The 120,000-nt window shown below is 41.1% G+C and overlaps 2 protein-coding genes and 1 long non-coding RNA gene across 3 annotated transcripts in view; all 3 read left to right on the top strand.

Moving 5' to 3' along the window:
- The first annotated feature begins 10,707 nt into the window (after positions 1-10,707).
- On the top strand, positions 10,708-14,533 carry LOC120565784. The gene is made up of 7 exons (XM_039811801.1): positions 10,708-11,120; positions 11,290-11,360; positions 12,270-12,363; positions 12,502-12,832; positions 12,928-13,108; positions 13,603-13,730; positions 13,819-14,533. Exons 4-7 carry the CDS (start codon positions 12,650-12,652, stop codon positions 14,140-14,142), a joined length of 816 nt encoding a protein of 271 aa, XP_039667735.1. The 5' UTR covers positions 10,708-11,120; positions 11,290-11,360; positions 12,270-12,363; positions 12,502-12,649; the 3' UTR covers positions 14,143-14,533.
- A 23,951-nt stretch (positions 14,534-38,484) lies between these two features.
- On the top strand, positions 38,485-103,780 carry LOC120566042. Its single transcript, XR_005640325.1, has 2 exons — positions 38,485-38,548; positions 103,621-103,780. It is a non-coding gene; the product is annotated as an uncharacterized LOC120566042 (long non-coding RNA).
- A 9,486-nt stretch (positions 103,781-113,266) lies between these two features.
- Positions 113,267-120,000, top strand: part of LOC120565714 (cadherin-2-like) — a 111,794-nt gene continuing 105,060 nt past the window's right edge. Inside the window, exon 1 of the mRNA XM_039811674.1 lies at positions 113,267-113,462. Coding sequence (XP_039667608.1) covers positions 113,421-113,462 — 42 coding nt within the window. The 5' untranslated portion in view covers positions 113,267-113,420. The remainder of the gene's footprint in view (positions 113,463-120,000) is intronic.

Genomic DNA, 120,000 nt, shown 5'->3' with positions numbered 1-120,000 from the left:
ACTGAAAGACATGGAAGACAAACCCAGACCCTGCAGACCATGTTGTGCCTGAAGAGAAACAAGCACAATCAGAGCACAACAGACACGAAATAGCGGAGGCTTACATCCACGGCAGGTTCTCTGCATGCAAACGTAAAAACATGTCTCTCTACATCACTTCCACCACACTTTAATTATTTTCCACTGTGACAATGATGTAGATGTAGTTGGGGGGGAAATAGCTGACCACAGCTGGCAGTGTGGAAATGTATTTATAAGAGGCATTTCTGGGAAATAAAAATCCCCCTTCCTTTACTTGCATAATTCTTTCATAGCTATAAGAAGTGAAAGAAAACGTCATTTTCCACAGTGTGTGGACACGCCTCGTTCTGCTGCTTTCTCCCCGCACCTGGTTCCTATTCTACGGTGGCCGGGAAGTGCAATGCAACATTACAAAGAATGAAACACTTTTACAAAGCTCGAGACAAATTTACATTTTGGAAAACAAATTTACATTTTGGAAAACAAATTTACATTTTGGAAAACAAAATAACATTTTAGAAAACAAATTTACATTTTGGAAAACAAAATAACATTTTAGAAAACAAATTTACATTTTAGGAAACAAAATAAAAAAAAAAAAAATAACATTTTGTGAAAAACAAAATAACAACTTTTTGAAAAACAATTTTTAGTATAAGAAAACAATTTACATTTTGGAAAACAAAATAACATTTTGGAAAACAAAATAACATTTTGGAAAACAAATTTACGTTTTAGAAAAAAAATTTACATTTTGGAAAACAAAATAACATTTTAGAAAACAAATTTAATTTTCGAAAAAAAATTTACAATTTTCAAAAAAAATTTTAGAAAAAAAACATAACAAGATGCAAAACACTTTTACCAGTCCCGAAACAAATTTACAAATGACAGATTCTTCACGGAAAGGGAATGTACCACATACCGGAAGTGATGAGGTGTTGTTGGTGAGCGCAGTCAATTTGTGTTGTTGTGAGTGAGTATATGGCGTGAATGAAGTTTATGGTGACTTTAACTGTGGTCGGTGTTTGGAGTTTTTATACGACGCGGACCTGACGGAAACATTGGAAAAACAGGGAACGTATCGACAGCCGCGGCCGGATCGAAGCTACAGCAGGGGCAGCTGAGTCCGTCTGCAGCTGCAGGACCTGGAGCTCACTGCCCATTCCTGGGAGGCAAAACTGACACCACGCATCTGGAGATCCAGGCCGTATTGCTGGGCCCGTTGGAGGGAAGTGAAGCCCGGGAGAATCAGATCCAGGTCTGAACGGAGCGAACTGTCACAGCCTGCTGAAGTTTAAATCACAGGTTTCCTAAAGGGAGTCTGGCGGGACTCGGACTGTGGATCGCAAACACCGACTTAAAGTCTCGTAAGTAAATAAATACATGCAGAAATAAATGAATCATTAGGTGGGGAGTGAGCCTGGACATTTCAGTCTGTTTAAACTTCACTTTGAAGCAGAACCTCTTAGTTCAGAAGGGTGAAGTTTCCGTTTGTACTCATATCTGTGAACTGATTATAATAAATATTCTTTGTATTAACACATTAATTAGTCTCTTTGCTCTTTTGTTTAAAAAACAAGAACATCGCATGAGATTTTGACGATTTATAGTGATTTTATTTCCGTTAGACCTTTGCCTACATTGACGCTGATGCATTAAGGACGCCCCATAGACAGTATATAAGGCAGTGGCCCCCCTGTTCCAAGATGGCGGCTCTATTGACGCATTCGATCCATAACTGCCGTAGTCAAGGCGACATGTATACAAAACCTCATCACTTCCGGTATGTGGTACATTCCCTTTCCGTGAAGAATCTGTCATTTGTAAATTTGTTTCGGGACTGGTAAAAGTGTTTTGCATCTTGTTAATTTGTTTTCGAAAATGTAAATTTGTTTTCTAAAATGTTATTTTGTTTTCCAAAATGTAAATTTGTTTTCTAAAATGTAAATTTGTTTTCGAAAATGTTATTTTGTTTTCCAAAATGTAAATTTGTTTTCTAAAATGTTATTTTGTTTTCCAAAATGTAAATTTGTTTTCTAAAATGTTATTTTGTTTTCCAAAATGTAAATTTGTTTTCCAAAATGTAAATTTGTTTTCTAAAATGTAAATTTGTTTTCTAAAATGTTATTTTGTTTTCCAAAATGTAAATTTGTTTTCTAAAATGTTATTTTGTTTTCCAAAATGTAAATTTGTTTTCCAAAATGTTATTTTGTTTTCCAAAATGTAAATTTGTTTTCCAAAATGTTATTTTGTTTTCCAAAATGTAAATTTGTTTTCCAAAATGTAAAAGTGTTTCATTCTTTGTAATGTTGCATTGCACTTCCCGGCCACCGTACTATTCACTAATCAACTCACCTGCTACTCTTCAGCTCATCAACCTCCTTTAAAGATCAGTTTGACCTTCTGCTCGATGCTGGATTGTTACGTACCCTGAGCATGAGTTATTTGCTGCTCTTGCTGGTGTTTTCTTGTTTTGAGTTTTTGCTTCAATCTAATTTGTCTGTTTTCCGTGTCCTAGAAGAAAATACTCACCTTCGGCAACCACCAGATCTCGGACCTAGTCAGCTCCGCTCCAGTCTCCAGCTTCTACAAACCTCGACCTCCTCCCCACACTCAGCTACAAGTTCCCAACCGCTACGGACCAGTTCATCTCCAACCATAAGTTTTTGTTGACAATAAATATTTTTTTTATTTTCACAAAGTATATTTGGGCTTTTACTAATTTCCCAGATGCTGCTGTTTAAGTGTTGGAAACTGTCACCAATTTGGCTCACGTGTTGAGTGCAGGGTCACAGGCTAGTTAACATGCAGTGCACCAACAATAATAAGTGTTATGATATGACATAGTATTGTAGCTACTGTATTTAACTGTGGGCTATAGCAGAGATCTTCAACATGATTAGGGTTAGCATCAGAGTCCCTGCAAATTATTTTGATAATTTGCTTGTTTTGTTGTAAAAACATTGATGATAGGATTACTGGCCTGTATGGTAGCCATCCACAAATGCTGAAGGATTCACTGTGCCTTCCATATGTATGTTTAACATTAACTCATGATGAATACATATATGAACATGTCAATTACTATTTTCAAAGCTTAGTACTGTATGCACTGTATTAAAAAGGTGTGTGTATATGCTTTAGGCCTACACCCCAGTTTAACATGCAACTCTATTAGATACAATATATAAACTACCGGTCAAACGTTTGGGGTCACTTAGAAATTTCCATTCCACTCCATTATAGACAGAATACCAGCTGAGATCAGTTGCATTGTTTTTTTAACCAGGGCAGCAGTTTTCAGATTACATTATGTGCTTACATAATTGCAAAAGGGTTCTCCAATGTTTTCTCAGTTAGCCTTTTAAAATGATATCAGATTAGTAAACAGAATGTGCCTTTGGAACATTGGATGAATGGTTGCTGATAATGGACAATGTAGATATTGCATTAAAGATCAGCCACCCACTCAGATCAGCTGGTATTCTGTCTATAATGGAGTGGAATGGAAATTTCTAAGTGACCCCAAACTTTTGACCGGTAGTGTATATATAGCAGGGGGTCCCTGCTCTTTCTTTCTCTCAGGTAAGGGGTCCTTGGCCTGAAACACGCTGAAGACCCCTGGACTATAGCATTTTACTGTTTTAGCTGCTCAAGGTGGAGCCAGTTTAAGCTGCTTTATATACAGTATCACATTTCATTAACAGAACATGTGTTTTGTGTGTACAAGTTCACTAAGCACTAGGGCTGGAAGATTAATTGAAAATTTATCGACAATGAAATTCTGAAGCTCCTATCAATGTATTTTTCCCATGATGATAATTTCGATCATTTTCATACAACTAAAATGGGACTTTTTTCACAAGACATTTTCATTTCAAGCAATGTGTGCTTTCATTTCAATATTATACATTTTCAATAACTAGCCATAATAGTTCCCGCTTTGTGTTTCCTTCAATTATTTTGAAATAACAAAAATTAGCACTTTTGAATTAGAAAAAGTCTCACCTTCAATTTTTGAGCCTATTTACAGTACAAACCTTGCCAATGAACTATGAGGACCAAAAAAATTAATCATAAAACAATTAAATTATTGTTCATTTATCGTTATCAAGGTAAAATGTGCAATTAATCGTTATTTTGATTTTAGGTTATATCGTGCAGCCCTACTAAGTAACTATATAAAGTGTTAATGTTTTAGTGCCTCAAAACTGTACTTAAATACAGTATTAGTGAATGTACTTAGTTACTTTCCACCACTGTTAACAATACATAGTAGTTCCTAGGCCAAAACAAGATAAATTTATTCCTACAAAGTGTTTCTACAAAAAGCATCAGAGGAATAATTCTTCCCTGATGGCCTGAGACTGGAAAGTTTTTAGGTGGAAAATCCATCAGCATCTCATTTGTTGAATTGATTTTTGGAGTTGTGTGGATGAGGGATTATGTGTGCAAGTAGCATGTTAAGACTTATAAAAGAATGAGTTGACTGATCGGTAACACCTGAGATCAATATGGGCTGCTGCTCATCTAACAAGTGGGTTTGTACACTCTTCTACTGAAAATCTTTCTTTTACTTATTAAGTCACCAATTGTCTTTCTTTCTCTTTTCGTACTTAATTCTACTTACAAGCTTGTATCTGAGTTACAGTTTTAAGGGAGGTGTAGGCAGCCCTGTTGTTTGTTATAATACTTGATAATTATGTCTTGTACAGAAATTATGGGGGTACAAGACTTGGAGGTGGTGTCACTATATGTTTCTGCACACTTTATATCTGTACCTGCTAGCTCTGTTGTCAAAATCTTTGAGAAATTAATATTCACTCAGCTCTCTCTTAATGAATCTCATATATTGTCTCTAAGCCAGTTAGGTTTCAGACCCAACTTTTCAACCTCCACTGTTCTTTTAAAATTTACAAATGATGTGTTTACTGTCTCAAAGAATGGTAAACTTTCTGGATATAAGGCCTTTGACATTGTTGACCATAACTTACTTCTTGATAAACTGTATTCCATTGGTCTCTCTCAGAACTCACTCCTTTGTTTTAACTCTTATCTTCATAACAGATGCCGGTGTGTCAGTCTCAATAGAAGCCAATCTGAATACTTTATCATGGAGAAGGGAGTACTGCAAGGCTCATCCCTGCGCCCACTCCTCTTTTCCATCTTTATTAATGACCTTCCCAAAATCTGTCATAATTGTCAAGTACATCTACATGCTGATGACACTGTAATTTATACTTCCAGTGCCAATAGTTTTGAAATTCAGAACTCGCTCATTCAACACACTTCTGTTAAGCAAAAATAAATCATGTAGTACGTTGTTTGGTACCAGAAAAGCACTTGGTGACTGCATTTTTTCAGGTTTTGTACAGGGATACTCTTTGATGGTGTTATATTTCGGCGTTCATTCATTGGGTGTTGAGGAACGTGATTCAACTAGCCAACTGGTGTTGATTCATAACGCACATTGACGTTACAGCTTTGTTGCTGCCGCGCCGAACAGCCTTAACTTGGACTTCGTTGTGAGGCAGGTAACGTAACATGTGCCATTTTATTTCTCAAACTATAACGTTAGGTTAGTCTGTAAAGGACTCTTGTAAATGTACTGTCTTTATATACCGCATTTCTTTAGTTTTAACGACTAACTTGTCAGTGTAACACATTAGTATATTTTTTGCTAGGAAAAACTTGCTAGCTAACTTAGCTAGCTAGCTGCAGAGTTTAATGCCTGGCCCAAACTTGTCGAACGTGCTGAATATAACTTCATGGTTTGTCGCATTTTACTCGTAACTTAGCTAGCTAGCTACTGCATGAAATTAACGCCAACGTTATACTCCTCATTACTTCGGTTTCTGTGTGTTTTGCTAGTTCTATCAATTTACTTAACCTGCATTGTTTCTTTTAGATTACGGTTAAGCGGTAGAGTGTACGGCTAAGGACGATAACGGACCTGTCCTACACTGAAGGAATGACTTTACCTAGCTACTAGGGATGAGCGAGTACAGCATTATCTGTATCTGTATCTGTTTACCATATGAATTATCTGTATCTGTACTCGGACTGGGCGGGGCCTAACCCGGAAGTGGGCGGGATTTAACCCGGAAGTGGGTCGGGTTGTCTTGAAATGGGCGGGGCTTTGACCGGTATGTTATTTTAAGCATGCAATTGATATGGGTTGATCAGAAATTGTTATATTTATTGCTGATTAGAAAACTATTTACATGACAGCATCAGCATTGAGCTTCAGATCAATGCTTTTGATCACGATAACAAACAAACTATATACAGAACAAGTTTTGCAACAATAAATACAAACCATACATTTGCAATTATGAAGTAAAATGTAATGAACAAGAGTTTTCATACTCAACATAACTTTCTTTTTTAACTTTTAATTTTTTTATGATCAGTGTGAATATATTTTTTTTTTTGGTTCTTTTTTTTATTTTTTTATTTCCACACCAGGTAGGCCTATGTGTGTGTGAGAGAGAGTAAGAGAGAGACAGAAAGAGAGAGAGAGAGAAAGAGAGAGGGGTGGGAGGGGGTAGAGAGTGTTTGTGTGTGTAGCTTAATTTGTAAAATTATTTATACCACAACTACCTTTATTTATTAAAATACAGCAAGAAAGTGTCAGACACTCAGTGCGTGAAGTCAAAAAATCTGGTTAGAGCCAGCTGACGGTTTAAAAAAAAAAAAAAAACTCCGATGACGGGCAGAGAGAGGGAGAGAGAGTGTGCACGTGTGTAGCGAATTAATTTGTAATATAATTTTATACCACTACTTCCTTTATTTTTTTATGAAATACAGCAAGAAAGTGTCAGACACTGTGCGTGAAGTAAAAAAAACTCCGCCAGCTGACGGTTTAAAAAAGAACAAAATCCCCGACAGGGAGACACAACGTGAGTCACATTCTACCGAGCAGCACGTCTGAACAAAGCCCACGTTTACCAGAACTCTACTGGTTAATAAGTAAGTACTACAAACCGAAGTAAAAAACAGAGAGAGCGATCTGTTCTCTTCTCAGTGTTCTGTGTGTGTGAGTGAGCAGAGCGGGACAAAGACAAAAAAATAAATCTATGTGTGTTGGGGAGGGGCACTGTGACTACTAGCCTATCACAGAACGCAGACACAGTCAGCTACCCAATGAGGATTTTTATTCAATCCGAGCACGGATATTGACTCGTATTACTCGTATAATACTCCATCCATCCATCTTCGTCCGCTTATCCGGTGTCGGGTCGCGGGGGGAGCAGCTCCAGCAGGGGACCCCAAACTTCCCTTTCCCGAGCAACATTAACCAGCTCCGACTGGGGGATCCCGAGGCGTTCCCAGGCCAGGTTGGAGATATAATCCCTCCACCTAGTCCTGGGTCTTCCCCGAGGCCTCCTCCCAGCTGGACGTGCCTGGAACACCTCCCTAGGGAGGCCCCAGGGGCATCCTTACCAGATGCCCGAACCACCTCAACTGGCTCCTTTCGACGCAAGGAGCAGCGTCTCACTCGAAGCTCCTCACGGATGACTGGGGTTCTCACCCTATCTCTAAGGGAGACGCCAGCCACCCTCCTGAGGAAACCCATTTCGCCGCTTGTACCCTGGATCTCGTTCTTCGGTCATGACCCAGCCTTCATGACCATAGGTGAGGGTAGGAACGAAAACTGACCGGTAGATCGAGAGCTTTGCCTTCTGGCTCAGCTCTCTTTCTGCGCCAACGGTGCGATAGATGGAATGTAATACCGCACCTCGCCGATTCCGACCAATCTCCCGCTCCATTGTCCCCTCACTCGCGAACAAAACCCCAAGGTACTTGAACTCCTTCACTTGGGGTAAGGACTCATTCCCTACCTCGCAGAAGGCATTCCATCGGTTTCCTGCTGAGAACCATGGCCTCCGATTTAGAGGTGCTGATCCTCATCCCAACCGCTTCACACTCGGCTGCGAACCGATCCAGTGAGTGCTGAAGGTCGAGGCCGATGATGCCATCAGGACCACATCATCTGCAAAAGCAGCGATGAGATCCCCAGCCCACCGAACTGCAACCCCTCCCCACCTCCGACTACGACCCGATATCCTGTCCATAAATATTACAAACAGGATTGGTGACAAAGCGCAGCCCTGGCGGAGGCCAACCCTCACCTGAAACGAGTCCGACTTACTGCCGAGAACCCGGACACAGCTCTCACTTTGGTCGTACAGAGATTGGATGGCCCTGAGTAGAGACCCCTCACCCCATACCTCCGCAGCACCTCCCACAGTATCTCCCGGGGGACCCGGTCATACCTTCTCCAAATCCACAAAACACATGTAGACCGGTTGGAGCATACCCCAGCCCCCTCCAGGATCCTGGCGAGTGAAGAGCTGGTCCGTTGTTCCACCGACCAGGACGGAATCCGCATTGTTCCTCCTCAACCTGAGGTTCGACTATCGGCCGAACCCTCCTTTCCAGCACCTTGGAGTAGACTTTACCAGGGAGGCTGAGAAGTGTGATACCCCTGTAATTGGCACACCCCTCTGGTCCCCCTTTTTTAAAAGGGGAACCACCACCCCAGTCTGCCACTCCTTTGGCACTGTTCCAGACTTCCACGCAATGTTGAAGAGACGTGTCAACCAGGACAGCCCTCCACACCCAGAGCCTTGAGCATTTCTGGACGGATCTCATCAATCCCCGGGGCTTCGCCACTGTGGAGTTGTTTGACTACATCAGTGACTTCCCGGCCGGGAACACACGACAATCCCCGTCATCCTCCAGCTCTGCCTCTAACACAGAGGGTGTATTAGTCGGATTCAGGAGTTCCTCAAAATGCTCCTTCCACCGCCCTATTACCTCCTCAGTTGAGGTCAACAGTGTCCCATCCTTACTGTACACAGCTTGGATGGTTCCCCGCTTCCCCTCCTGAGGTGGCGAACAGTTTTCCAGAAGCACTTTGGTGCCGACCGAAAAGTCCTTCTCCATGTCTTCTCCAAACTTCTCCCACACCCGCTGCTTTGCCTCTTTCACGGCAGAGGCGGCGGCGCCTTCCCGGCCCTTCGGTACCCTGCAATCCGCCTCTCGGAGTCCTCTGGGATAATATATCCCGGAAAGACTCCTTCTTCAGTCGGACGGCTTCCCTGACCACCGGTGTCCACCACGGTCAAAAAAAACAAAAAAACCCCCCCCCCCCCCCCCCCCAAACCCCAAAAAAAAACCCCCCCCCCCCCCCCCCCCCCCCCCCCCCCCCCCCCCCCCCCAAAAACCCCACTCACTCGAAAATCTAAAAATACGGCCTCAGATCAGATGAAACGATTATAAAATCGATCATTGACCTTCCGGCCTAGGGTGCTCTGGTACCAGGTACACTTATGAGCATCCCTATATTCGAACATGGTGTTCGTTATAGACAATCCATGACTAGCACAGAAGTCCAACAACAAACAACCACTCTGGTTTAGATCAGGGACGCCTGCTCTCCCAATCACGCCTCTCCAGGTGTCTCCATCATTGCCCACGTGTGCGTTGAAGCCCCCAGCAGAACAATGGAGTCCCCACTGGCGCCCCATGCAGGACTCCACTCAAGGTCTCCAAGAAGGCCGAATACTCCGAACTCCCTGTTTGGTGCATAAATGCACAAACAACAGTCAGAGTTTTTCCCCCACAACCCGCAGGCGTAGGAGGCGAACCTCTCGGTCCACCGGGGTAAACTCCAACGTATGGGCGCTCAGCTGGGGGCTTGTTAGTATCCCCACACTTCGCCCGGGGCGCCGCACACCCTGAGCAACTCCGGAGAAGAAAAGAGTCCAACCCTATCCAGGAGTACGGTTCCAGAACCGAGACTGCTGCGTTGAGGTAAGCCCCACCAGATCTAACCGGTAGCGCTCCACCTCCCGCACCAGTTCCGGCCCCTTCCCCCACAGAGAGGTGACGTTCCACGTCCCCAGAGCCAGCGTCTGCTGCCCGGGTCTGGTCCGTCGAGGCCCCTGACCTTCACTGCCACCCATGTGGCAGCGCACCCGACCCCAGCGGTTCCTCCCACAGGTGGTGGGCCCATGGGCTGGAGAGATGGGAGCCACGTAGCTTGTTCAGGCTGTGCCCGGCCGGGCTCCGTGGCATACCCGGCCATCAGGCGCTCGCCGACGAGCCCGCCGTCTGGGCCTGGCTGCAGACGGGGGCCCCGGGCTTCCTCCGGGCAGGGTCACTCCATTTCTACCTTGTTTTTCCATTGGGGTTTTTGAACCATTCTTTGTCTGGCCCCTCACCTGAGACCACTTTGCCTTGGGAGACCCTACCAGGAGCACAAAGCTCCAGACAACACAGCCCTCAGGTTCACAGAGACACACAAACCTCTCCACCACGATAAGGTGATGGTTCACGGAGAAGCGTATAATACTCGTACTCGGCAAAAGTGCTTTATCCGTACCGGATACTCGTTTCAGCCGAGTATCCGGCTCAACTCTACTAGCTACGCTGAAGGAGTAAAACAGGTAATGCCTCATACATTGTCCTACAATTCTGGTTAAAACAACAGCCTCGCCAGCAACTTGTCTCCTGAGTTAGAATGCCTATTTTTTAAGTAAATGGCGAGGACATGGTCGTCTCAGTTGCTAAACTTTACCAACAGTTAAAAATATATATATATATATATATATATATATATATATATATATATATTTTTGTGCGAATTTACCGCACGAAAAAAACGTCCCTGGTGTGTAAGGCCGAATATCACAAATACTTTATCAAAATAAAGTTTTTTTTTCCTCAAGTGGCCAAGATGTTGATAAAGGTAAAATCCCACTATTAGAATCTTTCACAAACACGACTAACTGTGCCGACCTGACAGAATTTGTGACACTTACACCTTGCAGTAGGCAGGATTTTAGAAAATATTTATAATTAAATACAAAATTACCATCTGTGGTGGTTGATTTTTTTGATTGAATGTGCCCTGTATCCTGTCTTTGTGATACTCAGATGTTCCTGTCCTGCAACAAGAAAGTGAAGGGCCTTCCTCTCCAAGTTTAACAGATACATTGTCAATCTCAAGCAGTCTAAGTAGCGACACAAGTGATGCTGGATTTCAAATGATTCAACCTGTCATGGAATTTACCCGTGCAAGAAATGTAAATTTATAACCTTACTTTTACAGTTCTTTAGTTGTCCTTACCTCAAAACCAAGCTTAGATTTGGGTTAAGGAATTGAAACGCATTGCAAATTATTATCTGTATGGTCAATATATTGCAGTACCTGTTTAGTTTGTTAATTGTTTTGTATTTATCGGTTGTATTTAGACTGTGGAGCAGATTCTCACTTCCAAGCCTGCAGGGATGACTGTGATCAAAGAGTATGAAGATTCCACCAGGTGATTATTGGTGAACATCATTGTAGCTCACATGCATGAAAAGGAAGGGTAAGAGACTTAAGGTCCTATCTTGCACCCTACGCAGCACAAAACTCGACGCAAGTGTCTTTGCAAGGTTTAAGACCGACACAGTTGTCAATTTCCCGTCCAGCGTCCACGTCGTTTAAGTAGCAAATGCACCTGTGCCCATCTTTGCACCCATGGGTGGCTAGTCTTACAGGGAGGAATGTTCGGGTGCATTCTGGGTGTATTGCTATCTTGAGGCAGCGGGAAGTGATCGCGCCAATGGGAGATGCCACTCTGATTGGTTTATTGCATGTTACGCCCAAAACACACCTATGATTAATGAAGACATTAGGTACAACCCTTTTAGAACCATGCGCACGGAACCTATTTTCTGCCATCAAACTAGCAAAAGTGGATTTGGACACGCCCTAAACACACCTGCATGTGCTTCACGCCCCAGAAGCAGAGTTTTAATATTCAGGCTGTGAAACAGGTTGTTTTTTAATCATTGTTTTGCTTGATTTGCTAAATTCTGTGATGGCTAAGGAACTCTTTTGATGACTTTTGTAGGCTTCATGTCAACAAAAATGTCGGAAAATGCTACAAATTTACAAAAAAGTGACAAATGTCTGAGAAAGCCACAAACAAGTCAGAACAAAAATTAGGAAAAAAAACTACCAAAATGTAAAAAAAAAGTGACATGCTGAAACAAAAGCACGTCAATAAACTCTATATGTCTGGCCCTTGGTGGGATTCTCTTTTTCCAGTGTGGCCCTTTGTGAAAATGAGTTTGACACCCCGGGCTTACATCATTAAAATAGGGCCCTTAATGTTAATAGCCTGAAATTCATATTTGTAGAAGAGGCAAGAATGCTATTACATTCAAAACCTTTGCTTTTGCAGGAGAGCTGTAAGTAAAGCAATGAAGGAGTTTCATGCCTTTGGGATTGTGTCGCTCTTCCCATTTTTGAAAGACCCATACTCAAAAAAGGGATATGTGAGTTTGCATTGTAGCCATACTGTAAACTAATGTTGGCAGTTCCATTTTGGTTTGTTGATCTTTTGTGTATACGCTATATCCATCACAAACTTGTTATTGTCTGCCTTCCAACCAGAAATACTCTTTTATCTTCAGGAACATTTCTATGACATGCAGAGCAACAAAGGCTTTCTTGAGTGGAGTATAAAAACTGTGCAGCGTCAATCCAAAACCTCATCTGCATCCCGTAACAGAGTGGAGCTGAAAGGAGGTCCCACATCGTCAAGAACATCTGGATCCATAGATGACCAGCAAACAGGAGATGAATGTATGGAGGCCATGTCTCTTCTTCACCACATCACTGACCGTGACTTTGTCTTCCAGAAGAAGAAAAACATTCCATTATCGGCAAAAGATGCTCCATGACCCACAGCAATCGGCAGACATACTTCAAATGTTTCCTCGTTTCTTGGACACTAAGGGACTGGTAAGTAACTAGTGTGAATTTGAAAAAAACGTGTATGTAATCTACTTGCTTTACTTTTAAGTTATTTAAATAAAGGTCTTCCTATTTTTTATCAGATTTTGCAAGACTTCTTGATGATGTTTGGAGCAGAGACTGCTTCCAGGTTCCTGGAAAAATGGAACACCAGTTTTAAAGACAAAGTCATTCAAGAGGCCAAGACCCTCAGAGAGACGTCTCTCCTGAAAAAACAGCTGAAATCTGCCCCGAATGAAGAATCTGACACTGCTGATGAGCCAGGTACTCCAACAGTCATACTTCATTAGTTTAGTAATGAGTTGTCGAAAAATTGCAACTGCTTACAAAAAAAAGAGCATTACTGATATAAAGACCTTCTTTCTTTCTCTTAATACATTTGAATAACACGTTAACATTACTTTTGACTACAAAAGGGAAAACTAAATTTGATTTCAGCTGGACATACAGTTGGACAATCCTGTCTGACAGTGTCACCTACATCTTGTAGGCTGTGTCATGTTGTTGCAGCTCTTCATTGAAGCTCTGTGATAGTTTGACTCTGAAATATTCAAACATAAGACTCGATTTAATAGCTGCGCTATTCTTTTAAGTGGAAATATTCACCAAAACCAGCACAAGTTTGTGTTGATTGGCCTACTCTGAGCAGTGATGTTTAAGAGGTTAAATGAATAGCAGAAGATGGGTAACCTTGACCTCCACGAGGTAGAAGTGTTAAGAAATGCATTCTTAATTAAATTGTGTTACCCTGTCTGCAGAGTGGGACAGCGACATGGCATCTCTTCTTGTATTGCTCCATCTGCGAACTCCTCAACCAGCTGGAAGGAAGCGGCCCAAAAAGATCAGTGTTGGAGAGGCAACTGATCATTTGGTTAAATTTCACAAGGTTTGTCAAAACAATAGAATTCAATTTCAAATTTTGTCTATTTTGTAAACTAATGGCTTATGTGAAGATGTTTTCCTTTGTGTTTCAGTCTTGCCACAGCCTTGAAGAACATCTCATGATGATCGAAGGAAACCCCCAGCCGTATCTGCTGGCCATGGGGACTTCAAAAGCACAGGTTTTCACCTTCTACATAGTCTTGGATAGAAAGCTTCTTCCATGTCAGTCTTCTACATCTCTGGGCGCATTTGATGAGCTGTTCAAGTCCCATTTTGTTTTCAGTGTGCAATATGATGATGCTCTGTCGAGCTTGTACAGATTCCTGCAGACTACTCTGTACAATATCGATATAGGGACAACAGAAGAAACTCCAAGAGTCAAAGAGTTAAGAGCAAAGCTGTTAAACAAGCACTAATTTGCTAAAGCAGCAAACATGTTCAGATGTATCCTTTGTGCGTCATCCTTTGATACAGTTTTACTTCTGTTCAGGCACCTCAAACTAATTCATGCAATGTATTCTGGGAAAAATTTGAGACTAAAATGTGGTCAAATAGGATGTTGCTTGCAATTTTCAAGTTATTCTGGATTTAGAAGACATCTAATTAAGATACATGATCCTACTGACAACACATGTGTACCTCATGAAACCCCTTCCAACTATGACACTCAACTGAATAAATGAATGAAAGTTTATTCGGTTACAGAACATAGAACATAATATATGTACAGCAAATTCATTAGAAACAAGGGTGGTAACCGAAAAGGTATAGGCTGAAGCCGTGGCTTATTACGCCTAACCTATTTTACAAAACATCTACCCATCAAAATTGAAACATAAACAATATACATGCGTAAACGTGTATTTATACACACATACATATATACATACTATATATATATATATATATATATATATATATACTCATACACATACACATATACATGCATACATAACTGCAGACATATGCACTTAATCACAAACAGTTTGTCTTAGCCCACCATATATTTAACAAAAATTGATGATTTAAACTGTTTTTTGAAATAATGAATGGAATTGCTCCTCTTAAGATCATCGGTGACACCATTCCACAAGTTGACCCCTTTTACCGAAATTGTATTCATTTTTAAATTTGTTCTAACCAATTGTTTTTTAAACATATTCTCTCCTCTTAGGTTATATTTTTGTTCCCGTTTTTCAAACAAACATAATATGTTTTCAGGCAAAATTTTCATATAGACTTTAAACATAAAGACCGCAGTATTCAGACTGACAAGATCTGAAAATTGTATTGCTTTGAATTTGCAAAATATTGAGTTTGTCGGTTCATTATACGGTGAATGATTGGCTATCCTTATGGCTTTTTTTTGTAAAATAAAAATAGGTTTTATATTTGTGGTGTAGGCGTGCCCCCATATTTCAACACAATAAGAAAAGTATGGAACAATAAGAGAACAATACAGAATATACAGAGATGGCTTGTTTAAAAAGTACTTGGTTTTATGTAATATAGCTATTGTTTTGGACATTTTTGATTGAACATGAGCGATGTGGGGTTTCCAGGATAATTTGTGGTCTAATATTATTCCAAGAAATTTATTTTCATTCACCCTTTCTAGTTCCACCTCATCAATCTTTAAGCTCATGGTAGTTTTAATTTGTCGATTACTAAATATAATATATTTGGTTTTACACTGCACAATCATTCTCAGTGCTTAAATGATGAAACAGCCTCTACTTCATCACAATGCCAAAATGTTGAAGCAGGCCCTTCACTGTCAACTTACAGCAAAGATATGTGTGCCTCCATCATAGCCAAACTTTTGGGAAGCGGTGTACCCAATACTGTAGTTCTTTCTACAATTGAAAATTTACAGGAATTTGTGGAAGATTTGCAGTCTAATATTCAGGACCAACTTACTTCCAGCTGACAATCCCTCCAGATCAGCCGTAGAAGAGCTTTTTAAAAGTATGGACAACCCTTTTAGCCAGTTGAATACGGATAGCAAATGGAAGAAGTATTTCAGGGAAAAATGGGATATTGTACAGCCAGTTGAACAGCGCCTAGGAGTAAGGTATGATACCAGACGAAATAGCAAAAGTGGAACCTATGAGCAAGTTCCAATCAATGACAAGTTCATATATATTCCCATACTGAAAACACTCCAGTTCATTTTCAAGAATGAAAGTATTTGTGAGATGATGCAAACATGTAACATGTGATAAATATGAGGACTTCTGTGATGGAAGCTACTTCAAAAGTCATCCTTTGTTTTCGAGTAGTAAGTTTGCCTTTCAAATCCAACTGTACTATGACGACTTTGAGTGTGCAAATCCACTAGGTTCAAAAAAAGGTATACATAAAGTTGGCTGCTTTTACTTTATCCTTAGAAATCTTCCCCCCAGGGTGAATTCTACCTTAATGAACATTCATCTTGTGTCATTGTTTCATGCACAAGATGCTAAGAAATACGGAATTGATGAAATACTGCGACCCTTAGTAAAGGACTTGAAAATATTAGAGACTACTGGGGTTGCAGTACCATTTGCTGATGTTTCTGTATCTCTTGCACAAATTACTGGTGATAACTTGGGTATGCATACCATTCTTGGGTTCTTGGAGTCATTTAGTGCAGATTATTTCTGTAGATTTTGCTTAATTGATAAATCTTCAGCTCAGTCAATTTTCTCAGAAGATGACCCAAGTTTGACTTTAAGATCACCAGTTCTGAATGATCAGCATTATATGAGTTTGGTAGATGATCCGACATTAACTTCTTCATTTGGCATCAAGAGAAAGAGCATACTTAATACATTGAAATATTTCAATATTGCAGAAAATTATGCAGTTGACATAATGCATGATATTTTGGAAGGGGTTGGTCAATATGAGGTGAAGTTGCTATTTTTTTATTTGATTGAACATTTCATCTCTAAAGAAAGCTTGTTAAATAGGATGTATGCCTTTAACTACGGCTATCTGGAAAAGAAAAACAAGCCTACGAATATTAACCTTGACTCTGCAGGACATGGAATAGGGTTAAATGCATCACAAACACTGTGTTTGATCACAAACATACCTTTGATATTTGGTGACCTGGTACCAGAGGATGATTTGCACTGGCACTTGTTGCTGTTGTTGCTGAACATTATAAACATTGTGTTCTCATACTCAATCACTGAAGGAATGACGTACTTAAAGCACCTGATTATTGAACATCACAAACTCTTCAAAGAACTGTATCCATCAAAGAACTTGTTACCAAAACATCATTTCATGGTCCACTATCCAAGGTGCATTCGAAAAATTGGACCACTCATTCATATCTGGACTATGAGATTCGAAGCCAAACACAAATTTTTCAAAGATTGTGTGAAGAACTTTAAGAATTTGACAGTGTCACTTGCAAAAAAACACCAATTTGCAGTAGCTTATCATTGGGAATGCTTAACTTCAAAAGCGGTTGAATCTGGTCCAGTCAAACTGTGTTTACTTGAGACACTAGAATATGCAGAAGATATATCTGCATATCTGCACATTGATACACAAGCCACCGTCAACCTCACACACTGGGTAAATTGTGGAGTTGAATATCGTGTTGGCCTCTTTGTTTGCACAAGCACTGATGAAAACATGCCAGTGTTCAGTAAATTAACCTCTATCATTTTGCACAATGGGAAAGTTGTTTTTGTTTTGGTTGAACATGAAAGTTGTTTCCATGACCATTTCCATTCTTTCCAAATAAGTGAAAGCATCACTAGGAAGGTTTTGGTTGTAGAAAGGGATAGATTAAAGCATTTCAAATTGTTTGATGCCCAAATGTCCTATGGGTGTGATTCACATTTTTGTTGTTTTAGAAAGTTGTATTGTTTAAGTGAATGTTTGCTGAAACATTTTTTCACACTGTGAGTAAAGAAAGCACTTCTATTCAAAATATTTTGTTACACAAGTAAGTATCCATGTAGCATGGACTGTTAAACACTGTATGGATATGTCAATACAAATAAATATTTGTAGTAATAATAGTATATTACCCAAATGTCCTATGGGTGTGATTCATATTGTATGTTGTTATAGAAAGTTGTATTGTTGAAGTGAATGTTTGCTGAAAAAAAATGTTCATGCTGTGAGTAAATAAAGCACTTCTTTTCAAAATATAAATTGTTACACAAGTAAGTATCCAAGCATGGATTGTTAAACACTGTATGGATTTGTCAGTACAAATAAATATTTGTAGTAATAATGGTGTATTGTTTTTTGTTTTATGTAGTCTTTTTCACCTAAAACCTTTTATTTTGTATCAACTCTATGTGTTAAATAAAACATACTTTAAGTGTTGATTGTTAACACTATGAAGGAGTTAACATTAAAATTGACTCAAGGTTAGAGTTCTATTTTACTCTACATGGGATTAGTGTTGAACTCCCACAATAGTTCAGTTTTAACTCCTGAAAAGGGTTAAAGGATCAACTCCTACAAAATAGTTACTTTAACTCTGCCCTAGAGTTTATTTGATGGTCACACATGTACACTCAAATTGAGTTGAGTTGAACTCCCAGAAAGTTTATTCCAAAGGCTAAAATTTGCTGTGCAGAAAACCTGAGATCGTCTAGCACCTTACAGTCTTTAAACTCAGGTCTTAAAATATTTCTGTTATCCTTGGACCTTAAAACCTGTACAATCTTAGTTTGTCTGTTTTTAAATTTTGTGATCCTGTAATTTTACTCGTTTTTACAGTTTGTGTTATATATATATATATATGTATATTAAGTGTAATCTGTGTTTTTAAATTTTTTTTATTCTGTGAAGCACTTTGAATTGCTCTTGTGCATGAATTTTGCTATATGAATAAATTTCATTGCATTGCCTTGCCTTACGAACAATGATCAAAGTCAGCAGTTAACAAATAAGTGTGCAACAATAAGAGGAGTGTTGATATGTCCAGAGCATGATCTTAGATTTGGACACTATTGACACTAGTATCAATACTCAAAATTAGACTTACGTAGTATCGATACTTTGGATCTTAATCCACCCACCCCATTAAATACCCTGGGTGTACATTCAGAATAATTCTGACTTCAGGGCCCCTTAGTGGAGGAAGTCTGAACTCTGGCAGAAAGGTAATTTTAACGCAAGGCTCCCACTTTTATCCTAAATATTTTTGAGAGTAGTTGCTAGGTTTTCATTAATGTATGTAGAGAATGGCCAGCGTGATATTTATTTGTTTGGTCTGTATTGTAACGCCACCTAATTACTCTGTGCTCTATACTAACTGAACCTTGCTTGCAGCACACCTTACAGCAGAGGACGTTCAGCCCAGACATCACAGCAGCACAACACATGTTGACAAATGATCTGACAGTGTCTGCGCAGAAGTACTGGGGGGAAACATCACTTCGCTGCTTTATCTGCCCTCCCAGGTGTGTCACATGCTGTATTTTTTGGTTTAAAATGCTCTACTTCTAAGATCATTGAGTCCTCCCCCCTCACCTTGGCGGGTTCTGCTGTTTCCCTCCTCCCCTGTGCTTCTCCATTCATCTAGCGGTAATAAAGCCCCTGGAGAGTTCTGCACTGAGATCAATACGGGCGAGAAGAGAGTGCCTTTAAGCTGCACCGAGTCTTCCTGTTTATTTACCTCCCCTATCAAAATGCAGGAACTGCCAGGCTCGTTGCATAATACAAACATGGACACAACAGAAATCACTGTACATACACACACACACACACACACACACACACACACTTCACTGTCTCTGCTGCTCTTGTTCTCTAGTATCAGATGTGCTAGGCACAGAGACCTCTTGCCCGTTGATTCAGTGTAATAATAAAGCTCATTGATTTCCACTGAACAAAATGTGGACACATACACTGATGCTGGTATATCTATTTACTGATATTTATACAGTCCATTTATTTAAAAAAAATGGAATTCATCGATCCATTTTCTGCTGCTAAAGGTCGTGTTGGACAGCTCCGTTGTCCTTGTCCTCAGCCACGTCCCTGTGCTCATCAGGTTGGATTCAAACCCGGCCCGCTGCAAAGGACTCAGCCTACGTGGGGCGCAAACTCTACCGGGTGAGCTAGAGGTCACCCCAGCTTATTGGATTTGATTAGAAAAGAGCACAACACTCATACATTAAAAATCCAAATATCAAAAACAAATACAACAGGTCACGCACACCACGGGGAGTGCAAAATGCAAAAATGTTACTCAATTACTCAAATTGCTCAACACTTCTTATTCAATAAACAGCAGAGTTTACACAACACATGATATAAAAAAGCACAGAGCTGCAGCCCACAACACATTATAAAACAACAAGACTCACTGTCAATGTTCAGACAGAACACAAAGCACATTTTAGAGGCGGCACAATTGAATAACCAAGTCAATGGAAGGTTGTGATGTCCAAATGAAGCTTCATGAACCATTAGTTGTATTTGTTGACCCCACTACATGGCCCTTGTTGTGAATAATGTCACATTCATTCTGTGAGAAGTCTGAACAAAGACGTTCTCATCCGTTTTATTTGGATCCTAAATAGCAACACTGTTTTCCTATCTGTGTGAACAAACCTTGGGACAATCCTTCTGACTCTTTTATCTTACTACATGTCATCTAAATGAATGGAGCGATTGTTATACAGTACAAGCCAAAAGTTTGGACACACCTTCTCATTCAATGTGTTTCTTTATTTTCATGACTATTTACATTGTAGATTCTCACTGAAGGCATCAAAACTATGAATGAACACATATGGAATTATGTACTTAACAAAAAAGTGTGAAATAACTGAAAACGTGTCTTATATTTTGGATTCCTCAAAGTAGCCACCCTTTGTTTTTTTGATAGCGCTGCAAACCCTTGGTGTTCTCTCAATGAGCTTCATGAGGTAGTCACCTGAGATGGTTTTACCTTCACAGGTGTGCTTTGTCAGGGTTAATTAGTGGAATTTTTTCCCCTTATTAATAAAAAAAGCAAAGGGTGGCTACTTTGAAGAATCTAAAATATAAGACATGTTTTCAGTTATTTCACACTTTTTTGTTAAGTACATAATTCCATGTGTTCATTCATAGTTTTGATGCCTTCAGTGAGAATCTACAATGTAAATAGTCATGAAAATAAAAAGGAAACGCATTGAATGAGAAACTGTGTCCAAACTTTTGGCCTGTACTGTATATATATATATATATATATCCTTGTGTGTCTCATTAAACCTTTAGAACATTGTGAACTGAACCCTGCTTCGTGTCGCTTGTTTACCAAGATCTCGCCACTGCTTTCAGAATCTACTCACAGACGTCACGCCAGCAGATGATAGGCTTAGAACCACAAAACAATCCTGATCAGATTGTTTCACAACAGTGCTCTTGGGTTAAAGAAAAAAGGCTCAAAGAATGGCAATTCAGTGTGCTTTTAACCCTTTGTTGAACAGAGAGCGCCATTTAGTGGGCTCAGAGAATAAAGAAATGGTTAATGAAGCTTGATTTGGACATCATTACCTGTCACTGTTTTGTTTATATCTTGGGAAAGCTTAAAGTGCCCATATTATGCTCATTTTCAGGTTCATAATTGTATTTTGAGGTTGTACCAGAATAGGTTTACATGGTTTAATTTAAAAAAAACACCATATTTTTGTTGTATTGCACATTGCATTGCTGCAGATCCTCTTTTCACCCTGTGTGTTCAAGTCTCTATTTTAGCTACAGAGTGAGACATCCTACTTCTGTACCATCTTTGTTGGGATTCGCACATGCGCAGTAGCTAGGTAAGGCTCACCACAGCTAGCTAGCTGTTTCTCTAACTTCAGTCAGTACAAGGCAGTATTAGCCGGGAGACTTCTTCGAAACAAGGGCGCACTTCCAACTTTGCGTGGAATACCTGCAGAACAGGGACATGTAAGTAGTTCTTTTGTAGATTATGGTGAACTCATGTGTGTTGTAGCAGTGTTTTGCCATTGAGAACGAGAGGGCTAACCGCTAGCATGGTTTAGCCCCCTCGTTTCGGCTAGTCACGTAGAAAACCCTGCAGATTTTGACCAGCTCACCCGGAGACTGAAGGCAGGTTACATTCAGAAACCCTGTATCTCACTCAAAACAGCATGGATGTTTTTTTGTCTCCAAGTTTGTATGCGTGTGGAAGCACTAGAGACACAAAATAACAGAACAAGTGTGTTTCTTTTCATAATATGGGCACTTTAAGGTGCTTCCATCAAAAAAAAAAATCATCATAGGCCATTAACAAACAAAAAAAAAAATCACACGTACACACCAAATACGTGCTATTGTTACAAATGCAAAGAGCTTTCGTCTCGGCAGAATAATTTAATTTCCCCCATTTGTTATTGCCAGTTGAATTCCATCACTGAGGTAATAGGTGTTAACAGCTGACACAAAGTATATGGCTGATATTCTCTTTCCCAGAGCCTGCTGAGCACAAACCTAATCATAACGGTGAGAGGAGAAGCAGCCAGCGTCTGGCATAATGGAAATACACTAATGAGATAATTATTTCCTCCTCATCCCGCTCCCTCCCTTTTACCAACACTCACCATAACCAGCGCTGGCTAATTACCTTCTGTCTTCAGGAGATTACTGATTCCCATTTCTATTACCTTCTTGTCTGACAATAAGGTTTGGCTTTCCAAACGTGTAGTAGTAGTTGACCCTGTCACAAGGGGAATATCATTGACTGTATTACAAATTGCAAATCAGCTGGTCAGAACCCTGACTGTTTATTTTGGTTCTGATGAAGAGTACAGCTGAAAGTGTTCTCAAAGGCACTATCGCTACACTGAGTTATAACTCACCAGGTAGCACGGGCCGTCCACTGATCACTGGGTTGGTGGTTTGATCCAACTCCTACTGGTTCTGTCTACACTGTCTACTTGTGTCAACCAGGCACGGCGCCAGGATTCCAGTTTTGGATGGGCCAGACCAATTTTGGGTGGGCCTTAAATTAAAAACGTTATCAAATCCCTGTTTAACCTAATACAAATGACTGGCTAATATACTGTTATATTATATATATTATATGTGCTTACATAATAAAGATTGTAATAGCTTGGTGCTCTTTAAATATGTTGTTGCATTGTAAAAAGTTTTGGTGCAAAGGACAGACCTATCCGCGATCGCTCTCCTTGGTTCTGCCCAAAAGAAGAGCAATTCTCCATTACGCACCATACCTGGCTGTACTAGAGCGCATCTCTCCTAACCTAAGGCCTATAGACTGTAAAAGTGGTCAGGAATCTAATATTTCCCCAAAATATAGCTTAGTTCTGCTCGTATAACATGAGGCCGAATATTTCACAATTCTTTTCAATTGTTTTAAGTTTTCAACAATACAGATCAACAACACTGCCCGACAGTTTCAATCAATACTCGGCCACAGAACGTGTTCATTGACAACATCTGTCATGTGAAACAAGACTCAAGTTATTTCCTTACTTTAGTGTGATGATTCATGTTATAAACATGTTTAACAAAAATAAATAAATCGCATTAACAAGCACTAAAGCATTATTGGCCATAACATAACAAGAGAAAACCATGAGGGAACAACAACTTGACAACAGTAACAAGCTGTTATAGAAATAGAACTGTGCCTGCAGCTCTGTAGCGGGTTATGAATTGATTATTTTAATCCATATATCTCATATAACGACATAATACAATACAGGCAGAGTAGCCACATACCTTACTGTTATCCTCTGGCGGTCCTACACAATTAAACTCCCTAAAGAAGAAGTGACCGGATACTTTAGCACTGGTTGAGTTGCGGGCTCATCCACGGAAGACCGATCCACAGGGCTATATCCATAGGGGCTATATCATCCACTCGCGAGGCAGAGGCAAAGGCTATAGCACCGGCGCTGGTCGCGCTGGTCGCGCTGGTCGCGCTAGCCGCACTGGCCATGCTAACCGCGCTGGCCGTGCTAACCGCGCTAGCATCGCTAGCATCCTGCGGTGTCCGAGACAAAGATGTGCTAGGCGTTGTGGATCTCAGCTCTCCTTCATCTCCTGGTTGCAGCGATGACTCTGAGACCGTTCGTGCACGTTTAAGGTACCTAAACAACGACTGTTGCAACCTTGTCCTTTACTGGAAATGATATTCACACTCTCAGATCACTGGGAGCTAGCCTAGCATACCAACAAGCTACATCCGATCCGAACCTCACTGTCTGCTGAACTTGCGCAGAAACATAAAAATAGACATGACCAGCTTTTTTAAAATTGTTTTTGAAAACTAAACATTTAGACAATTTTAGCACAAATTATGAGATTATTTGCTGATTTTTTATTATTCTTCAACAAATTATAATATATTAATTAATTAATGTTTTTTGAGGAAATGTTTTGGGTGGGCCTGTTGAAAAGTGGGTGGGCCTAGGCCCGTCAGGCCCACCCATAACGCCGTGCCTGGTGTCAACACCCTCTTCGGGGAGTTAAACGTGGGGTATACTCGCCGCAGCCGAGCTGTTGAGCGCCATTGCGACGTCATGGGAGCGCCGTAACTGTTTATACTTGCGCGTGGTGGTCACGACACTAGTTGCAGTCTTCTCCTGAACAGAGGTGGCGCTAATGAGGAAAGGCTACCGACTTTGCTCTTTCTACGGACTAGAAGAAGAAGAAGAAAAAGGTAAACAACGGCAGAACTGGAAAAAAATGGAGTGGTGCACACCCTCTGGTCGCGCACTCAAAATCCTGGGGCGCCAGCAAGATCTACGTCATTTTTATGTCACATTGGCGCGGGCGAGCTCGGCTACGGCGACTGTAAAACAGCCTTTAGCAGTTAGCATGGTCCATTGCAGAGGGAACATGGCCATTCTAAATCAGGAGATAAAAATCACATATCTAATGAAAGAAATGTTCTGAAGATTCAAATAATAGGGGTAACCTATAACCCCTAACCCTAACCCAACAACTGAGTTGTAAAAAAGGATACCTTAAATGGATGTTCACCCCAAAATAAAAAAATCCTATTCCTTTTCTTACCTGTAGTGCTATTTATCAGTCTAGATAGTTTTGGTGTGAGTTGCCCAGTGTTGGAGCTATCCACCATAGAAATGTCTGCCTTCTCTCCAATACAATGAACTAGATGGCCCTCAGCTTGTGGGTTAGGGATAAATCTAACCTGTGCTCAAAGCGCCAAAAAAGAAATCATGATACATTTTTTAAGATAATGCACAGACATGGCTGTTAGCAGGTTCATGTAGGAACATCTGTTGAACTACACCCGCCAACAGTATCACCGCGCAGAAGGAAGCCTACTCATGGACGAGAGGCTTGTGACTCCGGCGGCCCTGAAGGACAAAACAGGGCCACAGCATTTCACAAACAGCAACAGAAAAAAAACACAACGCCATTTGCTGAGACGTATTGGACAATGATTCCTCGTCGCTGATTGGATGCACTGTCTATCAGTCAGCGGCAAATGGAAGTACCTCTTCTTCTTTTGGTTTTTGGATTCCAGCAGACTGGATGCCTTGCGGCAAAGTGGGCGGTCTTTTTTTTCCTCCAAGCTCAGGTCCCCTACCAGAAGCCTGGGGGCCTGAGGGTTCAGTGTTCTGTGCTAGTGAAGAAAATAAATTAGTATAGTATGTAAATTAGTATGGCCATCGTGGTAATGTGTGTGTGTGTGTGTGTGTGTGTGTGTGTGTGTGTGTGTGTGTGTGTGTGTGTGTGTGTGTGTGTGGGGGTGCGTGCGCGCGTGTGTACCTAGCAGGCGATACAGGTGCAGAAACACAGAAATAAACAGTCACCATTTTGACAGTTTAATTATGTATCCTTGATCAACAAATGGCTGATCCCAGTTATTACATTTTTAATGGAATATTTTACTGCCTTGGACCACAGAGTGATACAATGTGTGGGTATGATGGGGTTGCCGATCAATACCAATTTCCTTTCATTTCATTTTTAGGATCCTCATTAGCTTGGGTTTGAAAAGCAGCTATTCTATCTGTGGTCCAGAGAACAAATTAATAAATGACAGGTCATAGTGTAAGTTAATAAATATCAGTGGGTCAATGATCACTTAATGAAATCTAAATTAGATGTCTGCCTTTCAAAGCTCAACAATCTCCCTCATTGTTATGTAGTCAGCTGGACTCCATGGAATAAAGGAAACAGCTTCCAGTAGTAAGAGTGAGGCTGCATGTTATCTGTAGCTGTCAGGTGTATTTATGCAAAATGTACACTGTTTCTTTCTCGGTGTCCTCTTGGACGAACAGAAACACTACACATCATGAATAAAACTGCACAAAGTAAGGAGCAATCAGCTCGCATAGTATGTGTGAAGCAAGTACTGTAAGTTGCTTTTATTGTAATACTTCTCGTTGCAGGCTTGTAAAGAAAAGATCTGAATACAATGCCTCCGGGGCCGTATAGCCTGGCTACTAAAGACTAAATCGCTGGATAAAGTCTGGAACCTCTCAGTTCATTTTCCATTCCCAAGGGGCATTACTAATGTTGCGGACCAAAATGTCTCTGGATGCAATTGAATAGACCTACAACCAATCAGAGCAATGAACATGTGGAAGTTAGGCTGATGCATGGTCCGTTTTGAACCAGAAAAAAAAAATGTCTGACCAGTTGTAGCGGCCTAACCCTAACCCTTCCTCCATCATATGGCTCATACTGTTTATCCTGCTTTTGTTCATTCTGAACATTAATACCTACATGTACATGAGATGTTGAATGCATGCACAACCACCTGTTATCATGGAAATGTACAGAACACAGGACCGTCTTCCTATATTTACTTTCTTGCTCTGGACCCAGACCCATCTGTTCTTGCGTGATTTGTAGTGATGCATTTTGGTATGCTTGGATTTTTCTCCGTGTGAAACGAAACCAAAATGCTCCAATCTTACAAACTCATCAACTGATTCAGACCAGTGCAAACAAACTATAGGTGTAGTATAGTTGAGTATTTTTTCCATCAATTCTTAACAACACTATTTTACATGTTTTACAGTAAGTTTACCACAGCCATGTTGAGAACCTGCAACCTTCAGGCAAAACAAATCCCATTTAACTCGTTTAACCAATCTAAGAAGAAACTCTGAGTCTAATATCATTAATAATAATAAAAAAAAATCTCTCCTACACCTTCATTAACTCCTTTACCGTATTTCATTTATAAAAGAGCCTGTTTAATGGGTCCCATTTCCTCCTGCATTAGAAATAATAATTAAATTTGGAATTCATTAAAGATTATTATATTTTAATCCCATGAAAGCAGTTCGAGATGTGTCCTATAAGGACATACAGCAGGACTGCATGACATTTGTTTTTTATATTTTACTCATCATTAGTCTTAATGAACAATGAAATACTCTTTGTTATTGTGGTTGCTTTATTCAGCCAGGACGTAAAGAAGGGTGTTTGATAGAAATAAAATACAGAGGCTGCACTTGATGAATACACTTTACAGCTGGCTGGTTCTGTGTGTGAGATGAGCTGGGAAAGATTATTAGCATGATGTGTATGACTTAACAAGAGTTTACAGCCATGCTAGTGGCTCTATGAGGCTGTAATGATCGTTGCAAAGAAAACCAAATTGTTAGATACACAAAAGGTGAGCACTAGTTTGTTATTCATCCAGTTTTGATGAAGTAAAAGTTAAAATTGGCCAGAGGGTGTGGTTTTTGGTAACCTGACCATGTGACTCCCAACATTCTGGTTGGGATTTATGTGATGAAGCATCATGAAGCATGATGAAGCATCATGAAGCTTCGTGAACCATTTCTTTTAATTGTCTGAGCCCACTAGATGGCGCTCTTGGTTTAAATAAAAAGGCTCAAGGAATGGCAAATCAGTGGGTTTTCAACCCTTTGTTGAACAGAGAGCGCCATCTAGTGGGCTCAGAAAATAAAGAAAATGCTTTGTGAAGCTTCATGAGGCTTTATTTGGCCATCACTAGATTTATGTGTGTGTGGTTGGTATTTTTTTATGTGTGATTGCCTCTTTTCTGTTGTTTTTGGTTTGGAAACAGGAAACAGTTTGTCACCATCAGAGACTCCAGTTCCACCCCGTCCCCGGTCAACTATGTTCTACAGCTTTATCACAAGGACCACTTAACTGAGTTCAACGATATGGTTAAGGAGACGAGGGCTCGCTAACCTCTTCTTGTCCAGTAAACGCAACCCTAAAGTCCTGTTTCACACCATCAACAACATTGTCACTCCTGCATCTCCTGATGTGCCTGTCTTTTCAAATAATTTCTCTTCTTCTTTTTGTGAGTAAGATTAGAGATGTCAGGGCTACCATCATCCCCTCTGCTACTCCCTATTCTGTTTATCCAACTCGCCCATACATTTGAAACTGCGTCTCTCCTATTTCCCTGCAAGACCTCACTTGATCTTTTGGGCAGTAGGGCAGCTTCCTCAAGATATATTTTACCAATTTCATTGCTTAAAAATACACTGGGGTCTTTTGGTCGATGCCTGGTCTCTATCATAAATAGCTCTCTGAAATCTGGTTGTGTCTCAGTTTATTTTAAAAATGTCGTTCAGCCACTTGTGGAATGGCCCTCCTGTAGTCATACACTCTGTGTCTCTGTTGGCGCTTTTAAAAAGCAGCTAAAGACTCACCTGTTTGAACTGGCCTTTGTCTTATGTTCTTTTGTTTTGAAATGTATTGTTTTATTCTTTTAACTGCTTGTTTTTACTATTTTTTGGTCTTTTTAACAATTTTTCTGATTTTGTTCTAGAAAAGGTGTATTATTGGGGGACTATATATAGTAGTGATGGCCAAATAAAGCCTCATGAAGCTTCACAAAGCATTTTCTTTATTTTCTGAGCCCACTAGATCGCGCTCTCCCAAGAAGTCTGTGACCTGGCTCTCATTCTGTTTCATGAAACCAAGTTGGGGCTAAATTCAGCCAGGATAACTGGAAAATCCACTATCTAGTTTTTGATGTTTTGTTCTATAATGCCATCACCTGGATACATTTTACATTTTTAGCCACTCTATCAAAAAGACTTATAACAATGTTTTAAATTGTTTTAAATTTAAATGTCATAAATAATACAATGGCTGGTTATAAACATGCACCCTGATGGTTGAAAGACACTGTAACTGCTGGTGTTAAGTTCTCGAAAAAAATGGCAAGACATGATTTATAGGTGTCTGTCCCTGCTTTGGGCTATTTGATTCAGGTAATAGCAAGATGGCTAAAAGTAATTTCATGGAATTAATGGCAAATGCCTTGAAGGGAATGCATGAGATAAAACCTGCTCCCCAAATTATCTCTAAAAGCCTGGCATCCTCGAGGGCAGGCACTGCCACATCTCATTTGAAACCTTTTGATACCCCAAAAGACCAAAGAATAGGGGTTACACACCTGCACAGTCCAAGTGAGACCGTGAATGGACTTCCCTGGATTGTGTCTGTCTTATCTTTCACAGCAAACTGTGAATCACAACCTTAATTAGAATGGCCAGTGGCCTTCATTATATGGGAAGACTGAAGACGAGTATCATTGTAGCTCAAGTGCTTCCATGTATAATCATCAATTTCCTCTCCAAATGACTGTAACATTAGGCATGGACTGTCTATTAGGCAGAGTGCATTACATACGGCTGACGCTAGGTCCCTGGGCAAAGCAGTGCTGCTGGCGGCGATTAGAAGTCGCCTTTGTCTCTGGATCTGGGTACAGATGAGGATTTTCCGTGTGTGCATGGGAGAGCAACTGTATTTATGATAGCCTATATGGTAATGACTAAGAATTGCACCATGATTCCTGCTCAGCTGCCTTTACCATTCTGGAGATTTGACATAATTATACAGCCCTTTCAGATATGCTAATCTGTCCTTTTTTTCTCCCCTGAGCTATCATTCATTCTATTTCATGGCTGAGTCAATTTCTTTGCAAAACTGAGCTCAAATTATTTTGTGAAAACTGAGCTGCTGCGGAGGTGCAGGAGGCCAGTGTAAAGTAAAAGCAGAACTCTTGCAGTGAGATTGAGCTTCTCAGTCTCAGGTAGTGTTGCCCCTTAACCTTCCCCTGTCTGACAATCACACACTGCACATCAAACATGGAGTCAAGTAATGACATTACTGATGAGCTTTAAGGATCCTGCTTCATTGAACTTAATTTCCAAACACAGTGCTGTTTGCACTCCCTTCTCCATCCAGCCTTGTGTGAGAGTGAGAGGTTTTGTTCTGATTCATAATGCGTGAACAAGCACATCTCATGTATTTCTTATCTTGCGTTGCAGTCTTTGGATCAATGCAAGCCTTGCTCAAGATATGTCTGACATTCTGACATTGCTCAAGATATGAATGAAGCAACTGCGGTGTCACACCGCGGCTAGGTTCTCATTGTGATGCCCACACACGGGGACAATTAAGAGATGAAGGGCCTTCAGCTGCACTGTGGTGGATTATGTTGTGATAGATGCTGACTGGCCTCATGAGCCCAAAGCATGGGCTTTGAGTTAGGAGGACCCCTGTCCCTGTTACCATCCAGTGAGAGAAAGGCGAGAGGGTGGACTCTTAAGTCCACTTCAGACCAAAGATTTGCAATGAGACAAAACCGTTTTAGAATGTTGCAGGGAAAAGTTGCAGCGGTCTGAACCGGCCTGTCTCAGCTCGACTCAAGCCGGGTGATGGTGGCGCCTGCGGCTCAGCTGGTCAAGTCGGCAGAAGTTTTAGAGCGTAAGGGACGTCACCTGTTTAAACAGCCAATATACAGCTATAGTAGCAGGTAAACTATAGTAATAAAATTATACATTATCCATTTTATTTCTATTTTACAAACTGTCAACTGGTTGAAATGGGCCCGCGAACACGGCAAGTGCTCGAGCGATGAGGGAGCGGCTTTAGAACAAAGCAGTGAATCACATAAATAAAACTTTTTCGCCGATTCATCACTAGAAATGCAACTGTAGAAAATATCTCACTATCTAACTAACATTATCCACATTCATTTTCAGATGCAACAAATGATATCCAGCTACAAAAAAGCCTGAAAGTCGGAAGTTAAAACGAAATACAGAGAGTTGTTGCTCTGGAGATGATACACCGTCTTGTCTTGTCACATTGGTGTAAACTGGCAGATTTTAGAACATTGCAGACCGGCACGTTGCAAGTTTCAACTAGTCTGGACTAGGCTTACAGGTACCCTGGGGTTCAAATCAATAAAAAAAACTGGACTGGTCACACAACACAGACGCATCCTGGGGAGACTCAGATTTGTGTGCAACAGGCTTCTGACAACCTTTTATCAGTGTGTAGTAGCCAGTGCTTTGTTCTGTGCTGTGGTGTGCTGAGGTGGTGGCATCATGGCTGGTGAGGCCAGCAGACTTACCAAGCTGGTGCCAGCTCTGTGGTCGGGCTGGAACTGAACAGCCTGGACTCAGTGGCGGAGAGGACCTTGAAGTCTTTGACAACTTTTACAACAAAACACTGAACCAGCAGTTAAAATCGAAATAAGTTCCCATCTTGCAGGACAAATGGCAGATTTGCAACCAGCAAGAGGCATCACATTTGGCTTTGAACAGTGTTTGCACAGAGTATTGAGCAAAACACTGTTGTTTGCTACCAGTCAATAGAAACTGTTATCATCAGTGGCCACACAGCCTAACTCAGTGTCAACAAGCTTAAATAATTAGTAAATATATAAATATATATTTTGTACCATTTAAGCATTTTAATATGACTTCAAGTTATACAGTCTGAAATTAACCAAGAACTCTTTTGTATTGTCTTTCTTAATCGCCCTGCCCCAGCCGAAATACACACTAATTCCACACCTGATGCTGCCCTTATCTAATACAAGTCAAAGGGTGTAAAAAGAACCTGTAAAACAATGGGATTTATTAGTGATTGGCAGCAGCCAATCAGGAGTTAATTTTAATGCAGCTGTTACCCCCCTCCTGCCATCAAAATTCAAGGCTTGAATAGAGACAGGGATGAAGGATTTCTTGTACTTGTTTTTCATGGATATAGGGGCACCTAAGTTTAGGCCAGATGGTAACAACTTGTACTCTGAACTAACGGGACGGGTACTTTCTGAGCACATGCCACTTTGCTTGATTAAGCACCTGCTTGTTAGGGCCGACAGTGGCGAAGGCCCTATTGGAACTGAAGGAATTCTTCCTCCGGCAAATGAATTGCCTTTTTGAGGGGCTTAACATACTCAAAAACTCACAAAAATTGGCGGTCGCATCAATTCTGTTGATAATTTACGTATTTTAAGGGTTATAGGTGCACAAAAATGGCTGGCTAGCACACCCTACAAAGTAAAAAAAATTCTGCCCCTGCAGTACGTTTAACGTAGACTAACGAAACTTGGTACACATATGAAGAATGTTAAGACGTACATAAAACGTCATTGAAGCCATACCCTAAACCCAACAAGAAGTCCGCCATTTTGAATTGAAAGTTCGACATTTTTGCGATTTTGGCCATTTCCACATCGTACTTTAATGAACTCCTCCTAGACTCTAGGAGGAGTTTGGAGTTGATCGGATGAAATCTCTAGGACCTAGAGATTTCATCCGATCAACTTCAAAGTTGGTCAGTACCATCTTAAGACGTTAAAGATGAAAAGTTATTAAAAGAAAAACTTTTCATCATAGGGCGTGGCAGGGCGGCCATTTTGTGCGTTTCGCCATTGAAACAAGAAGTCGGTGTAACTTGAGTGTACATTGTCCAACTGGCTCGAAACTTTTCAGGATTCATAAGAGTCCAACCCTGAGGACAAATAAAGACCGACATTTACTCAAAGTCATAGCGCCCCCTAGTGGCAACAGGAAGTAGGCCTAAAAGTCAAGGTGCTATACTCTAACAAACTCCTCCTAGAGATTTCATGAGATCAACTTCAAATTCTGTCTGTGTCATCTAAAGACCTTAACGATGAAAAGTTATTAAAAGAAAAACTTTTCATCCAACGTTGTGTTGGCGTGGCGTGGCGGCCATTTTGAGCATTTATTGATGAACGAAGAAATTGTTGTAACTTTAGTGTACATTTGGCCGAAATTTCCAGGGTCCAGGCCTGAGGACACCTATAGGCCAACATTGACTTTTGGTCATAGCGCTCCCCACTGGCAACAGCAAATCAGCCTTATATGACAAACATCATCCGATTTACATGAAACTTATAATGTGTGGTCTACATGTGATAGTGAACCGCCCCCTATACTTTAACCATGCCCACATACTCAGGCCACGCCCCCTTTCATAACATTTGAACCGTTTAAGGTAGAGTCTTGTGTGAGGTATCATTGAACTCAGCAGAGAGTTCCTTCTTCATTGGTGATGGTTTGGCCCACCCCCTATGCTTAAGCCACGCCCCCTTTCATAACTGGTGACCCATTTAAGGTAGAGTCTTGTGTGAGGTGTCATTGAACTCAGCAGAGAATTTTTTTTTGATTGGTGAATGGTTTGACCCACCTCCTATGCTGTAGCCACGCCCCTTTTTATAACTTATGACCAGTTTGATGTAGACCTTTGTGTGAGGTATCATTGAACTCAGCTGAGAGGTCCTTATTCATTGGTGATGGTTTGGCCCGCCCCCTATGTTTAAGCCACGCCCACTTTCATAACTGGTGACCTGTTTAAGGTAGAGGCTTATGTGAGGTATCAATGAACTCAGCAGAGACTTCCTTTTTTAATTGGTAAAGGTTTGCCCCGACCCCTATGCTTTGGCCACGCCCCCTTTCACAGCTAATGAACTGTATAATGTAGTGTCTTGTGTGAGGTATCATTGAACTCAGCAGGGAGTTCCCTTTTCATTTGTGATTATTTGCAGTGTCTGAGTGCCGCACAAATGCACGATCGCAAGGAGCGGCATCCGCCAGTAACCCCGACGCGTGCAGAGGCGCAAGGGCCCGTCCAACGCTGCTTGCAGCTTTAATTGACTTTGTGATTTAAACTGAACTGTACTCCCATTATCTTACTAGCCACCTTCACAATCATAGCTAGGACATTGTTCTCTTTAGTACCAAATTTGTCATACAAGTACATAATATATAATGAGATGACAGACTCAATCAAAGCTCTACAGAACAGTGTCATTAAACACTTATCAATCTAGAATTTAGCAAGTTTACTTATGGGGAAAAAGGCGTTGCTGGCCTTTTAGACCCAACAATTTAGTATTTGAATCAAATTTTGGGATGTTATCAATCATGGTGCCCTGGTATTTATAATTGGTTTCCATGTCCACTGCCTGACCCTTGACAACACTGCTCTGGGGAGCTGGGGTAAGTCGTCTAAAGTCCATACACATATCTTTTGTTTTAGAGACATTTAGTTGTAGAAAAGCATTTTCACACCAAGAAACAAAATCATCAACAATGGGCCATGACCAATTTTATCAGCACAATGCATGACATGCAAAGGGCCGCAGGTCAGAGTTGACCCTTCGGATGCTGTGACTGAGGACTGAGCCTTTGTACTGAGCCTTTGTACATAGGGGGGCACGCTCTACTAGGTGAGCTATCCAGGCGCCCCCTTAATTTTCTGTTCGTACAGTAGCATTTTAAGCAACGTTGATAATTGGATGATCTCTCCTCCTTGTCCTTTTTTTTTGCTGCAGTAGTTACCATTTGGCCAATTTTAAGAAGCAGTGGCTGGAATAATGGTCTATATTCTCATTTTACTTACAGATTAGGGCTATTGTCAGTCAATATCATTCTACCATTCTTTGAACTCTAGGCTAACAGGCTTGATATGACACTGCCATGGTTTACAGAGTATGGAGGCAGCAGTGTTGGTGATATGCATTGTCGTGGTCTCTGCCGATGAAATATGTTCTGCTTGTGTGTGCTACGTGTGTTTCCATTAGTGTCTTTGTTTTCTTTGTGCAGGAGTGTGTGTGTGTGTGTGTGTGTGTTTTCCTTACATATGCATGTGTGTATATCTCCCCACACTTTGATCAGTTGCGGCAGCAGCGAGCTGACAGGTTGACAGAGGCTTATGCGCACTGCTGCTGTCATCGTTGTCAAGACAGCAGCAGGAGTCACAGTTACACACTAATAAAACAAATGTGTGTGTGTGTGTGTGTGTGTTGACATCTAAATGGCAGTAATAGTGTTGGAAAGCAGGAACTGTGGTGTGACTCACACAAAAAGGCAATACGTTAACACTAATAATAGGACAAAAAACAGGAACCTGTTGCCATCAGTCGCCCATGCCCAGTACTTATACAACATTAACAAATAATGCATTGTAGAGTATGATAGAATGGACACAGGGCTAGGACATGTGGAGCTGGATTTATTTCTCAGGAGTTGGTGGAAACTAGAGATAAAAGGTCACTGAATATTGGACTTACATTAATCCGGTGCACACATCACAAGTCACAACATACATTGGCTCACTGTAGCTCAGTACCCCACGGAGCTAAATCCATATTGGATGATTCTGCATCTCATGATTTACGTCCAGTGCCAAAGACTTGAATTTCGCTGTACTGCTGCCTCAGTAACCGGGGGTGGCTTCTCTCCGGTGGATCCAGCAGCAGGACAGCTCTCCTCTTTATCCATATTGATGCTGAGTGTGGTCATCTGTGACACTCTGTGGTTTAGTTGGAGTGGAGAGTGCTTGTTCCTGTCATCTCACCCCTTTGGTGTGTATTGATATTTCTCTCTCTCTCTTCCATCCTCTTGTGTGGTTCAGCCACTACTGGAACCTGATATGTGACTGTCATTGTGTTTGTGTGTCAAACCAGGGTATTTTCAGAACCAAGGGCATCATTTCCACAGATCTATCCCTTCCTTTTTCAACATACATACATCACATAATCAGTGACGGCTGGTGGTGATATCGGGTAGGTGTGTTAAGACATTGTAGGATTTAAACCATGTTACAGCTACAACACTACATACCTTGTTATAGTAACACCATAGAGATCATTACATCGCATAGATCATTCCTGCCACATTCCATACAACTATACAATAATTCACAGCTGTATGTTAGATAACTTTCTCATTACCTCACACATTACAATATTGCGCTATCATGCTACTTGCACACTGGTTATTTTATGTTTAATATTATACATATTTTATTTTGTTATATATCCTATGTACAGGATGTAGGTTGTACATTTTACTCTACACTAGTATATACATGTACATTCTTTTTCATCGCTCTAAGTATATTTATTTCAGTAGTGTTCTGGCATTTTTTTTTTATCTTATTTATTATTTCTAGTATATTTCTTGTTTTTTCTTGTTTTTTTATGTGTGAATTTCTATTTTTCTCTGTCACATTTATTCCCTGGGGTCCAGCTGCATGCAGTTCCACAAAAGCCTCCAGTGCAACCACAAAATCCTACCGATGGGCGCCCATTGAACAGAGTAAATACCATTTTACAGTCAGCGTAGCTGAAGTTGGTGTGCACCAATGTGACGTCAAAATGACGTAGATCTCGCTCGAGAGTAACCGGATGCCAGGACTCTCAGAGTGACTGCAAGTCTCTCTTGTAAACTTACTGGGCTAAGATGAGTTCTTTTATGGCGAATGAAAGGCTTGATCCGACGAAGTAGGTCATCGAATCAAATCGAAGCATTGACGTCAATGCTGCGGCCAGTTCTGGGGTTGTTTACCTTTTTCTTCTTCTTCTAGTCTGTAGAAAGAGCAGCGTCGGTAGCCTTTCCTCATTAGTGCCACCTCTGTTTAGGAGAAGACTGCAACAGTTACGGCGCTCCCATGACATTACACTGGCGCTCGACAGGTCGGCTGCGGCGAGTATACCGTACGTTTAACGCTCTTCTACCAGTACCCTGCACTGATCTTCTCCTTCAGGTCCCCTTCTTGTTAGAGGGGCCCTCCTATAGGGGCCCTCCAGCAAAGTCAAGCAGAACTAACAGATTTTTACAGCTGTTCAAAGTTGAGTGGAACTAAAGCCTGTCTCATTCCCTCTTCATTAGAAGGATGACAATGTGTCTATGTCAGAATACATGCTAGCTCACCAAGTAGATTGTACCTTACAAAAGTGCAACTATTTTAATACATTTTACATTTCTGTAGCCCTTTGTAAATTTGTAATTTATAAATGCAGTGTTTGCACGAGTGGGCTAAGTATATGGTTCACAAATATTCATGAGGCTTCATTGGGCCATCACTAGCCTACTGTTTGCCTCTTCCCCGTAAAGAGGTAGTCATTTTTGGACCTGTATTTTATAAGTTGGTTTGTGTCTCCGTCTGTCCCTGTTAAATGAGACACATGTCAGCAAAGGGAAACCTTTGGCCATGTCACATCATTTCACTCACATAACATGCAGAACACTAAGTGACTAACTAACTGTATGGTTTATTCTAGAGCTGTAATCGGGCCTTAAAAGTACGGCCCGAAAAGGCCCGAGCCCGACAAAGTTCGGCCCGAGCCCGACAAGTACATTTTTATTGACAGCTTTTTAAAAGCCCGAACCCGTTTACAGCCCGACTGTACAAAAGGCCGTCTATCAGCAGTCATTAGAGTGTCGGAAAATAACGCGGACACGCGCTTCACACCGCGAGCGGGCACACGCACCACTCGGCGGAAAAGGGAGAGAAAGAAAAAAGAGACTGCGCCGCACGCACACAGCTCCTTTTGTCTTTCGTAAAAAAATTGTAATTTATACATGTTTTAACATCATTTATTCATGACTAACGGAGGCTATCGGCCACTTGGAAGTTGGAACAAAGAAATAGGCTAAGTCCTCCAGAGACCAGCCTCCGTTTCACCTCCTCAGGATCCATTTTTACGCTAATCGAAACGCATCAGCTGACCGCTCATTTACCATAAACCCGAAGCACAAGCCCGAGCCCGGCCCGAGCCCGTGTAAAATAATAGAAATTAAGATCGAACCCGACCGAACCCATCGGGTTCGGGCAAAGATCTTCAGCTCTAGTTTATCCTATGTCAGGGACAGTTTGGTTCTTGAAATGAGCAGCGGAACACAAAATGTGTCAGCCACATTATTGCTGGCACTTTGTTAACAGAGTTAACAACGGCATTCAGCTGCTTTGCTTCCTGTGAAGGCTGCTCCCGTGTTTCCTGCTCATGGCTCCTCAGAGATCCATTCTTAGTCCTCAGAGCACAAATGAGAGCTTTGAGATGGCCTTCAAGATGGCGGACCACAACGACTTCCTGTTCAAGTGAGGATCAAGGACATATCCAATAAGAGACTTGGGATGCACCCTGGGATCCTCTGCCCATTCTGGTATAGCTTCTGGCTTAACTTCCTGGCGTGCAAGTGTCAATGCTTCTTCCCTTTCCTCGCTGCTGGAGGCAAGGATTTCTCCAGTCATTGCAGATTCACTGAAGGTTGTGACTTCTTGCAGTTGTTTTTCAATCTTTTTGCTGGATCCATTAGCAGGGGATGGACCCAATCGCAGATGAAACAGGAAGATTGCTGCAGTTCAACAATTTATTGTTCATAAATGATCTTGCAGGAAGAGAAGTACAGGTACGGGTATCCAGACAAGCAGAATCAGATTCAGGTCCAAGAGCAGAGTCACATTCAGGTTCAGGGTGTTTAAAATCCAGAGTGCAATGTACGTGGCAAAAATGATGAACTTGCAAAGGAACAAAGGAAGTGGGCTGGTATTTTTAGAGCTGGATCTACCAATATGTGTGACAGCGGGGTAGCCGATCATCAGGTCAGGTCTCACTCTTTCACTGATCATCTAGCGCACTTTTTGCAGAAAACACTCCTGGAAGCTCTGCATAGGTCTTTACACTATGTGGGGTTAAAATCACAAGATCCTTTAAGATTGGAAAAAATATAACTGTGGACAATTCAGAAAAAACATGGACATGTACCTACTGCCCATACTGAGATCTACACCTATGGCAAATAAACAGCTTAAACAGTGAGTTGAACTATTGTATCAATTGGTATGTGTATATATATATATAATAATTGCTTCTTCTGTCTTAATCCAAACACCTTCCCATCAGCTCTCTGTCTGCTCTGACTGCACTAACTCTTCTCACAATGTGTGGGTGGCTAGGAAAGAAGTAGCTCTGCTGCTTTACAGATCTCATTCTGTGTGTGTATGTGTGTGTGTGTGTGTGTGTGTGTGTGTCTTTTGAGATTAAGCAGTCATGAATCCACGGCATTTATTAGCACAGGATGTGTAGAATTGTGCGCCTATGTAATTGGATACGAGTGTGGTTTTTCAATCAGCAGCCGTGGTAATATCAGCCTGAGCGTTATGAAGGGCATGCTAACATTTTCAACTGCCAATCACTAGCCTTGCTAATATTTCTCCTGTGAATAATGGAGGCCATCAGGTACCGGGGCTCTCCTGAATTCCAATGCAAAATGATACGCTGCTAACTGATTATTTGTTATTGCATAATGATGCAGGTGTTTATGTAGTGTGGAAATTCTACATGTATGTATTGAAAGCACAGATGTATGTATGTTCACACAAACACAAACACACACACACACACACACACACACACACACACACACACACACACACACACACACACACACACAATGGTAAGATGTTTAAACTGAAGATGAAAGTGTGCAGATACTCCCCCGGGCCATGTTTCCAGATGCAAAGACGCCTGCCCACTCGTATTTACATGTTTAATTTACATTTTAAAAGCTCCCTTTAATAGAAAACAGTGGGCAGAACACATCGGTTGAGCATTTTGCATATTTTTGCCTAATTCCCTATGGTTCCTCTCGTGGAAATGACGGACAGAGGGAGATAACAGAGAAGAGGAGAGGAGCGCTGTGAGTTGAGGGGAAGAGGGGATGGCAGGGATAAGAGGGAGAGCTGGGGAGGCTGTAATTAATGTGTTTGTGTCTCTGGAAGCAAAGAAATTCCACTGCAGTTGATCTCACTTGGCACTCCTCCAGAGGACTGGAGATTCTCACTCACACACACACACACACACACACACACACACACACACACACACACACACACACACACACACACACACTTAATACTAAGACAAAGGCATGCAGTATATTCATGATCTTTATGTAACTAAAGGGCACTTTGTGAATTAATCCTTGATTGGCGGAGCCTACTTAGTATTACACGTCTTAGTATTTCACTGCATATGTTATATCATTTAATCATAGTACTAGCAGTGTATTAATCTATATGAAATTACATACAGTTTTGTAAATGTGTATTTCTGCTGTAACAAAGGTTTCAAAAAAGTATGCTTTAAGGATAATGGGGGTTTCAGTTGAAGTATTTAATGTTCAAACTGATAAACTTTGATTTGATTGTTTTTTTCGCAAATATTGACTCATTTTGAATATGATGCTTGCATCACGTTCCAAAAAAGCTGGGACTGTTGAGGAATGCTCAAAAAATGCTTGGAACATTCCACAGGTGAACAGGTTAATTGGTCATGATTGGGTATAAAAGGAGCATCCCCAAAAGGCTCAGTCGTTCACAAGCAAGGATGGGGCAAGGTTCATCCCTTTGAGAGCAACTGTGTGAGCAAATAGTCCAATAGTTTAAGAACGTTTTTCAACGTACAGTTACAATGAATTTAGGGATGTCATCATCTACAGTCCATAATATCATCAAAAGAGCCAGAGAATCTGGAGAAATCTCTGCACGTAAGCAGCAAGGCCAAAAAACAGCATTGAATGCCCGTGACCTTCGATCCCTCAGACGGCACTGAATTAAAAACCGACCTCATTATGTAAAGGATATTACCACGTGGGCTCAGGAACACTTCGGAAAACCATTGTCAGTTAACACAGTTTGTTGCTACATCTACAAGTGCAAGTTAAAACTCTACCGTGCAAAGCCAAAGCCATATCAATATCAATAACGAGCCTGAGCCCGAGCTCATCTTAGATGGACTGACGCAAAGTGGAAAAGTGTGCTGTGGTCTGACGAGACCACATTTCAAATTGTTTTTGGAAATCATGGACGTCATGTCCTCCGGGCCAAAGAGAAAAAGGACCATCCATATTGTTATCAGCGCAAAGTTCAAAATCCAGCATCTGTGATGGTATGGGGGGTGTTAGTGCCCATGTCATGGGTATCTTGCACATCTGTGAAGGCACCGTTAATGATGAAAGTTACATACAGGTTTTGGAGCAAAATACACTGCCATCCTAGAAACATCTTTTTCAGGGATGTCTCAGCTTATTTCAGCAAGACAATGCTAAGCCACATTCAGCACGTGTTACAACTGTGTGGCTTCATAGTAAAAGAGTGCGGTTACTCGACTGGCCTGCCTGCAGTCCAGACCTGTCTCCCACTGAAAATTTGTGGCCAGTATGAAGTGCAAAATATGACAACGGAGACTCCGGACTATTGAGCAACTGAAGTCAAGCAAGAATGGGAAAGAATTACCCCTACAAAGCTTCAAAAATGAGCGTCCTCAGTTCCCAAACGCTTATGGAGTGAAGGAAAGGTGATGTAACACAGTGGTAAACATGCCCCTGTCTGCGCTGTAACGTCAACAGTCTATATTGCCATATAACGATAAAATCCCAGCAGCAGTTGCTGGTTGTATTTAGCCGCTACGGAGCTCCAGGACGCCGGCTACCAGAGGCAGTTGTTTAGCCGCCAATAGGTGACTGTGAGACGAGTACAGGCACTGCCAAATGACGGTCCTTTCAGGGGCTGTGGTAGTGGAGTTTAGCCAGAAAAATTTAGCATCATGCAGCGATGCCAGTTAAGTTTAGGTACCAAAACGACTAGTTAAGTTTAGGAAAAAGATTGTGGTTAGAACACTCCCAAGGAACGAGCGAGTTTTTCCTGGGTGAAAGTATTTTGTTTTCTCAGCAAAGTGAACTCTGCTCTCCGGCTTGAAATCGGCGTGTTTTATGTTGACACCACGTTGTGCTATTTCATTTTGAGATTATTTTCCATTGGATATTGAAGTTCATAAATAAGTGTTTTGGCATGGCTGGCCGAGTGGCTCTATAGCCATGGTATTGAAAGGGGGATTTAATTCTTGCATGTTTTGTTTTCTTGTGCATGATCAAAAAACATCACCCCTCTGCTTTTTTTTTCCACAAATTTCACCCTGTAGATATCTTTTTGTAAAACTGGTTAGCTAGTATTTGCATTTTTGGTTTAACGAAAAAGGTCTTTGGATCCTACCTTCTCTCACTTTGCTGTTATCGTGTGTGTGTGTGTGTGTGTGTGTGTGTGTGTGTGTGTGTGTGTGTGTGTGTGTGTGTGTGTGTGTGTGTTAGAGAAGGTGTGAGATTAGCTATAAAGAATAAGCCCATTTAAGTGCAGTGCCAAAGGCCACAACATCACATCCGTACTGTAGTCTCTTACTCATTCAGAATGCTGCGCCATCACCTCAGCCAGCCACGCTACTTACACATACACACACACACACACACACACACACACACACACAGGTGCTTACATCTCACAGTGAGAGGCTCATACATTCACTCACACAAACGCACCTGGTCCAGAGTGGTTTTTCAGCATTAATTAATGTATGAGTCTGTCACTGTGAGACGTATGCACCTGTGTGTGTGTGTGTGTGCGCGCATGTGTGTGTGTGGTACATGCTTATTAATTGTACTGCAGTACCAATAGATGTATTAAATAGTAAATGAATGTCACTTAAATGGTAATTTAGTATTTAATATAAGAGCCAAGATCTGATAATCTGCTTGTATGCTTAACGGCTTAGACTGAAGCATTTAGGAAATAATGTTATTTTTCCCAAATCTCTTATTATGTATCATGTAGTATCTCAAGTGTTGTATTTCACTTTCTTCATTTCTTTGTTTGATTTGTTCTTATTGAGGCATTTTCAATCATCCATATGTTCTAACGTTTCTCTATTCAATCTTTTCAACTTTGTTTCTGATTCCTTTTAGAGTTGAAATGACTGTGGAGTATTTTGAAATTGCATTGTGTACGAATTGTGCTATATCCATCCATCCATCTTCGTCCGCTTATCCGGGGTCGGGTCGCGGGGGCAGCAGATCCAGCAGGGGACCCCAAACTTCCCTTTCCCGAGCCCCGTTAACCAGCTCCGACTGGGGTATCCGGAGGCGTTCCCAGGCCAGGTTGGAGATATAATCCCTCCACCTAGTCCTGGGTCTTCCCCGAGGCCTCCTCCCAGCTGGATGTGCCTGGAACACCTCCCTAGGGAGGCGCCCAGGGGGAATCCTTACCAGATGCCCAAACCACCTCAACTGGCTCCTTTCGATGCAAAGGAGTAGCGGCTCTACTCCGAGCTCCTCACGGATGATTGGGCTTCTCACCCTATCTCTAAGGGAGACGCCAGCCACCCTCCTGAGGAAACCCATTTTGGCCTCTTGTACCCTGGATCTCGTTTTTTCGGTCATGACTCAGCCTTCGTGACCATAGGTGAGGGTAGGAACGAAAACTGACCGGTAGATCGAGAGCTTTGCCTTCTGGCTCAACTCTCTTTTCGTCACAACGGTGCGATAAATGGAATGTAATACCGCACCCGCTGCGCCGATTCTCCGACCAATCTCCCGCTCCATTGTCCCCTCACTCGCGAACAAGACCCCAAGGTACTTGAACTCCTTCAGTTGGGGTAAGGACTCATCCCCTACCTGGAGTAGGCACTCCATCGGTTTCCTCCATTGTGTTATAAATAATTGAATTTGACCTTTTAATCTCGATGCCAGTGACACTCTATCAACATAACTCAACTGCACAGTCATGCTCACACTCAACATGCTTGGAGCAGGAAACGTGCGGTGTAATGCAACAAAGAAGCGTAGTGTAACTATGATAGCGGAAAGACTAATGGCAGGCTGTCTAGAGGAGAGATGATATGTATCTTGAACCATGTATAATGTATACTGTACATACGCAGAAAAATAAATTCTGTAAGACTTTCAACAAAACTAATAGTAAAGGACTCAAAACAAGGCCTGGGTGTGTGTGTTTGTGTGTGTGTGTGTGAGAGAGAGAGAGAGATGAGAGAGAGAGAGAGAGAGAGAGAGAGAGAGGGTGAGAAGATAAAAAAAGAAAATCTTTCTAAACTGTAAGAGCAAGAGGGAAGGAGGTCAACAATAATGAGGCATCGCCCACCATCACAGTGGGCTCTCTTTGTTATTTTGATTGGCATCAGAAGATGAAGATATTTACAGCAAATTCTCACATGTCGCTTGGCTCTGCGTCTGAATGCGAAAGAATGTGTCAGTTAGGCAGACATAAACCGAGTTTTAGGACATGAACTGATTCACTGTACAGCTGCACGCAATTACTGCTATTTTGAAGTTTATGTTTGTTGAACAAGTTCATTGCCAGTTCCCAGGCATACACCACCTCCTCTGCTCCGCAGAAGTCCTCTGATCACTGCACGTTGAGTTGAAAGGTCCCTGTAATAATCGTTCTGAAGGAAAGTTCTGTTCAAACCATGCTTCTGACTAACTGGTAGGTACCTGTTAACATTACGTTGTGCTCCTCACTGTCCCAGTAGGTAGTGAATATGGACGCTCGCCTGCAAACGGCTTTGAGTCATTGCCTCAAGATATGTTTAGTGATTCTTGTACTTTTGAAATATTGTTTCATCAGAGTACCCCCTGTACAGCACAAAACATTTATCCCTATTTTAAGAAACACTGACCTAAGCAACAGTGGTTCAGAAACAAAACTGATGGTGCTAACGGGTTACAACCTGTAACTAACATCTTCATTCATTCACAAACAACGAGAATAACTAAACATCCAAAGATCTTTTCTCTTTCTTCTGAGGCATTCACCAGGAAATCAGCTGAGGGCAGGAAGAGAAGTCATTAGGCTTGTTCAAGATGAGCTGCGCTTCGCCTGATCTGTAATCTGAACGGATTTAGTCTCTCTGACTTCTAAACGTAACTATCAGCCACATAACGTGTTCTGTACAGAATAAGCCTTTAAATCAGACGAATAGCAATTAAAAATCCCTCCACAATAAAAGGCTTATATAAAACGTGATCATGTTGAGTCGATTCTGAACCAATCAGCTGTTAGATCAGCTGAGAGCCAGGCGTTTCCCAGCATGCCCTGAGTCCTCCTGGGTCTTGCAGTCGGTGGAGAGCAACTGCGTTGCCTGCCTATCAGAACTGCGGCCGCCTTGATCTCGTGAGGTTATCGTTGACCACGTGTGCATGACGTCAGAGCAAGTCGGGATCAAGTCGGACACAAATCTACCCAGCATGCATTCGCCGGTGATTGATGCTAGGCATGCCTGGCTCATCTCCAACGGGCCTAACATCTGATTCACAGAAACGCCGTCTGTGTGGGTGACAGTCATGTGTTGGTTACCGTCAATTAATTATTTTGTCATCTTAAATGCCCAGTCTGATTAGTATGTGCATCTATGTCTGACTAGTATTTAAATGACATCACATGATCACATGACCTCTGATCATGTGATGCGATGAAAACAGATAAAGGGTAGTGATGGCCAAATAAAGCCTCATAAAGCTTCATGAAGCATTTTCTTTATTTTCTGAGCCCACTAGATGGCGCTCTCTGTTCAACAAAGAGTTGAAAGCACACTGAATTGCCATTCCTGGAGCCCTTTTATTTAAACCAAGAGCGCCATCTAGTGGGCTCAGACAATTAAAAGAAATGGTTTGCTCGATGGTGTTTTAAGTCCCCAACGTCTCCTTCCAGGCAGCGCTGTGACCGTTGACTTCAAGGCACCTAACCCTAACCCTAACTATGATAGCGGACAGACTAATCGGTTCTCATGTGGTACCCTTGGAACTGTCCTAAACGGCAGGCTGTCTAGAGGAGAGAGGACATGTATCTTGAACCATGTATAATGTATACTGTACACACGCAGAAAAATTAATTCTGCAAGAATTTCAACAAAACTAATAGAAAAGGTTTCAAAACAAGGCCTGGGTGTGTGTGTGTGTGTGTGTGTGTGAGTGAGAGAGAGACAGGGGGAAGATGAAGAAAAAAATGTTTCTAAACATTTTAATTTTACTAACAGTGTGGTTTTATTCTATGATGTATTTTAAATTATTTATGGTTATTTATTGTGTGGCACTTTTTTAAGCCTTTTAAACACAGCACTTTTTACTAATTTTTAATGGTATGTGTACTTTTTAACCTCAAGGGCAAGTAATTCAGACAGTATTGTAGACCCTTTAAATCTTTTATTTTAGTTTTTGAGGTTAAATAATATGTCTTTAATATTGGGATAGAATTTTGTTTGTATTGCGACGCCGGGGCTATTTACAGTATCTCACAAAAGTGAGTACACCACTCACATTTTAGTAAATATTTCATTATATCTTTTAATGGGACAACACTGAAGAAATGACTGATTCCATTAAATCATCTCTCTATCATCTCTTTATCAGGATGCATTGTATCCAGGATACTATGCATCCTGATAAAGTTCCCTTGGCCTTTGGAATTAAAATAGCCCCACATCATCACATACCCTTCACCATACCTAGAGATTGGGATGGTTTTATGTCAGTTAGCCTAATAGCTAGTTTGATTTGCATTGAGAGATGATTTTATGGATTTTTATTTTAAGTACCCCATGCCAATCTCTAGGTATGGTAAAGGGTATGTGATGATGTGGGGGGGCTATTTTCATTCCAAAGGCCAAGGGAACTTTATCAGGATGCATAGTATCCTGAATCCATGAAATAACTGGCCTTTAAAAATAAACATCTTCCTGCCTCTATGGGAATTTAACATAGGGGTGTACGGACTTTTGTTGCCAGCGGTTTAGACATTAATGGCTGTGTGTTGAGTTATTTTGAGGGGACAGCACATTTACACTGTTATATAAGCTGTAAACTTAATACTTTACATTGTAGCAAAGTGTCATTTCTTCAGTGTTGTCCCATTAAAAGATATAATGAAATATTTACTAAAATGTGAGGGGTGTACTCACTTTTGTGAGATACTGTATTTTCATAACTCTCTATATATATTTTATTTTATTTTATTTATTTCAATTATTTATTTTCTAATGTTTCCAGAAGAGAGACCAGGGCAGGTGTGGCGGTGACCTGTTATTTAAAGTTGTAATCTCCCGCTGTCCTTCCTGTCCAGTGGCACCCATCCTGGGCGTTGCGTTTTAACCCAACCCTAACCCTAACCATAACCATAACCATAACCATAACCATAAACATTACCTAATCGACTTCAAGGCAGCGCTGCGACCGTTGACTTCAAGGCACCTAACCCTAACCTTAACCCTAACCATTGCCTAGTCCTAGTGCCTTGGGGGCTTAAAACACCGATAAACAAATGGCTCACAAAGCTTTATGATGCTTCATTTAGCCATGACTAATAAAGGGTCATGGGTCACTGTAATCAGATACACCTGAGGAAGGCCAAATTGTCAGCCGAAATGTTCTGTGCTTTATTTGCACTATTAAAGTATTTTTCCGGAGTATTAAGCTCTTGTTTTTTTTTTTCAACTACATGGATGTGCACAACCTCATCTTTTTTTAACTGGTTGCCGTCAATTGCCTCGCAGGATACACATATCAACAATTAAACAAAAAATAATTTCCTTTGTGTGATTAATGGCCAGATTGCATCAGAGAAAACAATTTGATTTAGATAGAATTCAGGATGAGCTTTGGGTTCCAAAGGTTACTGTAGAGCACATCTGCCCTCTGGACCAAATGCATGCAGTACGTAAAAGTTTCACTTTGGTGTTTTATCAGTTTGAGCAAAAATGATGGTTGAGAGGAAAGGACATTTCATTTCCTCCTCTAACCTCACATCTTTTCCTGCATCTCTCCCCTTGTGTCGTCAGTGGGAGGGAAAGATTCAAGGGAAAGACACAAGTGAGGAAATACTGTATGGCTGCAGTTAAAGGTACTACTGTATGTGCAGTTGTTGTTTTTTTACATATATTAATCGCTTTGTATTGTCAGTGTGTGAACGCATTTTAATGTAACTTCCAAATTAAGACCTTCCCCGACTTTCTCGGTTTCCTATAACTAGTAATATCCAAATGATTCATGAACCATTAGTTGTATTTGTTGACTCCACTAGATGGCGCTCGCGGTTTAAAAAATGGCAACTCAGTGGGCTTTCACACCTACCTCATTTGGTCTGGATGTTCAGACTTTTCCGTTTGATCCGAACCAAAATTACAGTTGTGAACCCCCCCCCCCCAGACCACGGTCCGGACAAAAAGAAATTTGGTCAGACGAAAAAAGTTGGTCCCGGTCCGGAATCAAACCGAATCATGGTCTGGTTCGTTTCTAGTATGAAATCTTCTTTTTATTTTTTGGATGGTTCAGACTTTTAGATCAAATACATGAAGTTCTGGCAGGCTATCGTCGTGTTTGATGAGAAGCGCATCTCCTAGGAACAGCTCAGTGCTTATTGTGTACATTAAAGAGTGTGTGACGGTGTTAGCGCTCAGGGCAGACAGCTGTTGGCTGTCAGAGCAGAGAATAAATCAGCTGTTTACTTGTTAAGTGGTAGAAAATGTACAGTGTAGGTTTCAGTTTGTCTCTAAATAAGTAATGTAGCTCCTCAGCAAGTAAAGTTCCCGTGTCTCGCGTCTCTACAACGCAACAAAACAAAAAGAGCCGCGGCAGCAAGGGGAGAGTTAGCCTGACGTGGTCATACTCAGATTCTAGTCAGAATAGGAGTCTGATACTGCTCCATTGGGCTGGGATAATGGGGCGTGTTTCAACCGAACCAGGAAAGAAAATGCCTCTTCACTCAATTGGATAGACCTCCAGCCAATCAGAGCAACGGAGACAGACGTCACAGAAGCTGCAAGTCAAAGGCAGGCCTTGACAGAGCAAAGGTGGAGGCGGCAATGTGTATACATACATGATCGCGGTTCTCCGTTCCTCTTTTAAAATGGATGCGCTGTCGATATCTTCTATAACAGAATCTACACATCTTAATTCTCCAGCGGCAGCCATCTTTGTTGTAAACAAATTCAACCCAAGCACTCTTTGGTGACGTGGTTGATTCCGTTACTGTTGATCGTCTGTCTATCATCGTATAAAGCCCGCCCTGATAATTTGATTGGTCCGAACAGCTCTGGTTTGAGCATAGTTGATCCACATAGGATCAAGTCCAAACCGAACTTCCCGATCTCAAATGTTGTGGGCGGGGCTAAATTTGGCTAGGGGAGAGCAGCAGTCAGCTGGAAAAAAACTAAAATTCCAATACCAGAGAGATAATACAAAGGGCGGGGAAGAGCGTTTACAAACCAATCGATTACAAGTATTGGGAGATGCCTCTCTGAAAGATTTGTACTGGCGTGTCCTAGGTGTCCCTATTATTGTTATATAGATTTACCTTTTTTCATTGTTATTTTTGTGCACTGTATACAAGCCCAGCGTCAACAGGTGGAAATGAGCAGTGGAAATTATGAACTTTGGTGTCTCCCTTTAAGTCAAAATAACATATGCATGTCACCACTTTATTTACAACAGTTTATTATCGACCATACAGACTGAAACTCAACTTCTAAATATTTGTTTAAGTAAATAAACCAAACAATAATTATGAACTGAAATATTAAGTCTAACGTATTTACATGTTATACTGTAATTTATTTACAAGTCTTTCAAAGAGAGACGGGTATCTCTCTGCTGTCAGACGCTGCTGCAACCCTCGCCTCTTCCCTCGCCGGTCTCTGAGCTGTAGAGCTCAGCCGCTTGTAGAGCTTTTTATCTCCCAAAAAGTGGATAACCACAGGTGCTCGTTAATCTTATGATGGACACTTGTGTTGTGTTATTTAAACAAACGATCTGTCAACGAGGAAATAAAAGCCTCTTGTCTATGAGGCCGGTGTGTTGATAGAGCTGCAGGCAGCTGACAGCGAGGTCTGAGGAGGACTGGCCCAGTGGGAGGACTGACCCAGTGGGAGGACTGACCCATTGGGAGGATTGACCCAGGGGAGGACTGGCTGGCCGGCTAACAGGCCACCCTGGCAGGCACTCGCTGGATGTAGCACCAGTTTGTGGTGTTATTTAATTCCGAAGCAAATTTGGAGCAAATTGTCAATTTGAATCTCGTAAAACTGCCTAATTCGAAATTTACACAGTTGATTTCTCACCTCAAAAGTTCTCAGAAGTGAATTTAGTAATAATTGTAAAAATCATCCCATTGTTGGTTGTCTCTCTTCCAGAATCCCGATCCTTGCTTGAATGCCAAAATGAATGCTGGGATTCGGGTCTGCCAAGTTCAAACAAGTTAGCAACCGATGCATCCTCGGTAAAATGTGCGTCAAGAAAATTTCCCGGAATTTGAACTGTTCTTGGCGAAACTTGTGTATTGGGACAGTACTTTGGCCACAAAAGAAACCGTTTCACAAGAACACAAGAATGCAGACTGACAAAGCCCCGCACAAAGACATGACACAGATGTGAGCCTACAGAATCAAACAGGAAACTATTAAAACCCAGAATCATGACAATTTTGCGTATAGGTTAAACCATGGTTATAGTACGTCCATGTATTACATAACTTTCTAGATGCATGTAGGAATTATCTGGGACAGTGATAGCCCAACACTGCACAGCCCAGTGACTCTCCTACTGGGGAAGGGAGTCAAGGATAGACCCTTCATCTGCTACTCCATCACTGCCTGCAGCAGCTTGATTGTTTATTGTAAAATTGAGTCATTCAATCACAGTTGTGTACTTATTGGTATTTTTTACTAATAATGTGTTCTAATGTTTCTGAGCAACATAAACAATGGGTATATCACTTTGTGCATGCATCTCTGTCGTTGCCTGCAGGTATACCAATGACACCCCCAGCCCTGTGTTCACCCACTACAGTAGCTGCCGATGGAGAGACGTCCACCTCCAGTGGCGCGGGCAGCTGTAACCGTGTACGCACCTTGCGTCATTTTTCTGTTTCTCCATTGTTCTTACCAGTTTGGGATTTAAGTAGGGAGTGAGAGCGCTGTTTTCTGTGAGACGTGACTAGGGATGTACCAAATCCAGATTTTTGGGGTTCGGCCGAATACCGAATCCACTGGTTAAGATTCTGCCGAAACCGAATACCGAATCCTACTCCCATACTCAGTCCATTAACACAGTAGACACATTAATGAAGTAAACAACGTCCACAGCAGTGTATTTTTCATTTTATTTTATGAAAAAAAAAAGTTTGTAGCTGTGACTGTCCTTCCTTTGCCGTACCTGGAGTTGCTGCATTTTGGCTGCTGTCTGTAGATTCCTTCGTGCACAACTCGTATTCTTTCGGATGTTTCATACTCAAATGTTTTAACGGCGGCGATGTTGTGTATTGTTTAGGGTCCTCGCCACCATGAGACAAATCGGCATTGCAAATTGAACATGTAGCTGGACTTGAATCGCATTCTTTTGACTGAAAGTACTGCCAAACAATACTTTTTCGGCTCACGACTTCCATTTTCACTTTCTCCCGGTGGCGTCTTTACGTCGACCAGCGTAGCACGCGTAGTGCAAGCATAGGGTTCGGTTCGGCAGAAACCAAACCCCGTCAAAAAGCCAAACATTCGGCCGAATCCGAAGCCGAATCCTGGATTCGGTGCATCTCTGCACGTGACACATCTGTAATTTTTTTCTCACTGTTTCGGTTGAACTTTACTCTCGTCTCCCACTCGTAGTGGAACCTTACTGTGAGCATGTGTATACAGAACTGTGAATAAATGGATCGCCAAATCCAAAGTTATACAGCCCACAGATACGACTACATTATTCTGACCACCAAAGCATGAATATTGTTGGAGAATGTGTGCGTGTGTATTTTTGTGTGTAGCTGGCTGTGGGTGGTGTACTTGTCCTTCTACATGACTCATACACGCAAATATGAGCTTGTGTATGAGAGCTGCAGGGATTGTATAAACTGGCCTGTTGGCTGGTATTTGAAATGCGTGCAGTGGGCTAATCAGTTTTATGGTGGTGGTGTTGTATCAGAATCTATTTCTCTCTTATATTCTCTCTCTCTCTCTCTCTCTCTCTCTCTCTCTCTTGATTTCAATTTGCTTTATTGGCATGACAAAATCAATACAACCTGTGTTGCCAAGGCATAAGAACAAAAATGCAAACAACAACAAGAAGTAAATACATCTGATATAATCATACAAGTAAACAGGATGATTATGATATAATTGCAGATAATAAACAAATTATGTGCATCTCCCTCAAAAGGTATGTTGAAACAATATTAATATTGAAAAAAAAAGAAAAAAAAATAATAATGATAATATATACTATACTTATTTTGCTTTGTATTGTGGCAGGAGAAGACATATTTAGCTGCTAGCCATGCTGTACTTTTATCTCCCCCTAATAATAAAGGACGCTTTTTGTCCTCAGTGTAGGCAGTGAAGCCTGGTATGTATTTTTTTCAAATTTCGAAAGAATTTGGAAGTCTTTTTTTTAATATTTAATGTTTCTCTCTCTCTCTCTCTCTTGCTCGCTTGCTGATTAGACTGCGTGCGTGCGAACCCTCCTATAGGCGGTTCTTGTCCGTAGTATGAAAAAGAATCCCAAGCAACTATGCTCGAAACAGAGCTGTTTGGACCAATCAAATTGTCAGGACGGGCTTTATACGATGATGGACAGAAGATCAACAGTAACGTAATCAACCACGTCACCAAAGAGCGCTTGGGTTGAATTTGTTTACAACAAAGATGGCTGCCGCTGGAGAATTGAGATGTCTAGATTCCGCCATCGCGTCTGTCATAGAAGAGATCGACAGCGCATTCTTTTTAAAAGAGGAACAGAGAACCGCGATCAAGGCATTTGTCGATCGGAAAGATGTTTTCGCCCTTCTTCCTACGGGGATTCGGCAAAAGTTTAATTTATCAGCTGGCCCCGATGGTCGCTAAGAAGATGGGGCGTACTGATTGGTTGTAGGTCTATCCAATTGAGTGCAGAGGCATTTTCTTTCCTGGTTCGGTTGAAATCACAGCCCATTGGAGCAGTATCAGACTCCTATTCTGAGTAGAATCTGAGTATGACCACGTCAGGCTAGTGCAGCTAGAGCACAGCCTGCAAAGAGTCAGTCCACTAAGGCAGCACCAATTAACCCTGCTGATTGGCTAGCCCTGTCAGATAATGTGAGAACAGAGTTTGTCAGCAGAGGTCCCGCTGGATGAGTTACAAGAGGATTTTACTTTTCAAACCACATCTTTCATAGGAAACTAATGAATGGGGAAACAATGAAGAACAGCTGGCTTTGCCTTTAGCGGCCTGGCTTTTGCCTTTATTGCTTTGGCAGCCACAGAGGAAATACAAGCTGATCACCACAGGACTTGACAACTGGAAGAACTGTACTACTTCCCCAAAAATGCACGAGGAAAGTCCTGGACGTGGTACACACATTGCTCTGTATGCAATGTAATATTTGTAATTGAAGTGCAGGGCCCCTAACACATTATTGGTTGATTTGATTCATGACTTGTAAAACTGCATCACTTGCATTTGTTTTCTCGTGTGCAATACTTTAGAGTGCAGGTTACTTTCACACTTGCTTTAGTTTTTGGTCAATAATAGGATTTTGTCCCGAACAGATTTCAGCCCTCGGCCGTTATTTTCTCCCACAGATCGATTTTGGGGCTTTCTCCTCCAGGTCAGTTGCATGCAGTATGTCTCTGGGAGCTTGAGTCAAGGCTTGTGCTGCTTCATAGATAATCGACACAATCCTTTCCAAGTGCTTTGAATTTCGCAGGAAAACAAACGTATGATTCCATTTGTTTTTCCATGAGTTATGTTCAGAATAAATCTCTTGTTGCACTTTTACGTGAAATTGTGGTGGAAGTATCATCTGTTTCCCTGAAACATTACTTATTGTCTCCCCTAAGCAGTTTTCAATAGCTGTACTAACTAAGGAAATCACCATAATTGGAAGAGGTCAAGCTCCTGATCCACTGCTGGCTCCCTCCTTAACAATAAATATCTTGATCAAGTTTGATTCGTTGTTGTCTCTAGTCTGTCTTTTTGTCCCCTGGAGGATTATCTCTCTCTCTCTCTCTCTCTCTCTCTCTCTCTCTCTCTCTCTCTCTCGCACACACTGAGTCGATCCTGCACTTCCTCCACCTGTTCTCACGTATCCTTAAGCTCTTTTACATCTTGACCCTGATCGGTAACAGTTTTTATTTTTATTTTGGTCCGGAAAACTCTTTAAAAAGTCTTTCCTCAAGATTTCCAACTTTCCGTCTCATGCTCTTAGTCAGTTTTAGCTGTTTCTGTCCCACTTTCTGTGATGGCTGTGCGACAGATCATGACTTCACAAGCAGTCAATCGTTGTGATATCTGTGTTTTATTTAGTTTAAGAGTTTAAAGAGCTTTTGACTCACGTTGCCATTGTGCCGTCACTATAAACCTAAATATAGGTCGGAAATGCTGCTTGGACAAACGACTTCTGGGAGCGTTTTCCCGCCTGTGGCAACTATAAAGACATGCTTTAGCCTCAGTCAGAATCTCTTTTTTTATAGTTTTGGGTCTAATGATGAGAATGTGTGTGTCTTGTCTGTGCTGCAGCAGATGCTCCCAGCAGTTTAATGTGTGTGCTAATGACTACAGTATAGCATAATCGCTACAGCCCTGACAAGAGCTGCTACTGTTCATCAGGCCGCACCTGTACATAGGTGTGTTTGGGAGTGTTGGCATGTGCCAGCATGGATGGGCACGAAAATGTGTGTGTCTATGTGTGTGTGTCTACATTTCCCCTGCTCTGTTATAAGAGAATAAGGGTGCAACGTTAGTGCTGCCTTATTATAGTGTATTTGTGTGTCTCTGTGTGTGTGTGTGTGTGTGTGTGTGTGTGTGTGTGTGTGTGTGTGTGTGTGTGTGTGTGTGTGTGTGTGTGTGTGTGTGTGTCCTCCTACCTGGCTGTGAGAATGCGAATTAGTATCCCGATATAGTTCAGGCTCATTAAAAGTTTCCGCTCCTGTTCTTCCCATCCACTTCTCAGCCAGCCATGGAGAGCTGTGTCTGCATGGAAATCTATGAGTCATACTCTGATGATGAGGATGATGATGATCAGTGGTCCACAGTTGCAGCACCCACAGCTCCACTGGTTTTCACTACATCGCCAGCTAACCTGGGATTCCTGACGATTGTCGCGAACTCGCGGAGCGCGGTGCTGGAAAACCTTTTGTCCTTCAGATTCCTCCTGACATGTAAATCTTCCCTCTTCCTGGGTGTTTCAGATTGCAGAAGGACGGCAAAATAATGAGGCATTTGTTCCAGTCCAGCAGGAATACAGTACAGTTGCCGTGGTAACGCGGCTCCTGCTCAGGTGAATCAAATCTTGATTGCAATCTAAATCGCTACTGTTATTGGGCTTTTGTACTGCAGTTAGTAAAAAAAAAGTGTAGCAGCAGGCAAGCAGGGGCGAGATGTTGATGTTGAACATGAAGTTTCATCTGCAGCTGTGATTGTATTTAGGTCAATACACTGTGCTGACCCTGGTGTAGGCCTTTCCAAAGGCTGCATGTGGGCGGGCGGACAGTTGCAGAACTTGTGTGAGAAATACAGACCACTGAGAAACACAGAACACAAACTCAGTGAACAGAGTGCGCATCATTAATGCAGTTAGACTTAAAACTGCATCCATTGATTTTTTTTTACTACTTGTGGGCAGCAGAACCAGCTAAAAAAACAACATGATGATGTATTAGACCTGTCTCAATACAGAAAAGTTCCCACATGTACAACCTCCTTCAGATTGACTGTGAGATATGAATAATAGATAACGTTAAACCTCTTTAACTCATGTAATCTAATTCCAGTAAAACTAAATCTGATATAATCAACACACTGCCTCTGTTCACTAGTATATATTTATTAACTTTAAGTGTGTGGCATGATCTGTACATTAAAAAGCGAAAGTCCACAGAGGCAGTGCAGTCGTACCATTGAGAGCCCAATAAAAACCCTTAACTTAATTAAAGGCAAAGATTTTTCTCAATCACAGACATTCGTAGAACTGGCGTTTGATCCAGGTAACCTTTATTTTTTACTTCTCTGTCTGGTTACTGAACAGGAGACCTACGCTGTGTTTGCGTTCATTCAGAATAAGAATCCGGTTCATCATTACATACACAGAACAAACCTATTTAGAGAAACGTTAAAGGTCATGAAAACTTTATGAGTTTTTTTTAACATTAATATGAGTCCCCCAGCCAGTGGTCCCCCAGTGGCTAGAAATGGTGATAGGTGTACACTGAGCCCAGGGTATCCTGCTCTGCCTTTGAGAAAATGAAAGCTCAGATGGGCCGATCTGGAATATTCCCTTTATGACGTCATAAGGGGAAAGGTTACCTCCCCTTTCTCTGCTTTGACCGGCCAGACAATTTGGCCCACCCATGGGAAAGAGAGAGACATCATGGCTTGCAAACAAGCAAAGCATGGCAGCTTGTCAAGGCCACACCCCCACCCTCCACCTTGCCCCCACTCTCTCCTCCTCAATAACATTTAAAGCTACAGACGCAGAAATGGCACATACTAAAGAAAGCTCATTGTGGGACTGGCTCTAGTGGCTGTAATTCTGCGCCAAGGCAGAATTTCAGGAAAGAGACTTCAGATACAGTATTAGGGGACCACTAAGGCCTATATAAAAGAGACTTCAGATACAGTATTAGGGGACCACTAAGGCCTATATAAAAGAGACTTCAGATACAGTATTAGGGGACCACTAAGGCCTATATAAAAGAGACTTCAGATACAGTATTAGGGGACCACTAAGGTCTATATAAAAGAGACTTCAGATACAGTATTAGGGGACCACTAAGGTCTATATAAAAGAGACTTCAGATACAGTATTAGGGGACCACTAAGGTCTATATAAAAGAGACTTCAGATACAGTATTAGGGGACCACTAAGGTCTATATAAAAGAGACTTCAGATACAGTATTAGGGGACCACTAAGGTCTATATAAAAGAGACTTCAGATACAGTATTAGGGGACCACTAAGGTCTATATAAAAGAGACTTCAGATACAGTATTAGGGGACCACTAAGGCCTATATACGCATCCAAAAAGCAGCATGTCATAGGACATTTAAGAAACCATTAATACCAGAAATACCATTACATTTTTTTTTTACAACATATCAGTTTTAAAATGAAAGAGCTTAACAGTTTTAGAAGTAATAGTTGTGTGCATAAATGTGCAAAATATTGTCCAGGGATGTGCAAAAGTCAGATTGGAAATTTTGCCAGATGTCCCTCATTTCAGCCGGATGTCTGTCACCTTCCTTTTTCTTTGGCGTTCTAAACTCCGGTGGATTTATGAGGCCTATGGTTAACTGCTCCTCAGAGGAGTCCGCCTACATGTGGGATATTGACCATCTGGTAGACTCTCATTGCCAGACCCTCATCCACAGCGCTGCGGAGGGAGGTCTGGCTAGTCCACACCACATTCCTGGATGGGAGAAAAACGTGCTCTGGTTTATTGGCATTTCTTTAAACCAATCACAATTGTCATAGGCGGTGCTAAGCGCCGGACGGAGAAACGGGGAGCCTCAGGATGGAACTTGTTTTGGTGGAACATGTGTACGTTCAAAAGTAGTTTTACTCGTGCAACAGAAAACTCAGATTGGACAGATAGTCTAGCTAGCTGTCTGGATTTACCCTGCAGAGATCTGAGGAGCAGTTAACCATAGTCCTCAGAAATCCACCGCAGTTTAGAACGCCAACACAAAGGAAGAGGAAGGGACCGAAAAGAGGTACATCCGGCACCAGAGCAATCATACATATTGCAGTTCATAAAGAAGGTTTCCGGATCAGGAGAACAGTGCTGTAGGATCACATCCTTACACCAGCCACTGTTAGGGCCCTATCTTGCACTCAGCGCAATTGCCTTTGTACACCGACACATGTATCATTCCTATTTTGCACCCGACGCACAGCGGACTTTTCCCTCCACAGACGCACGTCGGTAAATTAGGGAATGTATTTGCGCTCCCGGGGGCGGTTCAGCGAAAAGAGGAGGCGTGTTCCGGCGCAAACGTTACTTTGTGCTATTCTGCAGTTTCAGAAAACAATTCCACCACTGACCAGGAAAAACCTGGTCTAAAGTCAGTGGCGCTAGTCTAAAGTCAGTAGCACGTTATTCAGATGCTATTTTAGGGGCGCATGCTTGGCCATAATGTAGCGTGTGCACAACGCGCATACACTTCTCTCATATACAGCAGTTCCCATTTTTGAAAACCATACATAATTACAAAGGAAAATATTACTGAAAATGCGCTTCATGTGTTTGGATAGATCAGGAGGCACTTACAGTCCTCAAAAAGTCGCAGCATTCTTTGTGGCTTGTTGTGTTTTACACAGTTCCATGAATCATGGATGTGTTGATGACATAAATGAGGAAATATTAGAGGACTTAAGGAGACGTGATGTTGAACTACGGTGGGATTGGACACTCCGGCGGGATCTTGTCCGGGAGTAATGCGCAGTTCGCTCCTGATGGAGCCGGGTGGACGGAGATGGAGTGGGGGAAGAGGAAGGGGCACAACAGGAGCAGGTGGTGCGTTTGGAAGGCACGCTCCATTGCTGCAGCAATCCTCTCCAGACTTGAGGAGATGCTCGCCAGTGGCCGCTGCAACATCGCCAAGACGGGCATTTATTACTTTGCCGCATCTCGGACCGGCAGCTCCGCTCGCGGCGCCAGGCAAATCCGCCGTCATAATAGCAATCCGCCATGGAACAAGCGCCCTGTTCTTAAAGGGAATGTGAGATGACGCTCTGATTGGTTTATTGCACGTTACGCCCAAACCACACCTAGCTACTTCAGACCAACCCATTTTAGATTTGCGTCGGGCGCAAGAGTCATTTATCCCGCCGGTAAAATAGCAACAGCGCCCGAGATCCGCCCACAAAGCTACTTGCGTTTTGCGTTTCATACTTGCGTTTCAGATCGTTAAAATAGGGCCCTTAGTGTCATGGTTGCGATTTTCTGTTATAGTTTTTCCTGTTTTATTGTGTTAATTCATTCCCTGTTTCCTTGTTCTTTACTGTCTCTCTTGTGTTCTCTGTTGCATTTTACCCTGTTTTCAAACTTGTGTATGTTTTAAGCTTCAGTTTCCCATTTTATTTTGTAGTCTGTTTTCTCCCATGTCATGTCTTTTTTTACTTCCTGCCTTGTGTTTTCCCGCCTTTGTGATTGTCTGCCCCACCCTGATGTGTTTCACCTGTCCCTTGTTTCGCCCTCATTACCTTGTGTATTTAGTCTCTGTGTGGTCTTTGTTGTCTTGTCATTGTGTGTGTATGTCTACCCACTTTGTCTCGGTGTGCCAGTTTATTTTTGGATGCCTGGTCTTTTGGTTCCTCGACGGTTTTTGGTACCGTTTTTGACTGCTTTCTTCAGGACTCCTTTTGTCGTATCACGTTTTATTTTATTAAATCCTCAACCTCACCACTGCCCTGTTGTCTCCGCATTTTTGGGTCCGCCATTTCCCTAATCATAACAGTTAGTGTAGAACAGATAACTCCACCTCCACTTTTTGTTTTGCCGGAGAGCTCTGTCTCCCACTCTGAAAAGTTGGAAGCCTGCCAGCTGCAGCGCAGCGTCTGTATCAATCCATACGCCAAGTTTCCTTGAAGCATAAAATGGAAGATGATGAAAACTCTGTTTTTCCCCACCAGTAGCTGAAGTTTGTCCAGGTTGTTGCACAGTGAACACACGTTGCAGAGAAATAACGCTGTGCAAAGTCCATGCCGGTGGAGATGCAAAAGCGCTCCTGCCTGTTTCCCTCTCCTCCGTTGCTTCACGGCAGAACATCCAATAAATGAACAGATAATGGGAGAAAAGTGGGGGGGAAATCCACTGAAGTTGTTTCCCTGATGTCCATGAGCTCATCTCTGATAAAAAAAGAGCTCTGGGTACCACAGCAGAAAGTCAATTAACAATAAAAAACATCCCAAAATGATCCCAACACACAGAGGCAGACAATCTGCGGCGCCATCTTACCCCAACTCATACAGAATGTGAGCAGAAGGCCTGTGGTGTGATCACTTTTATAGATGTTTGATACTAAAAAGGAGCGATCTACTGAGAGTCTTTCTTTAACTTCCTTTGTGTTATCTTCAATCAATAAACTCGACTGGAATTACAAACGTGTCAGGGAAAACTCAAGCATGTAGTTCCATTTTCCATCATACGACGCAGCCTACAGCGTGAGCTCCTGTAGGTATGGCATAGCCCCTTAACACAGAGGTATAAACCCAGCTGTGAGACAATCAAAAGGTACAGCCCTGATTGGTCTGTGGCTCATCTTGCTTTGGTTGCTTTATTCTGCAATGTACAGAGGCAACTTCTCAGAACAAAGCATTTTGTCACCTCAATGGAACATTTATCTATTCTTGTTTTCTAGATCTATAAATAAGAATAGATAAATGTTCCATTGAGGAGAGGTGCAAAATGCTTTGTTCTGAGAAGTTGCCTCTTTGGAAAATTAGTAAATCAACTTGTCTGCTCACCTGGGAAACTTCAGAAAATTAAACCTCACACCACATTTCGTGTTTTGTGAGCAACACAATATTTAAAGTCTATTTTGAAAGGGGATAGAGATTCTCAAATTACTCATCAATGCTGCAGATTGCTTAGAGGTGTGTGCATATTTGATACACAGAACTTTTTGTATGTTTTAAGATTCACATGCAAACGCAGTTCTTTTGGTGACGGCTTTCAAGCCCCTAAAGCCTCTCAGCCATGTGAGTCACACATGAAGATTAAAGTTCCAGTATGAAGACATCATTTAAAATGTTAAAAGCATCTCTACACGATGTTGTTAAATGAGGGGCCCAGACGAGTGGGAGGCGGAGGATTCTTGTTCCACCAAGCACAGAGAAGTGTACAGAGCAAAGGGAGGAAAGAAGGAAGGATGGAAGCAAAAGTGGGAAAAGAAAGGATAGAGTGTGGAGGGAAGACAGGGAGAATGAGGGAAGTGAGGTGAGAGCGAGTGTGGGACACTGCAGAGGATCAGAGCTGGCCTTCCACTGGGACTGTTAACCAGACGACAACAGAGGCGGCCGATTACAGAGAAATCACACAGTTAGCATCGCGGCCATGCCTGGGGGGGGCAGGCGGGGCAGGGGCTAACTTTGTCTTCTGCTTTGGGCCCATCTCCTCGTGCTTATGAATGATTCATCGATCCTCACCAATCATTTCCATTTCGATTTATCTTCAGCCCCACCCTCAGCCCAAAAAAACCCTAATATTATTTGATTTCCTTTTACAGAGTCATGCTGAGTGGCTGCAGTAATGTTTTCAATGACATTTGGAGGCTCTTTGAATCAGACCTATCTTGAACCAGGCGTCAGTGTGGCGCCACAGACTCCGGCTCCGAGCTGCGATCAGTTTAAATGCTCTGCTATGAAGCATCAGGCTGCTCCACGTTATTAATTACCTGCTTACTAATGCAATCACTGACATGAGATGAAATTAGTCCAACAGAACCTAATCTCATTACTTTCAGACACCGTTATAATTATAATACCAAATATAGCCGCAAGTGAGTTGTAAGGGTTGGAGCGTAATACATCACTCTGACTGAACATGGTTTAAGAAAATGAGACTTATAACTTTTCTTTTAAGCTTGGAGAATGATTCTGTTGTGTGCATTCAATTCATCGTGTCATACTGGGCATTTTCAAATATAAAAAAAAATCATTTAAATATGAAATACTTGTGTTATGAATAGAATAGAAGTGAGTGAGCCATATTGATGTCAGTGAAAAGACGAAAGCCCTATTCGCACGGGATAAGTATTACCTGGTGACCTCCAGTCATTTGTAATAATTGCGGAGGTTGTCTGTGATCTTAATCCCGTGCGAATCGGTCATGTCTGTAATTTGTAAAGTAATAATTCCCCCGGAAATGACCTACCATATTTCGCTGAAAACGGAGGTCCTGTGATAATATTAGTCCCGTGCGAATCGGCATCTCTGCTTTGTCCAGGATTTGGCGGGCCTTTTTTGTTTTTTCAAGGTACCTATTTCCTTCTTTTGCGCCTTTTTATCCATCTTTCGCGAAGAATGGAGGGTGCGTTGGAGTGTTTTGACAGTGTTTTGGGTGCTGGGTCATGTCGCTATACATCATATACAATTTGCAGAAAGAGAAAGATGAAAACCACCACAAGTGCGAAGACAAAAAGAATGATTAGATGGCGATGGATGACATGTATAGCAGCATGCGGTAAATATATTTTTTATGTTTGTATCATACATCTAGAGATAACGACAAGACATCTCCAAGCAATAGCTTATCAAAAATAATGCACAATCAAGCGAGGGGGCTCACTTCATAATTAGAGGTTAATGTTACAAATAAATCAAGCGTAAAGCTTGAGCTAATAGATTTTAACCTGGTGAAATGTTTAGTTTTATCCATCTAACCGGACCCTGCTTGACACCATCCGGAGAATAAAGTGAGAGAAAGAAAAAGGAGAGGTCGCAGTTCGGACGATGACTGATTACCCGGTTGAGTTTGTGTGTGTGTGTGCGTGTGTGTCCTCGAGATCTTACCACACACAAACACACGTAGCAGAGCTACCCACACCCATGTTTCTACTGTTGCTTAATGTCAGTAAATTCGAGTAAAATCACAGGCTTCGCTTATCCCGTTCCAATGCGCCAGATGAAACTCAGACATGGGTGGGTAATTTAAAATTCACACGAGGTCCCTAGATAATACTTATCCCGTGCGAATAGGGCTGAATACAATGTAAGAGAAAGTTTCCCCTCTGAAATAGCCCTAACCCTAACCCTCAAACACATGTTGAAACAGCTCTCAAAGAGCCCAAATCAGACTGCACTAGGAGTCACTTTTCTAAATGCTTTGCATGGAGAGGGAAGCACACTATCACACGCTGGAACGCCACATCTGCAGGGAAACAAAAGAAGAAAAAAAAGAAGATAGTGAATATTTCCAGCGATTGTTTTTTTAAAGATCTTTTTTTTTGGGAGGGGGGCATTTTAGGGCTTTATTACATAGGGCAGCTGAAGACATGAGGGGGGGAGAGAGAGGGGGAATGGGCCGCAGGCTAGAATGAAAACCCCGCGGCCGCTGCGGCGAGAACTGAGCCTCTGTACACGCTGAAAACAGGTGAGCTACCCAGGCACCCCTGAACGTGCCCTTTTCGACTCTGGAGTGAAAATTCTGTCCATGGGCGAGAATGTAACAACACCCCCCCCCGTCCTCCTCAGCCAGAGCTGTTGATCAAAGCATCTCAATGTTGCATACAAATACACTCTCAGTTTGGCTTATGCAGCACAAGCAGGGATAATCCAAAAAATGTCAAAAAGTTCAGTGACAGCCCGGACTGTTAGGAAGGTACTTCTTTTTTAGGAGGTCGATTCACATTTCTCTGGGTAAAGGAGAGAGCTGAGGATGATGAAGAGAAGTGGCACTGAATAAAACATTACATTTACTGGGATAGTTTTGCCTGCATGAAGAAGATTTCTTGCTCTCCTTCTGCAGCGAGCCATGTGAGCTGAGCAGAGTGAGGACCGAAACACATGCTCTAGTTTCTAGCCTCTTTAAACATTTAAAAAAAATCATCTTCTGCTTTTAAAACATTGATAACAAGCGCCCTGAGGAAATCGATGGCTGAGTGATATTAACCTAATTCTCTCTAACAGAAACCCTCTTTGCGAAATTCCTTCTGATCTCCAACTCTTTTACACAAGTCAAACTCCAGGCTTCTCAAAGACATCACAATTGCATGTTTTCGAGGCTGAATAAAAGCGTGGAGTCCGTGAAACAGAATAGAGGTGTTTGATGTGAGAGATTTGGCGGAGTGAATTCAGTCTCTGACAGAGCTGTTGCTGTGGAGCCCTGGCCTCCTCCCTGGGTGACACTGCAGTGGTAATGAAGCCTGATACTGAGACAGGATCTGCAGCTCTCAGATGACCCTGCTGGGCAGCATATGGTAGCCCTCGCTGTGGCCCTGGTGGCCACTGGCCTGTGGCAGCATGTCACCAGTTGAATTGGGAGGAAGGCTCACGCGGGAATACTGAGTTTGAGCTGCCGCAGATGTGGTTGTCTTTGTTAAGACGTAAAGCGCCACTTTTGTTTTTTTGTTACGTGGTCTTCTGAGAGAAGAAGACTGTTTATATGGGTCAGGCAACACTCCAGTTTTATTCTCAAGTCTCAAACATACAAATGCAAATGTAAGGCACATGCTCAGGCACTACTTCTTTCTCTTTAAAAAATGTATCATGATATCACTGTTTAGTTTGAAATCAACCTAATCAGTCAGATCCAACAGGTCCAGAAATGTGCAGTCAGATGTTCAATGGATTTGCATGGTGGGGGGAAAAGTAAATGCGAGCAATGTTTTTGCAATGCGCTCAAGTGTGATGAACTTTGACCTGTAGATTTGCGCTGAGGAAACCTTGAGCCATTGTTCAGTCCACTTTCACTTTAACCTCCCCTCTTGTTCAAAGAATTAAACCGTCATTTGGCCCAATAATGAACTTGTCATCACGAATGTTTGTACCAAATGTCATGGTGTTCCATTGAACAGTAACTGAGATATTACAGTATGGACCAAAGTGGTGGACCATGATCCGTACCACTAGTGTGTCTGAAAACTGTATGTACCTAACAGAGCTACTCGCCTCACCAGAAAAAAATGACAGTGTGTGTGTTTGTGTAAAAGCTTGAAACTACCTGTTTGTTTCTCCCACAGGTGTCCTCGGTCAGGCGAATAATAACTGTTGTCTCTGAGAAGCAAAGGCTAAGAAGTGTGATGTTGTCAAATCCTCTAAGGAAGGAAGTCAGGGGGGAGAAATGGAAGGTTGGGTGTACAAAGTGTCCAACTTAAAACAGAGACTGCTGTTTGCAACCTGTCTCCTCCCTTCACTCAAAGATGGTTTGAAGAAACCTGAGCCTAAACTTTCCCAAGTCTTAATCATAGTCACGCCCGCCGATAGGGGGGGACAAACGGGTCTGTTGTCCCGGGCCCACAGTAGGGGGCCCAGAACTGGGCCCTCATTAAATTGTGGAAGAATTAAAAATCTTTTTTTTAAATAGGCCTATTTGTGGAAAAAAATATGTAGCATAATATTTGAATTACATAAAAGCGTTTTATTTGTTTTCTTCCTAATTGTCCTGGAAATGGTGGTCAAGAACCCCCCCACCCCCAACATAAAAATGGTTTGGATCAAAATTTGATATTGTCACTTGATTTGAAGTTCAGTACGCTCAAAATGTCCGGTCAGCACAAGTTCGGAGCTCGGAAAAGGAAAGAAAAGAGAAGAAGAAAATAGAGGCCTTAGAGAGTTTCTAAACAAATATTTAAGAAAAGGTGGTGACGGTGAAGCTGAAACTGTCAACGTAGAGCAAGGTAAGAAACAGCGCAGCCAACGTTTACGAGTCATGTAACGTAAGCTAACAGGCCAGCTCTCATGTTAACCTCCATTAGCTTGTATAAAAGCCTGAGACAACACGTTCTCTCTGACAGAAACAGTTGAGTTTGGTAGCTCCATCAGTAAGGATGAGACAGAGAGAGATCCAGCTGCAGTCAGGTGACAGAGAGAGTGATGCGGGAGGGGCTTGCTGCCCCGCAACGGAGGGACAGAGTCAGGCTACCGGTGAGAGAGAAGAGAGAGAGATAGAGAGAGAGTGATGCGGGGGGGCTCGCTGCCCTGTCGGAGAGTCTGAGCAGGATGGATCAGAGACTGATTACACACTTAATTTCAGTGAGAGATGTGAGGAGAGGAAGAGCAAGGGAAAAGGAGAGATCTGGCCGCGAGGGGGGGGGGGCATCTAAGATCTCGTCCCGGGCCCAGGCAAGACTGTCAGCTGGCCTGATCATAGTAGCCAAGTGGCAGATTACAAAACGCTCATAAAACAGATTGAAAACCAACTGTCAATCCACCCTAGGGTGACCTAGCCTCGTGAGACCGTCCTGATCTCCCGAGCTCCAGTTTTCTTGGAGCCGTTCGCCAAACGACCGGCCAATCAGCGTTTTGAGGTGGGTTAAGGTGTGACACAACGAGAAGCGACTGTTAGTCTAAACAACATGGCAGCTTCCACGGATGAGATGAGCGTAGTTATCGCGCAAGTTTTATCCGAATTAGAAAGTATTCCTTCATTGAAAGAAGAGCAAAAAAACGGCACTGGAGGCTTTTCTCTGAGGAAAAGATGTTTTTGCTCTTCTCCCGACTGGTTTTGGCAAGAGTTTGATCTGATTGGTTGAGTTGGCCCATCTATCACCAACATTCCTTCCCAAAAGTTCTCCAACGGAAAGTTCCCAGATGGATATGCCGAGCAAATGCGAAGCAATCCATCCGGCGGAGTCAGGTTAAGGGTGACCAGACGTCCCGAAAAATTTGGGACAGTCCCGAAATCCTGCCCTAATTGTCGAAAATTAGAAGCAAAGTCTCAAGAGCAGACTCTCGAGTATGTAGCCGGGAGAGTTTAACTACATGTACCTCCAGCCACAGGTTTACATGACAGACAGTTGAATTTCTGAATAAAAATAATAAATCATTTTGGTGGCTTGGTGCGAAATTCATGTTAAGTGCAGGCAGCCACGAGAAGGAGTGATTGGATTGGATATTGCTGATGTTAAAGAGCAGTCATTGTGTTTGTTTTATTTATTTCATAATGACACTTGAGTTCATGATTTTAATGATTTTTTTATTTGTATTTTCAGGTTTAAATGACAGACAGTTGAATTCCTGAATAAAAATAATAAATCATTTTGGTGCGGAATTTTGAAATACATGTTACCCGGTCACCGGTCGCCGCGGCCATGTATTTCTGTGACCGTGGGATACTGCACGCACGAGTTAGACCTGATTCCCTTCATGGAGTGCATTGCGTTAAAAATGACATATTTTATATTTTGTACCACTTCCTTTGTCTAGGGGCCTCATTTATAAAACTATGCGTCGGATTCGCGTCAAAAGTGGCATACGGACGAACATGCTCATGCATGTCCTACGCCGGTTTCCCTTTATAAATCACAATCCACTCAAATGTGGCGCAGCTTTGGCAGCTTCATGTCACGCCCATAGTTGCCCTTAAATAGTCAAAGGAATGAAGTAGTAGTAGTTTGTGTCGGAGAGGTGGAAAAGAGGAAACAATGTTTAGGGCACAGTGTGGACATAACTAATGCCGAAAAAACTGTAGAGTGACAACATGTTGCAGACCCAAAAAGAAATGGTCCAATATTAACATCTAGCTACATCTAGAAAGTGTTTCTGCCACGGGACTCCGGATCTGAACCTCCTTGAAGTGGGACTGGCACGGCGTGGTTTCTCTCAGTGCTCCTCTCTGTAACGCTGGGCCCAAAACAGCACAGAGATCCAACAGGACAGCTCCAGGAAGTCAGAACTGGCTCTGAGGCCACTCGTCCTCGTTTGCCAGAGAGTCTTCTTGCTGTCTGAAGATTCGGTCCCTTCCGAATCCTTCCATTTGCCAGATCTTCCATAAGTGCAAAATCTTAGTCAGGACTGTATAGCTTTTTACTTCACTCATTGACACGATGTGCCCTGCTATGACATGAACTTCCACGATGACCTTCGAAGTCACTGTTCCATTATCTTTAATGTGACTATTATTTGCCACTGTTCATCACACCCCCTACCAAGAGTCTGGGTCTGCCGAGGTTTCTTCCTAAAAGGGAGTTTGTCTGTGGAGGAACGCACATTTTCCCGTCAAGTTTTGCTTTTTATGAATCCCAATTATTGCGTAGTAAGCGGTATGGGGATGTCCATATTGGTATGTAGATGTCCATATTGGTATGTAGATGTCCTCAGGCCTGGTCCCAATCAAGCATAAATCATTTGGTGCAGATTGGACAGTGTACAGTCTAGGTACAAACCACTTCCTGTTTTGCGGCGTTACATGAAAATTTGACACCTTGCCACGCCCACACCGTTGGACGAAAGTGCCAAAGCTTCCCAATTTAGCTTTGACAAGGTTAAATCTGTAGGAGGAGTTTGTTAAAGTAGTCTACAAATGGTTCAAAAAGTAAAAAAAAAAACAATGCAAGTTCCTGTATTCAAAACTGCAGTCCACAAACCAATGGGTGACGTCACAGTCACCAGTGCTACATTCATTCTTTCTATGCAGTCTGGGACAAACTCATCTATCACTGGCCCATGCTCAGATTCATCTTAATGGAGCTTCCCCTCTCAGACTACTGATATTAGAATTATTGGCTGTACATGTTTATGGTTATGTAATGAACATTAACCCCACATATTTATTTTCAATTTATTTTAAGCAATTTTATCACTACTCTTTTTTGCTGTGCTAATGTTATGTTCTTCTCACCAGCTATATTAGTTTTTGCTGCAGATTTGTTCCATTCTCCATAACGTTTCATTTAATCTCTTATGTAGCAGGAAACAAGTATCAGCATGAACATGTTTTTTTCCGTCTTTATTCAAACCACTCCTGCGTGCCAGGCCTTTTATCTGCTGCTGGTGCTTTTTTAAAGGTCCCTGAATGCTGGCTCCAGCCTGGTATCGCCTCAGCCCAGCCTGCTGGAACAGCTTTGCATGGCAGCCGGTCCTGACTGATTGCACTGCTTGTTAGTCTGTCTTTGATCATTAGGCGGTGCAATGTCACCGCCTTTAGTGTCATCTGTTATAATTTGGCTTGTGTCACTTTGATCTTAACAAATATCCCAGTATTTGAAGCCGTTGTTGGGCCACGTGCTGTGGACTTCTAGCTTCCCATTAGATGTTAGCCTAGTGATGAATAATTTACCTGAGTGGATTTTTCTCCTGCATGTTCTCTCTGCTAAAACCAAGAATACAGAATCCACAGCCAGGACGTTTAGAGTGAATGAGAGAGGGAGTGCGTAACATATAAATAGCTCATCTTTGTCCCTTGGTGGTGGCACCTACATCTGTCCTGTCCATATGGCCCTGTTGGTCTGCCCAGAGTCCAATTCCCACTGAGTCAATACTCAGTAGGAATTTTGTAATTGGTTATAGAGGACACACACACACACACACAAACACACACACACACACACACACACACACACTGTATTGTGCAGTACAGTACAAGCCGCCCCATCCCCCCACCCCCCACAGACCATGAAATATGGACATCTGCTAGGACTATGCTATATATAACATAGCAATATGCAGCATTTTTATTATTTCCTATTTGCGTATGTATTCTTGTAATTTTGTATTTAAGTCTTATTTTTAAGCAATATTCCTGTGTACATTGAGTTGGCGATTAAAGCAATTCTGATTCTGATAAATATAATTCATCTTCACATGACATGGCACAATGGCTTCAAACCACATATTGCTAATCAAATAATTCCAACCAGGGACGTAAACAGGGGCAGGTGCTCAAGCCATATAAAAGGGCACGTTAAGACCTGTTTAATATCACATTAAATGCAATTTATTACCCATTTCACAATTATATCACTCAAAGAATGATAGAATATCATAGGGACAATAAGGCCTACAATTATTTATTAAGTAGCCTACATGATTTACAGTATTGATATTTATATCACATTTTTGTCAGTACGTCCCAGCTGTATACAACATTTTTAATATTAAAATCACTTTAGACTCAGTGACGTAAAGATGGTCGCTATAACCTTTTTACAAAAAAAGAAACCTCTACACAATGTTATTTAGCTCACCATTATTTATAAGTGTGACATTTCAGCCAAAAAGTTCTTTTGTTGTTCTCTTGTTGTCCTCCCTCGTCGCCCAATAAAGCCTTGAGGACAGTGATCAGCTGTAACTCAGTTCTCCTTGTGTTGGTGGTATGTGACTACAGTGTGACATTTAAGTAATTATTGCTCTTTTGCACTAAAAAGCAATCTGACAGCAAAAAGCAGAAGATTATCTATGCATGTTCATTTATATTTATATATTCATGTTCTTGGAATATGAAAGTATGCTTTAAGGCATCGTGTTACAGGGGTGGAAGCCCTTCAGGGAAATATCCGTACCTGTTGAAAGGGGACATTTTCTGGTAGCAACGCATTAAAGCTGTTATTACTGCAAGGACGTATCCTACTGCAAATCATTTGTACTGTTAAAAGTACACTTTTTTTCTGTGTCGGCAGACATCTTTACCTGATGTTTCTGTTTGCAGACTTGGTGCACATCTTGACTTTTGACAAGCGGACTGTTGTTGTGAAGAGGGAACACTTCAACATTTGGAGAACTGTGCTTATCTGTTTTCTTTCCAACAGTGATGAGTGAGCAGGGAATGGCTCTAATTAGCATATGAATAGCAGCGACACATATATATATGATATGCTATTATGTTGTATATTCATGTCATTGTTATGCTACGGACTATACTATTATTACCATCAAGGACATGAATGAATGTATGGAGGAAATGAAAATTAGCTAGGAACATGCTGTTTATTCAAAGAAAGAGCTTTATTAGCACAAATGCACACAACTCAAAACACACAAAACTATGTACAAAGCGTAGGAGATCTTCCTATACAACAAATGGGAAGCTCAAGCCCAAAATTCTACAGCACCGTGAAGTGTCTGTTTGCCGCCTCGGAGGTGTAGGTAACTGACGGCCTTCTGTCTTAATTCAGTCCATTTTGCAGACGTCTGTGGTGCGTTGCCCTGTACTTCGGAATCGCCTCTAATCTCGACTGCAGCTCGGTGAGCTCCTGGCTGCGAAAAGGAGGGAGGTCGCACAATCCATCCAGCACGCTCTGTCTCGCTTCCAGCAGCTGTAAAAACAATCAATAAAGACAATCAGTACTGCGCGATGCACCGCGTATGGACACAACACATCTATTAATGCACCTGAAAAATAGTCACATTGACAAAAAAACATATCTAATCTAATTAAGTCTTACCCTCTTTCTTCTCGCTCGACTCTGAGCTGAACTCTTCACAGCTTCCTCCTGCGATGCAAGATCTGTTGTTTCTACCTGAAGCTCCTGCGTACTGTCTCGTAATATATGTCTTACAAATGATGAATAAAAAAAAAATCTAAATCTGGACTTGCAGACATCGCTCTGGCAAATATAGGTCACGGCCTCGTTATGAGGCGAGGTTAGTCTGTGAAAAAAAAATGTACGGTTAAGATCGGTATATTGACGTATCTATTTCCTTTTACAGCAGAATGAAAGCATATTCTTCAAATCTTTGTCTCCGAGTTGTGAAGATGGTGTACTGCTTTCTGTAAATTACAAGACCAAAAAAAACACTTTTATAAAACAACTTACACTGGCCTAGCGTTTAAACTTGCGTGCGTGGCGGGGTTTAAAACATTACTGCCAAAGTCTAAGTAGCCTGTTTAACATCCAACGACAGTCATTGTAGTTCTCAAGATTGAATAAACAGTACAGACTAGCTTGCCGTTTCGTTAATAATCACATACTTACGTTGTCTTTTCCTTTTCTGTGCGCACATCTTGAACAACTCCTGTGTATTTCCTTTTTAAGTGCGTGGTTGTGCTCCCGTGATAACCAAGTGAAGTTTGACAAGAGTGTACAGATTAGACCACTATTTTACCAGTTGGCCTGAAATACTCCCATACTTTGGGAGCTTTTGGCCTAACTTTTGGTGGACTCATCTGCCTCAGCTATTTTTCAAATAAAAGCAGTGAAGGCGGGGACCGGGGGAGGGGGAAGAAAGAGGATAGCAGATTAACCAGCAGGGCGCGCACAGCGCACAGACTAGTGTGGAGGTGAATTACAGTGAGCAGTTTGAGACGGGAGTCCAAAAATAAATAGGGGGTCAATAGTAACACGACACGTCGACTACAAAAATTGCCGTCGACTTGGATTACAGACCAGTTTATTCTTTTTGATGTTTTTCATTTGAGCGTTTTAATGGAATACTGGGAAAGTTTAATAACAACAATAGGACAATTGAAGTCCAGATTATGAGGCAAATTCAGCAGAGCCAACAGCTTCATATGCCATGGATATATGAATATGGCGCTGAATTTGCCAGTATTTTAGGAAGACACATGGTTGGGACTTTGTCATGCAATGACAATGTTGGGACCATCCAGCTGTGGGTTCAACTTTATCTTTGGGACACAGCCTCAGTGCGTCTGTCTCTGAAAGACAAAAGACCATGCGGTCTTTCAGACAAAGAGACTTTCGGCCTACATGGAAAATTCCAATCCATGTCTCCTCAGAAAAGAGGGTGACGCTATTTTACAGCAACAGCCTGCAAGTCTCACATGGTTGTTACTGCACAAAATGGCCACAGTTCTGAGAACTCTGATCACCCATTGGTTCTTGGGACCACCATTTTGCTTTTGTTGTAGTTTTGTAAAAGGGAATATAGGTTTGATGATTGAAGGATTATTGATTGACCATTGATAATTTTGAAGTTAATAAATTCTACTATACTTTAAATAGTAGTTGTCTGTGATTATTTTGTGTATTTGCTGTAATAACTGCTGGTTGAACACAGGTTGGTGCTCGAATTCACCCTTCCTTTTGTTCCTTTAGAATATACCAGATAGATTAACCAAGTTAATTAAGATCTGTATTTTAAAGGTAACCACCTAATGAGACTGTTTCACAGTTCGTTTATTGGTCCCTGAGTTCAGGGTGGTGCCCCATTTTGATTGTTTGTCAATTTGGTGAAGTTATTAATATGCATATTCATAACTTTATTAATATTGATAAAACATCTTTGATAATTTGCCAATAATTGAATCTGTAGTCCCCCAATTCCCAACAACACAGCTGATATGCTTTATGTGAAGCACAGTGTTTTGGTGTCAGCAAAAAGACTTGAAAAAAAACTGTACAGTGGTGCCTCTGTCTCCATTCCACCAGACAATCTTGGATGAGCCTGACAGACATGCAAAGTTGACAATGTACCATCAGGTGTACCCTTGTGTCACTGACGTTGACTGTTTTGCCATGACATGCAATCGGGTAACATATCTGAATGTAACTTACTTAATCGATGGATCTAGACCAGAAAGGTGGGGGGACAACTGCCAAGCAAGGCCCACGTCACAATTCACGGCAGTTTTCGGTGTTGCCTGTAAATTGCCGTGTGCAGTTGTAAACCTGAACTTCCACGACAATCTACAGTGCCACTTACTGACGAAAATCCCACTTTTCATGCAGTGCAGCCTGGCTTTGTACACTTTTTTTAAAAAGCGCTTACCAACACCTCTAAATGTGCATTCAGATCGAGAACAGCCCTGCATTAAAACAACGGGGTTGCATTGGTGCAGGTGTGTGGTTTCAGGTGCGGGTGAGACCATAAAATTAGTGATGGCCAAATGAAGCCTCATGCAGCTTCATGAAGCTTGTTTTTGTGGAACATGTGTACGTTCAAAAGTAGTTTTAGTCATGCAACAGAAAACTCAGATTGGACAGATAGTCTAGCTAGCTGTCTGGATTTACCCTGTAGAGATCTGAGGAGCAGTTAACCATAGTCCTCAGAAATCCACCGCAGTTTAGAACGCCAACACAAAGAAAGAGGAAGGTAATGGACATCCGGCACAATGAGGGACATACGGCAGCAGCAGAGCAATCCCCGAAATGAAACGTCGTGGATAAAGAATAGGCCATCACTGAATGAAATACAAAACAAGGAAGTCCAGTATGACTAATAGATCCATGAGGATTTTACAGTTCTGGAAAGTTATCACAGCAGCAATTTTTTGATCTTTTGGTACAAAATGGTACAAAACATCTACCAGGAATGTGCGTGGGCAAGTATTAGATTGGCCTTGTCCAATGACGCTGCATTGCCTTCAGTGTTGCAGCCCCGTCCCTCTGGAACACCCTCCCGCAGATATCTGCAATGCTTCTATCCTGGACATGTTTTAAAATCTCCTCAAACACCTGTTCACCACAGCCTAAAACTTGTTGTACTTCCTTAGCTCTGATTCCCCAGTTGGTATTCTTCTCTGTCTCAGAATGTGTGTTGTTAGTCCATATCGACGTTTCATTTCTGGGATTGTTCCGGTGCCGGTGGAAGATTTCTGAGGACTATGGTTAACTGCTCCTAAGATCTCTGCAGGGTAAATCCAGACAGCTAGCTAGACTGTCCAATCTGAGTTCTGCTGCACGACTAAAACAACTTTTGAACGTTCACATGTCCTCAGGGTGTAGTGACACAAAGAGACAAAGTGATTGTCATTTGCAGGTGTGCACAGGTGAGAGCATGGCTTGTTTTACCTGGCCTCTAGGGGTGTAACACTACAAATATAATACACAACACATAGGACAAAATGCAGCATCTAGGCCATCGTTAATCAATAAGGCAAAATCACAAGTACAGGCAACACAAAATGGCAATATATACTTTTGTGTTTTAGTAACATAAAGACAAAAAAAAAAAAAACTTATCAAGAGGATTGTTGAATTTCAAAAAACCACAAGGAAGGGGGAGGGAAGGAACAAGAGAGGCATTGTCAATCAAACAAAAAAACCCAGAGAAAACCAAGGACTGAGAAACAGAACCAAGGTATTGCTGTAAAACAGATGTGAGGTCAAAATCGGTGTTGAGGCTAGGGAAAATGGTGCCCCTCAGGGCATGGATCCAGTAGTAGGCTTCTCTTTGTTTTAGACGTAGAATTTTGTCCCCAGACCTGGCATCAAAACTGATGACCTCAATACCTGACACTTTCAAAGTTCCCATGTTTAGCTTCAATGTAGTGTTTGGCCATAGGGTAATTTACATTCCCAGTACGAATAGTGTACTTAGGTTCGGAAACTATGTCTCTCAATCTCCTTTTTGTAAGGCCAACATGGGTAGTATTACAATTTATGAAACTGGTGATTGGATAAACTTAGTTTGAAAACACATCTCTATCAGTGTCAGTTTTCATCATATTTACACAGTAGTTGCAAATACCACAGGAAAAATTACCTTTAGGTTGATCTGGACAGCTTCTTTGCTATAGCGTGTAACAAAGTAAGGTTTCTGTTGTTGCTTTGGTTTAGGATGGAGTAATTCATTCCTTTCAAGAGACAAAGCTCTATTGTGGGCCTGAGTGAAGACCTGAGCTTCATACCCTCTCTATCTAAAGTGCTGCTGCATGTCCATAGACTGTATTTGGAACTCCAGCAGCAAACTGTAGCAGCAAACTCGCCGTCCATTACTCACATCTTCATGGTCAAACCAGCCGGCGCTAAAGTTGGATACAGACACCGGCAGAGCAGAGCGAAGTCTCGGTGACCAGAGCAGAAGTAGCAACGTCGCTCGCGAAACAATGTCTGATTATTTAAATGAAATGAGCTGGTTTGACCATGGAGAAGCAAGAAATATGCACTAATCCAGAATACAGGACCTTCTTCCTGTATTTACTTTCTTGCTCCCGCCACAGACACATCTGACCAATAAGAAGAGGGAATGTTCTTGCGTGATTTGTAATGACGCACTTTGGTTTGCTTGGATTTTTCCAGGTGTGAAAAAAAACCAAACCAAGGAGAAATCGCTCGAAGTTTACAAACTCAACAACTGATTCGGACCATAGCGAACCAACTATAGGTGTGAAAATGCCCTCACTCTCTGGATATGAAGGGATATTAATAACGAGCCACGGGGTGGGTGAAATCTGTCCGCATGCAATATGGTATTTCGGTCAGTTATCTTTCTAAAAATAGAAGTGTGCAAAAAGACTTGGTCATCCTTAGAGATCTGTAAATCCAGAAAGTTAATGACTTGTCAGTCGTACTCCAAGCTTAACTTAAGATTTTAATTTAAAGTTGTTTACATAAGCATGTAAGTCTAGAAGCTCTTTCACTAAGCCTGAAAAGAACAAAAAAAGCATCATCAATGCATCTACCCCACCACAAAATGTTTTCTTTGAATGGGTTGTTCCTCCCATAGTCCTAGAAATAGGTTAGCATAATTAGGTGCAAAACAGTTAGTTGTTGTTGTCTCTAGGCAGAGGAAAGGTTACAGCTCGGTCACTCATTGGTTAGGAATTCCTGACCGGGACAGTCCGGAGTGTGTGTTAGTTTAGTAGTTGACAGGTAAATCAGCCAATCACATTTCACTATTGTAGTGGGCGGGACAGAAAAAAATCGCCCTATAATGAAAGATATGTGTTCTTCTCATCATAATACGGACAATACAAAAGAAAATGGGATTCATTGTCAACTTCTCCTAATTTTTTTCATTTTTCATTTTATTGTTTATTTTTACAGGGACAATGCACAATTAAAAGTAATTGCACCAGAATTAGCTAATAGCTAGTTTACATCTGCTGTCCCTGGGCAGGTAAACAAATAAAATAACATACATTAAATACACCACATAAAACATCACAATACATACATATCCAGAAATATAAAATTTAAAACCAAAATATAAAGAACAGATAATTTGCAACACAGTCGTTAGTGGTTGCAGATCTGTTCTGATAGTAGCCAGTACTTAAGTTTTATTTTAAAATTTGAGAACCTATCAAGGTTTCGAATGTCTGTAGGTAGGGAATTCCACAACCCCACTACTCTGACGGAAAAAGCTTTTTGCGCAAAGGCTGTTTTTCTGTACTGCGGTACCAAATCTCCCCTGGCAGATGCTCTAGTCCTACTGGCACTTTCGTTGTAGGTCACACATCCCCGAAGAGGAGGGGGAGCAAGGTTATGAATAATTTTGTACATCAGGCATACATCGGTATAAAATACAAAATTCTTAAAACTTAAAAAATGTAACCTTTTCAAAATAGTACAATAATGGTAGTCCCTTGGTTTTTTATCTAACACTTTCATAATTTGTTTATGAAGAGAGTACACAGGCTTAAGTGTAGTTACATCTGCTTGTGACCAAGTTGTTATACAATAGGACAGGTGAGGGAGAATCAGAGTATGTACTAGGAGAAGGGCAGCTGATTGAGAGAGCTGGTGCCTGATGTTTTTTAAATTATTCAAATTGAATTTAACATTATTTATAACTCTTTTTACTTGCTTTTTAAAAGACAGGTGTTGGTCTATTATTATTCCTAAATATTTAACATGTGTCACAAATTGAATTGCTTCACCATTAAATATAATATCTGGATTCACAGAGTTTTGTTTTCGTACAGTGAAATACGTGCATACAGTTTTACTCACATTAAGAGACAAACATGACTCATTCAACCAATCTGAGACTTTCACCATTGCAGATGACAATTTGCTTGCAGCTAGTTCTTTAGTTCTTGCATGAGTAAAAACCACAGTATCATCTGCATACATTATAACATTAACACCTGGACATGCTTGAGGCAAATCATTAATATAAATACTAAATAAAATCGGTCCTAAAATTGACCCTTGAGGAACCCCCGTAGGACAGCTAGCAAATGAAGAGCATTTATCAACCACTCTTGTGCATTGACTTCTATTACTGAGGTATGATTTCATCCACTTCAAGGCAGTATCTGATAAATTAAAATTCTGAAGCTTTGACATTAAACAGTTATGATTCACTGTGTCAAAGGCCTTAGCTAAGTCTAAAAACACAGCTCCAACAACACCACCTTTGTCAAGTTGACTTCTAATTTGTTCGACAAAATAACAATTAGCCGTTTCTGTAGAATAATTTTTTCGAAACCCAAATTGCATTGGGTGTAGATTTACTTCACTTTCATTTAAATAAGTAATTAATTGATCACAAACTACTCTTTCTACAATTTTTGATGCTATTGGAAGGATACTTATGGGTCTGTAATTTGATGGAAGAGTCCTATCACCTGCTTTAAAAATAGGTGTCACTGCCGCCATTTTCCAGCAATTTGGAAAATAGGAGTTTGCTATTGACAAATTTGTCAAGTGTGTTAGAGGTTTGCAAAAAATTGTTTTATAAGTTTTAAAAAATCGTGCATCAATGTCATTGATTTGTCATTTAGACCTAGATCCTTTTAAATTATCAATTGTTTTCAATACAGTAGATTCTGAAACATTTTCAATTTTGAAAACAGGAGCTTCATTGTTTATAGGTTGTAGTACTCCAGATCTAAAACCAAATTTCCTCGCCAGACACTCTACAGAGTTCAAGAAGAAAGAGTTAAAAATTGTAGCTATTTTTTCTTTATCTTCTATTAATTTCAATTGGTCCTGTATAATCCAATTTTGAACAGATTTATTCTCCTTCTTTGTAATTTTATCAATATTTTTCCAAATTAATTTACTGTTTCCTTTAGAATCCTCAATTAATTTAATAAAATAATTAGCTTTGGCCTGTCTTAATTCTTTTACTACTTTATTTCGCAAATTCTGGAATTTTCTCTTATCATGTGGTAATTTAGATTTAAGAGCAGCCTTTAAAGCCAAGTCTCTCTGCTTCATTAGCTTCCAGAGCTGTTCATTTAACCATGGCAGATGTATTTTACTCGAGTAAGATATATTTTTACTAAATTCATTTTTAGTCGTATTCACTCTATCCACCATATAGATAAATGCTTGTTCTATATCACCAGACTGCATAACATCATTCCAGTCTATGTCCTTTAATTTCTCCTCTAATTGGCCGATTAGGGATTTTGGTATAACATTAAAAACGTTTTTGCCTTCTTGTCTGTATAGAAACCTTTTTTTTGTCAACTTTCTTACAATTAGGGTCAAGTTGTGGTCTGACATACCTGTTACCAGATTAAATGATTTTGTAATTCTTTCAGGTTTATTAGTAAAAATTAAATCTATCTGAGTTTGTGTTGATTGAGTAATCCTAGTTGGGCCAAGGATCATTTGTGTGAGATTAAACTGATCCGATATATTTTTAAGTTGATATCTCTTAGGTTTTTCCGCCCAGTTTATATTAAAATCACCTAAAACAATTAATTCAGTTTTTGAACCAATTTCCTTTAGTACAGATTTCAATTTGTCATAAAATGTCTTTGTAGAAGTAGGGGGTCTGTATAATCCAACCACAGTAAAAGACATTTGAGGAGATAAAACAATAGTAACAGTAATACTTTCTAAATCTTGCATTGAATTAAGATGAACCTCCACACATTTAAAATGATTACGAACATACAGAAGGACTCCTCCTCCTCTACCTGATTTTCTATCTTTCCTAAAAACATGATATCCCTGTACAGCAAAAGCAGTCTTTGGTGATAACTCGGTTAGCCATGATTCAGAGAGAAAAAGAAAGTCCAAATTTGAGTCCATCAGCAGACCCTCAATTTGCTCTGTCTTTGACACAATGCTTCTTATATTCAGATGTGCTCCGAGCAGGCCTTTGGGTTTTAGTCTTTTATCCCACAATACTTTACTGGTTGAAAAAGTTCAAACTTCCTTTTAGTCGTCATTCTATTTAAATGTTCTTTATGTATACAACCACTCAGGTTAAGAATAGTGTTTTGTGGAGTTGCGATCGGACTTACAGATCGATTGTCACTTCCTTGATGCAGTTCAGTGGTGTTTACAAGCTGAGGTGTAACGTTATCCGGCAAAAAAGGCTTTCGTTCAACTTTGCAAACTGGTCCCGGGTTTGAATGAACGTCACCTGCCAGTAAGATCGTGATTAGCAGGTAGCTGGTTAGCTTGTAGTTTGGGCTTGAAGATTTCATCCTAGAGCGTGGCCGGACAGTAGCTGGTAAGTTAGCTGTTCTATTGCTCAGGATATTTGAATATGCAGCTTGATGACTCAGCTGAGCGAAGACAACAACGCTCCCCGGCGCAACACCGCCAGCTCGACCAAGCCAGCAGCAACGGAGCGAAAGCAACAGGAGAGTTAAAATGTAAATAAACATTCCGCCTCGATACGCCATATCTCCAAGAAATTGCTTTAATCCGGTTCCAGTTCTCGGTTTGAGGTTTGATTTGCAACAAAAACCATTCTTATTGAAGTTAATATTGTACTTATATTTGGTTTTGGCCGAGCGAACTCCAGCAGCACCTGCCGTACTCCACGTCCGCTCCGCCATTACCAGCGTTACAGCCCAAACAATTGACATAGTTCACACAACCTTTTATCTTCTTGGATGTTTTTTAAATCTACCAACTTCAAGGGCTAGATGTATTGGGTAACGTAATGTAACGTCATAGTTAGAATTACGATTATGCCAATTTGGCTAAGTTTAGATATCAGCCATAACAGTCTGCGGTTTGGAAAGACTAGAATTGCCACTGTTTGTTATAAATCGACCTGTGATTAGGCATATACAATACCACAGTCAACTAATGTCAATCAGTTGTACCAGCAGGGACATAGCAACCCATGATGGGTCAGTTCCTTTGTTTGCTGTGTGTCAGGGCTTTTAACCTTGTGTTGCTGATGGTGTGTGTGTGCGTGTGTGCACGCACGCATTGGAGCTGTGTGTCAGAGCTTGTTGTGCAGCATGTTAGGGACTGTTCGTTATTTATTTCAGGGGCCACCGGAGGAGTTTTGGGACCTTTAGTCAAAATAGACATGACCCTTTCCTTCCCAAGTCATAATTTTTCTATGACCCTCCAAAATGATTTTGAAAAAAGGCATGACCCTCCCCCAACAATTTATCAACACCTTATGTACTGGTTTGCGATTAGCAAAAATATACAGATTCCCATTGTTTTTTTGCAGCCATGACATACATGACTAAATCTCTGCTTTCTCATCTGATGCATCACACTCCTCTGTTATGGTGCGGTGGCCATTTCAGTAGATTTACTCACTAACATTGTTGTGGAAACACAATAAGCATTGAAACTAAATGCACACTTCCTGCATTACAGCATTACTTCAATTACTAAGTTACTCCTCTAGTAAACTAGTATTCACATGAAATAAAACAATAAAACATTGAGACCATTCAGCAAAGGACACTGGGTAACATGGTTACTGGTTGCTATGGACTCGTCACTAGGCTTCCTCCACTTCGCTGTTATTGCAACCTTAGCACGGTAAGATGTCCAGACTAGTAACAGTCATTTTCGTTTTTTGCGTCCTGCTGCTCACATCGTCAGCCAGGAAATATTTTTTTTATTAAAGCAGTATATGAAATCAGATGTATTACCTACCACCATTTAGTTGTTTTGTGTTATTTAAGATATTTATAAAATATCTGATCATGCCAGACATAATTATTCCACTCATTTTTTAAACAATGCGATTATCAATTTCAGCCACCAGGGGGAGCAGTGCTGGGTCAGACCCATCTGGTAGCGATGGGGGGCTGAGACTGAGGGCTACATGGAAAAATATACACCAAACAAGCCACTTTGAAATTTTGCTGCTTCTATACAACAGTTGGGTGACCCCCCCTCTGGACTAAAAAATTTTGGATGACCTTCCCCTCAACAAAGAATAAAAATAAATGACCCTCCCCTATTTTCCTCCGGTGGTCCATTCCATAAATACCAAACGGTCCCTTAGAGCTGTTCACATCTTTAAAAAATTTTTTAAATACATTATGATTTTGCGACGTTGAAGTGCCAGACCCCTCAGTTCGCTACTGGTGTGTGTGCATTAAAGCCTTATGAAAAGATGGGAGTTTGTTGAACAAGTGAGCAGCAAAGTGCGTCTGCAGGGTTCATGTTGGCTTTCTGCCTTTACATTACAGCTGACCCACGCATACAACAAATACACAACAACCCTGCCTGCAGATGTGTTCCACTATATCCAGTCTAAGATACTTCAGAGCCAGATACTGTCACACTGTGCTGTGAAACGAGCCCCACAGCAAGAGTCTGCGTCAGAAGCTCTTGAGTAACGAGACTGTGTTGGCAGCCGTGTACTTTAGAACTTTGTTTCATGGCTCAGTCTGAGACTTCTTGTTTTTTCCCCCTTATAAATATGGAGGAACAGTTGGTGGAATGGGCCCGAGGTAAAACTGCAGTTGACTTTTGAGAATACAAGTTGTTTTTCGGCTTGAAGACAGCCTAAAGTCGAGAGAGCCCGCCAAGATGGCACAGCCAGTATTTGTTAAAAAAAGGTGCATATATATGCAATATCTGAGTGTTGAAACAGACAGTCTGAAACAGTCTGTGCATCAAATGAGTTCCTCTTCGACAGTGTTAGTTATTATTGACTGAGGGGATCCAGCTAGGCTTTGGTTTTGGTCATTGGCAGTCAGTCCAGGAGGACATGTTTGACAATTATGGAGAAAATGTTTTTTTTAAGCCAGTTCAAGATAAAGGGAGGTTTAGCTGCTGTCACCTGGAGAGCCATGTGATCCAGTACATAGAGACAGAGCATGTTAAAGGTCCAATGTGTAGGAATTTCTCCCATCTAGCGTTGAGATCAGATATCGCAATCAACACTCTCGCACCATGCAGTTCAAAGTACGTATTACAGCTACGGTAGCCTTCACGCTTCAAAAAGCCGGTCTCTTGCTCTTTTCAATATCCTTTTTCTTTTTCTCGGGGCAAAGAAGAAGACTCCTGTTCCTGAACTTTGGATTTTTAATACGTATTAAGCTACGATACCCATTAGCAGCAACTGTGAGTTTATCATGTGACAGCGAAAACGCAAAAGGCAGAGCAGTATGTCCTGTATGTCCCTTACCGGCTTATATATTTCAAGATGGCGCATGAATATGGAGCATCTACCCCAGTTCATGCGAATGCAAATTGTGTGTGTTAAAATAATGTTAAATTTCAAGCCAATAGGAATACTGAATAATGAAAAAGGAAATAAAGTTTGTGAACAGGCAACACAGATTTTGATAATGAATAACTAAACACGTTACACACTGGACATTTAGAACTGCCTGATAGTTTGTGCAGATTTTTAGTTCATCTGTTGTCCTTCATGATATCAGAAATATTGTGTATACTGTCACAAACTGGCCCAAAGAATGTTATTCTTAATATCATTTGTAATATTTATGACATTAAAATGTCTAAAAATGACTAGACCTATTATATATATATTGTGTTGAGTTGTGTACTACTACAAATGTTTCCAACAATGTTCAAACCCAGAGAAATCTGTCATTTTTTTTAATGTAACGGCCCGTTACATTCATTCTCCTGTCGATGCCGTCATATAACCCCTGACCCCTCTAGTCGCTCTAACTTCAGAGTAAACACCAGATGATACATCAGAAAGTGGTTGTTAATCACAATGTCACAGACGTACAGTAATACAGCATTTATTCTGCCACACAGCATTATTCTTTCATTAATTACCAGTGTTGGGAAGGATACTTTCAAAACGGTTTCCATTACAGAATACAGAATACATGCCCAAAAATTTAATTTGTAACATATTCCGTTATGTATAAAGACGAGTGGCTCATGCCAGAAGCCAAGCTATGTGTACCAGAGTTTCCAATACATTGACTTATTTGTGACAATATTACCATTGACTGCCATATTTTATTTTATTTATTTTTTTTTTTTTAGTAAAATAGAATAAAATCTTATGTCATTGTTTATCAGACCACGAAAGAGACGAGAATCAGCTAGCTACCCGGCTCTGATGGTCCGGTCAGCTTCTACCACAAATACAATCTATTTCTGTTTATGTGGGAGACACTGTGTACACTACTGTTATAAAGTTACAACATTAAACACACTCATAAAGTTATACAGATAGCAACAGTAGGCTACGCCATGATTGAATTTGTCACATAATGTTAGCTACAGTAGCTGTATGGGTAGTCCACTCATCTAGGTTAGCAAGTTATTTTAGCTAACGTTACTTGCGGCTATTTCATTAGAATGAAATGACATAACGTGAATACACATGAACATTTGTTTCTGCCTGAGTCACGTCAAATACATTTTCATCTGAAGTGATGGTTGTTTAACAACGAAGACAACAACTCCCGTGATCCAATGCTACTTCATGACATCATCAAAGTCCGTCTTCTGTTATCACTAAAGTGAAAACAAGACTGGTTGGTCTCCAGTTGACACCAACCACTTCGGCCTTACAGGGACTGAAATGTGGCATTCTGACCCAAAAGAAATGCATAGCTAATAGGTTTGAAAGTTATATTTCCTTCCACCATCCACCAAAAACTAACCAAGAAAACCTTGTGTTATACTCCTGAAAGTCTTAATCTATATACCACCAAAGGCACCTAAACTCAATTTAGCAAAAATAACAAACTACAAGGTTCATGAACCAGATTGGTCAATACCAATCATCAAGCTTCCATTTGTCACACTAAGGCTAGATCTGACCTCACTAAACCTGTTTGTCACAAACAAGGGAATGTAACAAGGATATAGTCCACACAAGACATTTACTTAAAACAGATGTAATTTATTCAAACTAAGGTGGACAAATGGACAATGGAATGCAAGCAATGCATACTGTAGATGTGTGCTGTGGAAGTGTTGATGGTGCAAACCAGCAGAAGAGGATGGATAAGGTGGATGTCAGTCATTGGAAAAGAGATTCAGAGTGACTATATGGGCCAGCTTTCATAGACTGGAAAGAGGCAGAAGGAGGATTTTGACTAAAATGCTGCACGCCGAGTGCGGCTCAGCTTCCAAGCCGATGTCATACGTGTATGTTTTATAACCAAAACTAAACATTTTGTCAGGTGTAAATGAGGACTCTGTAAAACTCTGACTCATGCGGTACAGGCTTCTATATAATGTGACTTAAGGGCTAATAATGAGCTCTCTAACCCTATCTGTCTTCAGTTCTTCAAACCTCAGCCTATTGTATAGAAGTGCTCACATGAAGACTCAGATTCAAAGCTGCTAACTGAAGGAGACAGGGGACGGGGTGTGAGCCATCTACCAGGAAGAGGTTTTAATCACGTTTGCACATTCAGAGATGGAGAGGCTGGATGTGAGTGGGTGTCTGCAGAGCAACGGCACACATTGTTAGCACTTCTATCACAAACACGCCCTGTCTCATTAGACAAAACACACTCATCTGCAGTTCCTTTCTGCTGATCTCTATTAGAGATGTGTGTGAGAGCTTGTGTTATTGGGTTTTTCTTCTGCATAAAGACACACTAAACAGTGATTTCTTCAACACCAATTTCTGTTTTTCTTTTCCTAATCAGATATGGGTGGGGGTGCAGGGGCTAACAATAGATCAGCACCTGGATGATTCCATTTTTACCCTGGAATGGATGAGAAAGCCTGAGAAAATGAAAGAAATTGCCCTTCACTGTGGAGGGAAACCCATCAGGGTGAATAACTGTGTAAACCACAGGGCTTCTTGGATCTGGGGTGAGGAGCATGGCTGGGTGTGAAAGTGTGGCGGCAGTGCACATGTACCAGGGTGCATGGACAAGCCTCTGAGTAATTAGTAAAGGTCTCAGTATGCTGAGATGTTTTCTGAACACCTCGTAGATACCACAAAGGTCTACATGTTTATACCTGTTAAACTCTTCACTGTTTCATGCCACTAGATATAACAATGGTAACCCGGACTGCGACGGAATATTAACCGTTTATTAGCACACCAGCATGTCTTTACAGCAGTAGGGCTAACACCAACGATGGAAGCTAAAGTTAACCACAATCCATCAGGTGTGTCTCTCTACGGAATACAGAATAGCCCAAAATACACAACAATACCTGTTCTGAAGAGACTGTCCTTCCCACGAAGAAGGAGGGAGTTGAGGGTGGATGGGTGGGCGTTAAAACACATGACTTTCAAGCCAGGGAGCGGAATTCGCTTCCTGGGGAAAACAAAATACTTTCACCAGGAAATGCACGTTGCTTGGGAGTGTTTTAATCCAAACCACAATTTTTTTCCTGAACTTAACAAGTCGTTTTGGTACCTAAACTTTACTTTCGTCGCCGCATAACGCTCACTTTAAAACTTAACTGTAATCTCCGCCGAAAAGACCAGCAGCTCGCAGTTCTCTGTACCTAGCTCACAGTCACCTATTCTCGGGTAACTGAACCACCAACTACCGCTGACCTGATGGAGCACCATGCGGAGCAGCTCTGTAGCGGCTAAACACATCTACTAACTGCTGCTGATATGACTGAGCTGTGACGGAGGTCTGTAGCCAGGTCACGAAGCTCTGTAGCGGCTTAAACAACGAGCAACTGCCGCTCTGTAGCATGGAGCTCTGTAGCGGTCTCCTAGTTTTCGTGTGATATCATACGTTTTACTGTGCATAACTTTTTGTACAATGTCATACGAACCTGTTCATGAGAATGCTTTGGGTGGATGGATGGGTCAACAAAATATCAGAATATCAGACTCTCAGAGACTGTGGTTTCCCATTTCCTACTGACGGTCAAAGTTGATTTCTTTTAACCTTCTGTTTATTATTGCAACCATGACAACAAGGGTCCCCTTACTAGTCATTTGTTGCACACATCGGTGCTCAGCCTCAGACAGGAGAGCTGTTAAGCGGGTCATCACCGCTGCCCTCTGCCCTCCCTGGTAGACATATCCAGCTCCCGCTGCCTCTGCACAGCCACAATCATTCTGAAGGACTCTTCTCATCCTGGACACATACGGTTTGACCTGTTGGCCTCTGGTAGGAGCTTCAGGACTATCAATGCACAGTTTATTTCGCTGGCGCATAAGCACACCTTTTTTCTTTTTTCTTTAACAATGTAATTTATTAAATGTTCTCAAACAGAACAGTTTACAGAAGGAGACACAGAATTGGGGTATCAAAGAAAGAAATAAACCCTTACCACCAGTCAAATGCCATAAAAGAGCAATGGTATCATAGGATCATAAGGAAAAAGAAGAAAAAGAAGAAAGATTTTTTAGATATATATATATCTAAACTGGGGCTTAAATTAATATGTTAATCGCAATTAGCATTTTGGCTGCTAATGATCACAAAAACAGAGTAATCGAGAAAAATTGTTATTTTGCACATTACCTTTTTGTAAGTAAACTCTTATTTTTGCCAAAATAATCGTGATTATGATTTTTTTTCCATAGTCGAGCAGCCGTATTCTACATTTGGTGGAATAAACACAAAATGTACGCCCATTAGTACATATAAATTCAACTACACATGTCTACACAGATGCATGTGTGCATATGTCAAACCATCATCACCAACCCACAGACTGTGAAATATTGGTAACATTTTACTTGAAGGGGTGTGCATAAGACTGACATGACACCGTCATAACCAGGACATGACACCTGTCATTAACATGAAGGAGTCTTTATGAATGTTCATGACTGTTATTAAATTATGACACTTTCTATGCAAACTTAGCATTGTTTGAGATGTCTTTGTTGTGACCACCTTACTTAACCTAGACGACATGACCATAGTTAGACCAGTTAAAAGTAATAAAAAATAAGTGTTTGTTTAATTGCAATATCTTGTTTCGATATCAGCTTGCTACATAGTTACAACAGAGTGTGCATACATCCATAATTAATAATTAGATGTGATGGCAAGATAGTAAGCAGAGGTAAAATGAATGGTTCAAAAACACTGCATTGTGTCTCCAAACTTTAACTATTAGGAAGAGAAGTGTGGATGAGGAGGAGGTCAAGTCTCTACAGCACCTGCTACCAGCAAATGATGCAAAACAGTAAGAAGATATGACCCAAGTTACCTCAAATTTGGATTCAGTTGGAGCGGGATGGAGGAAGTAGAACGTGGCTGTGGCTGTCGACATTATATATTGTTTTAGGAATAAACCTGTTTCCTACGTGAACTGTCCATAACTGCAAATTAATTTTAACATGGTCCATAATGGCCATACTCATGTTTCTTTTTTTTGGGGAATTTAACAGTTGTGGAAGACACATGACGTTGTCCTGCTGATAGGGGTATCAGATCATAAAACACTTTATGTGCCGTTCTGGAGCAACCTGGCTCCGCCCTCCTACGTACTTCCGCTTAGTTTGTTGGTGGCCATGATGTTGTGGCCCTCCTACCCACGGGGTTCGGGAACAGTTTGATTTTCCAGCTCGCTCTGTTAGTGGTGAAGGAGTTGGCTAAGGCTAATGCTAGCATTGATAAGCCGATAGTTGTTGTTGTTGTCTCCCCTCTTGTTAGCCTGGTCCTACCAGACAGTACGTAGGAGGGCGGAGCCAGGCTACCAGAGTGGCTCTGGGCAGATCCAATAGTTTTAAACTTCAACAGAGTATCCGCCTTCAAGGAAGTTAACACTTCGAGAGTGGCCAGACTCTCTGTACAAATGAAATGTACGACCAGGCTAGTTCTGGAGGGCATTGACATACAAAGTATTTAGTCATTTAGTTTAGAGGACTTCTTGGATCTGAATGGCCACACTTGAAAAGAGCCAAGAAGAGAAGGTCAAGACATGATAATCATTGAAAAGGAGATAATGACAAACATTTTCCTCTACAGTCTCTCCAATAGCTGTTGCACTTGATTGTACACACACAAGTAGTTGTATAAATTATTACAAAGAGAGCATAGGAGGAGGAGACATTCAAATCTTGCATACTTCGATCACTGTGGATGTGATTGTCAGTTTTTGAAAGTGAAGTTGTCAGAATGCCTGTCAGAATGATATAAATACTGTACAAAGCCGGAACACAAGCCTCTGCTGGGTAGTTGAAGTCAAATGTGTACCTTTCTTTTTTATTATTTTCTTTATTATATTTTTTATTTTACTTTACATAAACAGTGTAAAGATATTTCAAACATACATCTCATTATTCATATTCCAGATGCTTCACACTAGGACACAGACAAAATATTCCATAATCGTAAACAAACATTTAACTAAAACAAACTAAATAACACAAAACTACAAAACACAAAAATCAAATAACATAATAAATGCACTCAGGTAACACTTTTATCGTAATCCCTAACATTAATGTAAAAATGTATATAATCAAAATCTCTATGAGACTGCCATATCTTCCAGAAGTCTGAGATTCTGTCTTTACTATTATAAGAGTTTTTTTGTGATTGTTGCAGGCAAAAATCCTTGATTATGCGGCACGTTTTCTTAAAAATTGCGATGGAATATGCGGGATATTTATGCAATTTTATGCAATGAAATTGCGGGAACTTGCAAATACTGCGTTTTGATGAAACAAAGAAAAAAAAGTGATTCCCCCAACACCGTGTTCTCACTAGGCGAAATTACATCACTTCATAATGTTCCCATGGCAACAGCGGGAAATGGCTGCTCTTGTGTGAAGTAAACACAACATTTTTCAACTTTCTGCTAAGATATGACTTTTTTGCAACGAAAATGCGGGGATTATGAAATCATGCAAGCCCTGCATATTTTGCACAGAAATCAGCAATTTATGCGGCGAAAGTGCGGCGTATTTGAAAAAATGCGGCCCCCGCATAAATATGCAGAATTTGGCTGATTATGCATTGAATTATGCGATCGCATAATCGCGTTTTTCTGGAGGGACTGTAATAAATTCTGTCCAAAACAAAGTAGCTTGAGAGTTCATTCCACAAGTGGAATGCTGGGGGTTTGGACACCTTCCATTTTAAAGCTATACATGTCCTAGCTGCAGCAAGATCTATGTACATACTTTCATATATATTCCACTTGTCAGACATATTTGATCCCAAAAGACATAAACAAGGTGAAAGTGGAACAGATACATTTAAACACTGAGATATCATCTTGGTAACAAATTTCCAAAATAACAAAAAGTTCTTCACATGACCAAAACATATGAAAAAAAGTACCTTTGTATTTCTTACAACGCCAACAAAGGAATGATATTTCACTGTTCATTTTATTTAATTTCTCTGGGGTATAATAGACCCTGTGCATTATCTTAAATAATGCTAATTTATGCCTTAAATTATAAGAGCATTTAGTACTTTCCTGCAAATATAAGACCAATCTTCTTGCTGTATTTCAATCTGAAGGTCTTGTTCCCACTTTTCTCTTAAATAGTCTGTATTTACCCTTGAGCTTGTAGTAAGGACACTATAAATCTTTGTGATAAGTTTATCCTTATTTTTCTCCATATTTTTCATTATAAAATCAAATTTTGATGGTTTAGGTTCCTGCAAAGAACCATGCTCCAAGTTGACTACATGCCTTATTTGAAAATATCTAAACAAATGAGAAGATGGAACTCCATATTTCTGCTGAAGCTCAATAAATGAAAGAAAAATCCCCCTTTCAAACAAATGTGAAATTTCTCTTATACCTTTATCATACCAAAGTTTAAAAGTATCATCTCCACAACAAGAAATAACTGGATTTTCTACAGAAGTGGTGTTTGAGATGCTGTTAGACAACGTGATTATGCTGCCAGTGCGGGGAGTGACCTGGAGCATCAGGAAAGGCCATAAACTCCTACTCTCCTCTAGTGCCGTGAATGTGTCACAGTGTGAGTATGATCGGGGCGTTCCTAAAAAAGAGTGCCCTGTTTTCCGTCAAACTTCCCTAAACAAATAGAGCTAAATGCTATGCTCACCATTTGTGAACTATTATGTTCAGCTTTCAGTACTTACTGGAATTTTGTTCCACTCCCATTTTCCTGTTTGTTCTTTTATCCAACAAGAAGCTTAACTATGCCTTTAATCTATTACACACCTACGTGTGTGTGTGTGTAGGAGACTTATTTCTAGTAAAAACTAGTTTACACCCACACACTGCCAGCAAAAGACATTACTGTAATTAAAGAAACAAAGTTTTGGCCACAAAACTTTGTCAGGTATTAAACACATAAAACAACTGGAAGTATTTTTTATATTACATCTAACGCTTACAATAACCAACAAGAAGGAGGTGGTTCGTACAGACCTGTTAGCCCTGTAGGCGCCCATTTATAGTGGTTTACTCCTCGACACAGCGGGCCTGTGTTCGACTCCGACCTGTGGCCCTTTGCTGCATGTCATTCCCCCCTCTCTCTCTCCTTTCATTTCTTCAGCTGTCTAAATATATGTCTTTACTCATGCTACGTACATGTCTTTTATGTAATTTATACTTTGGAGCTTATGGCTTTAAAAAGGTTAACAAGATGCACATGATTCCTAAAAAAACATCCAAAAATATGTGTGATGTTTGTGTGATGTGTGAACAATAAAGGAGATGAATTAAATGTGATTCAAAATCAATATTAAGTTAGATTCAATTAAAGGTGCCCTGCCACACGTATTTCATGACTTTGTGGTAATTTCTGAAGTTCTACCATGGACTCTATAAAATTTCTTGTGGAAAAACTTCCTTGGTTACCTTGTTTCAAGCCATTCTGTGGTGTGGTATAGAAAGCCTGCAGGAAGACTCGATTTGTGCCAGTTCTCATTAATATTCAACAAGCTAAGCTGCTTGACTCTGATTGGCTAACAGCTAGCCAATAAGAGCCTGGCTATCAGCATCCTTTACCCAGCGCAACTGGGCGAGCTCATGAATAGTAATGAGCTCAGGCAACATGATGTCAGACTGACCAGCTTTTGTAATTGGCCTGATTTCTCCGCTTATTTCTTTTCAGTGGCTAGAGCTGACAGAGGAGGTAGCAGTTCATTTTCACATTCACCACATAACACAAAACACATATGGACCTAACATATTTAAAAAAATGCAGGGTGGCAGGGCACCTTTAAATTGATGAGAATGAAGGAAATTAAGTGTTGGGGCGCTCCTGCTCCAAACCCCCCCAGATATAATGTTGAAACAAAACCTACGCCCTTGACCCACTAGAAACCAATTCCCCACAGGTTCATTGATCAGCTGTGAGGGCTGCGATAGGATCTTTGTGGGCTGTACGGTCCACGTGTGTGCGGGTTTGTGTGTGCGGAGCTACAAAAACATCAAAATTAATTTAATTTGATTATACCTGGATGTTTATCGCATGGACAGGATGTGCTTTTATTCCATTTAACCATGCTGCACAGTTCAAATCACAATTCCTGTGATGGATAAACAATAAAAAAAGAAGAAGCAATTAAATAAAAAATGTGCCGGAACAGACGTCAGATGTTGATGAGAAGATGACTATGTCCTTGCACATTCTGTCTCTTGTGTACTGCCAGTTCAATAGCACAGGGATTGTCAACCACACACTCAAACTAAAGCTTAACATTCCTTTCAAAGAAATGTTTCCCAGCGTGTTTTCACTCTCTGGTATGAAGTCTTTTGTTGTCTGTTTGTGATGTGGAATTGCTTTTAAAGTGCACAATGGCGGTAAGGTTAGATACAACAAAGTACTGGTGTTGTCAAGGCTGACCATGACATTTGACTCTTGATCTGTCTATCTTTTCTACCAGTTTATACAACAGTTCAAGAACAAGATTCCTTTTATTGTCCTTCAGCAAAACACAGCATTGTGAAGCATGAACAAAATTTCGAGCATGGCTCCTTTTAAAAACACAGATGAAAACAGGTTCATAAATAGAGCTCTATGAATATATATTAAAAAAACAAAATACATAATTGTGTGATGTATTGCACTTGTAAATGAATAAATAGTATTGCACATTTGCATAGAAAAGCACAATTTAGTGGTGTTTACCAGTTACCAAGTAATGTGATTGGACGAGGCATTCCACGAGTAGTGCTATAAGCTGTATCCCAGTTCAACTGCATTTAAAGACCGATTCAAAGAAATGCGGCCTCCTTTTAGCTGAATTTGGAGGACGCAACTGATGTAGCTTAGGCGACCCAGAATTCCCAGCATTCATTTGGGCATTCAAGCAAGAAGAGGAAAGCGGCAGAGAAACGGGCCAACAAATTTCATCATTAAATTAACTGTAGATTTCAAATATTGGCAGTTTTACCAAAATTGGTGGCAAAATGAAAATTTGCTGCTAAAATAAAGAGTTGTACATAAAGAGGTAACATGCTATGGCATGTTATTTAGACACCAAAGCGTAATATTTTCATTCATCTGGTTCATTTAAACAGGGACAGTGTGCAACGGATATAGCACAATGCTACTCATTCTTGTGTGTGTATTCAATGCACACATAACAATATAAAAATGATAATTTTGAATACTAACACAACAAGACACCTGTAGGACAACCAGTGCATATACATGCAGAGAGGCACTATCAGACTGTAATGACAACATGACAACATTTTTAGCATTAATTTAATAAAAAAATGCTTTCTTTCTAATATTTGCAGGAGAGCCACTATTCTGCTCATGTAACTGAAAAAGTAGTTTAAGCACATTTTGTTCAGCAATGAATATATATACTGTATATATTATGAAGGAAGGAAGACCTGCTCACCTGCTCTGGTTTAGTTTATCTCATGCACTGCTACACTAGTCCTGCCAACAATGTCACACAATTCCACTGATCTATAGGAGGAGGCAACATACCAAGATGTGCTGCAACGTGCCAACAAAGGCAGAGCAGAAGAAGACTGCAGGCTAGTAATCATGGATGTAAAAAATGCTGGACAAGAAATACTTAGGACGGAAGGAAATGAGACCTCAAGGACACTATGGGCCTTTCTCAATTCCCCATCCCACTCCTCCGCTCGAATGTCCTGTGGGCGGGACTAAGGCGCGAGGAGGGGAGGCGAGGAATCAGGGCTGCAATGTGTTTTGGTGAACAGTGAATCTAAACAGAACTCTTATTTGTTCACAAGAACACTTCACAGGACCGCTTTGACAAGACACTTGTCTTTGCAACTGGATGAAAACACTCTTTACATATATCCTTACTGGGTGGCTGTGGCTCAGTGGTAGAGCAATTGTCAGCCAATCGGAAGGTTGGTGGTTCAATCCCTGGCCCTGTAGTCTCATGTCGAAGTGTCCTTGGGCAAGACGGAGTGTGAATGTTCATCTGATGAGTAGGTGGCACCTTGTACGGCAACCTCAGCTACAGTGTTTGAATGCGTGGGAATGGTGAATGGTTCCTGTACTATGTGAAAGCGCTTTGAGTAGTAGTTAATACTAGAATAGTGCTATATAAATACAGTATACCATTTACATATTGCCACAATCATCACTAATGCAATCACTTCAAAGTTTCACATTCTGATCCCTCTTATTAATTGGCAGAATGGCATCTGTCAAAATGCCAAATCTTTAAAAAGTTTACCGTAAACTTTACCGTGTTTCCAACTGGTTCCACTCCCTGGATTCAGTAATTACCAAATTTGACAAAGAACAAAATAATCAAGCTGTGACCCCTACAGATAAAATAAAAACCAAGCAGGACTCAAAGCACTGACCTTTCACAATTACTGTCTGACCAAGCAATTACAATACATCTATTAATGGATTCACCCCAACCAACCAATCACATCTCAGATAGATACAACTCACCATGTGTAACATATTAGTACCACTGTAAATCTCATTTCTATTTTTCTGGACTCTGTTGTGTTTATCTTTTACCTCTCCATCCAATTAATTAGATTAATTAATGAATTAATGAAAAGTCTAGAAGCCTTTAAGAAGGACATGTATCTAATTCATTTTGGCTTATAGACCAAACTTTTAATGGACAACTATGAAATGTAAGGAAATTGTCAAAGTTGAATTCAGTAGTCACTTTAAGCAAGCAAAACATGTTACCAAGTGGGGAACGCAATGTTAACATTGACTGTACCGCCATAGGACAAGACAGAACAGCTCTTTACACTTGAAGTGAACATTTGATCAAACCTTAAGCAGCCAGTGAAGGTAGTGTGTGATAATGCTACATTACTGTGCAAAGGGCAACATATTGGTTCGGAGCCTCGAATGACCCCGACTGGTTGCTTTTACTGCCTTTGTAGAACGATGTTCACTATTAGCTTTACAATAATATTGTAAAATCCCATAAGACAAAACTTCATTTGTTGGACTTAAATGTTATAACATTTATTATAATATAGATTGGTGGTCACATCATTGGTCTCATCGCTCTTAGACAGCTAAACCAATCACAGTGATGGATGACAGCAATAGCTCAACAAATGGGGAATCGGCTTCTTTAGGAAATGAGGCAGGTTAATAACATTAGTCTTAGCTGAGAGGTATGACAAAACCACAGGGCCTGTATGCGCTTATGGTTTTTTGGTGTTTCCCCTTCCTTCAGGTGTGCTTGTGTTTGTGTTGTGTGTGGTTAGCCTGTCATGACTTAAACCTGCATGGGCCGACAGTGGATTGATACATAGATGGATATCTGTGGATATGTCTGTTAAACATGGTTCTGGTTCATGCCCTTTTCTGCAAAAATCAATAAAAAAGGTCTGTGTAAAAGGAGAAAAGTAATCTGATCCAGGTGGGCAGGTGGTGTTGATGAGGCAGTGTTCACATGAAGTCACCAGCTCTATCTCTTTATCTGCTGGTAAGGAGCTTCAGAAGGTTAAAACAGGTGCAAAGCTTCACCCAAGATCTCCTGGGAGTAGTTGCTAGTGCAGCAACAAGTATACAATTCCTCACCAGCAGCCCACCCAACACTGGCGACCCAAACCCAGCCCATGCACATGCCTGTGGGACCCAATCTGACTGAAGCCAACTGGTAATGCCGATATACTGCCCAAGACTACTGTATATTCATGTTATTAATTCCTTCCTCAAAGATAAAGCGATGTGCTTTCTCACAAATATAAAAATGCTAATCTGGCAATAAGGTCTATTAGCTGGGCAATAGTCTATATCAACGATGTTTCATTTCCGGGATTGTTCAGGTGCCGCCGGAAATTTTGCCAGATGTCCCTAATTTTCAGCCGGATGTTCGTTACCTTCCTCTTTCTGTGTGTTGGCGTTCTAAACTCCGGTGGATTTCTGAGGACTATGGTTAACTGCTCATCAGATCTCTGCAGGGTAAATCCAGACAGCTAGCTAGACTATCTGTCCAATCTGACTTTTCTGTTGCACGACTAAAACTACTTTTGAACAAACACATGTTCCACCAAAACAAGGTCCTTCCCGAGGCTATTTTACAGAGGCACCGTGGCTCGGTCCAGCGCTTAGCGCCGCCCAAAACGATTGTGATTGGTTTAAAGAAATGTCAATAAACCAGAGCATGTTTTTCTCCCATCCAGGAATGTTGTATGGCCTAGCCAGACTTTCCTCAGCAGCACAGTGAAGGAAGGTCTGGCAATGAGAGACTTGCCAATTATGACACAGCAGCCCACCAGTACATACACAGAAACTATTAAAATTAAAGACAATACCAGCATGTGACAATATAGCATCTCATATTGAGTTATTGCTTTTCTTGTTTTTAAACCCAAGATCATCTTCACCTTTCCAAATATTCATTTGACAAATGTAGAACTCAGAATGTCATTCTCATGTGAACTTAACAGAATTATCTGTCGCCGCAACAAGGTCATAATGAGAAAAATGCAACGTCTCAGACTCAATGGGAATTCAAGGAAGTTCCCATGGCCTAGCAGTTAAGACACCAACCATGGATGTCCACACAATGTCCCCAGTTAGAATCCAGCCTTGTTGTACATCATTCTCCATCTCTCTCTACCTAGTTTCCAGACATTTCTCTACTATTACTAATAAAGACATAAAATGCCCTCAAAACACAATATATTTGAAAACCTGACCCAAACCTAAAGCTCTACATGATACAGTGGCCGAAATCTGACCGAGACAAGATGCGTTGTTGGGACCCATCGGGTAGCAGAACTCTAGGAGGTACTGGTGCTTGGGATTTAACTGGTTAACAGTGACCAGCGCACAGCAATGAAAAATGGTTTTCAAGATTGTTTTTTTTAATCAAAACTCTGGCAGCATTCTATATTTTGTTATTGCCAACAAATCCTGTGAAAAGACCAAAACCAACAATGTTTCAGTTTGTCTCTAAATACAAAGATCCCAAGCCTGTCTTTGGAAATAAGCTCAAAAATATAAGTAGGACAGTGTATGTGGGATTAAGTCAAAATAAATACATTACAGTGTGTGTGTGTGTGTGTGTGTGTGTGGATGGTGATGAAGGAACATGTCACCCAGTGCAACAGCGTGGCTCACTGATGTGTTTTTGTGATACATCCGGGCCGTGATACACACATACAGTACTTGTTCTAGATACATTCATTGTTGGTTTTGAGTCTGAACATGGGATTTGATGAAACAAAAAAAACAAAAAGGAGATGTATCCTTTAAATGCAAACTTATTAAGTCAATCATACCTTTGTTTTTGAGATCCACCGCTAAGAATTATTAGTGTAACTACAGTGGTAGGTCACCAAGATACGGGGAAAACATTCATTATTGATTGATTATAAAGGATTTTAAAGATATGGTTTCCGCACACATTAGTAAGAATTTTAATTTTAACTTGACTAAATAGTGGCAGAAATGCAAGCGCACTGTGCTTAACTGAAAACACACTTCACATGCTGGAGTTGGGACAGAGTTGTGAAGACTTCAATAACCCAAATTCCTGAAAGGTAATAGGAGAAAACTGCAGGTCTTTATAATATTGAATCATCAGCTTTGGGAACATAGTATAGCAGGATTTAATCTGGGTGTAGGAGGAATGGGTGGTGTATGGGATGAGTGGAGATGGGATGCATGGAGCCTGATGTTGGGATTTGGAATGATAAGAAAGCTGGGACTTTATCCACAAATCTTGCCCAGCACGACTTTAAATTGTGTTGTGATATGAAAAGGTGTTTGTGTGCGTGTGTGTGTTTGTGTGTGCGCGCGCGTACGTGTTGTATGAGTGGATGCGGTATCAGGCAGCTGAAGTGGAAAGCTTTCAGCCTGGTCACTAAGTGGGGTTGCAGCCCAGCACTGATCACTGCACTCCTCCATCCTCTTCCTCACTCACTCCTCTCATCTCTTGCTTCTCTCTCTCTCTCTAGCTCTTCCTCCCCCTTTTCCCTCTGCTGCTGTTTCATATTGTCTATCTGTCCATCTCTCCCCCTGCTTTGTTTTCTCTTTATCTTCCCCATCTTTCCTGTCCTTTCCATTTCTTCAGCCTTCACTCTCTGAAAGCCTTTTCTTCTCTGTCTTTCCATTTCCCCTCAGGCGTCTCGTTCTCTTCATCTCACCACGTCTATTTGCTTTCCATCGCTCTGCTTCTGTTTTTTTTTTTACTCGCTCTCTAACGTTTCTCTCGTCGCCGTGTATGCATCCCTTCAGCTGCAAACACAATTTATGATGTGCTGCTTCCATGCAATGTCACTGCTTAGATGTAATGTATTATGTATATTTATAGGTCACATGGTATGGTGGTGATATAATATGCAGAGTTCTTTTTAAGGATAAGGCATGTATTATCTTAAATATGTATTTTATATATTTTATGTATATCATGTGCAGAGCCAAATCAAATATGTATGTAATGTGAACCAGTACATCAGTATGTGCTCTGACAGTAAGTTATTGCTGCTTCTGTGAACCTGTGTCACAGAAGCTAGTTTTTGGCAAATAAAGAGCTTCTAATTCTGTTCCAATCTCCCCCTCCGTCTCTCAAAGGAGACTCCGATACTGTCGAGTTGAATATCTTCCTTCCTCTGCTTTCACGTTTCATAGTTTGCTCTCTCTCTCTCTCTCTCTCTCTCTCTCTCTCTCTCTCTCTCTCTCTTCACTTACTCCTCTCTCTCGTCTGTCTCCTTGATTACTCGTTGCTCTCATCCCGACTCCTATCTGCCAACTTGAATTAAACCACAATCTCAGCTGATGGGCTGGGTTTGTACAGCCCGATCAAGTGTGTGTATGTGTGTGTGTGTGCGTGTGCGCATGGGCTTGTTTAACTATATTCGTGCGGTCCAAAAACCTGGAGTCCAGTATACTTGTGGGGTCCAGACAGCTTGAATGCTGGACCCCACAAGTTTAAAGGGCTGTTTGAGGGTTAAGACTTGGTTGTAGGATTATGGATAGAATTAGGTTATAGTTAGGGTGAGGGTAAGGGTTAAGGTTAGGCATTTAGTTGTGATGGTTAAGGTTAGGGTAAGAGGCTAGGGAATGCATTATGTCAATGAAGGGTCCCCACAAAGATAGTGCCACAAACCTGTGTGTGTGTGTGTGTGTGTGTGTGTGTGTGTGTGTGTGTGTGTGTGTGTGTGTGTGTGTGTGTGTGTGTGTGTGTGTGTGTGTGTGTGTGTGTGTGTGTGTGTGTGTGTGTGTGTGGCAACAACACATGGTGTAGAGGATGCTTGAGGCTTGAAAGAGTTCCATCACATTTTTCCACTTTAATGAGAAGAAATATATATAAAAAACACAAACCAAAACACTTAAATGGAAGCCCAACGCTCTACCTCAACATGCGGACACTAATGAAGTGCCCTCAGGCAAGGCACTTAACCCCCAATGTATCAGAGCCATTGTTTTACGCTGGTGATTCCCCATCATGATAATGACGAAGGACAACAGCTGCCTGCTGAACAGTAAATTTAGCCTTTGCTTATTCTGTGTCGCCTTGCTTTGATTCTTCTCCCACCCCAGTCTCTATGAATTATATGAAGGTAAATATGGTGCAAACGGTGAGAGCTTGTATACAAAAAAGAACAAGAAATCTGAACTTGTATGTTAAAATTTGCACTTGTAAAATATATTCACACACATGTGATCTGAATTTGAAGTCACACAAAGAACAAAAAAAAACACATGGGAGCTTGTAAAAGAAATCTGAACTTGTAAATTGAAATTTGCACACCTGTATTCTGAATGTGAATTCACCGAAAAAAATATTCACAATTGTGTAGATTGATATTTGCATGAACACAATGACAGCTGCAAACTTGTAATGCAACATTTACTCCACTTTTTTTTTACTCATTAATTTTCCATCACAGCCACAACTCAGTGATTATAACCTCTCCAGTCTGTCACGGCAACTTCACATGTGTGCTCTCTCGCATCACAAAGTGGCGAATCCACGCCTCGACTTTTGCAATCATTATGCGATCGCATAATTCAATGCATAATCAGCCAAAGTCCGCATATTTATGCGGGGGCTGCATTTTTTCAAATACGCCGCACTTTCGCCGCATAAATTGCCGATTTTCGCGCAAAATATGCAGAGCTTGCATGATTTCATAATCCCCGCATTTTCGTTGCAAAAAAGTCACATATATCTTAGCAGAAAGTTGAAAAATGTTGCGTTTACTTCACACAAGAGCAGCCATTTTCCCCTGTTGCCATGGGAACGTTATGAAGTGACGTAATTACGCGACGTGAACATCATCGAAAAGCAGTGTGTTGGGGGAATCACTTTTTTTTCTCTTTTTCATCAAAACGCAGTTTTAGCAAGTTCCTGCAATTTTTGCAAGTTCCAGCAATTTCAGCGCATAAAATTGCATAAATATCCCACATATTCCATCGCATTTTTTAAGAAAATGTGTCGCGTAATCAAGGATTTTTGCCCACAACAATCACAAAAACTGTTTTTTGGAAGGACTGTCCAGCGGGACACGGAGAGCCCCACACCCGGTAGCAGCGGCCCATCCCCCCTGGAGCTCACCGCCAGTGTTGGTGGAATAGCAAGCTAGCGTTAGCTAACTAACCAAGCAGCCTGCTTCTGAATAAATACCTTTTAGTTATCTAAACGCTTTTTAATAGTCAAACTGAAACACTGGCGGTGAGCTCCAGGTCCTGCAGCCACAAAAAAATCTTACAGTAAAAAAAAGTGAAATTTTAGCAACATATGAAATCAGATGTATCAAATAAATCCAACAATAAAACAAATTCACATTTCAAGTCACTTTCAGGAGGAATACACAAATAAAAAACTTCTCTTTAATTTCTAAGGGAATTATGAGCCCAAGCCCGATTTAAACCCAACAATTTTTTAATACGTGGGCCGTTATACCTGACATTATGAAGGACTCGTGAGATTTCTGAAACAATCTGGCCTGGTTGCGCAATTATCGAAGACAGTGCTGGAGATGGGGGAGACACAGCACGGTTTACCTCACACTGAAGTCAGCGCAGGACGTACTGTATACGCGTGAGCTACGGGAGAGTTGGAGAGGCATAGGTGAGCAGAACTTACGGTGTTTTGCAGCTGTTAGCCTGACTCAGAGATCATTTTACAAAGTCTACAGACTACCACGTTGTTGTTGTTGACCACTGGAGCTCTGAGATGCCATCACACACTGTTACTGGGAGATTTGCGATGCTACTGGAATGTCTTTACATGTTGGCCTAGTTTATCAGAGAGCCTGGTGGGGATACAGCACTAAATGGTTAACCGGCCTTAAGAGATGAGAAGGCAATGACTAATCTCTCCTCCAGGCAAGGTGCATTCATCTGTCGGGAGGAGCCTGGAAATCCTTCAGAGCGTCTAGTCTGTGTGTGCTCACCAAGCAGCTGAGCATTACATGTTGGACCAAGAGTCAGCGCTCAGTCGAAAACCAATGTATGGAGTTATTTTTTGTCAGCCTACGCTTTGCTTTGATGGAAGGTATAATGCTTTGGATTCAAGCAGTTAGCATCATGGCCTGCCACGGAGCCTACCCATAGAAAGCTTTACTTAATGTACTGTATGGTCTGCTTGGTCTGTAAGTGGCCAGAGCACTTAAACTTGATCTGACACTGAATAGCTTCTAATGGGGGTCTGGTCTACTGCTGCACTGTTAAACCCTCTGCTAGCAGCTCTCATCCGTAGGAAGATTCCGCCGACGAATGCTCAGCCTTCAGTTTGGAGCAGGGCAATAAAGATGGTCAGGCTAGCCTGGGAGCCTGTCATGTCCTTACAGCTGTTAAGGGCCACACATTTTAAATGCTACTTGAAATTATGTAATAATTCAAGTAGTTCGATACCAATTTAAAAACCAAAAAGACCTTTTGAAAATCTTTTTGAAAGCAGTCATAAAAAAAACATGACAGGATTTAAGAGAACACTATAGTAAACAACACACACACACACACACACACACACACCTGAGGCCTGTACTACGAATCAAGATCAACATACCCTGGATTTCTTTCAGTTACCCGGCTTCACTAACCCTAACAACCGCGGTCCCGCATAACCTCATGACGGTGGTTAACAACTAGTTCAATCAACCCAGGGTCTCCCAATCCGGCGCGCGCGTTCACATAAAAGAGGCGGTGTTTGCACAGCACGACCAATCACAAACATCTACCAGAGCCGCATATTTTATATAGGAAGAGCAAATTATAATTCTACATGTATATGAAGAACACAGACACGGTTTGACAGGCAAAACGCAATACAGTCGCTGCTTCTTAAACCTTTCATAAACTGCTGTTGCTTTAGTCTATTATTTCAGTTGCAACCCTGGCAGTGGTAAGCGATCTTGAGAGCAAATTAAAAAAAAAAATATATATATATATATATATATTTCATAAAAATACCCATCAGGGAATGTTAACAGGGTTGTCGGTCTCTAAATGTTTTAACTTTTATGAGCGCACCCCTCTCTCCCTGTCTGTCTCTCTCTCTCTCTCTCTCCCTCTCTCCCCCTCTCTCTCTCTCTCAGTGCACCGAGCTCCGCCTGATCTTCTAAGAACGGTGACGCCGTTATCAGTCGATTATTGATCGGTCAGTAGGCGGTGCTTTTACACCGGTTGATCTCTGATCTCCAACTTAACCTGCTCCCGACCAGGTTGGGCGTTCAGCATGAGTTACCACGGCGATTGAACCCGGTAACAAGTGATCCACCTTCGTGATACAGAAAACCCTGGGTTGAACCTGAAACCTGAAGTTACCTCGTTAACTCCAAATCTTGATTCATAGTCCAGGCCTCTGGTGTGTTACATGATGACATGGTAGATTAATGGCTCAAAATAAATAATTTAACAAGCACTCATTTTTTTGTGCACAAGCCCAAAATGGCATGCTCAACATAAATGCCTTACTGTTCTCAACTCTTTTGGAAACAGACATGATCTTGGACTTGGAGTAGGCTACTATCAGGACAGGGTTAGTTTATATGATACATTTATTCAACCTTTATTTATACTTGAGAGATCATTGAGGCGTGACCCTTATTAACAATGTCATCGATTTAAATTACAAAGACAAAAACACAGAAAAGAAGCAATTTCTAAATTGTCCAAAAGGCACAAGTGAGATGATTTTATTGAAGCGTTGTAATTTGTTCCAGGTGCACTAAAGTTAAAAGCAGTTCTTTCAAGTTCAGGCCAAGCTTGTGAAACATGAAGAAAATGCCAGTCAGCAGAGTGAGTTTGTCCCTCTGAGTAACAAAGAAGTTCTGTAAGGTAGTATGGTAGTTTTCCAACAAGAGCCTTATAATTTATATAGAGATACAGATGCAAACCCTATTAGTTGGCTTTGTTTTTGATTGGAAATACAGTATATGCCTGTAGCTGTGCCCGCTGAGCTTCGATACTGTTATGAAAGGTCCTATCATCCTATCATCTACTGGCTCGATGCGAAATGCACTTTTGAATGGGGTTTCAACACCGTGTGTCCACAGTGTGTCGCGAGACCCCCAAAGTGTGACAAGAGACCAGAGTGACAAGTTTTTCTCCTCCATCCATCTGAAAACGAGTCTAACAACAAACAGACTTGCAGCTGGACATGACATCCTATCGGGTTCGCTGACCTGGTAACACAGTACGAGCAAAGCACGCTACTTGCCCTGTTGTTGGCAGCGAGAACCAACAGAAAATCCTTGTACTCCCATCATCGGAGGATGTGAAGTGGACCCAGTGGATGAACTTTATTTTTGAGTGAAATGTCCAACAACAACTAGAAAACTCTCTCAACGAGGGTCAGTACAGTGCAGTATACACTTCAAAACGGAAGCTCCAGGATGGGTCGATACCGGCTAACAGAGGTGTCAAGTATCGAAGTACAAATATTTCGTTTAGTAGAAATTTTGGGTATCTATAATTTACTTGAGTAATTATTTTACAGCGGACTTTTTACTTCTACTCCTTACATTTTCACACAATTATCTGTACTTTCTACTCCTTACATTTTAAAAATAGCCTTGTTACTCCTATTTCAGTTCGCCTTGTTTTCATTCCGGATTGTCATCGTTCAAAAAAACACAAAAAAAACTAAAACCTATCCAGATAAATCGCGCCATCCGGATAGAGTGAATTTGATTGTGGTTGGATGAGAAGTATAAACATACAGTATACCATTCCGACACCCTATTGGTTTGTACGCGATCCATCGTACCTGTCATAAATCCAGCATCTTGAGCCTGTTTTGCCAGTGTTTTGTTTTTGCTCTAACCTGAAGTCTGTTTTTTCCTGAGTTTCCTGAACACATCCCGGCTGATTCTCCAACTACGTAACCTGCTGCAATCTGCACACCCGGTCGTGATTATCACCTCTGCGCCATATAAGCCGTGACCAGACATCCATTCCCTGCCGGATCGTTAGCGTAACCAGTACATTTAGCTCTCGTATCAAGCCTCTAGTTTTGAAAGTCTTTTTGCTGCCTTGTCTTTTGCCTGTCGCTAATCTGCCTCCTGTTTCTCTGTCTGCAGTCACCACCTGGATTGACACTCACACCTACCTGGCCGACAACTTCATAGTTGCATTTTTTGGATCTGCACAAACCCTCCAGCTTTCCTGCTTCACCCACTGCCTACCAACTGGACTTACCCACCTCCATACTCCAAATAAATACTCACCTTGTTATTCCTACTTACCTTGTCCTGGTCTGCTTTTGGGTTCCTGCACTAGACAAATCGTGACAGTACCTGCACATGACACAAATCACGTCACACTCCAGCAAGGAAATATCAGACGTTTGTAGCCTAGTACGAAGATGTCTGTGGCAGAGACTCAAAAGAACTTGAGCGAAATGTCCCAACCAAGCACCAGCGAGGAGGCTGGTAGCCAGGAAGACCAGTCAACCCTTCAACATCCCTGGCCGTACCTGGAAGAATTTTTCGAAATGGTTGGATGCAAAAACAACTCCTTTTGAATGTGCTGCAAGCTCTGGGCACCCAAGTGCCACGAGCTAATTGCAATACTTATAGGCAACTAGTCATCATATCTTCCACTCCATGAAACATGTTAATGCTCAGTAGTACACATATATGGTTCTTTAATTTATTTGCATAGTACTAAAACGCGTTCATTTTCAATGGGCATAAATGCGGCTGAAACGGGTGCATCCCACATTTTTCAACATTAACATTTACATTATAGTAATTATGGCCTTTAGAAAAATGTTTTTTTGTGGAGGTGGGGTAGTGCACTATGACACCTCTGCCGGCTAATAGAATACGTAGCTGTCCTCGTTAATGCCTCTTTGACAATGTGAAAACATACCGTATCTGATTCGACTTTGGACTCTTGTTTGAGGAAATGTGTCACGTACTAACGCTGCTTGTTGATTCGATAAGGAGGAAGGAAAGCAAGCAAACAACCAAAGTCAAGAGGGCACACACAGAAGGCTCTTCTTATTTTGAATCTTAATCTCATTTGACCAATCCAATACACATAGGGCTGTCAAAACTGTCCAAAAATGACATCGGAATGTTCTTTCTAAAAAAACAAAGAGGTTCGAACTATGTCTATATTCTGCTTAAACATTGTTTATCTTTTACAAAATGATCCTATAACGCAAGATAGTTTGCGGAAAGTTGCATCCAATATTTGGTAGCCAGAAACACTCAACAAATCCCCATAACCCCTGGTCACAAGCAACATCACTGCTGTAGTAGAAAAACACATGGTCACCATTAGTTGGCAGTGCAAGCCACATCAGACTGACTGTAGTAGAATCTCAAGACATTGGGTTTATTGATATAGAAATGATTACGGTTTTCTTATGCTGCCTTCTTGGTCAGGTATTAAGATTCATGTTTGCTGCTTTTATTCTGTCAAACTCATGTTGCAGTACTATTGACCAGAAAAAAAACACATTTTGTCATATTTTGATGTACTGTATTTGGAGCACTCTGATTCTAATGAGATGTTAGGCTCCTCATTCACACCAAACAATCCTCCCTTCATCACGACACTGTTGATGCTGTTTTTTAAGCTAATGGAACGCAAAGAGGGCACAGGTGACTTGCTGACATGAGTGCTGTTTGTGTTGTAGTAGTGACCAGAGTACACACAGTGGAGAATTTCAGCGTGCTGTGATGAAGTATCAAACCGGTCATTAATGTCAGGAGGATGATTGATTTGACCTGTGCGTTACCCTTTATAAGCCTTGGGCTCTACTTAGGTTGTTTTGTTCCTGAGATTGATCCAGGCCACATTCAGACTAGATAAAGAGAAAATGCCAGTCCTGTTGAGACAGTTGAGACAGATTCAACCTTCACCATGCGGTGGCCAATCATGTAAGTGGTCAATCAGACTTGTCAGAGTGTTTTGAGGCGGTGTGAGAGTCCCATACAGGAAACAGGAAAAATCACTGCCTCTATCGCTGTCACAAGTAAGTTTTACAACACCAAACACATTGAGGGATTAAAGAACACAACAGGACTTCACAAAAATGGGCCGTTTCAGTGACACTCCCACCCTGCGGCAAATCGCAGGAGCCCCTGAGGCAATGTTAATGCGGGCTAATAGTGACAAAAAGCAGAAGCTCTTCAGTATGTAGATATAATAGATGCTTTCCAACTCATGCCAACACTGGGTTAAAGTGGAACTCCAAATTTGATTTCAAAATGTGATTAACATTTGGCTAGAGAAGTGTCCTTAACATGTTTAACCATTTATCAGAGGTGGCTTTGCTGGGTTTTTGTTAACTGATGTTAAAGTACCATCTGTGCTCTTGTTACGTGATGGCTGAGGGTCATTATTGTGGAAATGAAAGAGTTCATTCTGCCAACTAGGTGTTCCTCCTTCAGAAAAATTGACTGCTCCATCTCCAAAAAAATACTACAATATAATGAAGCCTTTTAGCCAAAATGTTATGTATCTACCTACATTTTTAAAACTCATTGTTTAAATCCTAACACAAATATTTGAGAGATACCCTGCTGAAGCGATGTAGGTTACAGGTACTCATCCCCAGATGACTGGGGTTGTAGAAACAGGAGACGACTGACAGGGGGAGCTCTGGGCAGTTCTCAGAGGTGAGGAGGGCAGGACCGAGCTGTCTATGTTGCAACTGGACTGGGTGGTATCTATGGTGCTGGAGGCGTTCAAAAGTCCAAAGCAATTGGTTGACCTATTGTAAATAGCTATGTCAGGAATGGGAGAATTACAGGATTGCTGGAGGGTTGCTGGGGAACTTATCAGACTGGTGCAAGGCCCCGGGGACGTCAATAGTGTGGACGTCAGGGAAATGTTTTTGCTGCCTGATAGAGGAACATCTGGGTGGGTGAAGTAAGAATATACAAGCTTTCCCCTAACCAATTTGGATGTATGCAATCATTTGTAAATAACTGTCTGCCAGTGTAACATAAACATTGTGCAATAACATGTTGATAATATCTTTTTATTGTCATATGCAATTCTAAGCAGACTGCATACTCACACTTTGCACTGCCATGCACTCCTGCACTCAGAGACGTATAGTAACGAAGTAGAACAACTTCCCTACTGTACTTAAGTACTAAAAGGCTGTATCTGTACTCTACTGGAGTATTAATTTTTTCTCCTACTTCCACTTTTACTTCAGTAAATATTTTCGATGAGTTTAATACTTTTACTCCGATACATTTTTTTATGTGCTGCATCGTTACTCGTTACAACCAATCACTTTTTTTCACTCTGAAGTCACTGAAAGCTGCTGCTGTTTCAATCCTGTCGGCTATCTGCAGCGAGTGGGGCTGCTGCTTCGTGCGCACACACAGACACACACACAATCACACACGGTGGATGCAGGAAAAACCGGAGATGAGACGACACGATGGCCTAAATTGAGGACAGCTACGCTTGTTATCGTAAGTGCAATGATAAGTTAAAGTCCAATAAGTACTTTATCAAACCGTATGAATGTGTGTCCCAGGCCAGGTTAGGAAATGAACTAACAATGTAAAGATCAATGAGCCACTGACCCATACAGTATGTTCAAATTTGATTCACTCAATAGATTATTATTTTTTGTCTTAAATCCACCAGCCATTTTCATATTATACCAACATTTGCAGCATCCTGAGCCTTTTTTGTTACTATAGCAACACTCAGCCCAGAGTAGTTTTATTCTCCCCAAAACAAGTTTCCATTTTATTTTTAAAGAACTATACAAAAGAAAATTGAAATAATATAAACAATATGATATTCAACAATACTTGTACTTTACTCAAGTCTGGGTCTCTAGTACTTTATACATGTCTGCCTGCACTCCAGCACTACCTGTACCATGACCCTGTACATACAGTAGTCTCACCTGTATGTTGCAGTCCAGCTCTTGTCTGTACATAATAGCTATATGTTCAGTATCTTTGTTTAGCTGTATCTGCATCTTTAACATCCTGTTAATCTCTTCTCAGCACTGTGTTCATACAGAAAGTTATTGCAGAACGGGAGTCACATTCCTTGTATGCGTCAACGTAAAAACGTTGATTCAGATTCAGATTGACTCTGACTCTGGACATCATGAATACACCGTCATGAGAAAGAGGATGAGGTTTTCACATCCAAATGATGCCATCCAAGCAAAACTGTAGTATATGTGACACAGGTGTATATCATACACCCACAAATATCTTCTGTATGTCGCAACAGGATGACCTACTTCTAGTGATGGCCAAATTGATTCTGTATGAAGCTCTGTGAACCATTTTATTTATTTTCTAAGCCCACTATATGGTGATCTTGGTTTTGAGAGAAAAGCTTGAGGAATGGCAATTCAGTGTGCTTTAACCCTTTGTTGAACAGAGAGCTTCTAGTGGGCTCAGAGAATAAGGAAATGCATCACAAAACTTCATAAGGCGTCGTTTGGCTATCAGTACCTACATCCCTTCATGACATTTTGCTTTAATTTCCTTGAATTCTGTTGTATCGTTGTTCTGGTCGAGAAATGTAAATGTGAATTTAAGTATTCTGAGCCTGTTTTGTTAGGCTGTTGTGCATCATTGTTGGTGCGAGAGCGTCGTCTAGTGGCGAAAATGGGTAGTGCATTTTGTGACGTTACTGTTGTTAACTAGTGGATGAGTTTAGTTCCCACACGTGTCAAATGGTGAAATACTGCTGTACGGCTGTTCTATACATGTCGGATCCTTGGAGTAGTACGTCCGTAAGTGTTCTTTTGGTTGTTGTATGCAGATATCATAATTAACACTTATGTGAATATGTATGCAATAATATAATAGTTATTAAGATGTAATTTCATGTTAGCGTAGCTCATTCTTTTTCCGTGTGTAAGTTATGCTAGCGCTAGCTGCGTGTGTATGCACAGGCTAATATGTGCGTGAATGAAAATGTGAAAGGAATATCTGGCTATTTAGTAATTATATTTTTGTTTGTATTCCTTAGTTTTACAAAAAAGAAAGCAACGCTTGGAGCGAACTCTTCAATAAATCTCCATCTTATGAAGACGTCAGGCCAGCTTCATTCATTGCCTTGTTCGCTATCTGCCTAAGCATTGTTAGGACACAACTGCTAGGACAGAATAATCATAGTCTCGCGTTGCCAGACTTTCCTTCACAGCGCTGCGGAGGAATGTAAGTAGTTCTTTTGTTGATTATGGTGAACTTTTGTGTGTTGTAGCAGTGTTTTGCCATTGAGAACGAGGTAGCATGCTAGCGCTAGCATGCTAATGTTAGCCACATCGTCTCGGCTGCTGACGTAGAAAGCCCTGCAGATTTTGAACAGCTCACCCGGAGACTGAAGGCAGAAGACATTCAGAAACCCGTATCTCACTCAAAACAGCATGGATGTTTTATTTTCCAAGTTTGTATGCGTGTGGAAGCACCAAAGACACAAAATAACACCCTGAAAAATTATGATTTTTTTCATAATATGGGCACTTTAATGTTATTTTAGAAGTTATATGTTGTAGTTATGGCTGATACTGGGGCAGGGCCATCACAGAAAAGAAGGAAACGAAGAACAACTAAAAGCTAAAAGGAAAAGTGAAAGTAAAAAGACAACAGGCGATAACATGAGTCACTCTCGGTCGGGCTTTCAACAGATGGAGACAATTACGGGATTGAAAATATTTCAAAACCCACCCCGAATTGGCCCTCAGGTATGTAATATGTCTATTTCATTCATAACATGTTTTGTGTTGGCCTAGTATTTTCTTTGCCTTGTCCCTCTGTACTTGTGTAAAGCGTCAGTGGGGTTCATGAAATGCGCTATATTAATCTAAGTTATTACTACGTTGGTTGCTACAACAATCTCTTAATTCTTTGGCTTGTGACACAGTGACAGTGATACCTGGTTTATCTCACGAGACATCCAAAGTAGGCCAAGTTCCCATATGCAACACTTGAAATGCAACGATGCATCTGTAACTTATTCTCTTATTGTAAATGAAATATTTTCTGTCCGAGAAAAACATTCATCGCGCATATATGACCTCTCAGTAACGCTAACTCAGTAACATACAGTGGGCAATGCAACACTGTATAGAAAAGAGCTTTACGACAGCAGGTGTGGTAAAAATACTACCACTTTTGTCCAAAGGGGCCGCTAGAAGAAACCTGAAAGTTACATTCACTTTAAAGGTACACTGTGTAGGAATTTCTCCCATCTAGCGGTGAAATTGCATTTTGCATTCAAACGAACAGTGCTCTCTAGAGCCTCGCTTTTTCAAATTCGTGTTGCAATTACGGCAGCCGTTATGTACGAAGAAGCTATGACAATGTGTCTTCCAATTTCCGCTTTTTTGGCGACGAGGAATGCTTCTCCTGTGGCTGAGCATAAGTATGATCCTCCATTATGAACTAAAGGGCAGTGCAGGCTTTCATATCTGCCGGGGCAGTGACAAGCGCCTCTCACTGATCTCCTCCTCCGTTTCAGCTGGTTTCAGTCACGTGACGCTGGCTCTGAACGAAAAATTGCGGAACGACATGGAAGCCTCCTTGGACTTGCCCGTCCAATGTAAATACAGATAAGAAATTTTTCTCTTACGAAGATCATTGGCAGAGGTAATTTTACACCAATGGGGACATACAGTATTTATGAATGAAGACATTGATTTTAGCTAATAATATACTTAAAATACTACACAAACTTTTCGTAGACAGTTGCTGTAAAGATTTCTCACACTTGACAGAGCCACAGAACAGACCCATTTATGTACAAAAATGATGTACAAGTTCCACCCATCATATTAGATCTGCCTATGCCTCTGTGTTGAATTTAACTGTTATTTTTACATACCTCACACATTTTGATTCTATTCAGGGTGCTGAATGCTTTCCCCCACTGTATTGCTGGAAAAAACAGAGTCAGATGAATATACTTCCATTATCATTTATGAACACAGCAAACATGCCAGCTGGTAACATGAGTCATCATAGTGTCCAACATTGTAAATATTCAACAAGGTAAAGAAATGACACTGCTTTACTCCGGGGTTCACTGCTTTCTTTCAACAGCAGGTTGTTTATCCTCCAACTCCAGCTGGAAATATGTCAAGTGTCTTCTTAGGTTAGCTGTGTTGCTGAAATGTTGCAAATAGTGCATGGTACAGCGTCCATGTTGTACAGTATGACTCATACAGCTCTGTCTTCCATTCCCCTTTACAATTCAAAATGAGTCCATGTGAAAGGGTTAGAAAATCAGCTATATACTCAACGCAATTTCAAGGCAAGGCACTCCAATTTGACACAACTTAATGATGGCGTTTAACGTTTCAATAATGTTTCCCCAGAAAGAAAATCACTCTATGGACTCAATGAACTTAAATTATAGATAATACCTGATTCAAATCTACATACCTGTAACTGTAAATTTGACTTTTCTTTTAACATTTGATGAACAAAAGTGACTCCTTAAAAAACAGGTGCAAACCATGTCTTGGTAAGGCTCAGCCTTTAAAGGGATATTTCACTTTATTGGAACAGCAGTTCTGAACAGTCTTACCTCTATCTAATGTCATCTAAGCTAGCAACCGACCACTACTGTCCCTGTCGTTGGCTGTCAACATTACAGCTCCGCAGGTGTCAGGCTCCTCTTTCACTTCCATTCATTTTGAGGACAGTAGTGAAATGTAACTGTCCATCATTCAGTTGTTCATGTCTAATTGGAGTACTCAATTTCTATTATGAGATGTTAATAAATTAATTGTACGTTTTGCTTGTTGTTTCTTGCATAGATATATGTTTTTCACTTTACTTAAAGCAAAAAAAACCCACTTTTAGTGACTTATAACCGGCTTGTATTTTTTATTACTTTACCTAAAGCACCCAATGGCTCTTAGAATAATCATATTGATGCACTATAACAGTGATTATAATGCATTACAATGTATTACAACTATGAGAATTGTACTACACTATTATCCTTGCAAAAATAATGTCAGTGAGTGACCAGCAATTATATAGTATTATGATACTTGACCTTATAAGTCATTATAAAATGCTTTATGATGTGTTATGATTATTGTTAGGAAACATCATGAATATTTAGAGTGCTTATAACTATAATTATACAGTGCTATGAGCAGATAACGCATTCTGCAAAAGTATGTTTATACTGCATCAACTAATCAGTGTTAGAACAAGGAGCTGTAGGATCTGTGTGATTAAAAAAATAAAAACTGAGCACTGATTTACCGTTTAACGCCTACTTTCTTCACAGTGATTGAAGCTTTTGCCAGTAGAGAGGATAAAGATGTGTGTCTGAGCATGCAGCACTCTTCTCACAGTGGTTAATTAAACTAAGCAAGATCAAGGAGCAGAATGGCTCAAACTGTTTAATATCACATTCAGAGGACTCACAGTTCACAGTCATCACAGTTTAAGTAGCCTCCGGACAGACACGAGCAGTTGTGAGAGATTTTTTTGCATCAATTCTGAATTGTTCGGACAAAATTACAATGTATATAAGGATTAATTATTTTTCCACCCTTACCGTTAGATGTTTTAAGGCTAGTCCTAAATTCATAACTTGCCAGGTCCCCCAGGGGAGTGTCCTGGGGCCATTATTTTTTATTATTTATTTATAATTTTATATTAATCTGCTAATGTGACATTTGTCTTCATGTGGATGGTTATTGATGACATCACATAGAGATAAAACAAAAGTAGAGGATGGGTTAAGTATTGAGCAGCAGAATATTACAGTGGCTAAAAAACATGTCCTTTATTTTGGAAAACCTGGGACCATTGTTTAAGGATCTATAAAGATAAAAAAATGTCTTCAATTTTTTAGATAAGGTAGGTCTAAAAGTAATTGCAGAAAATTCATTATGAATGATAATCAGCTCTCATTGGAGGCCATGGGACTGAACAAGACTTATACAAAACAAGCTTCATACTGCTTAAAATAAGCTTAATGGTGTAATATTCAAATGACCTCGCTGGGCACATCTGGTCCCAGCACATTTTCAAAATCAAAAAATTAATTTTTTCCTCCTCCAGAGCCATAGTAGAACTGTTTTCACAGGCTGAACAAATAACCTGACGTTGATGTGTAAAAGCGGTGGAGTGTCCCTTTATGACAGACTGTAAACCAAAGTCAGGAAATCTCATCCACTGCTGTTTTGATCTTTTTAAAGTGTTTCTCCCAACTTTATGTAAATGCAGTATTTAATTGTTGGAGTGCCCCTTTATTTAAAGAGAATGTTGACTGACAGGACGGTGTCTCTGCCTATTACGGTCAGCCTGGGTGATTGTCACCACGCTTCCTCGCACTGCAAATGTGAGATTTCTGGCTCCAGTAACTGATAGTAGCCTCTACCCATTGTTAACCTTATTGTTTGTGTCACTTTATGTTCATGTTTTTCCACGTTGTATGGCTGAAACTTTAGGTAGGCTATAGCCTACCAGGGGCCAAACAATGGTTGTCAACCAGAGATCAGTTCCTTTTAATAATCACTGAAGCGCAACATTGACCAGTTAACCGACCTTCCGTAAACTAGGCGGTGTAATTGCTTCGTGGGAACTTGATAATTTGTCTGATGCCATCCATGCTCAACAAACCGGAATAACCATCCATAAACAGAGTGGAAGCGTCTCTCTCCATCTCTGTAGCCGGGCTCAGTGCGTCTGCTGTCCGCTAGAGGGCGGCGCTGAGGGGCCCGGCGATGAAATAGTCCCAGGCAGGCTGGAGAGCCGCTGAGCCGGGGAGAGCAGACAGACACAGCGGAGAGCTGGTGGAGGGAAGAAGGTTGCCTCATGCCGCCGGGCTTTACCGGGAATTAATCACCTGACGTCCAGCGGACTCTGTCGGTTCCGGAAGGAGGATATTACAACACAACAAAATGCATCTTTTGGGGATTTGGACGCTGATGGCGGCTCTGCAGGTAAAATATAATTTTACACCGAGTCAGCTCGGATTGGCGGAGGCTGCAGTCGGATACACAGATTGATGCCCGTTTAGAGAAGACAGGGAGAGGAAATGAAAGGAAAGGAAAGAGAAGGGGGACAATGCATCTGATTTTGCCTGCTTCATTTGACTTCATTTATAAGTCCGTCACTATCCTCGACTAACGTTAAGTAGCCTACCAGCCGACAAAAAATCTGCCTCTAACGTTCCCCACATAGCCTTAACGTTAACGTTACTGATCCCAGACCTGCTCTGGTCTGGTTCCGCTGCACACGGACTGATTTATCAAACAAAACAGGGACGCAGTGGAGCCGGATGCTTCCTCCGCATGATCACACAGGAGTTTGGGATTGAATAAAATTGGTCTTGATAGGATAGAAGAGAGGAAGGAAGAGCAGAAATAAGCGTTTAGTCACATCCAGCCACCCTCGGGTGACAGCATCTCACTTACAGTATGACACAATGAATGTTGCTTTGTGTTGAAATCAGATGCTGGACTTTTGTTGGGCTGCAATCCACTTATAGCCTTCTCCCTGAGTGAATCAAACCCCGAAACGTACGTTTAGCGTGTCTTTTTTTTTTTTCTCCGCCGATCTCCATTTAAAAAGATGGCAGTTTTATTGCAACGTTAACCGGGCATATGTGTTGGAGCAAATCGTGCTATAGCTGCGTTTATTTCTCTACCATGGTGTTTGTACGCAAACGTTCAACTATATTTTATGTATTTCTCTTGGCCTGCGTGAAAGTATAGACATTGTGTGATTGAGATAAAGTGTTGCACAACAACACCATTTTCAAATCATGTCACCTGCTTGGGTTGGCACTATAAGCGAGCAGAAATGTCACATTTTTGAATGGAGTTTGGCGTGCAGGTTGAGAGAGAGAGAGAACAGGACTGGGGTGCTGCTGTCTGGGCCACCTGCTGTTCAGCCTATTCCCAGAAGTAAGACTCGAACTCTTAAAAGGACCAAACCAACGTTTTTTTCCTGGTTTGTTTGAACTCACTATGGAGTTTATATTACTGCTGTGTGTGCTACCGTTTGTTTGCGTGTTTAATGGAGGTTTCAGTCCTTTCAGCACTGCTACGTACTAGGGCTGGGCAATATATCGATATTCTATCGATATCGTGATATGAGACTAGATATCGTCTTAGATTTTGGATATCATAATATCGTGATATGACATAAGTGTTGTCTTTTCCTGGTTTTAAAGGCTGCATTACAGTAAAGTGATGTACTCTTCTGAACTTACCAGACTGTTTTAGCTCTTCTATTATTTGCCTTTTCCCCACTTAGATATTATGTTCACATTACTGATGATTTATCTAAAATCTAAGTGTGAAGATATTTTGTTAGAGCACCAATTGTCAACCCTAGAATATCGCCGCAATATCGATATCGAGTTATTTGGTCAAGAATATCGTGATTTGTATTTATATCTGATTTTCTCCGTATCGCCCAGCCCTACTACACGCCTGAAGACGTGGGACATCTAAGACATCTAAGTGGTCAGTAGCAATGTCACGGATGCATGACATTAGATTAGACAGAATTTATTAATCCCAAATTGGGAAATTTCAGTGCTACAGCAGCAGAATATAAGACCACAGAATATACAAGAAATAATAAATAGGATAGAATACAAGAAAAAAACATGAAATAATGTACAAACGTATATACAAGCGGCAAATTAAAGATGTAAGTATAACCTATGTTTGTGCAAGTTGCACAAAAGTGCACTGCTGTGCAGGGAAATGATTGTTCCTGTATATTTCCATGTGTGAGACTCAGAGGAGGGATGGAGCGTGTGAATGCAACTCGAGCAGGATTTAACGACGACAGAAAACGAGGCGATCCACACTATGTGGCCAGATCAATGGAGAGGACAGTGCTGTACCAAAGGGTCAAAGGTCAGGTCCTAGAATAATCCCACCCTCCAAAACAGCAGGGTCAGCACTGTCAAGGTCTCGTCTTAAATCCCCTAAAAGCCTTCATACATTTGTTATTGTTGCTTTTTAGCTTTGTATTTTTTCTTCATATTCATACCTGAAGACACCTTTACTGTATGCTACTTGTTGTGGGAAGTATGCATATCAGATGTAGTGATATGGTTATTGATTCAGTTATCCATATCTCTGTATCTCAGAGTTTCAGTGAACATTGTTTAGGTCTGTAGAGATAACCCCCCTGTTTCCCAGAGCCTTTAGTCAAATCAAGGATGGATTTTGGAAGTTGATTAAGGTTTGATGTTTACTCTCCTCCCTTGTGATCATGACGTCCTGTCTGTTGACCTTTTCACCCAATGGGTGGGGGGGACGGACGGACGGGGGGTTGAAGCAAATGTGGGTCATTTGTGAATCCTGTACTTAAAGTGTAACTTCTGTATTTTTCAACCTGGACCCTATTTTCCCATGTTTTTGTGTCTAAGTGACTGATGGGAACAACAATCTTTGGAATTGGTCCAGCAGCTAAACAAGCTGTAATGTAACGTTAAACCTTCAATTTGCATCCACTAACAGTTCTGTTTTTGCCGCCGACAGGCTCAGATTATTGTTCTAAGTGTCTGACAACATTATGGAAAGGATCCCTACAGAGATAGACCTTTTTATTAAAGAGTAAAATCCTTTTAGTTCAACGTGAAACAGCCCCGAAATCACCATCACCAAACCCACCAGACTGCATTTAAAAAAAACTGTCATTTTATTATGGAAAAACACACTTCATTCAAAGTGGACAAAAACAAAATAAAACTATCAAAAGCCATGTTGGTTCGTTTTCCACTGCTCCAACAATCACCACTCTGGTTTGGTTGAAATAAAGCCTTAATTCACCCATTTACATGTGGAAATATGCTGGCTCTATACACGCTAAAAGTACTGATTATTTAAATGGAGTTTGGTGGATTTGGTGATGGTGATTTCAGGGCTGTTTCTGGTTAAACAAAAACGATCTTACTCTTTAACAAAAAAGTCTATCGTTGTAGGGATCCTTTCCATAATGTCGTCAGACAATTAGAATAATAATCTGAGCCTGTCAGCGGCAAAAACAGAACTTTTAGTGGATGCTAACTGACGCTGAATATTTGTCCTATAGGGTTACATTGCAGCCCGGTTTATGGCTGCAGGTCACAGCGTTTATATATATATATATATATATATATATATATATATAGATATATATATATATATAGATATAGATATATATAGATATAGATATAGATGTTTCTCAACGATGTCATCAGTGACTCCAGAATGACTCGGAGCTAATCAGGTGATCAACTTGAGTTGTTTTTGTGTTATAGAATGTTACATACATTAGGCTATGAATGATATCTGAACAAATCCCTCTGTAAAAAGCTTCACTATATAGAGAGGAATGAAACTGGAAAGGTTGGTGTTTGTAAGTGCTAATGAAGTGGAAAAAACGGCCTTTATAGATATGGATTATAAAATATTAGACATTTTGCAAGACATGACAGGTGAATAGGGTAAAATATTTTAACTAACGTATATCGACATGAAACTTCCCCAGTTCATTCCTTACATTAAAACATATATGCTTGTATTACAAGTTTTCTGAATGTTTCATGTTTAAATATACAAACAAGGCATCATCTACTGCTAACTTTTGGTGAATTTAGGAGAAATGTACAGGCGCGAATAGGCAACGTAGGGTAAAATAAACATTTAAATGTGTATTATTTTGTATGTTTTTTTTCCCCAATAGTCTGAAAGAATACATGCTATAGAAGCATAGAAATAGCCCACAAACTTAAATTGAAAACTGATGGTTTTGCCTGTTGTCACCCCTAAAAAGCCGGATTATTCGATTATCAAAATAGTTGGCGATCCATTCAGTATTTGACAATGGATGGATTCATCTTTGTATCTCTACTTATTAGGCTATTCCTCAATATTTTAGAAACTTGTATAATCTCTCACCCTTCCCTGGTTTAAATCTCAGACGACCCTCACCTTCCTCTTGAACTGTCCCATCTGGCTGCTTTATTAAGAGACATTGGCAGTTTATTAAACTTCCCCACACTGAGTCAAGATAGCCTTGTATAGTCTCTCACCTCTCTCTGTCCTTCCGCCTTTTATTCGTTTTTCATTTTGATTCTGGAAAGGAAAGGAGTTATTGCATTGATTTAGACATCAGTGACAAACGGCCGTGGTTATTTCTAAGGCTGGTTATCGTTTTAAAATGTCCAATGCTACTAGTAGTGGCAGATATGCCTTTGGCTGCTGGTAACCATGGTAACCACAGTGTGTGATTACGCTAAAAACTCGCCGGAACGTTTTGGTACTTTTTTTCACATAAGACTTGGTCGACAGTGGATTAAGATCATTGTATGTATTCGACACAGCCCCTCTGTTCTTTCAGAAACTACATTCGTCCATCGGTGGCCAAGCAAGCATGTGTCATGGAGAGCAACAGAATGCACCAAGTCAACCCATCACTCCCAATCTGTTAAATACTGACGCTTGGTCAGTGTCTCTCAAGAATCCCCCTTTAGCATATGTATGGAAAGGCACTGGGCAGAGCAGCAGCTCGATCGCGGTGCTGTAAGATGACGTAGTATTAAGAGAGACAATGGTAGTGAGTAGTATGACGGACCGAAAATCTGCGTAAGGAGGTTGGTTGGGGGTTGGGGGGTGGATGGGTCAAACAACACAGGACTTTCACCCAGGAGACCGGGGTTCATGTCCCGTTCGTGTCCCGCGTGTCACTGAAACGTACATTTTGTAACCCCACCCACCATCTTTTCCTAAACCCAACTGTCCCGTTCTTGTGCCGCATGTCAGTTAGTCTCACATGTTTGTGTGGACTAGCCAGACCTTCCTTTGCAGCGCTCTGGAGGAAGGTCTGGCTAGTCCACACAACATTCCAGGATGGGAGAAAAACATGCTCTGGTTTATTGGCATTTCTTTAAACCAATCACAATCGTCCTGGGCGGTGCTAAGCGCCGGACGGAGCCACGGGGCCTCTGCAAAACAGCCTCAGGAAGGAACTTGTTTTGGTGGAACATGTGTACGTTCAGAAGTAGTTTTAGTCGTGCAACAGAAAACTCCGATTGGACAGATAGTCTAGCTAGCTGTCTGGATTTACCCTGCAGAGATCTGAGGAGCAGTTAACCATAGTCCACCGGAGTTTAGAACGCGAACACGAAGAAAGAGGAAGGTAACAGACATCCGGCCGAAGAAAGGGACATCCGGTGGAATTTCCGGGAGCACCCGAGCAATCCCGAAAATGGAACGTCGTGGATATAGACTACATGTCAGTTAAACGTACGTCCCGACCCGATAACAAACGCCAAAGGCACCTGATCAAACTTCCCTTTTTGACGCGATGGGAGTGAGAATGTGTTGACCAAGTGGATGCTCAATCTAAAGCGTGTGCTGATAGGAGCCTCGCCTCTGAAAAAGAGCTCAGGTTGGATGTCAATATACTGATAATACAATGAGGAAAGGCCTTGTCTCATACCTTCTGTGGATGGAATCACTGTTTGGTCCATCCCAAGGTACCTGTTGTGACATCAAGGCCTTAAGCATGAAAGAGCAGCTGAAAGTCTGTGTTTCATCTGTTAACTCCCTCAATAAACCCATCCAGTCTGGCCTTTGAAATATCAGAAAATAGTAAGGGTGGGAGAAAAAAAATCTAAAATCCTATGTATCATGATATTTTTTGCTCATATTTTTTTCCCCCCTAGCATTGATATTTTGTATTTCTTTCTTTTTGATTCACCTAAATATTTTCTGTTCATAAGGTACCACCGACGGCGACTACATCATATTTTCTGACCGAAAGCAGAAAATGCTGAAAATATTTATATAGTTATGTACGTCTTTACAAAGTAAATGTGACGTGCATACTTTTTAGAAAACTACTAGTTTTTAGAAATTCCTCATGATCTATTGTCTCCAGAAGTGTTTTATTCAACTTTGGTTTTTGTTAAAGAAGAAATAGAAAATCACATTACTCAATTCCACCGAATCACAATATCTCTAGAATCGTAATAAATTATAAATCTCAAATCAAATCAGCCACCATGTATCGGGAAAGAAGCGAATCAGCCCAATGCATGATTACATTTTAAAATGATATCAAATGGAGAAAATCAGCAAATGTTCACATCATCTTACCCTTGTGTTGTCTTCCCGTCGAGAATGAACTTGTTGTCCTTCTGGGTCAAAATAGAAAAGGGACTTTTTTTGGCGCATTTCTTGGTCAATAAACCTAATTTATATGACATTATGGGTCATTTTTGAGTTAAATAGCAGGGAATTATGAGTTATTTTGACTGATAAGTTAAGGTTAAGATCAGAGAATGTTGAGTGGATCAAAGACTGGTTCGTGTCAAAGTTTAGTCAGGATACTGTTTTGAAACCATTTAAAAAAAAATTTTTTTCCAATGCTGTAAAATGAAATGAAAACACAGAAAAATTCAATGGAAGCATTCATTAATTATACCTGCGAAGAATGTTTTACGGGTTTCATACAACGAACATGCAGTCA

The sequence above is a fragment of the Perca fluviatilis genome, chromosome 9, assembly GCF_010015445.1.
Source record: "Perca fluviatilis chromosome 9, GENO_Pfluv_1.0, whole genome shotgun sequence".
Classification (NCBI taxonomy): Eukaryota; Metazoa; Chordata; class Actinopteri; order Perciformes; family Percidae; genus Perca; species Perca fluviatilis.
The sequence above is the reverse complement of the archived record's forward strand: the minus strand, read 5'-3'. Positions and strand labels throughout refer to the sequence as shown.

Excerpts from the sequence above, each read along its gene's own strand:
- LOC120565784 (XM_039811801.1), top strand. The coding sequence starts at position 12,650 with ATGACCAGCAAACAGGAGATGAATGTATGGAGGCCATGTCTCTTCTTC. Across the intron at positions 12,833-12,927 it reads TCTTGGACACTAAGGGACTG|ATTTTGCAAGACTTCTTGAT; the intron begins GTAAGTAACTAG and ends ATTTTTTATCAG. Across the intron at positions 13,731-13,818 it reads ATTTGGTTAAATTTCACAAG|TCTTGCCACAGCCTTGAAGA; the intron begins GTTTGTCAAAAC and ends TTTGTGTTTCAG.